At 55.4% G+C, this 108,545-nt stretch overlaps 7 protein-coding genes and 2 long non-coding RNA genes across 14 annotated transcripts in view; 5 read left to right on the top strand and 4 right to left on the bottom strand.

Annotated features, from left to right (window-relative positions):
• Window positions 1-6,304: 6,304 nt before the first annotated feature.
• SHISA7 (shisa family member 7) lies at window positions 6,305-14,608 on the bottom strand. Of its 2 annotated transcripts, XM_077130714.1 has the most exons (5): window positions 13,947-14,608; window positions 12,654-12,808; window positions 11,425-11,490; window positions 10,809-10,958; window positions 6,305-9,272 (listed from the first exon to the last, which is right to left on the bottom strand). In XM_077130714.1, the coding sequence occupies exons 1-5, from the start codon at window positions 14,606-14,608 to the stop codon at window positions 8,653-8,655; spliced, it is 1,653 nt and encodes a 550-aa protein (XP_076986829.1). In that variant the 3' UTR covers window positions 6,305-8,652. The 2 variants fall into 2 exon arrangements, with proteins under 2 accessions (XP_076986829.1, XP_076986830.1); XM_077130715.1 differs by lacking the exon at window positions 11,425-11,490.
• Window positions 14,609-14,729: 121 nt separating this feature from the next.
• LOC143658607 (uncharacterized) lies at window positions 14,730-21,615 on the top strand. Of its 3 annotated transcripts, none has more exons than XR_013163263.1 (4): window positions 14,730-14,892; window positions 15,460-16,817; window positions 17,092-17,570; window positions 21,417-21,615. It is a non-coding gene; the product is annotated as an uncharacterized LOC143658607 (long non-coding RNA). The 3 variants fall into 3 exon arrangements; XR_013163262.1 differs by lacking the exon at window positions 21,417-21,615 and having other exon boundaries at window positions 15,460-15,781; window positions 16,627-16,817; window positions 17,092-18,519; XR_013163261.1 differs by lacking the exon at window positions 21,417-21,615 and having other exon boundaries at window positions 17,092-18,519.
• Window positions 20,687-26,392, bottom strand: ISOC2 (isochorismatase domain containing 2). Of its 3 annotated transcripts, XM_077130717.1 has the most exons (7): window positions 26,317-26,392; window positions 25,213-25,344; window positions 23,093-23,233; window positions 22,784-22,993; window positions 22,504-22,574; window positions 22,306-22,419; window positions 20,687-21,143 (listed from the first exon to the last, which is right to left on the bottom strand). In XM_077130717.1, exons 3-7 carry the CDS (start codon window positions 23,228-23,230, stop codon window positions 20,702-20,704), a joined length of 975 nt encoding a protein of 324 aa, XP_076986832.1. In that variant the 5' UTR covers window positions 23,231-23,233; window positions 25,213-25,344; window positions 26,317-26,392; the 3' UTR covers window positions 20,687-20,701. The 3 variants fall into 3 exon arrangements, with proteins under 3 accessions (XP_076986832.1, XP_076986831.1, XP_076986833.1); XM_077130716.1 differs by lacking the exon at window positions 25,213-25,344 and having other exon boundaries at window positions 26,317-26,378; XM_077130718.1 differs by lacking the exon at window positions 25,213-25,344 and having other exon boundaries at window positions 20,941-21,143; window positions 22,306-22,423; window positions 26,317-26,378.
• A 371-nt stretch (window positions 26,393-26,763) lies between these two features.
• Window positions 26,764-39,307, bottom strand: C16H19orf85 (chromosome 16 C19orf85 homolog). Its single transcript, XM_077133539.1, has 3 exons — window positions 39,135-39,307; window positions 27,051-27,446; window positions 26,764-26,857 (listed from the first exon to the last, which is right to left on the bottom strand). The coding sequence occupies exons 1-3, from the start codon at window positions 39,305-39,307 to the stop codon at window positions 26,764-26,766; spliced, it is 663 nt and encodes a 220-aa protein (XP_076989654.1).
• Window positions 39,308-40,220: 913 nt separating this feature from the next.
• On the top strand, window positions 40,221-43,080 carry LOC143660120 (uncharacterized). Its single transcript, XR_013163854.1, has 3 exons — window positions 40,221-40,319; window positions 41,503-41,693; window positions 42,911-43,080. It is a non-coding gene; the product is annotated as an uncharacterized LOC143660120 (long non-coding RNA).
• A 5,415-nt stretch (window positions 43,081-48,495) lies between these two features.
• ZNF628 (zinc finger protein 628) lies at window positions 48,496-56,394 on the top strand. The gene is given in 7 exon segments (XM_077133538.1): window positions 48,496-48,577; window positions 49,723-49,911; window positions 49,968-50,248; window positions 50,250-50,300; window positions 50,302-50,353; window positions 50,356-50,388; window positions 53,150-56,394. Coding segments are annotated over 7 exon segments (3,846 nt in total). The 3' UTR covers window positions 56,308-56,394.
• A 676-nt stretch (window positions 56,395-57,070) lies between these two features.
• On the top strand, window positions 57,071-59,684 carry NAT14 (N-acetyltransferase 14 (putative)). Its single transcript, XM_077133546.1, has 2 exons — window positions 57,071-57,287; window positions 58,541-59,684. The coding sequence occupies exons 1-2, from the start codon at window positions 57,216-57,218 to the stop codon at window positions 59,087-59,089; spliced, it is 621 nt and encodes a 206-aa protein (XP_076989661.1). The 5' UTR covers window positions 57,071-57,215; the 3' UTR covers window positions 59,090-59,684.
• Window positions 59,685-60,478: 794 nt separating this feature from the next.
• On the top strand, window positions 60,479-80,909 carry SSC5D (scavenger receptor cysteine rich family member with 5 domains). Its single transcript, XM_077130713.1, has 14 exons — window positions 60,479-60,580; window positions 61,098-61,124; window positions 61,371-61,679; window positions 61,875-61,988; window positions 62,203-62,316; window positions 62,654-62,962; window positions 64,809-65,126; window positions 65,987-66,163; window positions 67,200-67,517; window positions 68,829-69,437; window positions 69,533-69,847; window positions 69,993-70,160; window positions 77,239-77,403; window positions 79,082-80,909. The coding sequence occupies exons 1-14, from the start codon at window positions 60,556-60,558 to the stop codon at window positions 80,503-80,505; spliced, it is 4,392 nt and encodes a 1,463-aa protein (XP_076986828.1). The 5' UTR covers window positions 60,479-60,555; the 3' UTR covers window positions 80,506-80,909.
• Window positions 80,910-103,415: 22,506 nt separating this feature from the next.
• The window catches only part of SBK2 (SH3 domain binding kinase family member 2), an 8,083-nt gene continuing 2,953 nt past the window's right edge, over window positions 103,416-108,545 (bottom strand). The window contains exons 3-4 of the mRNA XM_077133545.1: window positions 108,410-108,545; window positions 103,416-105,347 (exon numbers count right to left, since the gene is read on the bottom strand). The exon at window positions 108,410-108,545 is cut by the window's right edge and continues 67 nt beyond it. Coding sequence (XP_076989660.1) covers window positions 104,757-105,347; window positions 108,410-108,545 — 727 coding nt within the window. The 3' untranslated portion in view covers window positions 103,416-104,756. The remainder of the gene's footprint in view (window positions 105,348-108,409) is intronic.

Genomic DNA, 108,545 nt, shown 5'->3' with positions numbered 1-108,545 from the left:
CAACCCCGACCAAATATATAATTCAGTGCTGTCAATTACTCTCACTCTATTGTGCAACCATCAGCGCTGTCTGTTACCAAAACTTCCCGATCGCCCCAAATAGAGACTCTGCATTTTAAGCCAAACCCCTGCTCCCTGTCCCCACCCCAGCGCCTGGGAACCTTTTATCCTAGACTCTGACTCTCTGGGTTTGCGTGTTCTAATACATCACATCAGTGAGATCATACAATAATTGTCCTTTTGTGTCTGGCTTATTTCACTCATCATGAGGTCACAAGTACTGGAACCTCATTCCTTTTTAACGCTGACTAATATTGCACACGCGGTTTGTCCACTCCACAGCTGATGGGCACTTGGGCTGCGTCCATCTTTTGGCAGTTGTGAATAATGTCACTGTGCCTCTCGGTGTGGAAAGGTCTGTGTGAGGCCCTGCTTTCAGTTCTGTTGGATGTAAGCCTGGAAGCGGGATTGCTGGGTCACACGGCACTTCTATACTTAGCTTTCTGAGGAACTGCCAAACTGTCTTCCATGGAGGCTGCTCCATTTTACATCCCCACCAGCAGTGCATGGTGTTCCCGTCTCTCCGCATCCTCTCCCACACTTGTCCTCTCCCAGTTTCTTACTAATAGCCATAGTAGCGGGTGTGAAATGGTATCTTATTGTGGTTTTGACTTTCATTTCCCTCATTGCTAATAATGTTAAGCATCTTTTCGTGTGCTTTTTGACTACTTGTATGTCTTCTTCGGAAAAATGACTATTCAGGTCTTTTGCCCATTTATTAATGGGGTGGTTTGTCTTTTTGTTGTTCGGTTGAAGGATTTCTTTATATATTCTGGCTATTCAGATATGTGGTTATCAGATATGTGGTTCCAAATATGTTTTTACTATTTGGTAGGTTGTTTTACTTTATCTTCAAGATTGAGTCCTTTCGAATGTCAGTACTGCGCAGTGATGAAAATAGGTGGTAATAATATTTTAAAACTTTAACTTATGTGTGAGACTAAAGCAAAAAATGTTTACTTGGTACAAAATTTATATTTTGATTAGTGCATCTCCTAATATAACTTATGTAGACAGCTTAGCTGAACACCATAAGTACATGGAACCTTGGGTAGGACATGAGATTTTATGGTGATGTCTCGATAAATCCCAGAGTGATTTGAACAGTGAATAAAAAAGTATTTGCAAAATCCCCTTAGGGGAATGGTGAGAAACGGGAAAAATTCAACTTCCCCAAGTGGAGAATTCCTGACAAATTCTCACAAGCAGTGGGGACAACCAAAGCAATAGTCTGAGCCCTCAGTCTTGGGGTTTGTTCATATGAAACTTAACCCCACAAAGGATAAATCAAGTCTACTTAAAATTAGGCCTAAGAGTCACCCCCAAGAGAGCCTCTTTTGTTGCTCAGATGTGGCCTCTCTCTCCAGCCAACACAACAAGCAAACTCACTGCCTTCCCCTGTCTACGTGGGACATGACTCCCAGGGGTGTGGACCTTCTTGGCAACATGGGACAGAAATCCTGGAATGAGCTGAGACTCAGCATCAAGGGATTGAGTAAACCCCTAAAATGAGCTGAGACTCAGCATCAACGGATTGAGAAAAACTTCTCGACCAAAAAGGGGAAAAGTGAAATGAGACAAAATAAAGTGTCAACGGCTGAGAAATTCCGAACAGAGTTGAGAGGTTATCCTGGCGGTTATTTTTACACACTATATAGATATCACCTTTTTTTGTTAAGGCAAAACAGAGAGGCTGGAGGGAACTGCCTGAAAACGTAGAGCTGTGTTCCAGTAGCCATGTTTCTTGAGGATGATTGTATAATGATATAGCTGTTACAGTGTGACTGTGTGATTGTGAAAACCTTGTGACTGATGCTCCTTTTATCTATGGTATGGACAGATGAGTGAAACATATGGATTATAAATAAATAAATAGGGGGAACAAATGTTAAAATAAATTTAGTAGATTGATGCTAGTGATCAATGAAAGGGAGAGGTAACGGGTATGGTATCAAAATTTTTTTCTGTTTTCTTTTTATTTCTTTTTCTGAATTGATGCAAATGTTCTAAGAAATGATCATGATGATGAATATACAACCATGTGATGATATTGTGAGTTACTGATTATATACCAAGAATGGAATGATCATATGGTAAGAATGTTTGTGTTTGTATGTTGTTATGTTTAATAAATAAATTAATTTAAAAGGAGTCCTTTCAGGCACAAAAGTTTTTTATTTTGATGTGGTCCCTTTTATCTTTTATTTTTTCGTTTGTTGCTTGTGCTTTGGGCATAGAGTCTGAAACCATTCTGTAAATCAAGGCCCTAGAGGTGCTTGTCTGCGGCTCTGGTTCTTATATTCAGGACTTTGATGCATTCTTTCTTGACTTCTGTATGTAGTGTGAGGCAGCCCCCACCGTCATGCTTTTGCAAATGGAGATGCAGTTTTCCCAGCACCAGTTGCTGAAGACAGATGGTCTTTGCCCCCTTGTGAGAAATCAGTTGGCCATAAATGTGCGGGTTGATTTCTGAGCTCTCAGTTCGGTCCCGTTGGTCTGTATGTCTGTCCTCAGTCCTGCTCATGCTGTTTGCTTCCTGTGGCTTCGTAATAAGTTTTAGGATCGGAAAGTGTGAGTCCTTCAACTTTATTCTTTTTTTCAAGATGGATGGACATGGCAGGCCCTTTCGTCTACTTAGATCATAGCGATGTAGTTTTCCGTGTACCAGTCCGTTAAACATCCTTTCTTCCTAGACACCTGATTCTCTGGGTTGCTACTGTAAATGGCATTTTATTCGTGATTTCCTCTTGCGATTGCTCTCTTTTGGTGTATAGAAACACCACTGATCGAAGGCCAGGGACCCACAAAGGGAGCACTGGCGGCTCCAGGCCCCTGCCTGATGAGGAGCTCCTTCCAGGGCTCTGCAAACCTGCGCCTGCTGGACTCAACCCTGCCCAGCAAACGCGGCTCTTCTGCTGCACTGGGCAGCTCTGAGGACGGGCACGGCTCCAAGTCTCCTCTTCAGCCTTTGTCCGGGTGGGCTGGAACAGTGGCTGCCCTCCGAGCAGGGCCCCCAGCGGCCTGACATAGCTGAGCTGGGGCCGGCGATCGGGGAAGTGGGCTTATGTCCCTCTGTGGCACCAGCAAACTCCGCCAGGGGCCGGGGTATTGTATTGTCCTTTACGGGCCTCTCCCCCTGCTCTTTCCTGGACGCTGTGCAGCGTTCCTGACTCTTCCCGGAGCCCCTCACTCTGCATCTCTCCCCAAGGTTGTAGCCTCAGCACCACTTTTTACCCCGGAGCCTGTCATCTCCCACCTGGGTCCAGGTTCCAAACGCTCAGGACAGGGGAGTCTGGCTGGCGGGGCCCGGCCTCAGGCTGTCCCCTAGGGCCCACCCCGTCAGGAGGTATGGGTAGGGGGAGTTTTCAGAGATGGGTGCAGTCTCTCCACCCATATCTCTCTTAAAGCCCTCTACATGTATTTACAACACAATTTTAAAAATAATGTATTTAAAATTTTTTTCACAATGTTCCGAGACATCCTTTGGTTGATTAAAAAGAAGAGAGCTCTAGAAATATGTCCATATAGACTCAAATGCACTGGGAGAGAAGGGGTGACGTAATGACAGTTAAATGTTAAGGTTGGTCCCCCACCCCCGGTTATTTACAGGCAAACACCTCAGTACCGGGAGGGGTGGGTGATGGAGCAAACGTCTCAAGGCACTGCTGGGAAGGGGGGTCCTGAATGGTGGGGAGCCAGTCCTGCAGCCTCCTGCCCCGCCAATTATCTAGGGAAAACGGGTCAACACAACGAGGTGATTTTCAAGAACATGCAAACGAGCTTACCTGTGGCGGGGGTGGGGGTGGGGTGGGAGGGCACTTTACAAGGCTCACGAGTCCAGGCCATCAGCTCACCCCCCCCCCCCGCCCCAGAAGCCCCCAGCCCAGGAAACGCGTGGAAGGAGGTGGAATCCAGCGAGCAGTAAGCACCCGGGAACGTGGGGGCCGGGCCTGCCGGAGACGCGGGGCGCGCCCAGGGCGGGGCTGGCCGCGGGGCTGGCCTCAGGGCCGAGAGGGCGGGCTTAGCGGCTTCTCCGCGGGCCAGCTGTCTGCAGCCGAGCAGCGCTGCGGGGGCAAGGGCAGTCTGAACTGCGAAAACCGGCGCCTGCAGGAAAGCTGCACCCTGCCACCCTAGTCCGGTGACATTCAGCCTAAGAATTCAAGTAGGGGGAGCTGACATCTGGAATCTGCTAACCAATGCTCACAGGGGGCAGGACTTTCTTAGTAATAACCGGAAACTTACAAAAATATATTACAGTGCACCCCGACTCTGTACCGAGTCCCCAACAGAGGCATCAGGGCAGGGGGCCACCGTTCGCCATCTGCAAAGAGACTCATCCCGAGGCAGAACGTGGGCCAGCCCTGATGGCGCTCGGCCGCACGGGGGACCCCCAGTGACCCTCACTCAAGGCCTGGAAATCCAGCTGGGTGCGGGCTGAGCTGTGTCCTCCCAAAACCCCAACTCCCGTACGCATGAGTGTGACTTTATTTGGAAAAACAGTCTTTGCAGGTGTAATTAGGAAGGGTGCATGGTGCCCTTACTAGAGGGAAATACGACACCGACGAGGGCAAAGCTGGAGCCAGAGGCCAGGGGCAGAGGGGACAGGTTCTCTGGGCCTGGGGCTGGGGCAGCCTGCCGCACCCCTGATTTCGGGCTTGTGGCCCTCAGAACCGTGAGGGAATGAACTTCTTCAGTGGCATTTTGTCCCGGCATGCGTGGGACGCTGACACCGAGCTCTCCTGACAGTGAACTTTGAGCCGGGGATCAGGAAAACATGTTTATTCCAAAAATACCACGTTCCAGCTCCTCCGACTGTCCTCACGAGGGGCCGGGGGCAGGGGCCAGGGTGGGCCGGGGGGAAGGAGGCACAGTCTGCGGCCGGCTCTCTCTCCACCACCTCCCATCTTCTTGGCTCGGCACCTCCCACCCACTCCCAGAAGAAGCTGAGAGGGGAGATGTGTGCACACGTGTGCAATGCACAGGAGCGTGTGGCTGCAGAGGGTGAGCCGGACACCGGGGAGCGAGGTCCCAGATCCGGCAGCGCTGAGCGAGACCCCTCCCCACTATGGCTTATTCGACACGAGGCCAAGGCCCCAGGGTCAGGCCGCCCGTGCCAGGAGGAAGGGGCTCCCCCCATCCCCCACCGGTGCCTGGAGCCCAGGCGGGATGGAGCCGGGCGTGGGGAGCAGACAAGCCGTCCCCCACCCGCCCCAGATTCCGGGGTCTGAAGGAAGCTGAGGGTTTCCTGGGGGTGGCGGGCGGGTGGAGGGGGCGCAGGTGGCCCCTCTCTGGGGAGATGGGTCTGCCTGAGCAGCATGAGGGGGCCCCGAGGGGCTGGGGGCCATCAGAGCAGCTCGAAGCACAGGACTGGGAAACGGGGAGGGGCGGGTAACCCCGTTTCCCTCAGTGCGGTGGGAGCCAGGGCCAGTTAACTGCCCCAGGTCTCTGACAAGAGGGGGTGGGTGAGCTGAGGTGCTGGCACTTGGGGGAGACCTAAGAGGGAGGGGGACGGCCCGGGGGGAGGAGAGGCCCCCCTCACACCTCGCCCTAGGGGCTCGGAGAGGGGGGCAAGTAGCCCTTTAAGAGTGTGGGGATGGCCGTCCCCCACAACATGGCTATGTACAAGAGGACCAGGGCAAGTTGTGCATTGGGAGCTGGGGACGCCCCAGAACCCCTGGAGGCCCCCCGGTGTGTCAGGGAGAGAGGCGAGGAAGAGGGCACTGCCCGCCATCAGGGGCAAGGAGGGCCTCCCCAGGTGGCGCCAGAAGGGATGGCTGCTGTGCTGGCCTCTCGGCCCAGGACCAGGCCAGCGGGCATTGTGGAAGTCCCCAGGGAGGTCACCAGTTGTCGGCCCATCCCACAGGGGTCAGGGGTCTCTGAGAAGAGTTTGGACCAAGGCCAGGGCTGCGTCCAGGACAGGGGTTGGGTGGAGGGCAGTGACGTCATCAGAGGCTGAAAGCCCCCCTCTGGCGATGGGGAGAGGCCGCGGTGTGGACTGTGTCACAGTCAGGCAGCTGGGCACCGGGCAGTGATGTGGGATCAGGAAGGCCAGGGTCCCCCACCGTGGGCGTGAGGGGAGGTTGGCCAAGGCCGAGTCTGCAGTGAGGGGATGAGGCATCGATCTGAGTCAGGGGTGAGGCAGTGACATTATGGGGAAGGGCCAGAGTTGGGGCGATGTCATCAGGCGGGGGCTGGCTGGTCCCACCCTCCACTGAGGGAATGAGAAATCAGTGGGCTGTGCTGCTTCCCCTTAGGGAACAACTGTAGTGCCACAGAAGAAAACTGAAATACAGATACAGTAGTATTGGCCCCTAAAAATGATGAATCCTGGGAGGTGATGACACAAGGGCTGAAGTAATCTTGGGAGCTGATGACACCAGGGTTCAAGTGGATCCTGGAGGTGATGACACTTTTGGTTCTCATGGATCCCAGGAGGTGATGACACTGTTGGTTCTCATGGATCCCGGGAGGTGATGACACCATTGGTTCTCATGGATCCCAGGAGGTGATGACACAATGGTTCTTATGGATCCCGGGAGGTGATGACACCATTGGTTCTCATGGATCCCGGGAGGTGATGACACCGTTGGTTCTCATGGATCCCAGGAGGTGATGACACCATTGGTTCTCATGGATCCCGGGAGGTGATGACACCGTTGGTTCTCATGGATCCCGGGAGGTGATGACACCGTTGGTTCTCATGGATCCCGGGAGGTGATGACACCGTTGGTTCTCATGGATCCTGGGAGGTGATGACACAATGGTTCTCATGGATCCCGAGAGGTGATGACACCAGAGTTGAAGTGGATCCTGGGAGGTGAGGACAGAGGGAATGATGACATCATTGGCTATCAGGGATCCTGGGAGGTGATGACACCATTGGCTGTCATGGGTTGTAGGAGGTGATGACACCATGGTTGAAGGGGATCCTGGAGATGATGACACTGTAGTTAAAGTAGATCCTGGAGGTGATGATGCCATTGGTTCTCATGGATCCTAGAAGTGATGACACCATTGGCTGTCATGGATCCTGGGAGATGAATGACATCAAGATTGAAGTGAAAAAAAAAAAAAAGATTGAAGTGGATCCCAGGAGGTGATGACACCAAGGTTGAAGTAGATCCAGGGAGGTGATGACACCATTGGCTGTCATGGATCCTGGGAGGTGATGACACAATTAGGGGATTGTGGGAAATGGTGACATCATCAGTCCTAGTGGACCCTGGTAGAGAATGTCACCATCTGAGATATGAGTTCTGGAAGATAATGACATCATTGTTCGTGGTAGGACCCAAAGATGACACTGTTCAGGCATGATGGATCATGGGAGATGACATGGTGGTTTTGGTGGCTCCTAGGAGATAACATCACCCCCATAGTGAGTCCTGGGTAGTGCCACCATGGTTATGGAGCATCTTGAAGATGAAGATAGCACTGGTCATAGGGAATCCTGGGAAATGATGCTGTCACTGGACATGGCTAACATTTGACCACAGGTGCCAAGCCATCAGAAGTGGTGGAAGTCTCGTGGTGCTGATGCCATCAGCAAGATCACAGCAGGCAGTCCCCGGCCCCCGTGACAGGAGGCCAAGGCTTTGTTGACAGAGGTGGTAATGTCTCTAGATATGGCCAAAAGAAGTGATTCCATCCCTTGGGCCACCACAAGTCCCAGTGCCAGGGAGTGGGAACTGAGGGGGTTAGGGGAGGTCCTGGACAGCAGGTCCCTGGAGTCAAGGGAAGGCGGGGCCAGGTTCATCATGGTGGAACAAAGCAGGAGCTCCAATGGCCTGCCAGAGTGGGCACTGTCTCTGTGGAGGAAGCTCTTGGTGGGTGACGTCCCAGCACAGGGACAGAGCGTCGGGGTGGGGTGGGGCAGCTCCTCAGGGATGACTCCCTCAGATGCCACTGCAGAGCAGGACACTGTCCCCAGCAACACCCATGACTTCTCATGACATCACAGCCACGGTCAGGGCACCTCCAGGTGCTATCTCAGGATGGGTAGAGTCCAGTGGTGGCATTGCAGAAGGGGCCTCATCTAGGAGCTGTCCCAGAAGTAGGTGTCTTGTCTGACAATGGCATCACAGGGGGAGGCCCGGCCCATCTGAGGATGCCACAGAGGCAGGCACCTCCTCCGGTGATGGCGTCACAGAAAGGAGACCGAGTCCCCCGTCAGTGCCATGGAAAGAGGCCTTGCCCCTCTGCCCTGCAGAGCACCCCGGGAAGATGGCTTTGTCTGTGGAGATGCCGTGATGGGTGGAGGCATTTCCGCAGGAAGAACGTATGTCCCCTGGGATGGCGATGCACAGAGACACCTTGGTGCTCGAGTTGACATCAGAGGGGTGAGGCCACGTCTCTGCAGTGACATCACAGGAGGACTCTGTCTCTAGGGGTGATGTCACAGACAAGGCCTTGTCCCTGCACTGACGTCAGAGGGAGGGAGTTTCGGTGGTGACATCCCGGGCAGGCAGCTCCCTCGGCGATGGCCTCGTGGGACAGTGACGACACCCGGGAAGGAGGCAGTTCATCCAAAGCAGCGTGCGCAGAGGCAGGCCCTGGGCCCAGCGCGGGTCCGGGTCCCAGGCCCCTCCAGCCTCAGACGGTTACCTCGTTCTTGCTGGCGGTGCGCAGGTGCTGTGGCAGGTGGTGGCCGGGGATGAACTGTAGCTGCTCCAGGGTGCCCTGGCGCTGGAAGGGCGGCCTGTGGGCCAGCGAGCCCCCGCCGCCGCCGCCCGCGTCCGACATCCATGCGTGGTGGTGGTGCGCGTGCAGGCCGGCAGCGGGGGCCAGGCCGTGCAGCGGCGTGGGCGGGCCCGTGGGCCCCAGCAGCAGGTTGGAGTGCGAGGCGGCCAGGCCGGCGCGGGCGGCGGGCTCGGGGGGCAGCGCGGGGCTGCGCGGCGGCGACAGCAGGTGCTCGCGGCTCTGGCGCAGCGCCTCGGGCGAGGCGAGCAGCAGGTGCTCCTGCGACACGAGGCGTGCGCGCGGCAGCGTGAACTCGCAGCGCGGGCCCCGGCCGCCGTCGCCCAGTAGGTGCTCCTGCGACATGACGCGCCGCGGGTGGGGCGCGGGCGCCGGGCCCAGCTCCTCCGGGCTGCCCCAGGCGTCCAGGCGGTAGCCGCCCCCCGTGCCTGGGCGCCGCAGGGCGTGCAGGGGCAGCGTCCCGCGGGGCATCTCCGGCCGCCGCTTCAGGTAGACTTCGTCCAGGTCCTTCTCGGCTGCGGCGCGGGGGCGGGAAGGCCGTGGGCGTGGGTCCCCAGCCACCGGCCCCAGCCATGTGGGGGCGGCTCCGCCCCCAGAGGCCCCACCCCCACTAAGAGGCCCCACCCCCCCCTCAAGAGGCCCCACCCCCTGGTCTAGCAGCCCGGGCTGGGGGAAGCGGCCCACCCTGGACTCAGAGCTGGGGCGTCGGGGCCCGAGGGACATTCCCAGGCCCTGTGGGCGCAGCCCCGGGACTCCCCCTCTTGGGTGCTGTTTTTCTCTCCTTCACGTGCCGCAGTGTTTTACACACTCAGAACTGCACAGCCCTCCGTGGGCTGCCAGGTCAGTTTCGTGGGTAGTGAGCAGCAGTTTGAGAAATGGAATGGAATGGAAGAGAAATTTCCAGAAGGCATCCACAGAATTAGGGAATGGGGTAACTACTCGTTCGTAAAGCCTTTATTTCAGATGTTGTGTGAGTGTGATTTAAAGATTCATGGATGAAACCATATAATATCTGTGATTTTTTTTTTAATCCACCCAAAAACGAGGTGAAGGGAGGAAAGATGAAAAAAACGTTGGTCATTGTTAAAGGCAGGTTGATGGAAACTTGGGGACTCATTTTACAGCTTTCTCCACTCTTGGGCATATCTGAAAATGTCCAAAAGAGTGTTCAAAACTTCTTTGTAATTAAAAATATATATACATATATGTGTGTGTGTCTCCTGAGTCATAATAAATATCGAAAGTCTTTCTTACTGTGGTTCTCAGCTTACAGAGTTTAAATGCCACTCCCACTGCCACAGGCCACTGCCCCGAAATGTCCCACCAGAGTCACAGCAGTTGGCCCAGGGGTCGGCCTCTGGCCCAGTTTGGGCCAGTGGGAGTCAGACCCGGGACTTTTGCTGTAACCATTGAGAAAGAGACTCTTTTTCTGGCAACAGACTAAGCCAGTAGGGTGGCAGCCTGAAAATTCTTGGGGACATCTGGAGAATCAGTAGGAAAATGAAGCCAACCCACAGTCCAGTGGAACTGAGAGATGTAGAATCCTAGCCACAGGGTATTTTGTGTGTGTGTGTGCTGTGCAGTGGGGGTCATATTTCATTCTTTTTCCCTGTGAATATCCCGTTACCGCAGCATGGTTGAAAAACTTTTTTGGTGTGTGTGCATGGGCTGGGAATTGAACCCTGGTCTCCCACATGGCAGGTGAGAATCTGGCCCCAGTTTCTGAGCGCCTGGATCCAGCCATGCCTGAAGCTCATTACGCACAGACTTTGTTATGTCCAAAGTCTTTTTTCTTTTCCTCCCTTGAGTTGTATTTCTATTAATTGCAAATGGAAATTCTGACAAAAATGGCAAGCTTTGCCGGGGGCGGGGGGGGGGGGGGAGTGGGACCACGATTTTGTATCCCAGGTAATTCTGATACACAACTGCCCCAGGTAATTGTGGAACAAACTCAGAGAAAAACCTGAGAGAAGTTCTAAACCATTGTCTACGACTGGGCCAGGTCCCTGGCCCTGCCCCTGCCCAGACCCTGCCCGCTTCCCAGGACTCACCCAGCCTCTTGAGAGAGGAGTAGCGGTTGAGTTCAGATTTCACAGCAGCCTCATAGGACGGGGGAAGATGCGAGAGGTTGTGGAAGGACCGGGAGCAGGAGAGAGTGGAGTAGTGCAGAGAGGGGCTGGGTGGTGGTATGGCCCGCCAGTCTGGGAAGAGGGGGCGGGGCTCAGTCACTGCGACCCCTCCCCCTCAGACCCAGGGTCCCCCAGCCTGTCCTCCCTTGGACCCGGGGGTCCAGGCCCCCAGCCCCTCCCCCCTCAGACCCGGGGGTCCAGGCCCCCAGCTCCTCCCCACTCAGATCCGGGGTTCCAGGCTCCCAGCCCCTTGGGGAGGTGGAAATCTGGACTTAAAGCCCCTCACGCTCCAGCAATTCAGGCTCCGCTCAGTTGTCCCCTCAGGAGACAGGAGGCTGGTTGGGGAAGTGGGGGTGGGGGTGGGCTGCTCAGTACTCACAGGGCCTGGCCTCAGGCTGGGGGCCCTTCCATGCCTCCCCCTACCCAACGGGAAGAGGTGACCATTTCTGGGGCGTGTGTGAGGACACAGGGGCCCAGGGCCCGCCTGGGAGCCTGAGCCCCCAGGGCCTTCCAGCCCGGCCGGCGCCCGGGCCCCTACCCAGAGTGGCGGCGTGGTGCTTGGGGCTGTTGGTGCTGAGGTGCAGGTAGTTGTGGTGCAGGCTGTCTGTGGGGCGAGAGGGAGGCGTCACTCCTCCCCTGAGCCCACCTGCCTGGCCCGGAGCCCGGCCCCACATGGCAACCCCTGCCGCTGGGCAAGTGGGGGAAACCAAGGTGGAGAGGGTGGGCCCCGGGTGAGGGTGGGGTGAGCGGGGGCATCCATTGGTGCCCGGCTCCAGCCTGCCTGCCTCCTAAGCTCTGGCCCAGCCGGGCCTCTCCCACCTGCATTACCAGACACGCCTCCTGGCCACCCAGCCCCACCCATGGGCATTTCTAGCTCCCTCACCGGGAGGCCTGCACAGCCTCACCTCCCTTCCCTTCCCCTCCAGCAGGCTCAGCTAGCCCTGCCTCAGGGCCTTTGCACATGCTACTAGGCCCTTCTCTCTCCTTGAATCCATTCCTTTCCTATTTGCCTAAGGGACTCCTACTCATCCCTCAAGATCCAGCTCACTTGTCATTTCCTTATTACTCAACAAACGGGGGTGTCCTAACCTCAGCCCCTTCATTCCCACCCCCATCCTCCACCCCCAGTCTCCAGGGAGAAAATTCGTCCACTCACACCCGACTCTGTGGTTCCCCAGCATCCTCAGGATAAAGCAGCTTCCTCATCTCAGCCTGGCACTCAAAACCCTTCTGGAAAGCCCCTGCCCACCCTCCCCACTGGCTCGGCTCTGCTCCAGCCCCCTAGAGCAGCCTATCCCCCAGACCCAGGCCTTGGCTCAATGATAGCTTCCTGGGGGAAACCCTCCTGCCCCTCCTGCGCTGCAGTCCTGGCTCTGGGCACACTGCCCTTTGGTTCACTTGAGCCTAGGACAACCCCTGGAGGTGTGCACTGCAAAGCCTCCCACTAGGATACCGAGGCCCAGAGAGGGTACGCCCCTTGGCCCAGGGTCACACAGCAGCAGGGCTGGGATTAGAAGCAGTGGTGGGGCTCCTGCACCCCATTCTAACTCAGCAATTCTCTCCTTGGGTGGCCTGGTGACCTTTGGGAAGGCAGCCAGATCACGGGGCCTCATGGCGCCCCACCAGGTGATCCTCAGGAGGGTAGGGAGGGGCCCCCGTGTCACCAGGAAGGCTCTCCTCCCTGCGTCCCCCACCATTAGGGGAAAGGCAGAAGGGCTGGGGGAGGCAGGGCAGGGAGGCTGGGGCGGCCTGGATGGGGGCGCTCACCGAGATTGGAGGGCTTCACGGTGTTGTAGAGGGTCTTGGGCGTCCTCGGGGGCAGGCTGTCGGGACCCCCGACCCCCGGGGTCAGGGAGCTGCTTCTGGCCCGGTCCGGGCGGGTCCCGGGCCCGGCCTGATGCCTCAGAATGTCCACCAGAGCCCTGGAGGCGGCAGAGGGGCGCTCAGAGCCTCAGACTCCCCCCAGCACACCTTTGGGGGAATCTGTGCTGGGAGGGGCGCCTCCCCCCCATCCACGCCCCCTCCAGCACCACCGGGCCCCTCCAGCTGCACACACCTCCTGAGCAGGGACCTGGCGCTCAGGTAGCCCCCTTCCACTGTTTTGAACCCCCTTCCCACCTGCTCCTAGTCCTTCCACCTCTGGGCCCTCCCTGAGCCTGAGCCCCAACTCCTGCTTTTGCTGCCTTCCCGCTTGCCCAGTGTGCAGGTCCTGAACCGGCCAATCACCCCGCTGGCCCCTGACTCCCCTGTCCTCCACCCCCTTGCCCCCAGCGGGGCCGCTGCTTGTGCCTCCACGTACAGCCCAAACGCGACCCTCCTCACCACCTCCGCTGCTGCCCGCGCTCACCTGGGTCATCGCAACAGCCTCCTAACTCGTTTCCTCGCTTCCGCCCCCTACAGGGAGCCTTCAAAATTGTCGGATGGCGTCTCGCCCCTGCTCAGAGCCCTGCATGGCTGCCCGGGCCCCTGAGGATAAACCCTGGCGCCGCCGCCTCCTCGCCCCCGCTCTCCTGCTAACACCCACCGCAGGGCCTTTGCACCTGCTCTGCCCTCTCCTGGAACGCCCTTCCCGCGGGATCTGCGGGGACCGCCCCCTCCTTTCCCTCAGACCTCTGCCGAGTGACCACATCATCTAAAGCCCCCTGCCCCTGTCCTCAACTCTTTATTCTGCTTTATTTTCTCCACAGCATATCTCAATATCTGAAATTGTATCACAGCCTGAATGGGTGGGGACCGATATGAGCCCCACTTCACTGACGAGGAAACGGAGGCACAGAGAGGTTAAGCAGCTTGCCAGGGGTGGCACAGCTTGCAAGAGGTAGAGCGGGGTTGGAACCGAGCTTGTCCACCAGGCCGCGGCCCTAGCTCTGCCCGCGGCGGCGTCGCCGGCTCCCGGCCCACCCAAGGGGCGCAGGAAGCATTGGAACCGAGTTCCGACCCTCCGCGACTCGCCTCCACACCGGGCTCTGCCCTGCACTCACTCCCGCCCTTTCCCGACCACGCCCTCCCAAAGCCCCGCCCTCTCCCTTCGGCCCCGCCCCGCCCCCAGCGCGCACGCACCTGGGCACGTTGATCTCCCGCGGCGCCCGCGGCGCCCGCGACGCCTTGCTGAAGGCCACCTTGGCGCCGACGCCCACGGCCAGGGCGAAGCTGATGACCCCGCACACCACGTAGGCCGTGCTGCCCCCCGGGCCCTCGCCCCCGCGGCCCCCGGCGCCCCCCGCCCGGCCCCCCTCCAGCCACCCGGCCTGCCCCGGCCCGGGCCCCCCGCCCGCGCCCCCCGCGCCCCCCGCGCCTCCGGCCAGCGGCGGTGGCGTGGTGGCCCAGCGCGGCGTGTCGTAGTTGGAGCAGGAGGCCTGCGCCAGGCGCATGTGGCGGTGCTCGCAGCAGAAGCGGTAGTGGCAGGTGCCGCAGCAGAAGCGGTAGGAGCCGGTGCTGCAGTTGAAGGTGGCGTCGTACTGGCCCATGACGTCGTAGTAGCCGTGGCAGAGCTCGGCGGGGGGGGGCGCTCGCGCCGCCGCGCCCGTCCTGGAGCCGTTGCCCCCCGCGCCCGCCGCGCCCCCGCCGCCCGTCAGCGCCCCGGTGAGCCGTCGCAGGTGCGCCAGCAGGGCGGGCAGCGGGCCCGCGGGCTCCGGGCTCGAGGCGTTGGAGGGCCGCGCCCCAGCCGGGCCGGCGGACAAGGCCAGGAGCAGCAGCGTCCCGAGGAGCAGCAGGGCCGGCATCGGGGGCGCAGGGGGGCGCACGGAGCTGCCCGGCGGGGGGTTGGGGGGTGGGAGAACCGAGAGGAGAGGCTGGGGCGGTGGGCGGGAGGGTGACGGCCCCGGCGCGCGGGCGGCGGGCGGAGCGGGGAGGGGGCGATGGAGAGGCGCGCGGGGCAGCGCACAGCGAGCGTGGATGGAGGGGGTGGCGCAGGGGCCCAAAGTTGGCGGTTCCATGGGACAGTGGATGGCGATGAGAGAGAAGGACACGAGCCCAGAGCCGGCAAGACGAGCAGAGCAGCGTGCAGGTGCGGGCAGGAAAGAGAAGGCGCGATGGGTCGGGGGAGGGGGGCGGGGCAGAGGGATCACAGGCAGGAGCGGCCCGGGCGGAGGCGAGGGTGGGGTGGGGCGAGGGGAGAACGGAGGAGGGAATGGAGGGAGACAGATGTGGGGTGGGCGGGATGGGCGGAGTCAGGGGGATGAGGAAGGAGAGAGAAAGAAATGGGGGCGGAAAAGGGAAGGGGAGAGAGAAAGAGATTGAATTTCAGAATTTGGCTTTAGAGACCAGAGTTTCTCAACCGCAGCCCGGTGGGCAGTTTGGACGTTTGGGGTTGGATGACTCTTGGCTGGTGGGGTGGGGGTGGGGGTAGGGGTGGGCGTCCTATCCCACCAGATGCCGGGTGCGTCTCCCTCGCCTCCCAACCATGACAGCCAGAAATGTCTCCAGACACTGACAGGTGCCTCCCTGAGGCACAGCACTGGCCCCAGCTGAGCCCCTCTGGGATAGACCCACCTGGTTCCTGGTCCCCCCAGGACCGGCTGCTCAGCGCTCTCGGGGCCCTGCCTGACTCTGCACCACCCTCTTACCATGTCAGGTCGGAGGCGTTCCCGCTGCAGCTGCGGAAGCGAGGAGGGAGCGTGGTGCTCGCCTCGGCCCCAGCACGTGCCAGGCAAGCTCGGACCTAAGCCCCTTGGTGCCTCAGTTTCCCAGTCTGGGTGGGTGGGAGGATGAAATGAGCTAACGGGTAAAGAACTTAGCGCCCACATGGCGCAGGCGCAGTACCTGAAAGTGTTTGCAGCTGTTGTCATTAACCCAGGAGGGAGACACAGGAGGTGGAGAGGAGAGTCAGGGAGCCGAGGGAGCTGTCAGCCCAGCTGTTTCTATGGCAACAGTCCAGCCGGTCCCGGACACAGAGGGTGAGGGGATGGGGGAGTACACTGTGCTGGGGGCCAGGGAGAAGGGGGGGCCTGAGCTCCTCCCCAGGCAGCACAGCCCTCCCTGAGCCCACTCTCCATCCCTGGAAACCGAGAGGGCTGGCAGGAGACACCCACCCAGCCTGGCGCGCAGCGTGAGGGATGCATGCACCGAGCAGTCGCTCGCTCGACAAATGTCTCCTGAGCACCTTGGTTGTGCCAGACGTTGTTCTGGGCACGGGAGAGCCAGCAGCGAGTAACCCGTAGGACCCCACCCCATCAGCTCACCACTCCAGTTGGGGAGAGAGACAGTGAGCAGACACACATTAAATACAGGGCACATGTTGAAGGCAGTGGCTAAGAAATTACTAAGAAGGCTGTGAAGTAATGCCAGCAACAAAAGCAGGGTGGAAAAGAACGGTGGGACAAATTTAATCAATATCTTTTGGTAGTTTTTAGTTTTTGGTTCTTTTCCACTTGGGGTTCTTTTCTACTTGTGTGCAGGGACCACACTATTGTCCACAGAATTGTAGGGGCTGGGAGAGGGGGAGGAGGCCTGGGGTTCCCCAAGCTTCAGTCACTCTCCCCTCACCTCCCCCATGGGGCCTCAGTGCCCTTTCTAGCTCCAACCTGGACCCCCCACTGCCTACCCCAAACTCCACTTAGGTGTCTAATGGGCATCCTAGAAGTGGCTTGCTTACACCATAGAAAAGATTGGTTGTTTCTCAAAAAGTGCACAGAATTACCATACGACCCAGCAACCCCACTTCTCAGAATGTGCCCAGGTCTAAAAGCAGGGACTGGAGCAGATCTTTGCAGAGTGATGTTCATAGCGGCACTGTTTGCAGTTTCTGAGAGATGGAAGCAGCCCAGGTATCCATCAAATGACAAATCGAGAAACAAATGTGGTCTGAACACACAGTGAAAATCGTTCGGACCCAGCGAGTGAAATCACACTCACTGGGCAAAAGCCACCTGGCCCAGGAGGCCGTCTATGTGAAAACTCCCGTAGAGGCAGATCCACAGAGATGGAGAACAGGTTAGCAGCTGCCAGGGACTGGGGGAGGGAGAAGGGGGAGTGACTGCTTAAGGGGTGTGGGGTCTCTTTTGGGGTGAGGAAAACATTCTGCAACTAGGTACGGGTGGTGGTTGCACAATCCTGCGCTGCACTAAATGCCAATGAACTGTGCACTTGAAAATGGCAAGTGTAGTGCTATGTGTTTTGTTTTTTTTTTTTTTTTTACCACAATGAAAAACCAGTAGAAGAAGGGTGCACTGGTGGTTCAGTGGTAGAATGCTCGCTTTCCATGCAGGAGACCCACGCTCGATTCCCAGACCATGCACCCACAAGAAACAAGCAAACAAACAAAACCTAACAGGATCATGCCAGCTGCTCCCCTGCTCAGACTGTCCACTGGCTTTCCATCACCCCCACAGAAAGGCCAAGCTCTGACCTGCAACTCCCAGGCCTCGTCCTTTTCCCTTCACCCCTTTCGGTGTCCGTGCCCAGAAAGTTTCCTGCCCTGATGCCTTGGCACTTGCTGCCCCCTCCACTTGGGACACCCTTTCTGCAGCCCCTGGTCTGCCTCACCCCCTTCCTTCCTTCTTTCTAAGACAGTACCTCAGGCCCCTGCAACCTTCCACAGCTCGCTTCGCATCTCTGCACACCCCATTATACATATGTTGGTTTATTTTCTGTCTTCCCTGCTAGACCATCCACGGATGCAGCTGTTTTTGTCTGTCCCATATTCATCCTGTGCCCCCAGTACCCAGCATCAGTGCTGGGCTCATAGTAAGTGATCAGTAAATATTCATTGCATAGGAATGTTGAACGAGGTGTGAGAGGTGTGTCTACTCTCTTGTTCTCCCTCTCTCTCACACACGTTACAGATAAAGACACTGAGGTTCCAAGAGTTTCCATTTGCCTGAACCTCATAGTGCCCAAGCAGTGGGGCTGGGCTTTAAACTCCTGCCTCCGGGTACCCAGAGACGGGAAGCCTTCTTCACATGGCAGAGAAATGTGGGTTGACATTCACACAGACAGCCCTTCAGAGAGCGACACACACCTGCAGTGACGTGGATTCCTTCATTCATTGTGGGTGGCCATGTATGGTTGGGCAGGTTGTGCACTGCACGAGGGGATCAGCCTGGCTCTCCTCCCACTGCATCCCTCTGGGGGAAGGGGTGCGCTTTTCAGACTTCCCACAAGGGTGCTGACTGCTCACCAAACCACAGACGCAGGGGAGCTGTCTGGGCTGGGCCAGGGGCACCTCTGTCTCGTCTGCACAGGGTTGACCATATGGGTTAGCTGCTCAGCGCTCACCCTCATCCTGTGCTGAGCCTCTGGCTGGGCTCTCTGTACACGATCTTCCCCCCTACTAGCTGCATGCATGCACACACCAGGGAGCTGCAACTGCAGGTCAACAAAGCTCCACTGTCCTGCGGGGGAGACACACACACCCTCAAACCCAATGATGCCTCCAGACAGAACTACACACAGCCGCACCATGCCCCCCCTTGTTGACACAAGTGCACACCCCCAATGCATGATGACACAGGCTGTTGGGGAGGAGACACCTGCCTTTCAGACACAGGACACAGGGGCCACTTCTTTCCTTAACTCACACAAAACTACCCTGGACACACAAAGCGCTGATACACAGTGACATAACACACAAGGACACTCAGCTACGGCTTCCTCCTGACACACACACACACACACACTCAGAGCTCCACGTGGACACAGCCATGAGACCCAGACACCAGATACCATGACACACTCTTAAGCACACATAGCTCCTGAGCCCGGCTGGGGGCTGCAGCCTTGCCTGGCCCTGGGACACGTGGACATGCTATCGCATGAACCGTGGCAAGCTGTCCCGCTGCCCCGTGGGTGCATGCACATCCTCACCCAGTGGCGGAGAGTCTGGAAGTAGGCGTGTGGCCGCCACCCCCCACCCAGCCCCAGCTCTCACACACAGACGCTCTCTCCTCCTCCACAGCACTCCACACGCCCACCAGCATGGTCAGAGGTCTGGGTGGGCACACCCCCCCCCCACAAGCCCAGGAGATACAAGGGAGTCATCCTGAGAGAGACACCCCAAAGCAGGGAGACCCCCAATGCCACCCCTGTCCCCTGAACAGCCCTGGACCCCACCCCACCCCTCCTGCTCCTCCTTCCCAGAGCCTGCCAGCTGGCAGGAGTAGGGTGGTCCGGCTGTCTTAGGAGTGGGTCCTCCCTCACTCAGTGTCTCGCGGTGGAAAATAGGAGATGGAGCAGGCTAGAATGGGGGGTGGGGAGGCAGATCCCATAGAAAGGGGCAGAGGGTAGGAAGAAATGCCCAGAGGGAGGGGGAAAGGTGTAGAAAGAGCAGGGCAAAGACCCAGAGACAGGGAGAGAGCCAGAGAGAGAGAGAGAGAGAATCAGAGACCCTGAAAGTGAGAGAGAAACATGGAGACAGAGACCCGGAGAAGGTGATGGCAGGAGCTGGAGCTGGGTGGGGGGGTCACAGTCGGGGCTGAGGCTGGCACTGAGCAGGGAGGGGGCGGCACAGGGAGGCATCCTGTCCTAGGGGTGTCTCTGATTGAGAGAGCCTCTGGGGTAGAGACAGTGAGTGAGAGGGGACATGGGTTCAGGGGAGGCGGCTGGGACGGGCGGGTTTGGGTGAGGAACCCTTGGAAAGGGGAGGGGTCCTAAGGGGGTGCCACACCTCCACCCCTCTTGGGCCTTCGAGTTCCTCGGGCCCCAGTCTCAGGGCTGGGACAACCCTGCCCAGCCCTGCTCCCGGGCTCCCTGGATGCCCCAGACTCCTCCCTAAGGGGATCTGCCCTTGGGTCACCCCCACCCCCACCCGCGGCTGGTCGCAGCTCTGGGCCTCTCTCCCTCTCCCGGGGTCTCGGAACCTGCTTCCTGGGTGCCTGCGCTGTCCCCCACCCCCACGCCTCTGCCTCGGCTCCCCCCCACCCCCCCCCCCACCCCCCGCCTCGGCTGTCTACACCGCGCCCCTCCACCTCTCACCCAGGTCTCTGTCCCGGGTTTGCGGTCGGCGCCTCCCGCCAGGACCCCCAAGCCCTCTCGGGTCCCCCACCCTCCTCAGGCCCGGGCTGGTGGGGTGGCGGGGCGCTGCGGCGGGAGCTGTGTGTTCCCAGCACAAAATAGACTCCCGTTGCCATGACGACGCGAGCGCGGCCTCCGAGACGCGAAGCTTCAGGCTGGGGGGCGAGGAGGGGGCACCCGGATCCGGAAGGCGGGGGCCGGGGGCGCCGGGAGGGGGTGCAACCGGGACCCTGGGGAAAAGGGGTCATGGGCGCTCGGACGCCGGCGGCTAGGGTGGCCGGGCTTTCTGGGGGGGTCTGGGGTCCTGGGCGGGCTGTGGGGCCCGGGCTCCCCCATGGGGGCGGACTGGCTGAGAGCGCTGGCGCCTGGGCCCTGGGGACTCCGCTGTTTTGCCCTAAGTCCCCAAGGTTGGCGGAGCAAGCGCTGCGAATCTCGGGGGGCCGGGGACCCGAGTGCCGGCTTCAGCCCTCCCAGGGGGACTGCCCCAGTGCGGGTTCCCGGACTCCGGCGTCTTAGGGGAGCAGGGACCACTCAGCCCTGCTCTCCGCCCTTCCCCTCCACCCACCTGCCCGCCCGCCTGCCAGGCTCTTCCTTCCAGACCCCGTGCCTCAGTTTCCCCTCCACGCCGGGTGCGGTCGAGCTCACCTGGCTTCAGGATGCGGGACCCGCGGGAGCCGACGACGGCGTGGCGGGGGCCGCGTCTGCACGGCAGCGGGCTGGGCGGTGCGCGCGCCGCTGGGGGGGCGGCCGGCAGCGCGTGGGGCGACCCCCGCCGCAGTTCCCTGCATGCGGATGCGACTGGAGCCGGGCCTCTGCTTTGCCTCGAGCCGGCTCCGAGTGGAAAAGGCGCCTCCCGGCTCCACCTGCTAGGGTCCCCGCTCCCCCCGCCCGCGGACCCCGGTCGCCCCCGGGTACCCCACGCCCGCAAGAATGGTTCGGCCCACAGCCACATCAATGTTTATTCTCGAGGCCGGGTCCCACACAGCCGGCAACACTCCCTCCCTCTCCCGCCGCGGGGCCCAGCCCCTCCCACAACCCAGCTCAGCCAACCCGCTTCCGACTTCCAGGAGCTTCATTTGCATTTCCGGGAGCGGGCGCCCAATGGCAAGGCGGCGCCCCGCCCTCCCCCCTCCCGAGGGGCGGCACTCCCGGTGGACTGCACCACTCTTGGGATGCGGAACGGGTAGCTCTTTGCTGGGGTCCGGGTGACAGGAGAGCTGGGGGGGGTCACCTGAAGAGGGGGTTCTGGCCTTGGAAGAGGCCCAGCAGCCCGCTGTCCGGGGCAGGCTCCTTGATGATCTTCTGGATCTGCAGAGGGAGGGAGGGGAGTGGGGAAAGTGAAGGGTCTGCATCTCCATGACCGCAAAGCCCAGGACGCCTGTTCTGCGCGCCCTGGCTCGCCCCGCGGCCGCCGCTTCCCCACACTCCTGCCCCGCTGACCCTCATGGGCCGCCCCCTTGGCCCCCTGCGGGCTTGGATCACCAGTGGGGGGCGGCTCTGTCCCGGGCTTCGGGTCAAGTTACCGCATCGCTTCCCCACCCCCTCACCCCCCTGCCCTGCGCTCTACTCCCACACCTGCAGCCCAGACCCTCACGCGGGCTCCCGACACCGCCCCTGGCGCCTCGACCTCCCCATCTCCTCCAGGAGCAACCAACCGCTACCAGCTGGGATCCCTGGAATCCCGACCTGATCTGACTGCTCCCCCACATCCCACCTCCTGTGCATCGGCAAGAGCTGCCCCGTTGACCTCCAGAAAATAAAAAATAAAATAACAAAGAAAACTCCCAAAGTGCGTGCCACTGCCTCCTCACTGGTGCCAGTCCCCATGGCCTGGGGACCTGTAGGAATCTCCCTGTGGCACCCTCCTCCCCTCATGCCACACGGCCAGACACCCAGCCACCATCCAGCCACCACAGGTCTGGAAACCGCAGATGTGACCACTGCAAGCTCCCCGTGCACAAATCCTGCTGGCTTCAGGGCTGCAATCCCCAATGGCTGCCAGGATGTGGCAGCTGGGTCACACTGTGTGAACGAGGATGCACTGACCTGGACTCCCTCTCAGCCTCTGCACTCTTAGTGCCTGCTTTGCCCGCCAGGGTACCTGTGTGTGCAGCAGCGCTCTGCAGAACGGCACTAAGAGGGCAGCCCCTGGAGGGCCCAGAATGCCAAGGCCCAGCATGCGTCTGCCCTCCCAAGGGGTGAGGGGTCTACAGGGTCTCTGCTGACTGTTCTTCCTGCCATCTGCAGGGCTTGCCCCTCCCCTCTTTACTTCACCGTAAAGCCCCCTCCTCCAGGGCCTTCCAGACCCCTCCCTGCAACGGTCCCCCCATGCCAGCGCCCAATGCCCCTCCCCTGCTCCATCCTTCCATCTACATCTTTCTGGATGCATGTGGAAGGGCAGCCTCCCCCACCGGAAATCTCAGGCAGGTGCTCAAGGACCCCTGCTGGGGATGGGGGGAGAAATCCTTACCTCCTTGAACTGGGGGTGGGCAGCATCCCCCACGAGCTGCAGGATGAGCCCCTCGCTGGTGGAGAGGAAGGCGCCACTCTGCCGCATGCGCGACAGGGCCACCAGCCGGTCCACCTGGCTGTGGGGGGGGGGGAGAGGCGAGTCAGAGCCCCCACCCAGGAGAACAATCCCCCAGCCCCGTCCAGGGAGACCTCTCACCTGCGGGAGGAGCAGGCGTCCACCACCACGTGGACCTGCAGCCCCCGGTCCAGGAGGTCGAGGGCCGTGTTCTGGGAGCAGAGACAGGTCAGAGCCCCAGACAGGGACTGGGCCCAGGTGGGGGCTGGGGATCCTAAGTCAGAACCGTGGGCCCCAGAAGGTGATCAGGGAGGCTGGGGTCAGGCTAGGGGGTCCCGGGTCAGGAAGGGGGCATGTGCCCTGGGCAGGACGGGGTGCTCTGCATAGGGCGCAGGAACCCTAGGTCCAGGCTGGGTCTCACCAAGATGCAGGCCTGTGCCTCGATACCGCAGAGCAGCACGGAGCGCAGCTGGGGCTGGGCATCCAGCTCCCCCCGGAGGGCGGGCACCATGCTGAAGCATGTCTTAGGCACGGGCTGCATACCCTCGGCCCCCAGCTCAGGCACCGTGGGGCCCAGTCCCTGGGGGTACTGCTCTGTCAGCAGGGCCGGCACCCCCAGCAGCCGAGCCACCTGGGAAGGGTGAGGGGAACCAAGGCCAGTCAGAAGGAGGAGGGAGGAGGGAGGAGGGAGGGGGAGGGGGAGGAGGGAGGAGGAAGGCGACATGCCTACCTGGAGCATGCGGGCGGCCACACTGACCACCTGGGGAAAGTACACGATGCTGTGGCGGAACTTCTCCTGCATGTCGCATAGGAAGAGGACGGACGACCCGGGTAGGACCCGGCCCAGGCCAGAACCAACAGCTGCCATGTCCTGGGGGTGGGCAGAGGGGGCCTCTGGGAAGTGTCCAGGGTCAGTCCCTGGAGCCACCCTCTCCCAGGTGACCACCTCCCTGTTCCCCTCCGGGATGGCTCAGTTAACCTCGGCCCTGCTCCCTAAGGGCCCCTCAGAGACCTGCCTGGCCCAGGCCAGCCCCTTGCCTAGGACACCTGGACAGGGTGCAGCTCTAAGCGCAGCCCCCAGGAGGAAACAGAGGGTCAAGCCGAGCCGTGACTTGTCCAGGGCACAGAGAGCCCTGCGAGGAAGAGGATACCACAGGGCCTGGCCCTGGGGCAGGTGTTCCCTTACAGCTAGGGCAGCATCCCCACACACCTGGGGGCAGGATCCCTGCATACCTGTGTCACGGTCCCTGCACACTGGGGCAACTGTTCCCATACAACTGAGGTAGTGTCCCCACACACCTGGGGCAGGGTCCCTGCACACCTGGGGGCAGTGTCTCTGCACACCTGGGAGCAGGATACCTGTACCCTGGGGCTCGCTCATTTAGGAGGCCTGAGACCCTGTTGGGAACAAGCACTGGGGGGCTGGGGGTGGAGGCAAGCCCAGGCAGGGAGCGCCTGTGTTTTAAGCTGGGTGGTGACAACTGTGGTTTTTTTCAGCTGACATTCCGAACACAGTTACGCAGGGTGTGACTGAAAAACCGCCTGGACGGTTCAGATGGTGAGCTCTACGTTACACAAATTTTTATGTCAGTAAAGACGGAATGGGGCCTCCCTGTAAAACCAGCAGCACAGGGAATCAACTGGCCACACGGCTGCAGCCAGGGTGAGTGCTGGGATTTGGAGGGAACTGACACACGCGGGCAAGGTCTGCCCAGGTCTCCCCAGGAAGTGGAGAGGGGAAATGACCCCTTGGCCTTGTCCCTGACCTTTAAGCCAGAACCCCACCCCCGGCCTCAGGGTTCCTCCTCCCCGAGAGCTGGCCCCAACCCCCTCACCTGCCCCTGGGCTGGGGTCACTTACTGGGACGACCCCACCCCCACCTCCACCCCAGTGCAGCGCCTCCCTCCCTGGGGCTCGGGCTCAGCCATAAGCTCACGACCAGGCGCCCTGTTGGCTTGGTGCCTCCCCAGGCCACGGTGCACCCAGCACAAATGGAGCGATCCTGCTGTGCTGGGGGTGGGGGGCAGTGTTAGGTGTTGGCGACTTAATTGACCCCCTCCCAAAGCCATGTTTGCTGTGATTGGGCCCTTGACAGATGTCCTGATGCCCTGTGGTGCAGCTCGATGGTGAAATGGCCCGGGGCGGGGGCCCTACCTGAGTGGGGGCCTTATGGGCAGAGGAAACGGGTCCGAAGCAAAAGGCAAGAGTCAGAGGATAGGAGAGGAGCAGACAAGGCAGACGCGGCTGCGGGATGCAGGCCACAGAACCCGGCTCTGATCCGACAGAGCCCCAAGAGCGTGGCCTGCTGCCGCTCTAACGCTGGGCCCACAGCTCTGCCAGCCGCCAGCCAATGCCCTGCCATGGTTCAGACCCACAGTGGGTGGCATGTGTCACAGCCTGGGGCAGCTGGGAGCTGACAGGAGTGGGCAAAGCCGGTCACCCAGCCCCTGGGGGCTCTTTCTGCCGAGGGTAGGGAAGAGGGACACATCTGGGTGCCAGAACGTCCACACACCTGACAGCTGGCCGTGGCCAAGAGGCCTCGGTGCGCTGGAGCAGACTGCGACCACCTCCAAGGAAGTTCAAAATAAAAAACGCCCAGACCCCGTGACCCAGAGAAGCCACTCCTAAGTATTTATGCCTCAGAAACATGGAATCAGTCCAAGGTTACTCATTGCAGGACTCTTGGGCAGAGTCCAGGATTAGAAAGGAATCAAGATGCTCATAGATTGGATGCTGGATATATCAAGAACAGTACAACCATGCACTGGGACTCTTTGCAGCCCGAAAAAATAGCAAGGAAGCTTTTGTACCAAAAAAAGAGAAATGCAAATCGCGTGTACTAGCTCACACCTAGGTCTGCTATCTGTGGCAGGCGCACAAAGAACGGGTGTCCAGGGCTGGGGAAAAGATCACTTGGGGCGGGTGAGAGACTTGGCTCTCACTTCTGCTCCTCTAGAGTCTGGACAATATGCAGCAGGTTGTCTAGTCAAGAACAAATACAAAAAATACGTATCAGCAGAAAAACCAATCTGTGGTGCTCCATGTCAAGACAGCGGTTACGCCTGGGGGGCACGAGGGCGGTTCTTGGGGTGCTGCTGGGTACCCTGAGGGGTGCGCCTTAAGAAAATCCATTTGAGCCATGTGGTTGGGATTTGTAGGGTTTTCTGCGTATGTGGCAGGCTTCTCTAAAAAGTTTTCAAAATATGAAGCAGGATGAATAGGCCTTGCTGGCGGCCCTGGGAGGAAGGGGTGTGTGTGCGAAGTGGGCAGTGGGGAGGGCAGTGAGGGGCCAGGACAGGGAGCCCTGGGGCAAGGGAGATCCCAATTTAGGGCGGGGGACAAGCTGGGGTCCCAAGGGTGGAAATGGGTTTAGGGAGAAGAGACAACATCTGGGTCCTGCAGAGTGTGCGTGTGTGGAGAGGAGCTGCGGGGAGAGAAGTCCGGGCTGCAGGCAGATTTCGGAGCGACGTCAGGGTGATGACAGGTCCGGGACAGAGCCCTGGCAGCGGTGGGGGTGAGGCCCCAGGTGTGCGCGACCATGGCTGGGGGCGCGCTGAGCACTCTGCTGCTCCCGTGGCCGTGGAGAACTGCCCCCGGAGCGCGCGGGCTTTCTGGCCGGGTGACCTTGGCCTTGGCCTTTTCCTTGCCATCTGAGCCTCAGTTTTCCCCTCGGAGAAAGTTGGGGGTGGGGGGGGGCAGACCCCTCCCAGCCCCCAAAACTCGTCCCGAAAACCAGAGGCAGCGGCGCGGCCAGGGCGGACTCGAGCCCCTGGCCCAAGAGCTGAGGCCCGGCGGCCTCCACGAGCCTCAGTTTCCCCACCCGCGGGGCGGCTCTCGACCTCCCGGAGAAAGGCGGGGCTGGGTCCGGCCCGGGCCCTGCGCGGCGGGACCCACAGCGGTGGACTCTCGGAGGCCGGACCCCCGGCGGCGAGGCCAGACCCCGCGGCCACTCACCTCCGGCGCCCGCGTCCTCCCGCCGCCCGCCGGGGGCTCCGTCTGACCTCGGCATGCCCCGCCCGCCCCGCCCGCGACCAACCGCCCAATCAGCGCTCTCCAGCACGGCGCCTCGCCCTCTCGGCCAATCCGCAGGGGCCGCTACTCCAGGGGCCGCGCCGGAAACTGTACGTTTTGGGGGGTGATTGGTCCGCGGCGGCGCGGCGGGAGCGGGGTGACAGCGCGTACGACCAATGGGAAACCGTTGAGGGCGCGAGTGACGGGACCGAGGCGGAGCGACGCGGTGGGCGCGAGGATCGCGGTCCCCGGCGTGCGGCTGTTCGCGGAAGCCCGTCCCTGCGCGGGCAGGGGCTCCTGGCCACCCCGAAGGACCTCTGCTTCCTGCTCTCCCAGCAGCGACTCCGATCAGAAATGATCTTGCTTTTTTAACACATTGTATTGATTGACTCATTTGTTGTTCTCCTGCCCGGCAAACGGGGCCCCCCCCGAGGGCAGGGGACTTGTAGAGCTGGGCCTGGCCCGGGAGGAGCTCCGTGAGTGCCTGGGAATAAATGGGGCGGATGCGAGCCCAGGGGAGGGAGGTGCGGCAAAGGGTGTCGAGGGTGAGAAGAAAGAAGAGAGGGGAGAAGAGGGGGAGCTGGGTTGTGACGGGGCGTCATGGGGAGCAGGCCCCCCAGGCCTCGGGGTCCCCCTGAGAACACCAGCCCCACGGCCCCTCCCACCCCACCGCCCACCCCCAGTCGGGAGCCGCAAGCTGCCCCCCTCCCCCCAGAGCCTGCTGGGCCAGGGGCAGGGGATCCGGGCAGTGTGGGCCCCGACTCGGGTCAGGGGGCAGCCGGGGAGCGGCCGGGGTCAGAGGTCGTGAGGAGGGGTCCACGGTCACCGGGGGACCCTCTGGGGTGAGGGCGATGTCATCAAAGAGGTCGAGGGCGCAGGCGTCCAGGGCGGCCGGGCTCAGGCTGGGGCCAGCGTGGGGGGCCTCCTCGGGGGCCGCGGCCCAGGCCACGCCCAGGAAGGGGGACGCGGGCGGCGCGGGCGACCTTCGGGAGGGCCGTCTCGGGGCAGGTGCCTCCTGCGACAGGATGGACAGGGCCAGGCGCCGGGTCGCCGCCTCGATCTTGGCGAACTGCCTGCGGAGACACGGGGTCAGCGCGGCGGCGGGCAGGGGCTGCCCTTCCCTCCCCCCGCGTTCTCCGTCCTCCTGCCCCGCGAGTCCAGTTTCTTGAGTCTGACGAGCCCCAGCCGCTGGGCGCTGTCCCCACCTCCGGCCCTGTCCGCCCGGCCGCTGGGATGACCTTTGAAAACCAGGTAAGGGGCAGTGGGAGCTGCGGCTGCAGAGGTACCGAGCTTCTGCTTGGGCTGGCGGCGCGAGATTGAGATGCCACCAATACCGCTGAGCTGTACTTAACATGGTTAAAAAGCAAATTTTATGATCTGTATGTATGTATGTATATATATATGTAACCCAAATATTTTTTTAAGTTTGCAAAAAGAATCAAAGAGAACCAAGAACGATTGAACTGTTTAAGTAATAAAAATAGCTAAAAAAAAAAAGAAAAAAAAAAAAGATCACAGCTCACGCTCTGTCCAAAACCTTCCAGAAACGTCTCACCACACTGAGAATGAACCCCACCTCCAGCCTGGCCTTGTGCCTTCTCTCTGGCCTCACCTCCCTCTTCCTCAGCTGCCTTTCCCTCCACATCCCTAGAGCCCCACGGTGCCCAGTCCCACCTGTCACAGGACCTTTGAAATTCTCTTTCTCTCGAGGACATAGGAAGGCCACAGCATCCTGATGGCCCTATCTCTGAGAGACCACAGCTTTTTGGAAAACTCTTTAATCCCAGAGATTGTGGGAGCTTTGCTGCCTGCAGTGATACCCTCTGGAGATAGAGCCCCTTTCCTGCCTGGGGGGCACGGAGAATCCCCCTCCTCCCACCCCACCTGGTGCAGAGCCCCCCCCACCCCCCCAGAGGGCTGCCGGGCACGTTCTCTCCACCTGTGCAAATGGCACCTTCATGGGGGCAGGATTTCTTTTGGGGGTGCTGAGAAGGTCTGGGACCTCGCAGAGCAGCCAGTTGCACAACTTGTGTGAACACACTCACTTAAACCCAGCGAATCGCACGCTTTCGAGGGGTCACTTCTGTGTCATGTGAACTTGATTCTCAGTTAATTCGAATTTCAACCAGATACCACCGGTCCCTGCAATCCCATAGAGGCCCCCCAGTTTCCTTTTGTTGGCTATGATGCCCACCGTGCCTCATGGGCTGTCCCTGGGGGTCTTATATCTCTCTCTTGCCCCATAGGAATTTTTTGTGGGGAACCCTTATAAAGAAATTTCTTTCATGTGAATTCTGGTGTCAGGGTTGCTTCGGGGCGGGGGGCAGGGGCTCCCTGAGAGAGCCTGGGTCTCCCTGCTTTGTCCGGTACCCTCTCCTCACCCCTCAGACGTCGTTCAGGGACCCCCTACCTTACAGGAGACCCCTTGCCCCAGCCCTAGGAGGCCCCTGTTTGCTGCCCTCACTGTGGACTGACCTTCCCCAGCGCCACCTTGGCTGGGCCTCACCTCCTTCTCCAGACAGGAGCCCTGGGAGGCCAAGGGTAGGACGGGGGGCTCTTGTTGGGTCCCCACAGGAGATGGGCTCGCAGGGAGCACTAACTCAGCTCCAGAAGGGCCGAGAATTTTTTTTAATTGAGATTTAATTAACGTACCATAACACCTGCAAGGTTGTGCAACCATCACTACCGGCTGATTCTGAAACTTTTCATCACCCCCGAAAGAAGTCGCACACCCACAAGCAGTCGCCCCCAGCCGCCACTGGCCTGCCTCTGTCCCCGTGGCTTTGGTGGAAACGCCACCCCCACCCTGTGGCCTTGTGCCTGTTTCCCTCGGCCTCACATTTTCAAGGCTCTTCCACGTTGCGCATGAACCAATACTGCCCTCCTTTGTCTAGGGACAAGACTTTGTCTTTTTTCACAGCTGGGTCACAGTGCAGAGGAGAGGTTTGTTTGTGTTTTAGGGATAGCCGATGAACCTTTAAGTGCAGGAAGTGAACTGACTTTGGTGAATTTTTACCTCTGTGTACACTTGCATAATTACCGCTCAGATGAGGCTGTAGAAATTTTCACATCCCAGAACACTGCCTTGCCCCTCTCATTCAATCCCGCCACCCCCTACCCCATAAAGGGGTCAGATTTAGCTAATGAATATTTGCGTTTTGGGTAAGCAACAATTTTTAAAAAATTGTTTTTAGTGTGTATCCCATGAAATATTAGGGACTTATACTAAAAAATCATTCTTTGTTTCAAATTTAACTGGGCATCTTGTATTTTATCTGGCAGGGACATAGCCACTGTCTGAATTCCTATCACCATATATTTTGCATTTCCCTGAATTTGTATAAATGGAATCGCACAGCGTGGAGCCGTGTGGGCTCAGCTTTGTGCACTCGGCACGGTACCCTCGAGGTTCCTCCTTGTTGTGACCTGCAGCAGGTCGTTCTTCTCAAATTAATGTTATGCAGTCACACTCCACACCCACCCATCATCCATCCCCTCCCCTTCCCCCATCACATCCGATCTGCTCTCTCTCTGCAAATGTGCTGTTTCTAGTCATCCCTTATAAGGGACATGCAACATTTGTCCTGTGTGCCTTCCTTATTTCACTGAACATGTTTTCAAAGTTCCCCAAGTTGCAGCAGGTTTCAGAACTTCATTTCTTTCTTCTTTTTTTTTTTTTTTATGGCTGAATAACATTCCATTGTGCGTGTGCATCAAGGTTTGTTCATCTACTCACTTGCTAACGCGCATTTGGGTTGATTCCACCTTTGGTTACTGTGAAAAATGCTGCGGTGAACTTCTGCGTACAAGTACCTGTCTGAGATGCTGTTTTTCCTCTTTTTGGGTAAACACGCTGGAGTACAACTGCCAGGTCATGGGGATAGTCTGCATCTAACTTTTTGAGGGCCCACCATCCTGCGCCATTTTACATTCCCACCAGCAAGGCACTAGAGTTCCCGAGACCTTTTCTCCACGTCCTCTCCACACTCGTTCTTTTCCATGTTTTTAGAAATAGCCATCCTGGTGGATGAGAAGTGCTACCTCACTGTGGGTTTGATTTGCATTTCCCCGATGGTGAGGAAAGTCATCCGTTTTTGTTCACCCGGTGATGGACGGTTTTTTGATTTTCTGTATGAAATTGCAGTGAACATTGCTGGACTTAAATGGGTTTTGAAGCTGGAGGAAGGAGCTAGAAGAGATTGAAAACAGAGACCCAATCCAGAAGGTGGGACCCCTGTGGGGTGACTAGTCCCCCACCTTCAATCCTTCAATAAATCAGTGTCTTGGGAAAATCGAGGGAAAGGAAGGAGAGGGGTTGCTGGGCCGGGCCTGTTCTGGAATGGATAAAGACGATATGAATCTCACCCTTGAAAATAGTGAAAATGATGGCTTTTTGTTCCTGGACCTCTTTTTAAAACTCTCCAAAACCGTCTCTTCCTATTTCTAGCAAATCTTGCTCCATCTATCTGTTCTCTTGTTTTTAATAATTCTTTGAAACTTGATCTTGGCTCTTTAACTTTTATTTAATTTTATGCCACCTTTTGTTGACAAATCCAGCTCCTCTTTGGCCAATCCTCTAATTTTGCATCAGGAGAGTGTAAGACTAGCTCTGAATTTCATTCATGCATTTAACAAATTTTGAGGGATATTTGCTATAAGCCAAGCACTGTTATAGGATCGGGGCAGGGGGCATATTGCAATAAATCTATGGTTCTCAAACTATAGGGGGCATCAGAATCATCTAGAAGGATTCCTGGGACCAGGGTTTCTGATTTAGTTGGTCTTGGGCGGACCCCAGTAATTTGCATTTCCCAGGTGACACTGATGCTGATGATTCATTTTGAGAAACAAAACAGAGTAGACCTCTGTTCTATAAAATTTACGTTCTAGTTGGAAAATACAGAAAAAGTAAGCAAAGTAGAATTTACTGTCAAATAGTGGCAAGGACTGTGAAGAACAATGAAACTGGTGAGGGGAAAGGAGAGGGCTGCAATTTCAGGTTGCAGGGTCAGGGCGGGTCTCTCAGAGGAGCTGGCCTTCCAGCACAGACCTGAAAACGTAAGGGAGAAAGGGAAATGGGTGTCTGGCATTACAGCGTTCTAGTAAACAGGCAGAGGGGGCAGAGGCCAACTTCTCATGCTGCAATAAGCAGGTGGTGGGGCAGGAGGATGGGATGGCGGAGCTGGGGTAAACCAAGCTAGACATGAGAGTTTCCTTTGGATGGGCTGAGAGTGGGAGGGCAAATGTGTAAGTGTTTCTTCGTCTGTACAGTTATCCTGTCACAGTAAAGATGCATGTTGTTTCTATGTTGTGTATACTCCTCTAGATTCTTCCTATCGTATTTCTTTTTATATCCACCTTCTGTTTTTCTCCTCTTTCCTTTCCCTCCTATACCTTCCATTGTCACCCCAAAGCCTCACAGTCAGGGGGTAGGAGATCTAGGACATAACCCCAAGTCCATCGAAACCGAAGCCCATGGCCTCAACCAGTGTGCTCCTTGTCACCTCTACATTATTTCAAATGGATGCTCCACCGTCACCAAGAAAAAACAAAGAAACAACACCCTTCCTAGATCTGTGTTAAATATATAAAATGTGACATATAAGGAGCCTAATAGATATGTCAGTGCTGTAAGGAAAGTCATTTTCTTTTATATCTGCTGCTAGATTTTACCTCCAATGCTTAACCAGAATATTCTTTGTTTCATACCTAAGTGTGTTTCATTTGTTAAATAGTCTACCTTCTTAAAAACAAATGTATAAAACATTCCCAAATACTAAATTTTCTAAAATTGTGCTGGCTGAAGGCAAAATTCCAGGGCGACCCTGAGGCTCCCTGCCTGCCCTATGTCGTGTTTCCTTTCCTGACCGAAGCAGAATCTGTGAATATGACGTGACAGTTGCTGCCTGATGAGGTTACATGGCGTGGCACAGGGTGAGGGATAGCGACGCCCCCAACTGCATTACATTATCTAAGACTGCATCGGAATAAGCAGGAGTCAGAGAGACTTGTTCCTGCCGCCTTGAAGAAAGCAAACACCCGAGTGGTGAGCTGCCTCAGGGGAGCACGTGACAAGGAGCTGCAGGCGTCTTTGGGGCGGACAGTGGTCCCCAGCCAACAGCTGCAGGAAAATGGAGTTGTTGGTCCTACAATTTCAAGAAAATGAACTCTGCTGACAGCTAGTAAGCTTGGAAGAGCCTCACATGAGACTCAGCCCCAACTGACACCTAGTAAGACCTTGAGCAGAAAGGGGGAAAATTCAACTTTCCGATTTGGACTATTCTTGATATTCTCACAAGCAGTGGGGACAACCAAAGCAATAGGCTGAGCCCCCAGTCTTGGGTTTTTTTTTCATATGAAACTTAACCCCACAAAGGATAGCCTAAGCCTATGTAAAATTAGGCCTAAGAGTCACCCCCAAGAGAACCTCTTTTGTTGCTCAGATGTGGCCTCTCCCTCCAGCCAACACAACAAGCAAACTCACCACCCTCCCCCTGTCTACGTGGGACATGACTCCCAGGGGTGTGGACCTTCCTGGCAACGTGGGACAGAAATCCTAGAATGAGCTGAGACTCAGCACCAAGGGATTGAGAAAACCCCTAGAATGAGCTGAGACTAAGCATCAATGTATTAAGAAAACCCTCTCGACCAAAAGAGGGAAGAGTGAAATGAGACAAAGTGACAATGGCTGAGATATTCCAAACAGAGTCAAGAGGTTATCGTGGAGGTTATTTTTATGCATTAAATAGATATCGCCTTGTTAGTCAAGATGTAATGGAGAGGCTGGAGGGAACTGCCTGAAAATGTAGAGCTGTGTTCCAGTAGCCATGTTTCTTGAGGATGATTGTATAATGATATAGCTTTCACAATGTGACTGTGTGATTGTGAAAACCTTGTGTCTGATGCTCTTTTTATTTATGATATTAACAGATGAGTAAAACATGTGGATTAAAAATAAATAAATAATAGTGGGAACAAATGTTAAAATAAATTTAGTAGATTGAAATGCTAGTGATCAATGAAAGGGAGGGGTAAGGGGTATGGTATGTATGAATGTTTTTCTTTTTCTTTTCTTTCTTTTTTTGAATCGATGCAAATGTTCTCAGAGGTGATCATGATGATGAATATACAACTATGTGATGATACTGTGAGTTATTGATTATATATCAAGAATGGAATGATCATATGGTAAGAATGTTCGTGTTTGTATGTTGTTATGTATAAAAAATTAATTAATGAAAAAAAAAGACCCTGAGCAGAGACCCCAGCTAATCTGTACCCGCATTCCTGACCATAGAAACATGAGATGATAAATGTGTGCTGTCTAAGCCAAAAGAAAAGAAAAGGAAATGATGGCTTTTGTGTTATATGTACTTGCCACAATGAAAAATATATATCTGGCTCTTAAGTAAATCAGTGAGACTGGCCACATGACCCTGTCCTTGGGGCCACTGTACGCAGCTGGGGGCATCTGCAGAAATGGGGGTCAGGTCAGGCGGGGGCGAAACAGGGGGAGGGGAGATGGGTAGAGGCAGACCCGGAGACTGGCCGACATGAGTCATAGCACCAAATGCCTACCGCGGGCCTTGATTGAACTTCTATTTGAACAAGCTGAATATAAATGACATTTTGGGGACAACTGGGGCAATTTGACTATGAACCAGGGAGGGAAGTGAATTGGGAAACTATGGTTTGTTGGGCCCTGAGATAGTGTGGCTATGCAGGAAGAGATGCCTGCTGAAGGATTTAGGGCCGTTTGAGGTTTACTTTATTAAAAAAGAACAGATGGGGGGTGCAAGGGTAGTTCAATGGTAGAATTCTCATGGCCATGTGGAAGACCCAGCTCGATTCCCAGCCCATAAGCTTCCCCCAACCAAAACAAAAGTTTTTCAACAAATGGTGCTGTAGTAATAGGACACTCACATGGAAAAAGAATGAAAAGTGACCCCCACCACACAACATAGAAAAAAAAAAGGATAGATGGAGGAACTATCCTAGGGGTTCCCGTGTGGTGTTTCTGTAACTTCCCAGGTACCCCCAGTTGGGGCCCTGCATGGAGCAGTGTCTCTACTTTCCTGTAGGTCTGAGCATTTTCATAAAAAAATGTCAAACGTCCACGTAATGGGCTGGGAGGGAGTCCCTGAGGGAGCAGGGCCAGAGGGTCCTGGAGGGAGGAGGGAGTGGGTGGGGAGATGGGAGAACAGCTGGTCTGTGACTGGTTGCCCCCCGGGTGAGCCTGGGCCCCAGGGAGGGTGCCAGGGTGGGGTGGGGGGATCTGGAATGTGCACAGCTCCTGGCCCTGAGGTGGGGGGTATTCTGGGTATGGCCAGGGCAGGGCGTCCTCGGGAGGCCAGGCTGGGCTGGGCTGGAACAGGCTCCTGCCCACCCAAATTGGGTTCCACGACCTCCTGGGGACACGACGTCCTGGGGAAGCTGGGAGGAGCTGCCATATACAAAAAAATGGATCTATCTACAACTTCACCAACTTAAAAAGAAAAAACAGAAAGAGAAATCTACGGGGAAAAAGAAAGAAAAGTGGGTACTTGGGCAAGTCACTACTTCTCTGTGCCTCAGTTTTCCCATCTGAGAAATGAGGATAATATAGCTCCTACCTCCCAGGGTTGGTGTGAGGGTTAATGTTTAATGATTAAGGATTACATAAAGTGCTTGGAACAGAGCTTACTTCCATAAATTCTAATGTATGTGTAAGCTACTGTCACCATCTTTGTCACCATCCTCACCGTCCACACCAGCGGCAACAGCTCTAGCAGCTCGATTATCACACTACACATCGTGTTTGCTACAAAGTCACACTACTATCATCACCATGGCACCACCTTCACCTTCACCACCATCTCCACCTTCACCACCGTCACCACCTTCATCATCATCATCACCTTAACCACCGTCACCACCGTCACCGCCTTCACCACCGTCACCACCTTTGTCATCGTCACCGCCGTCACCACCATCACCACCTTCATCATCATCATCATCACCTTAACCACCGTCACCACCGTCACCACCTTCATCATCATCATCACCTTAACCACCGTCACCACCGTCACCACCATCACCACCTTCGTCATCGTCACCACCATCACCATCACCACCTTCGTCATCGTCACCACCATCACCACCGTCACCACATTTGCCACCATCACCATCATCATCATCCTCTCATCATCACTCCCGCCGTTATCATCTTACTAAGTCCCAGGGAAGCTGTGTCCAGGCTGCATTACCAGGAAGCTATGGTAGGTTGAATGTTGGCCCTTGTAAAGGTATGTCCACTTTGTGGAGAAGTAGGCACACTTATTCACTGCTGGGGTGAGGGGGTGTGAAATGGTGCATCCACCGTGGAGGACACTTTGGCAATTCCTCAGAAAACTAAATATTGAGTTGCCCTGTCACCCAGCTATTCCACTACTCAGTATGTCCCAGAAGATCTGAAAGCAGGGACAGGAAGAGACATTCGCACACCAGTTGTCATAGCTCCATTATTCACAATTGCCAAAACTTGGAATCAATCAAAGGATCCATTAACAGAGGAGTGGATAAACAAAATGTGGCATACATATGATGGAATATTTTGCAGCAGTAAGGAGGAATGAAGTTCTGAAATATGTGACAAATGGCTGTTTCTTGAAGACAGAATGTTGAATGAAACAACTGGGCACAAAAGGACAGGTATCGTATGAGTTCATTAACATGAGCTAATTAGAGCATGTGATATGAACTAAGTAGAAATGTAGAATATAGGGGACCTAAAGACAGACAGAGAAAGAGAAGGGGGAGCGTTGCCTAATATGTGCAGAAATGTTAAAGAGCGTGAACTTAAAGGTTTGGGAATGAATAGAGAGGATGGTAGCTCGTTATTGGGATTGTAGGTGGTAGTAAAGTAATGTAGGTGAATTTGATTGAAAGTGTTTATTTAAAGTCACGTATGTAAATAAGTCTGTGCATAAACCACAACAAATGTACTGTAAACGGTTATATGGAGAAAGCATAGCTACTGCAAACGAAGGACTGCAGTTAACAGTAGTATTTTAATATTCTTTCATGAACAGTAACAAATTCATTGCACCAATTCTATGGGTCAACAGCGGTGGGGATGGGAGGGTTTGGGTTTTATTTTTTATCCTTTCTTTCCGTCCTTGAGTAATGAAAATGTTCTAAAATTGATCATGGGGCTGGATGCACCAGTATGTGGTGATACCCTGAGCCAGTGATTGTGTGTGATACCCCGAGCTGGTGATTGTGTACTTCGGATGGTTTGTGTGGTGTGTGCATAGATTTTAGGCACATCTCGAGTGCAGACGACAGGAGTTTTCTACCAAGGAACAGTATAACTAGCAGGCAACACCATAAAGATTTAAAGTTCACTTTTCAGAACAATACCCAAGAGCCAGACTACTGAAAATAAATATTGCATACTAAAAAAAACCACCTGAATTAAAAAAAATAGATATGCCCACATCCTAGTCCCTGGCACTTGTGAATACTGCCCTGCCTGGAGATGTAATGAAGTTAAGGATTTGGGATGCTGTCATCCTGGATTCCTGAGCGGACTAAAGCCAATGGCATCAGAAGAGAAGGGCAGGGGGAGGCTGGGACCGCTGGGACAGGGGCAGACCCACGCGGGGCCGGTGGGCCCCGAGGGCGAGGCGGCGGGAACTGGGGGGTGCCACCCACGCCCGGGCAGGCCCGGGGCCACCAGCAGCTGGCAGGGATGAACGTGGCGCCACCAGGGCCTTCGGAGAGGGCGCGGCCCAGCCCTCACCTGGCTCCGGGCATGGGTCCTTCAGCACCCGAGAGATTAAAGCCCTGCTGTGGGATTCCTGAGGGTGGGGTTACTCATGGCGGCCCTGGGAGACTGAGGTAGGGTCAGGGCCTGGGTCTGGACTCACACGACTGGGCTTGTGTCCACTCAGGAGCTGAGCAGCCCTGGGGAAGTCACTGCACCTCTCTGAGCCTCAGTGCCCTTGTCCGTAATCGAGGGAGGAAGAGAGAAACCCCCCCCATAGGATTTTGGGGCGCTTCAAGTGATATATCATTTTGAGCATGGGCTCAAAACCGACTCCTGTCACCAGGGAGGGGAGGGCCCAGGTGGGGTAGGTGGGCTTGAACAGAGACCTGAAACGCGTGGAGGCCTCCAGGTGGAGACGGGCAGGGGCATAGCCGGGTGACAGGATCTCGGCCAGCACAGAGAACAGAAGCTGATGGGCAGAGCCTGTGTCTGGGGGCGGTGGGAGCTAGTGAGGGTTCCAGAGCTGGGGAGGCACGCTTGGGAGCCCTGGGAAAACAGCCCGAGGGGGAGGATGCTGTCCGAGTGGGGCTGGGACAGTGCGGCTGGAGGAGAAGGGAATTTTGAGCAGGGTCTTGATGTGTTTGAAGCTTATCTGGGTCGTGGGCACCACGAGGCCGGGCCCCCATGTCTATTTTGCTTATTGCTGTAAGCACGTGGGACGGGCTCCATCAGCATCCGCTGGTGAAAGAGGAGTTCTGGGGGCCGGCCAAGGGAGGAAGGGCATCCTGGTTTAGAGACTCACATGTCCCAAGGCCCCGGGCCTGGCCCGGGCGGGGAGAAGAGGGGGTGCAGCAGAACCGGGGCAGCAGGGAGCAGCCCCCAGTGCGCTGCCTTGGAAGCAGTGCAGGTTGGAAGGGCCCTTCTGGGGCAGCCTCTGCCGGCTCTGCCTTCAGAACACCTCCAGGGGGGACCCATTCCCCATCCTGCTCCAGTGACCATCGGCCCCTCCCAGGTCCCCTACTGTCTCCACACCGTAGGCAGAGGGACCTTCCAGGGCCTGCCACCCCCTTGCTCAGAGCCCGATCCCGCCTCTTGCCCCTTGCACTCGGCTCCAGCCACACTGGCCTTTGCGGTCCTGTCTCAGGGCCTTTGCACAGCTCCGTGCCTGGCTGGCTCTTCCCTGGGAACCCCGGGGCGCCCTCCCCCACCCGTCCCAGGCCTTTCTTCCAATGTCTTCCAACAGAAGCTCTCTGTCTCTCTCTCTGGAGTACTAATCACCATCTAACATTTTCCATCGCGGTACAATTCCTATAACATTAAACCTTTTGAACGTGTACAATCCAGTGGCTTTTGGAAGATTCACAACCTGGTGCAACCATCACCGCCAGATTTTCATCCCCTCAAGAGGAAAGCCTGTGCCCAGGGGCAGTCACCCCCTCGTCCCTCTCCCCCTTTCCCCAGCAACCACTAATTTGTCTCCTAGCTCTGTGGATTTGCCTTTTGTGGACATTTCGGGTAAATGGAGTCACACAGGAGGTGGCCTTCTGTGTCTGGCTCCTTCCACTCAGCGTCGCATTTTCCAGGCCCGTGTGTGTAATTTGCTTATTCATTTTGTTCCTGGCTGACCATCTGCCTCCTTCAGTCCATCCTCCCTGAGGGCAGGGAAGTGGGTCTGCTTTGTTCCCTGGTAGGTCTCCATGATCTGGCCTCGCACACAGTAGGTGCTTAATAAATGCACGCTGAGTGTAGATGGCATGACGTCCCCGGGCATGCTCCTGTCTGTCTGCCCAGGCCTCTCCTGGCCACCCCTGCCTCGGGCCAGCCCCCCCCCCCACCCCCTGCTGAGTGCCCCCCCGCGCCCCTCACCTGCAGACCTGGCTGTGCAGGAACCTCCTGTGGTTGGGCCACCCCCTGCTGAGTGCCCCCCGCGCCCCTCACCTGCAGACCTGGCTGTGCAGGAACCTCCTGTGGTTGGGCCACCCCCTGCTGAGTGCCCCCCCGCGCCCCTCACCTGCAGACCTGGTTGTGCAGGAACCTCCTGTGGTTGGGCCTCCTCTTGGGGGGCCTCCTCTTGGGGTGCTGCAGGGTCCGCAGCATGTGAGCGGCCGCCCCGCTCACGAAGGCGCACAGCTCCCGGGGGCCAGGCTCGGATGCCCTTGGGGCCACGGGGATGCCCGGGTGCATGGCTGGGGAGGGGGCACGAGGAGGGTGGCTTGCAGAAGGGGCAGCTGGGTGGACTCCGGCGGGGTCGGTGCTGCTGGCTTGGGGCAGGTAGGGCCCAGGGAGCTGAGACGGGGGTCCGCTGTCCCCACCTCCGGGGAGCGGCTGCCTAGGCTTGGGGCAGTGGCAGGTGGAGGGGCTGATATAGGAAGCCAGGCGGCCGGGGAGGGGAGGGGGCTTGCTGTGCGCCCCCAGAAGCCCAATTAGCACATAGTTGGACCTGGGATCTGGGGCAGCTGAGTGCAGGTGGGGGGCACAGAACGGCGGCGCCTGGAGATGGCCAATTAAAGGGACAAAGGCCTCGTTAGGCGAGGAGAGGCCGGAGGGAGTCAACCGCAGCGATTAGCCTCAAGGACCCTTAATTGGAGCCGTGGGGAGGGGTGGCGGAAGGCTTGGGTGCTGGCGGCAGGGCAGGGGAGTGTGTCCCTGGGGGGGTGCTGGGGCTCTCAGGTGGGGCGCAGACACCCTGGCCTGAGCCTCCTGCCCCCTCTGCTGAAGGTCCATGGTCTTTAGGGGAAACTGAGGCTGGCGGATGGGGCGCTGGCCTTGCCGGAGCCGTCCAGCCGGCACAAACTGCAGATGTGTGACATGCCACTGAATGGTTCGCTTTGAAACGCCTACTTTTATGTTCTGTGCATTTCACCTCGGTGAAAAAACAAGTGGGAAAGCCAGCACGACCGTGGAACATTCTAAAGCTATCATCGGTCATTAAATAGTCAAGTGCGTTTTTTCCAAGTATCTTTATTATAAATGACGTTGGTTTTTACCCCGAACGATACCCCGAGACGATTAGCAGCGACACCGGAGAGAAGAGCAGAAGGTCAGAGGTCGCGCGCACCTGCTGGAAGGAGAAGGCGGCTGCTCGCTCCTGCCTGGCGCCACCGAGAGCGCACACGCTCCAGCCCAGTGAAGGCACAGTTAAGGGAGCTCGGCCCGCCGCGCGTCCCCGGCCTGGCTTAGGCCTCAGATTCCCAGGGTAAAGGCGGTAGGCGGCTCGCGGGGCCCCGGGCTCGAGCCCACGGCCTTCCCGGCGGGTGCAGGGGAGGGCGCGGAGGTGGACACGGTGGCCGCCTCGGCCCGGGCCCCTGGGGAACACTGCAGGCTCTGGGGCGGGCCGCGGGCCGGGGCGGGCCGGGGGGGGGGGGGGGGGCCGGGGCGGGCGGGGGCGGGGCCAGGACCTGGCAAGGGAGGCTGCCGTAAGTGCGGCCCCGGGCTGCCTCCTCCCCTCCCCTCCCCTCTCCCTGCCACTTTGCCTCTGCCTCCCACGTTTGTGCCCTTCTCGGCTCTGGCTTTGTCTGCTCTGGCCCTCTGGCCTTCCCCGGAAGCTCTCCCTGGGGGTGGGGGTGGGGGGTGGGGATGGGGGCTCCTTCCCGGCTGTCTCAGCCTCCCGCTCTCCTGTCTTGGCCAGGCAGGTTGTGCGTGCGTGTGCGTGTGTGTGTGCGCGCGCGCGCGCTCGTGGTTGTGCCGGCCGGGGGTCCTGGTGGGTGTGTTTGGGGGATGGCCTGGAAGGTTTCCCACCCTGCTGCCCTCCAGCTCGCAGACCGAGGGGAGCTCGCTGGAGGGCGGGGTGAGGGTGAGGGGCAGTGCAAGGGGCCAGGCCCAGGGTGAGGCCAGCCCAGCCCAGCTGCAGGAGCCCTCTGCCGCCAATCCCCAGGCCACCTGTAGGTCGGACTAAGGGATGTCAGTGACCGGGGTGGAGGAATGGGGTAGGGTGGGCTGGGGGTGTGTGGCAGGGGGTGTGGCCGGGACTTTGGGCCTTCCCCGGCCTGTGTCGTCATCGATAAGCATCACCCACAGCTGGGGGGTGGGGTCACCTGTCATTTCCCAGGCCCTGTTACGGGGGCGAGGTGCAGGAGGGGCATTTAGTCATTCAGTAAGCATTTATGGAGCACCCACCATGTGCAGAGGCCGGGAGTCACCCTCAGCAAGCAAAATACCAGCTCAGATGATGTTGTGAAGTCTGGACATGCCATGGAGGCTGGGGGAGGGAGTTTTCTGCTTATGTGGTGATTTGGGGGCTGTTGTGTTCCCCAGAAAAGGCCACGTCCTTTTCATCCACTCCTGTGGTGCAGACCTGACCTTTTGTTTAGGTTGTTTCAATTGGGATGTGACCTCGCCCATTCAAAGTGGGTCTTAACCCCTTTTCTGGAGTCCCTTAGGAGATGGTAAAAGGCAGAAAAAGCCCAGAGAAGCTCACAGGAAAAAGCCCCTGGAGGAGCTGGGAGAGGAAGCCACTGAAGCCGGACTCTGACAGCAACAAAGCAGGGGAGAGAAGAACAAGTAGACCCTGCCACGGGCCTTCCCGGGTGACAGAGGCATCCCGGATACCGGCAGCCTTTCTTCAGAGAAGGTAGCATCCTGTTGATGCCTTAATTTGGACATTTTCATGGCCTTAGAATTGTAACTTGTAAGCTAATAAATCCCGATTATTAAAAGCCAGTGCGTTTCGGGTATGTTGCATTCCGGCAGCTTTAGCAAAGGGAGAAACAAGTCAGATGGGGAAATGTTCTCTGAGGAGGTGACAATACCCTGCAACCTGAATGGGAGAGGTGGCAACCAAAGGAGCTTCTTGGGCAGAGAGCACAGATGGTGCAAAGGTCCTGAGGCAGGAGCAAACTTGAATGGAGTGGAGGAAGAGGTGATGTCAGAGAAGCTGACAGGGGCTGGACTTGCGGGGTCTGGTAGGCCAGGTATGAGTTGGGTCATGAGGGCAAATGAGGGGGAACCATGGAGGGGTTGGGGCAGGGGTAGTGCCCAAACCTCAGAGCCCTGTCCCCAACATCCTTTGCAGCCTCACTGTTCTTGGAACATGGAGATCCACAGATCCTGTGCTGTACCCCTGCCCCAATCTACCTCCAGTCTGGGTAGGGGAAACTGAGGCATAGGCCCAGGCCAGGAGCACAGAGGAGGCTTTTCCTTCTTGACCCCACACTACTCTTCAGCTCCCTTTCCCATCAAGTCCCAGACAGACTGTTTCCTTTTTTTTTTTAATGTTTTTATTGTATAGTATAACATATATAGAAAGCAAACAAATAAAAAAGCAATAGTTTTCAAAGCATTTTTCAACAAGTGGTTAAAGGACAGATCCAAGAGTTTGTCATGGGCTACGATATGATCCTCTCAGATTTTTCCTTCTAGCTGCTCCAGAATATAGGAGGCTAGAGGGCTTAAATATTTTTATCATCACAATAAACTTTTTTTCCATCTTTTTTGTGAAAAAGAACATATATGCAAAACAGCAATAAATGTCAAAGCACAGCACCACAATTAGTTGTAGAACATATTTCAGACTTTGACATGGGTTACAATTCCACAATTTTAGGTTTTTACTTCTAGCTGCTCTAAAATACTGGGAGACTAAAAGAGATATCAATTTAATGATTCAGCATTCATATTCATTTGTTAAATCCTATCTTCTCTGTATAACTCCTCCATCACCTTTGATTTTTCCATACCTGGGTAGTTAGATTCAGTTGTCAACTTGGCCAGGTGAAGGCACCTAGTTCTGTTGCTGTGGACATAAGCCAATGGTATGTGAACCTCATCTGTTGCTAATTACATCTGCAGTTGGCTAGGAGGCGTGTCTGCTGCAATGAATGACGTTCAACTTAACTGGCTGGTGCTTAAGTGAGAGAGCACAACGTAGCATAGAAAAAGCAGCTCAGCATACCTCATCTCAGCACTTGCAGCTCAGCCCAGGCCTTTGGAGATGCAGAAAGGAATCACCCCTGGGAAAGTTGTTGGAACCCAGAGGCCTGGAGAGAAGGCCAGCAGAGATTGCCCTGTGCCTTCCCACGTAAGAAAGAACCTCAATTGAAAGTTCGCTGCATTTCCTCTGAAGAACTAACAAAATAAATCCCCTTTTATTAAAAGCCAATCCATCTCTGGTGTGTTGCATTCCAGCAGCTAGCAAACTAGAACAATATCCCTCATCAGGGTTGTTTGGGCTGTGGCGATTCTACATTTTTGATATTGGAAGTGTCTGTCACTAACATGGGGTAGGGAGATGGAACTACCTGGTGTTCTGGAGAGGCTGGGCCCTCTAGGTTTCAGGACTTATCTGGACCAGGGACCCATCCGGAGGTTGTAGGTTTCTGGAAAGTTACTCTAGTGCTTGGAATCCTTGTGGAATCTTATATATTGCCCTAGGTGTTCTTTAGGATTGGCTGGAATGGTTCAGGTTGGGGGTTGGCAGGTGATGATAGGTAGCAAGGTCTACCCGAAGCTTGCTTAAGAGCAACCTCCAGAGTAGCCTCTCGACTCTATTTGAACTCTCTCTGCCACTGATGCTTTATTAATTACACTTCTTTTCCCCCTTTTGGTCAGGATGGAATTGTGGATCCCATGGTGCCAGGGCTGGATTCATCTCTAGGAGTCATTTCCCACGTCGCCAGGGAGACTTTCACCCCTATTTTCTTTCTTTTTTTTTTTTTTTTTGTCATGTCCCGTGTAGTGGGGAGGGCAATGATTTCACTTGCAGAGTTGGGCTAAGAGAGACTGAGGCCACATCTGAGCAACAGCAGAGGTCCTCCAGAAGTAACTCTTAGGCATGCCTATAGGTAGTCTAAGTTTCTCTGCTCCTACATAACCTTCACAAGAGTAAGCCTCATGATCGAGGGCATGGCCTATTGATTTGGGTGTCCCTGAAGTTTGACACAGTATCAGGGGATTCCCTGATGGTAAGGTTTAATAGTTCCATAGTCTTTCTCCCATCCCTCAGGGGACTTTGCCAATACTTTTTGATTATTTGCATAATATACTCTAGGATGTTTCCAGGCATTACAAAAATCTATACAGGATTAAAGGACCTCTCTCTTATTCTGTGCTTCCTGTGTTTCAGTTGTTCAGATGAGCTATGCAGATAGGTTGAATTAGATTATGCAGTACAGAAAATTTCAGTTCCAGACCAAATAAACCTTTCTTCCATTGTTCTCAAAGAGTATGTTTGGTTCTAAAATATAGACACTGTCTTCCTTACCCGCGTGTTCTGAATTACTCTAACCCCAGCCTGTCTGGCTTTGTTCTTATCTCTAAATATCACATTATATACATAAAACAGCCTCTCAAAATCCAGACATAATAATCACCACTCCGGACTTACTGTGTCTGCTCTAAAAACTTACAATCTAGACCCCTGTTTTCTTATAAGCGTTTTCTAAAGGTGACCATACCATTCGTGTTCTTTTGTTTCTGGGTTATTTTGTGTCACCAAATGTCCCACATGTTCATTCACATCGTTGCATGGCTCACGACTTTGTTCCTTTTTGTAGCAGCACAACCTTCGGTCATAAGTATACACCCTCGTTCACCAATCTACTCCGTCGTGCATCCTCCAGCCACCTGCATTCATCGGGCATCATGTAGAGGGCCCAAAGTCCACAGTCCATCACCACGCTCAATTTTAGATAATTTCATAGTTCCCAAGAGAAAGAAAACCAGCAAACACACCCTCGCCAAATATGAAATCTAAACCTCCTCTTAACTCTTGTCCCTCACCCCACTTTGTTTCCTTTAAAATTTATTACAAAAATATACAGATGGTAGCTCATGATGTGTCACGTTGGTGCCCCCCACCCAGAATGAGAGATGCCAACTGTGCTCATTTGAAGATGTATGCACCCCAGAAAAGGCCACGTCCTTTTAATCCACTCCTGTGGGTGCAGACCTGTTGCAGGTGGGACTTGTGATTAGGTTGTTTCAATTGAGATGTGACCCAGCCTATTCAACGTGGGTCCTAATCCTTTTCCTGGGGTCTTCTATGGGAAGATAAAGACAAAGGGCGGAAAGAGAGAAGCTAGAGAGAAAAGCCCTGGAGATACTCAGAGAGGATCCAAAGAAGCTCAGAGAGGAAGCCACTGGAACCAGGAGCTGAAATCGACAAAACCTGGGAGCAAAGTGCCAGCAGATGCCACCACGTGTCTTTCCATGTGACCGAGGAGCCCCAGATGCCAGTAGCCTTTCCTCAGAGAAGGCATCTTCCTCCTGATGCCTTAATTTGGCCATTTCCTTGGCCAGAAAATCTGTAAGTTAATAAATCCCCATTGTAAAAGCCAACCCAGTTTGGTATGGTGCATTTGGGCCCCTTGGGAAACCGAAACACCAAACTTGTCACATTTGGTTCATACTTATTTGTTCATCTATGCTGTGTAACAAATTGCCACAAACATCAGGGCATTTTTGGGCCAGTGAAACTATTCTGTAGGGTACTGTATCAGGGAATACGTGACGTTATGCATTTGTCGAAACCCATAGGGCTTTACAGTACAGAGAGTGAAAAAAACAGTAGACTTAGTCATGAAAAATGTTTATCAACCCATCAATCATAATGAGTGTTCTAGTTTGCTAGCTGCTGGAATGCGACACACCAGAGATGGATTGGCTTTTAATAAAAGGGGATTTATTTTGTTGGTTCTTCAGAGGAAAGGCAGCTAACTTTCCACTGAGGTTCTTTCTTACGTGGAAGGCACAGGATGGTCTCTGCTGGTCTTCTCTCCAGGCCCCTGGGTTCCAACAACTTTCCCCGGGGTGACTTCTTTCTGCATCTCCAAAGGCCTGGGCTGAGCTGCAAGTGCTGAGATGAGAAATGCGAGCTGCTTAGGCAGTGCTACGTTGAGCTCTCTCATTTAAGCACCAGCCAATTAAGTCATACGTCACTCATTGCAGCAGACACGCCTCCTAGCTGACTGCAGATGTAATTGGCAACAGATGAGGTTCATGTACCCTTGGCTTATGTCCGCAGCAACAAGACTAGGTATGCTCACCTGGCCAAGTTGATAACTGAATCTAACTAACACAATGAGTGTACCACACGAATGCAAGACACTGGGCACAGGGAAAGCGTGAGTGTGTGAGGCGGGTTTCATGTGGGAACTCCGTGCAATTTTTTGTAAACCTAAAATAGCTCTAAAATGAAGTTTATTATTTTAAAAACAACAACATCCTGTACACGGATTACCTCACAGCCGCACGGCAGGAGTCTGAGCACAGCTTCCTCGGGTCCTTTGCTGAGGCGGCAGCCCCCCTCCAAGCACACCTAGCAGGATTTACTTCTGCATCTCTGTAGAGCTCGCGGAGGCCACCTCTCAAGGGCCAGCAGAAGGCTCTTTGCAGCGTCACATCTGTGACCTCCAGACCCAATTGGAAAAGGTTCGCCTGATTAGACCAGGCCCACCCAGAGCAACTTCCTTTTGCAGCACACAAAATCAACCTCAACCCAAAGCTTTAATTGCATGTGTGGAACTCCCTTCGCCTTTGTCTTCGTGTCCACAGGTCCTTTACCCATCTCAAAGGCCTGGGTAGACTTGGGTCATCTGAGAAGGTGGAGGCCACCCTTGGGGACTTGGCGTGTGTCTTTCCCCATCCACATTATGCCAACTTGACTTTGAGAGGCTTGTTGCTGGGGCTGGTCACATCTCGGTTTAAATCCTGCTTAATCACCTCCGAGCCGTATGGCCAAGAGACTTTGGAGGGCCTCGATTTAGCCCTGTGAGGTGGGATAACCTGCCTTCCACATGGGGACGACTGCCGGGCAGGGCAGGGTAGGGTGTGAGGTCCCCCCTGGGGTCCCTGGACCCCCAGGAGGCTCAGGAGATGCTGGGTCCCCTCGGCCTCTCCTCGTGGGGTTGGGGGTGGCCCATAGCCCCCGGTGAATTCCCTAGCCGAGCCCCTTTTCCCCCAACTTGGAAATGGGTGGTTTCAGTCTCTGGCCCTGGCCATCCCGCCTTGCTCCAGACACCTCGTCCAAACCCTTTCCCTCACTTTCCGAGGTGGGGAAGGCATGTGCTCCGGGGTCACTCCACACCCCAACCCCTAAACCTCTGGTCTCTGGTGGGCATGGCCTGTGCTGACCCAAGGTGACCGATCGAGTGTCCAAAACAGGAATTGAGTGTTCACCTAGCTGGGATCCTCTCCCCGCCCCCCTCTCCAGAGAAGGGGGTGAATTGGAGAGCCAGAAATTCTGGGGGCCGGGAGCATGGGCCGGGGCACAGCTAAAGGGGCCGAATCCCCCTCCCCTTCCTGTAACTAAAAGGGGCAGGGCCACCCTGGAGCCAGACTGCCAGGAGCCCTGGTTCCAGAAAACACCCTCTGCCTTCCCCAGCACGGGCAGCAGGGCTGGGGTACAGGTGGGAGGGGAGATGGGAAATCATGAGGCTCCAGAGAGGAGAAGGGTCAGGATCCCCAGTTCTTCTACCAGGGACGGTTTCCTCTCCTTCACCTCCCAATTAAGGGGGTGGGGAGGTTAACCACCCCCTCTCCAGCCCCCAAGACTTCGTCCGGAAGTTCCCTCTGGGCCGGGCACCATTTTAGCAGAGGGCTCTGGGGGCAGCCCCCACCCCTGTCCCCAGCCAAGGCCCAGAGCCACCGAGGCTGGACGAGATGGGGGAAATTTGAAGTTGGGTCCCCCCAAATACTTCCGAGCTGGGGTGCAGTTGGCCAGAAATAAGCCCTCCCCGGGCCTGGAATGGAGCACATCCAGTGGGTTGTGTGGGTCAAAAGTCACCTCTGTTGGACACCTTCTGCCACTCCCCAGCCTGGACGCTCCTCTTTGTCCACCTATTTTTCTGCTTTGTTTTTTCCCCAGGCACTTAGCATCACGTGTCACAGCACTCATGTCGTACATCTCGTTCACTGCCTCCGCCACCACCCCCAGTCTTGGAGTTTGTAAACTGTCAGAGCATAGGATTTTTATTTAAAAAATAAAAGTTTTATTCATGCACCATACAATCCATCCTAAGGACACAATCGATGCCTCCTGGTATTATCATGCAGTTAGGCACTCACCACTACAATCTATATGAGAACATTCCCATTTCTTCCAAAAAGAAGAAAAAAAAAATCCCATACCCCTCCCATTTATCCCTCTCTTACTGACATTTAGCTTTGGTATATTCCCTTTGTTACAACTAATGAAAGAATATTGCAATGTTACTGCTAATTACAGACCTTAGTTTGCATCAATTGTGGTTTTTTCCTATATACTGTCCCATTTTTAACACCTTATAATAGTGACATACATTTGTTCTAATTCATGTAAAAACTTTCTTCCATTTGGGGGACAGGACTTCTGTCTGCTTTCCTCTGGCTGGCACCCTGCACCCTGCTGGCCGTGTCCCCAGCTCCCAGGACAGCCCCAGCCAGGACAGTGGGTTGGGATGGCTCAGAGCCTGGCACGGTCGCCTCTGATGACCTTGTCTGATCTCATCCACATTTTGGTTCTTGGAGTCTCCGTCTCCGGTAGGAAGTTCTGTATGCTGTCCTCGAAAAGCCCCAGGCTCAGAGCAGATGCCCAGAAGACACAACCTCTCCCCCGCCCCAGGGATCCCTCTATGGCCTGGGCAGTTTCAGACTGGCCTCAGACTCGACGTGTCCATCACACTTTGAAAACAGGCCAGGAGCTGGGCCTCCACCTCTCCCACCTCCCTTACAACCCCACGGGGCTCCGAACTGCGCTGAGGCTCCTATCACAACTGCAGGGACCGCAATGGCCTGAGGTGAAGCGGCCTGCTCTGGAAGACAGCTGGGCATCCTTCACTCCATAGGGAGCTGGGGCCTGGTGTGTGTGTGTGTGTGTGTGTGTGTGTGTGTGTGTGTGTGTGTGTGTGTGTGTGTGTGTGTGTGTGTGTGTGTGTGTGTGTGTGTGTGTGTGTGTGTGTGTGTGTGTGTGCGCGCGCCTGGCAGGGAGCAGCTGGGCTGGATCCCAGAAGGGCAGAGCCCCCAGCTCTCCTCTGGGGCCTAGAACGCTCTCTCCGCCCTCCCTCTTCCCCTCTTTACTCCTCACGCTAAGGGCGTCTCCTTCTTTATGGGTGATGTAGTAAAAACTGACGTCAAAAACGTTCGGGTTGAACTGGATGCCAAGGGCTTTACACGCACGAATTCACCCAGACATGACAAAGACCCTGCAGGGCCAGGGCTGGGTGGAAATCAGCTCCACTCAGCTCGGATTTGCACTTCCAGCCTCGGGAGGTTGTAAAATCAGCACACGGTTCAGCAAACCAGCACCGTGGGCTTCCGAAGGATTCTCGGATCCTCTTGCTGCAAGCGGGGACACTCTCGGGTGACACAGATCGGATCCCTGCTGCAATGGGACACGGATGATAAGCGCCCCTGAGTGTGCAAAGGGAGACCCTGCTTTCCAGCAGCCTTGGCCAGGGCTGGGGGAGAGGTCAAGGAAACCGCACGCACAAAGCCCGGCGGCCCAAGGCGGTCACTTAGAGCACGCGCTCCCAACCTGGATGATTTTACTTCCCAGGGAGCGTCCTGGGTTGCTATTAAGGGCGTGTGTGGGGATGCTACCGGCACCTGGTGGGCGGAGGCCAGGGAGACACCTCCACATCATGAAGAGCACAGGAGAGCCCCCCCCCCCCTCCGCCCCGAGCAAGCCTCCAACATCACTGGTGCTGCCCTGGAGACATTCCGCGCTGCAGAACCGCGAAAGAGCGGGCAGGGCTTAGAGAGGCAGACAGGGGACCTGGCGCAGCTCGGCCCAGGCCCCTGGCTGAATGGGAGGCTCCGTGCTACCCCCGCACGGGACCCGGGTCCCCGAGGCCCGGGGCCAGGATCCCCGCCTCGTGGGCCGTCTGGGGTACCGGGAGTCCGCGGGCCTCAGTTTCCCCGTCCGCTCCAGAATGGCGCTATCCCGAAAGGACGTTTCTAGCGCTGACAGAAGTCGATGCTGATAAAGAGGAACGTACGAGCCTGCGGCCCCGTGGGGCACCGGATCGACTCCTGCGACCCCCGACAGCGGGGGGATGGGAAACTACCACTTCCAACATGCCCCGCGTCCGCTGGCGGCCAATGGGAATTGTCGGGGGCGGGGCCCCGCGCGCGTGGCGTCATGACGCGCGGCGGCGACGTCGGGGTTTGTGTGCGCGAGAGGCCGCCGATAAAGGTTGGGTGCCTCGCGCCGGGGGCTGTTGGGAGGGAGCGCGCCCCCGGCCCCCGCCCCCACTCCAGCACCCGTCGCCGCAGGGACCCCGTCCTCCCGTCGGCCCCCGCGGGAGGGTCCCGGGGCTCCCCCCTCCTCGCTCCCCGGGCCGGGGCCGCAGGTGAGCGACCCGAGGGTTTGGGGGGGGCGGGGGAGACCGGAGGGGCGGAGACGTTGGAGAAACGGCTAGCGTGAAGCCGGAAGGGGTGCCTTAAAGGGAAGGTTCTCTATTTCACCGCCGACTTTGTCAGCTGGGTCGGCCCCGCCCTCTTAAAGGGCAAGCGCTCCAGGTTAGGACAGCATCCTGTGCTGCTGCGCCTGCCCCGCTTCTTTGGATCAAGTGGGATTGAGTCCTCTGAAGGCCACTGATAGTTTCCCAGACGCTAGATGAGAAGCCGCCGGGGCTTGGGTCCCTCACGGCAGTCTCTAGTTTAGCAAATGAGAGGTGGCGCCGGTAGCCCTGTGGGAGCAGCTTCTTAAAGGGGAGGTGCGGCCCGATGGGAGGGCGTGGCCGGCCCGTGAGGGGCTGCTTTCATTTTGTAGGATGGGCCTCGCCTCTCACCGGGCACGCGCCTCTGGTTTAAGGCACCTGCAGTTTCTTGGGACGAAGAATTTTCTGGAAGGACTTGCTTACGTTTTAATAAAGGGTGCTTATGTCTTTAAAGGAGTGCTGGTCGCCTCTCAAGGGGACCCAGCCTTTGTTCATGCAGAAAACACTTAAGGAGCGTGCACTCTGTGCCAGACCTTGTTCTGCATGCTGGGATGCACCAGTGGGCAAGGCAGCAGCCCCCTATTCTCATGCGGCTGACAGTCCCGGATGGGGAGACAGATGATAAGATAGGAAACACCAAGTCATATGGCAACTGGGGTCGAATTTGCCCCCCCCACCCCCCGACATTTCAGGAAAGACTTGGAGGTGCAGGAGTGAGCCTCGTGGAGAGTGTAGAGAAGGGCCTGCCCGGCGAGGGCCGGTCTGCCAATGCCTGGAGACATTTTGGTGTCATGACTGGGGTGGAGTAGGGATGGGTACTCCTGGCATCTAGCGCTCAGCATCCTACGATGCACAGGATGGGCCACCCCCCCCCCCCAACAAAGTATATAGCCCCAAGTATATATAGTGCCGAGGCTGAGAAACCTTATTCTTTAGAAGATAGTAGATGCTACGGAGAAAAAAAAGGCAGGCAAAGAGGAAGTGGAGCGCTGAAAGGGCCTGGATGAAGTACGACAATCAGGGAAGGCCTGCCCCAGGTGACATTAAGCAAAGGCTTGGCAGGGCCAGGGCAGTGGCATGGACAGTCAGGAGGGTGCCCTAAGCAGGGTGGGAGTGTGCGAGCCCAGCTGGGGTGGGCGGCTAGAGTGGGGAGGGAGGGGAGACCAGGGTGAGAGGCGTGTGGTGTCTGTGGGCCCCAGAGAGAACCTGCTTCCTGCTCCCGCCTGGGAGCGGTGAAGGGTTTGGAGCTGAGCAGTGGAGGTCCCAGATCTACTGGGCTGGGAATGCACTGGGGGCGGGGGGCGGGGGTGGGAAGTGGCCAGGTCCCAAATATATTCTGGCTGGACCTGGGCATCTGCTGACAGGCTGGTTACAGGGAGAGAGACAGAGAGGAGTCACGGTGGCCCTTGCTTTGGCCTGAGCACTGGGAAGAACAGAGCTGCTGTTCTGGAGATGGGTAGAGTTGGGTGTTCTGGGGGCTGTTTATAGACCAGTCAGAGTCCTGGGACTGGCGGGCGCTCCCAGGGAGAGTGCAGGTAAAGGAGGAGATGGAACCCCCACCGAGCCTGGGCCTCTCACACTGGGAAGGGATGAAGAGTGGAATGGGGAGACAGCCAGGGGATGGCGGGGAAGGTGGAAGCCACGGAAGGTAACTTGAGGAGGGAGTGACCAGAGACGTTGCCGAAACTGACCACTGCATTCAGCCCTTTGGGGGTGGCTGGGGATCTCATCCAAGCAGCTTGGGACTGAGTGGGGTAAGGTGAGAAAGACAGCACCCAGTTCCCAGGTGGGCAGTGGTGTTGCAGGGTTGCCCTGCCTTGGCATTGCTGCCCTTTGGGTCTTTGGCCTTGTACGATGGTGAGCAGTGTGCCTGGCCTCTAAATGCCACTAGCCCTCTGCCTGCCCCACCAGGTGCAACATCGCACAATGTCTGCAGACACTGCCCAGTGTCCTGGGGGGCAAAGCTGACCCCGGTTGAGAAGTTGCAATCCACTGGTGTAGAGGTTGGAAAACCTGGGAAGGCTCATTCTTCTCCAATGCCTTTATTTCCTCTGTGAAATAATCCACAGCAAGGCTGCCTGTTCCAGGAGCAGGAGTGGGAGGTTAGAGTTGGAGGTTTGAGAAGAAAAGAAAGGTGGGCAGCCGTGTGTGTGTGTGTGTGTGTGTGTGTGTGTGTGTGTGTGTGTGGCTGAGTGGTGCAGCCTGGGCCGTGGGGGCAGCAGTGAGGACACACACTCATGGTTGTGGTCTTCCTCTTTCCGTGGCCCTGCTTGCCTGTGGCTGGGTGTGGCAATGGCACTGCAGGTCAGGGAGTGATTGTCCTGGTTGGGCCAGGAGGGGGTGAGGGCGTGAAGGAGGGATGGCCAGTGGGCGGCATACCTGGTGGACCCTGGGGGTTAGGAGTTGGGGTACCAGAGTGACGAGGGGCAGTGGAGTGCCGGAGGCCACTCAGGAAGGGCTTCAATAGAGTGGAAGAGTTCAGGGTGCTGGAGTTGGGGTGGGGGTGGGGCAGCCAGCCTCCTGGAGGAGAGTGATCTGCTCCCAGCTGGCCCCGGGCCCTCAGCCAGGTGGGCTGGGGAGGGGCATCCTAAAGGGCCAGCATCTGGCTACAGCATCTGGGCAGAGATGGAATGAGAGCCCCGGCCCTCCTAACCCAGCACCCCCCCACCAGGTGTGATGGTTGGCTCCCACGGGGACATGGCGCCCGCCTCCACTGCAGAGGGGTCTGCGGACAAGCCTGGGCCCACGGCGCCCGCAGCCCAGTACGAGTGCGGGGAGTGCGGGAAGTCGTTCCGCTGGTCCTCGCGGCTCCTGCACCACCAGCGCACGCACACTGGAGAGCGGCCCTACAAGTGCCCCGACTGCCCCAAGGCCTTCAAGGGCTCCTCGGCCCTGCTGTACCACCAGCGGGGCCACACTGGCGAGCGGCCCTACCAATGCCCCGACTGCCCCAAGGCCTTCAAGCGCTCCTCGCTGTTGCAGATCCACCGCAGCGTGCACACGGGCCTGCGGGCCTTCTCCTGCGCCCAGTGCGGCCTGGCCTTCAAGTGGTCATCGCACTACCAGTACCACCTGCGGCAGCACACGGGCGAGCGGCCCTACCCGTGCCCCGACTGCCCCAAGGCCTTCAAGAACTCGTCCAGCCTGCGGCGCCACCGGCACGTGCACACGGGCGAGCGTCCCTACGCGTGCGGCGTCTGCGGCAAGAGTTTCACGCAGAGCACCAACCTGAGGCAGCACCAGCGCGTGCACACGGGCGAGCGGCCCTTCCGCTGCGCGCTCTGCCCCAAGACCTTCACGCATTCCTCTAACCTGCTGCTGCACCAGCGCACGCACGGCGCGGCCGCCGCCAACGCGCCCGGGGTTCCCGCGGCCCCCCAGCACCGCTGCGTGCCTTGCGGCAAGGTCTTCGCCTCGGACGCCTACCTGCAGCGGCACCTGCAGACCCACAGCCCGCCCGCCCCGCCCCCGCAGCCCGTGGTCCCCGAGCTCTTTCTGGCAGCTGCGGAGACCACGGTGGAGCTGGTGTACCGCTGCGATGGCTGCGAGCTGGGCTTCGGCAGTGAGGAGCTGCTCCTGGGCCACCAGCCCTGCCCCGGGCCCGAACCGGCGCCCCAGACCCGGGACTCTCCCGTCCCCGCGCCCGGGCCTGACCCGGGCCCAGCTCCCGCGCCGCCCCCACCTTCTGCCCCAACACCTGCTGCTGCCCCGGGCTTCGCCTGCCTCCCTTGTGGGAAGGCCTTTCGCAGCGGGGCCGGCCTGTCCCGCCACCAGCACAGCCACGGGGCCGCGGGCGGGCAGGCCTTCCGCTGCGGCAGCTGCGACGGCGCCTTCCCGCAGCTGGCCAGCCTCCTGGCACACCAGCAGGCGCACGTGGCAGAGGCGGCTGCCGGGCGCCCGCCCCCGCAGGCTGAGGCGGCGGAGGTCACCTGTCCGCAGGAGCCCCCTGCGCCGGCCGCTCCCGCGGTCACCGAGCGGCCCTATCAGTGCGCCGAGTGCGGCAAGGCCTTCAAGGGCTCCTCGGGGCTGCGCTACCACCTGCGCGACCACACAGGCGAGCGGCCCTACCAGTGTGGCGAGTGCGGCAAGGCCTTCAAGCGCTCCTCGCTGCTGGCCATCCACCAGCGCGTGCACACGGGCCTGCGGGCCTTCACCTGCGGCCAGTGCGGCCTCACCTTCAAGTGGTCATCGCACTACCAGTACCACCTGCGGCTGCACTCGGGCGAGCGGCCCTACGCTTGCGGCGAGTGCGGGAAGGCCTTCCGCAACACGTCGTGCCTGCGGCGTCACCGGCACGTGCACACGGGCGAGCGGCCTCATGCGTGCGGCGTCTGCGGCAAGAGCTTCGCGCAGACCTCCAACCTGCGGCAACACCAGCGTGTGCACACGGGCGAGCGGCCCTTCCGCTGCGCGCTCTGCCCCAAGACCTTCACGCACTCCTCTAACCTGCTGCTGCACCAGCGCACGCACTCGGCCGAGCGCCCCTTCACCTGCCCGGTCTGCGGCCGCGGCTTCGTCATGGCTGCCTACCTGCAGCGGCACCTGAGGACGCACGCCCCCGCGCACCCGGCCCCCGGCGGCGCAGCCCCCGCCGCAGCTTCCCAGCCTCCAGCCCCACTGGCGTCTGCCGCAGCCCCGCCCCCCACCCAAGATGTCCATGTTCTCCCTCATCTGCAGGCCACACTCTCCCTCGAGGTGGCGGGCGGCCCCACCTCGGCCCCACCTCCGAGCCCAGCAACCCCCAACTCTCAGACGTTCCTGCTGGTGCAGACGGCCCAGGGCCTGCAACTGATCCCCAGCAGTGTGCAGCCCCCTACCCCGCCACCCCCACCCGCACCCCCAAAGGTCATCCTGCTGCCTTCCCCAGCTGCTGGAGGAGGGGTCAGCCGTGTACGGCAGGGCCGGCGAGCAGTGGGGAAAGCTGGCCAAGGAACTGGTGTGGTCTGGCTACCAAGCCCTGGGGGGCTGGGGGTGCAGGGAGCGGGCAGTGCAGGGGCCAGTGGGGGAGGGCAGAGTCTCATTGTGCTGCAGAACGTGGGGGGTGGGGAGGCAGGACCACAGGAAGTGAGTGGGGTCCAGCTCCAGCCCCTCCGACCAGCCCAGGAGGTGACCACCGTCCAGCTGCAGCCGGCCCAAGAGGTGACCACCGTCCAGCTGCAGCCGGCCCAGGAGGTGACCACCGTCCAGCTGCAGCCGGCCCAGGAGGTGACCACCGTCCAGCTGCAGCCGGCCCAGGAGGTGACCACGGTCCAGCTGCAGCCTGTGGCAGGCCAGCTCTCTAGTTCCAGTGGGGGGACTGTGGCCGCTGAGGCCCCCAACCTCCTAGTAGTTCAGAGTGAGGCCACGGAGGAGTTGCTCCCAGGCCCTGGCCCCGGTGAGGCGGGGGATGGCGAGACCAGCACCGGTGTGGTCCAGGATGTCCACTTCGAGACGCTGCAGACGGACGAGGGCTTGCAGAGTGTCCTGGTGCTGAGCGGGGCCGATGGGGAGCAGACCCGGCTCTGTGTGCAGGAGGTAGAGACCCTCCCTCCTGGGCTGGCCGAGCCCCCAGCCCCTGGCCCGCCAGGACAGAAACTCCTCATCATCCGCAGCGCTCAAGCCCCAGAGCTAATGGAGAGCAGCAGCCTGGGGGGAGGCCCGGCCACTCTGCAGCTGCTGGCCCCTCCCCCGCCTGGCCCAGGCACTGGCCCCACCGGCCTCCCCGTCAGTCCCACCTCCCAAATGGTACAAGTGGTCCCCGCTGGGGCTGGAGGCGTGGCGCAGTCGGGCCTGCCCTCCATCCAGATTGTGCAGACTCTCCCGGCAGTCCAGCTGGTGCACACTTTTTGAGGAGACCCGCTGGTACCCCCCGGCTCGTGTTCGGGCGGGCGGGAGTGGATTGTAGGCTGGCTTTGTTAATAAAGACTCAGAACCTTCTCTCCTTTGTTTGCTTTGGCGGGGAGAGGAGAGGGAGGGGGGAGAGGAGAGGGAGGGGGGAGGGGCGAGGTCACGGTCACAGCAGTGGCCTGGGCCCCTGGAGTCTTCGGTCTTGCACCTGTGACTTTTGGGGCCAGTCTTCTCTGGGGGCCGCTTCCCGTCCTTAAGAAGGACGCCTGTGTTTGAAGTCGCCCCGCCCTCATTTGAACAACGGGCGTGGGTGGGCACTTATCTCTAAGGGCGCCGCGGGCCCCGGCGCCCGGTGGGCTGGGGTGGACGGTCCCGGACAGAGCCGCCCGGCTCGGGCCGCCAAGTGCGGGGGCCCCGGCGCGGGTAAGTGCAAACCCGGGCGCCGCGTCCCCACCCCGGCTCGGCGCTCAACTCCAGCTCCGCGCCCGGGTCGCCTAGCAACGGGGCGTGGGGACGCGGAGTGCGCAGAGGAGGGCCGTCCCCGCTCCTTCCCCGGCACCCTCGGCCGTGTGCAGCCACCCCCGCTCCAGCCCGCGGCCGGTTCGCCCGGGACCCCCGCCGGGACGCTGGGCCGCGGGCGCTAAGGCGGGTGCAGGCGTTCCCCCGCGGCGCGAGGCGCGCGTCACTTCCGCCCGCGACCCTTCCCGACCCCGCCGCCCTGCCCCCGCCCCGGGCCGCCGCGACCCCCTGGACGGCCCTGCAGGGCCTCGCTCCCGCGGCGCGCGCCGGGAAGGGCTGGTCGCGTCGCGGCGGCCGATGTGGGAGCTGGCGCCGGTGACCCCCGGTTCCCGCTGACTGCGCGTTTCCCGCAGGCCCCACCGTTGTCCTGCCGGGCACGGGCCGGGGCTGCCATGGCCCCCGGCCACCTGTCGGTGCGGGAGATGAGGGAGGAGGAGAAGGCCCTGGTGCTGGAGATGCTGAAGGTGAGAGCCCGAGCGGGTGCAGGCCGGGGCCAGCCCCTGCCGCCCGGCCTTCCCCTCCCACCCCGCCGCGCGCGCCCCGTCCCTCTCGCCTTCGCCCTCCCCAGGTCTCAGCTACCCCGGCCGCGGCACCCACTGCCGTCCCGGGGCTCCTGGCTTCCAGCCTGCTCGGCCCGGCCGTGGCCCCCCCCTCCTGCCATCTCCAGGGGCCCGCCTTAGGCCCGGACACCCCCACCGGGCCCCCTTGGGACCGAGCACTCGCTGCCTGGAGGAGGATGCCCTGAGACCCCTCCGGGGTCACGTCCCTGGTGCCCACCAATGGGCCTGGATTGCCGTGGGGGCGGCGCCCAGTTCACCCACCCACTCACTCACCCCCTTTTTCATTTCATTCATTCATTCACTACTTCATTTGTTCATCCATTCAGTGGCTTATTCATTTGTTAATCCACTCTTCATTTATTCATTCATTCACTCATTACCCATTCCCTTCCTCACTTTTTCAGTCCCTAGCTCATTCATTCATTCATGCTTTCACTTATTCATTTATTCATTAATCCATTCTCACTTATCTATTCATTAAGTCACTCATTCATAGATTTGCTTATTCATGATTTGCTCATTCAGGCACTCACTTGGCCATTCATTCATTCACTGTTATCATTTGCTCACTCAATCATTAATGCTCCACATTCATTCACTTGTTTGTTTATTCATTTACTCATTCATGTGTTCACCAGTTCACTCATGCATTATTCACTAATTCACTCATTCATTCCCTAATTAACCCCTGCATTCAACACTCTCATTTGTTCATTCAACAACTCGCTCACTCACTAATTCACTCATCTTTTCACTGCCTGGCTCACTCACTCATTTATTCACTCACTCACTCACCCATTCTCACAACTCATCTATTTGTTCACTCATTCAGGCACTTATTTGGCAATTCATTCACTCACTCATTCATTCATTTATACTCTTGCCCATCCATTCATTCATCACTTGTTCATTCACTCATTCACTAACTCACTTGTTTGTCCATTCATTCATTCACTCATCCATTCATTTGCTCATTCCTTCACTCACCCATCTAACACCCAGTGCACAGAATTCTGTGAACAGAGCAGATGTGATCCCTGCCTGTCCCTCCACCACAGACCTACCACCTGCCTTCCCTTCTTGTCAGTCAGTCCTCCTACCGGCTGCTGCTGCCCACTGCCTCTGTCCCTGCCTCTGACCACCCCTCCCACCTGCAGGCCGGCGTGAAGGACATGGAAAATCGTGTGGCCCTGCATGCTTTGACGCGGCCGCCAGCCCTGCTCCTCCTGGCGGCAGCCAGCAGCGGTCTGCGCTTCATCCTGGCCTCCTTCGCCCTGGCCCTCCTCTTGCCCGTGTTCCTGGCAGTGGCTGCCGTGAAGATGGGCCTGAGGGCCCGGTGGGGCTCACTGCCTCCTCCAGGCAGCCTGGGGGGCCCCTGGGTAGCAGTCCAGAGTTCTGGTGATGTGTGCGGGGTCCTGGCTCTGGCCCCCCACCCACATGCGGGAGGCGGGGCCCAGGTCACCCGTCTCTCTGTCTCCCGCTGGCACCGCCGCCGGGGTGTGGGCAGGAGGCTGCTGGCCTTCGCTGAATCCCGAGCCCAGGCCTGGGCAGGTGGCATGGGGGAGCCCCAGGCCCAGCTTGTGGTCCCAGTGGCTGTGGCAGCTTGGGGGGTGGCAGGGATGCTGGAGGGCTGCGGCTACCAGGCTGAGGGGGGCTGGGGCTACATGGGGTACATGTTGGTGAGAGAGTTCAGCAAAGACTTGTGACTCCAACCGGCCTGAGAGCTGGGCTTGGGCCAGTTGCTCCCTTCACCACAGCCCTTTGGGGGAGGGTGAGTGGTCCCTCAGCAAATCCCCAACCCACCCAGGACTCAGAACCCTAAGGCCCACTGAGGGGAAGGGACCCACCGCCGCCTGCCTGACATCTGCAGTGTCGAGCATGTAGCGTTTGAGCCCCTCAGAGTGGAATCCCTCTTTTCCTTCCCATTCCTAGGGGGACCCCAGAGCTCAGCCAGTCCAACCCTCAGTTCTTTCTGCACTAAGAAATCTCCTGGTCCATTTGTCTGCAAAGCTCTGTTTGTGCTTCAGGCCTGGGAGAGATGTTTGTGGAGCAGGACGCCGAGCAAAGAGGGCTCCCAAGAGTTAGGTCTTGAAGGCCTTCCTGGGAATGGGCTGGGGCTGCCAGTAGAGGGCATGCACTGGGAAGTGGGGCTCTGGGGCCGAGAGGTGGGTGCAGGGCTGCTGCGGGCCCCTGGGCAGAGGAGCTGGAGAGCTGAGAGGGCCAGGAGCCCCCGCCCGCCCCCGTTCCTCCAGACCCATCTGGTTTTTAAGGCATTTGTTAATAAAGCCTGAGATTGCTGTGCGTCTGTCCCTCTCTTTGATGCCTTTTCCAGTCTCTCTCTGATCCCCCCATCCCCCCTCCGTCTGGCTCCTCCCTTCCCCAAGTTGACATTAATTGGTGTGGGAGGGAGGGCCTGGGAGAAGGGGGTGATGAGCTCACAGCAGCCTCGGTCCGCCCTTCTGACTCACAAGCCCCATTACCGAATTTTTTCCGCCTCACAGCTGCTGGTGCAGAGAGCGGGTCTGAGTATATGAGTGAGAGCTAGAGAGTGGAGGGTGCTGCTCCCCCATCCAAGTCTTAACTCTCAGCCCTCCCGCCCCCTCCCATTTTTCTCATCCTCTGGGACCACTCAGACGGAGGGAGGGCTTTGCAGTCAGATTGACTGGGGGGGTAGAGTGGTTCTGTCTCCTTTCCTAATCCGGAAGTCCTTCCTGCTGTCTGGCTGTAAGCCCTCTCACTGTACCAGGAGCCCCACATGAACCCAGCCCCCAGCCCCAGTGGTTAATTTGAGTCAGAACTTGACCCCCCCGCTACCGTGGTCAGCCCACTCCTCCCTGGCTGGACAGGAGAGGGGGCAGGAGGAGGGTCTCTGTGCCGCCTCCACTTCCACCCCTGTCCTGTCCGTTCCCTGCAGTCCGCCGCCCCCGACATCCAGAGCCTGGCCCTGGCTTGGACACCCTCCCGTCCGCTGCTACCCCCCCCTCTTCCCTGCCTCAGCCCCCGCTGCTGCCTCCTTGCCTCCTCGGCAGCCTCTCTCTCCTCCTGGCAGCGCGTCCAGGCCCTGCCTGCCCCTCCCCAGTCCAGGCGCTTCCCTCCCTGTGACCGCTGCCGCCTCTCTCGCCCGTGCTCTCCCCCTTTCACCCCGTCCCCGCCCTGGACTCTGTCTGCAAGCATGAGGGTCTTGGCCTGCCTCGTCGGTGAGTGACCGTTCTCCCTGAGGACTCAGGGGCCCGGACCCCAGCCCTCCGACCCCTTGGCTCATCAACTTTAGAGGTTCAGGCTTCTGCGACCCCAGCCCTTGGTGCTTGGGGACATGAGGACAGCCCGTCCTCCCTGCCCACCACCCGAGCGCAGTCCCAGCCCCACCCTCTCAGGGTCCCAAGCGACATGCCCCTTTCCTCTTCCCCCACCCTGACCCTGTGCAGGGGTCACCCAGTGTCTGATCTTCAGCTGTCCCCATAGGGGAACACAAAGGACCTCAAGCCCCACCCATCTCAGGGCCTGCATGCAACCCCTGCCCGACCCCCAACCCCGTCCGCCTCTGCCCAGAGTCCTGCTTCCCGGCAGCGGGTTTCTGGTTAAGAAGCGTGGGAACTGGGTGTGCACGTGTGTGTGCACGCGTGCGTGCCAGGGCATGCAGGGCAAGGGACCTGTCCTGGAGACAGGGACCCCTGGAGGCACCCCTCACTCGGGCCCACCCACCCTCCCTTCCAGCCGCTCTGATGGGGATCCAGGCTGTCGGTGAGTTTCCGAGCCCCTCCCCCTGTGCCACCCCATGTCCCCAGAGCCCAAGGGCTGGTGCTCTGACCCCTGCGTCCTCCGCCTGGAGCCCAGGGGCCCTGCCTCTAGCCTGCTACGGGAGCCGGGGCCCCTCAGCACTGCCCTCCCAATCATCCCCTGAGTTTGCATCCACTTGTGACCAGTGCAGCCCCAGGGCCGGGGTGGGGGCCCTCCTGGGGTCCGAGCCTCTCCTCCGTCCCCCTGCAGAGCGGCTGCGCCTGGCCGACGGCCCCCACGGCTGTGCGGGGCGCCTGGAGGTGTGGCACGCGGGGCGCTGGGGCTCGGTGTGCGACGATGCCTGGGACCTGCGCGATGCTGCCGTGGCCTGCCGGGAGCTGGGCTGCGGGGGGGCGCTGGCCGCCCCCGGGGGCGCCTTCTTCGGGGAGGGCGAGGGTCCCGTGTGGCTGAGCGAGCTGGCCTGCCGGGGCAGCGAGGCGCGACTGGGCCTGTGCCCGCACCGCGGCTGGAAGGCACACATCTGCTCCCACGAGGAGGACGCGGGCGTCGTGTGCGCAGGTGAGGGGCTCGCAGGGGCCGGGAGGCCACCCCTCAGTGCCGGGCCCTCCTGGGGCTCAGGGACCCCCAGCTTACAGGGGCTCCTGAGCCCTCGAGGACCCAGACACGCGGGTCCAGCCCTATCCCTCTCCCCAGGACCCCAGTGACCTCCTACCCCCCACCCCGCGCCTTCAGGGCTTCTCTTGTGCCCCACAGGGCAGCGTGTGGCCGGCTCCAGGGACGACTCCACTTCCCTCTTGGCAGGGGACCCCTGGCCCGGGCCCTCTGGGGGTTTCAATCTGGTGTCTGAGGTGCCCCCTGAGACTCACGGTGAGGATGAGGCAGCCCGTGGCACCCCCAGCTCTCTCCCCCCTTTGAACTTGGGGTCCCTGGGTTCCCCATCCAAACTGCGGGGGGGGGGGGGTAGTCCTTGGGCAAGGCCACTGGGACCGTCTGCTGCCACCTGGAGCCTGGCCAGCACCGCCATTCCGGGGGACGGGAGAGCAGCCGCCCGGCACCCCCCTCATGGCTGTCTCTCTCCCAGCGCCCCGGCCGGCCGGGGATCCCCAGAGTGGCCTGCGGAAGAAGAGCCCCCGGCCCCCCAAGCAGGCCAAGTCCACCCGCGCCCCTTCGCTGGTGACCGGGGCCCCCCGTCACGGTGAGGCCCCCACCCCCACGCGATGCTGGGTGCACGCATCCTAGGCCCAGAGCCCAGACCAAGGGGAGCAGGGCCCCCTCTTCTCAGTCTGCTTCCCGGGATGCCCCTGCCCGCACCCCGGGGGTTCAGGGAGTCAGGCGCCGTCTCCCACTCACTCACCCCCACCCTCTGCCTGTCCCGGGACCCGGGTGTCCTGCCCCACCCAGTCGCTGCTCCCTCCCCCTAACAGGAGCCCCCATTCAGCTCAGGCCTCAGTTTCCCCAGGTGAAGGGCTTGAACCTGCGTGTCCCATGCTGTGCGCAGATGAGGCACCTCGTCCCCTCCCTGTCCCCCCTAGAGCGGCTGCGCCTGGTCTCGGGTCCCCACGGCTGCGCCGGGCGGCTGGAGGTGTGGCACGCGGGGCGCTGGGGGACGGTGTGTGACGATGGCTGGGACCTGCGCGATGCCACCGTGGCCTGCCGGGAGCTGGGCTGCGGGGGGGCGCTGGCCGCCCCGGGCGGTGCCCGGTTTGGCTACGGCTCAGGGCCCGTGTGGATGGATGACGTGGGGTGCGGCGGAGGAGAGCAGGCCCTACGTGACTGTCCCCGGAGTCCCTGGGGTCGGAGCAACTGTGACCACAGCGAGGACGCAGGGCTGGTCTGCACGGGTACGTGGGGCGGGGGCCACGGGCATACCTGAGGCTGTCCTCCCGCCTTCCCAAGGGCTTGGGTCCCAGCTCAGAATCATCACACCCCTCCTAGGGAGCGCTCCAGCCCCCCCGACTTCCCTGCAGTTACCGACAGCCTCCTGGAGGGAGCAAGGGTTTTGGAATTGGGCTCAGCTCTTGGCCCCGTCCCATGGCCTTGGCCAGTGACCCCGAGCCATGGTGTTCCCCACAGTGCCACGGGAGAAGGTTTCGTGCAGACCAATGAGCATGTTCCTTCTCCCGGCCATCGTGCCATCCCAGCAAGGCCATGAGCCGGGTCCGTGTGTCCCTGCGCGCAAAGGTCCTGCAGCTCGCAGGAGTCATGCCCGCCCGCAGCCACCTGACCAGGTCCCTCTGTGCCCAGTGCTCCCCCAGCCCCCCTAACCGGTCAGGGGACCGTCTCTCAGGCCACCCCAGCCACCCCGCTGCCCAGTGGGCCAGCTTCTACTCCTTCTGCTCCCCTAGGGGTGGGGACATTGACGACTGAGCCTCAGGTCCTGGTGCTCCCCCGACACTGGGTCTGGCTACCTGCCGTGGCCCTTCCCCTGAAACCAGGGCGTAGGGCTCCCCCAGGGACGAAGTTGGACAGAGCTTGCAAGTCAGGAGCCTACCTTGGTGACACCCTTAGGGTCCCCTCCCTCCCTCCCTCCTCTCTTCCTTCCTTCCTCCCTTCCTTTCTTCGGGGAATATTCATCAAGCCCTGTTTCAGTTTCCAAGCTGCTAAACAAATGCCATACGCTCACTGGGCTCAACATCAGGAATGTCCTGGCTCGGGTGTCAGGCTGGAGGGCGGGCTTCCCCCGGAGCCGGCACCTCCTGGCAGGCTGGCAGTCTTGGGGGGCCCTGCCTGGCGCCGAGAAGCGAGCTAGGGGCTTTCCCCGCGCCAGCTCTGTCCCCTCTACCAGGGCCTCCCGCAGCCTGTGGGGTGGGGGGACGCTCCTACCCCTCTTCACCCCTCAGATGTGGAAACTGAGGCTCGGACAGGAAAAGTAAGCCACCTGCGGTCATGCAACCAGTAGCCCCTGAGCAGCACCTGGCCGCCAGCCCATCCGGCCCATCCCAGCCCTCCTCTGCCCTGCTCACAGATGGATCTGGAAGAACTCCTTGGGGGATCTGAGCGCCGGAAGGAGCCCGGGGTGGGGTGGGGTGGGGAGAGAGTCAGTGCAGGGAGGGGCGGCTCAGTGTGCAGCGTGGAACCGAGGGGCCGGAGGGGGCCCTTGGGACAGTCTGCTGGAGGAAAGCCGAGGTCTCAGTGAGGAGAGGGTTAAGTGGTCAGGGAGAAGCGGCTGGGGCCTTAGGGCCTGGTGGCCCTGGCTGAAACCCAGGCAGGGTGGGGGGGAAATATTTATCCTCATTCACGCGAGGAGGGAGGCTGAGCTGAACGTCTGCAAGTGTGGGGCCTCTGCACCTGCGCTCCTTCCTCTACAACGGGTTCCTAACTGGGTTGGCCTGGCCCCTCCCCTGTGCCCACCTGACTCCTGCCCAGGAGAAACTGACAAGGCGTTGCTGGCCACACCGGGTCCCCGAGAGGCAGGTGGCTGCACCTGGGGAATTGGGGGCTGTCAGGACGAGCGCTGCAGATCACTCGCAAAGGAGGAGGGTCTGGCCTGTCTCAGCGGGGGCCGGGCTTGAGAACCCTGCTTTGTAGGGTGGGGGGGGTGGGGGGCTGGGTGGTGGGGGGACCAAGCATGGGGGCGGGTTGTGGGGTGCAGGGACAGAAGCGGACACGTCCCTTCCGTGCCAAGCCTTTTCCCACGTCTGTTTTCCACCTCTCTCCCCCTCTACCCCGTGCCCTTGGGCGCTCCAGGCCCGGCCCCCCGGCTGCGCCTGGCCGACGGCCCCCACGGCTGTGCGGGGCGCCTGGAGGTGTGGCACGCGGGGCGCTGGGGCTCGGTGTGCGACGATGCCTGGGACCTGCGCGACGCTGCCGTGGCCTGCCGGGAGCTGGGCTGCGGGGGGGCGCTGGCCGCCCCCGGGGGCGCCTTTTTCGGGGAGGGGGCCGGCCCCATCTTCCTGGACGACCTTCGCTGTCGGGGAAACGAGACGGCGCTGAGGTTCTGCCCTGCGCGGCCGTGGGGCCAGCATGATTGTCACCACCGGGAGGACGCCGGGGCCGTGTGTGATGGTGAGGGGCGGGGGCGGCCGCGGGGCTTCTGACGTTTCTCACCCCAAGCCCTGCCCACCTTTTGGGGCCTCCCACTCCTCCCACCTCCTCCTCCTCCACCGAGCCTCCCCCTACCTCTGTGGTCCTCAACTGGGAAAGTCTCCACCCCCACCCCCAGCCAGGGGGCTCGGGGCAATGTCTGGAGACTCGGAGGCTGCCCAGCAATGCAGAGACCGGAGGGGCCCGAGACCCCTGCCCCGGCCCACCCCCCACAGCAGAGAGACCCTGCTGTCTTGGTTTCCTGGGGCCATCATCACAACAGGGGGCTTCAAATCACAGACATTCGTCCTTTCAGTCCTGGAGCCACAAGTCTGAACTCAGGGTGTCGGCAGGGCCCCCCGTGCCCCCCAGGGAGGCTCTAGGCCCCTTCCCTGCCTCTGCTGGTTTGGGGCGGTGGCCGGCGATCCTTGGATTGTCTCTGCCTCCGCTGCGCGGGCCCTGCACACACTTGTCTGTGTCCGCGGTACCCTCTTTCCGTAAGCAACAGCCCACGCTCCCCCAGCAGACCTCGCTGGACTTGAGCCACCTGCCCAGGCCCCGTGTTCAAATGAGGCCCGTCTGCGGGTTCCAGGTGGACATGAATTTGGGGGTTGGCCTTCACCCAGCACACCCCCCTCTCCCCTTTGCCCTGCCTCCTGACCTCCCCAGTGGACACCCATCTTCTGAAATGTCACCCCAGCTTAACGCCACCCTACATTTCTCCCAGGGCTTGGGCTCTGTCAGGGGAGGGAGGGGGTTTCACAGTTGAGAGGAAGGGAAAGGACGAGGGGTGGGGGAGCGGCATGGGGGAGGGTGCTGATCATGTCGTGCCCCCACCCCAGGCATGCCCCTCAGCTACGTCCCTCCCACGGCCCCTACCGAGGGTGGCAACAGCTCAGCCCCCAGGGAGGCGGCACCCTGGCCTCTGCCCACTGCGGTGACCCCAAGCTCCCGGACAGCTGGCACTTGGCCTCTTCCAGCCACTCCCACTGGCCCGCTCGAGCCTGGCCCGGAAGCCGGTGAGTCCCCCGCTGCTCCCCCAGATCACAGGGTTCTGGCTTCTGTCCCCCCAGCCCCTGTATCCCTAACTTCCCTTTGTCTCTGCTCAAGGACTGTCTCCTCCGGGATCCTGTTGCAGAGAAGGGAGAGGAGTGGAACATGAGGCCTCACACGCGGGAGGGGCCCGTGCTTGGTTTAGGCTCTGCTGTCACCGTCTTGAAATTCTTCATAATTTCTGAACAGGGGCCCCACATTTTGCACTGAGCCCCACAAATGCGCATAGGGAAAAGATGGTGGGCTGAGCATCCACTCCGCCGGGATCCCAGCTTCCACGTCACCCTGGGTGGCCATGGGGTCCCCCTCGGGGTCTTTTTACTTTTCCAAGCCTGTGGTTCTTTATAAAATGGGGTTCATGCCTCTGGCTTTCCCTGCTTCCCACGAGTATTGGAAGGATTAGACCAACGCCGGCTGACTCCTCAAGTTTGGACAAGGCTGACCCATGGTGGAGAGTTGTTATCACCGCACTTACAGTATCATAGGCTTCTTTCTCCATTTACCAAATAACCACAATGACAGCGAACATGTGTTGAGCTCTCAGTAGGTGACCGAGGCGCTCCAAGCGACTGGCATGTCTTAACTCGGGAAACGCTGTCGGTATCAACTGCTTTCCGTGCTGCAGATGAGGGAAAATACACCAAATGGAAAAATGGATTTTTTTAATTTTTAAAGAAATTTTTTTTAAAATTTAAAAATGGAAAAGCCGGGATTCAGAGCAGGCAATTTGTTTTAAAGCCCATTTAAAAAAGCTGTGGTAAATATATAGAACGCAAAATTTGCTATTTTCACCATTTTTTAAAAATGGTGCACACTGAAATGTGCAGCTCAGTGGCAAGTACACTTACAGTGCTGTGCAACCATCACCACTATCCGGTTCCCACACAGTTTAATCACCTCACAGGGAAGCTCTGGACCCGTGAGGCAGCTGTCCCCATCCCCACCCCCCAGGGCGAGGCAGCCCGCCTGATTCTCTCATTCTCTGGGTCTCTTCCGCCCCAGGGTCTCCCCAGCTGCGCTTGGTGGCTGGGCCCAGCCGCTGCACGGGCCGGCTGGAGGTGTGGCACAATGGACGATGGGGCACCGTGTGTGACGACGGCTGGGACATGCGTGACTCGGCTGTGGTCTGTCGGGAGCTGGGATGCGGGATGGCCCGGCAGCCGGGCCCTGCAGCTGGCCGCTTTGGCTGGGGTGCCGGCCCCATCTGGCTGGACGATGTGGGCTGCACTGGGACCGAGGTGTCACTCTCCAACTGCCCTGCCGCCCCCTGGGGGAAGCACAACTGCGCTCACAATGAGGATGTTGGGGTCGTCTGCACAGGTAAGGAGCCCCTGTCCAGATGGGAATGGGGCCTGACATTGGCACTGACGTAGAGAGGGCATCTCTGCTGGGGGGTTTCACACGTGCGACCACACTTGAAATTCGCGATAGGTCCAGGTTGGTGGACGTTATGCCCATTTTACTGACGAAGAAGCCAAGGCACAAGGAGGTTAAGTAACTTGCCCAAGGTCACACAGCAAGCTGCAGGGCTGGGATTCCCACCCACAGAAACTTCCTCTTCCTCCTCCCAGGAATCAAAAAAGCTCCACCAAAAGGGAGCTTTATCCCCACTAAGATGCAGGAAGCAGATGTAGGGGCGCTGAGAGATGGAGACTAGCCAAAGGGAGGGTCAGTTAAAATAAACTGGGACAATGCACTTGTTTCTTGGTTCATCCACCAACATTTATCGAGGCCTGTTAGGTGCAGCCATTGAGCTGGGCCCTGGGGCCTCAGAGTGCAGGGAATGAGATCCTTGCCCTTGAGACGCTCACGGGCACCAAGGAAGAGAGGCACACAAAGAAAGAATCGTTATAGCTCAGGAGGTCCCAAGACCACTGTCAGGCTCACTGATTTTCTAGGAGGACTCACAGAGCTCAGAAGAGCCACTAAAGTCCTGGTTATGGGTTATTATGGTGAAGGGATGCAGGTTAGGGGCAGCCAGGGGAGAGGTGCAGAGGAGACGAGGCTCTCCCTGAGATGAGCAGGCAGCTCTTATTTCTTCCACGATGTGTGACAACACATGCAGCATATTTCTGATCAGGGACGCTCTCGTGAGCCTGGGTATTTCTATCGGGAGTTGACCCCATAGTCCAGCCCCTCCAGAGGACGAGGTTAATCCTTTCCTGCACATGTTGCTAAGGAGAAAGTTGTACACGGGAGAGTGGTGATTCGGTGGTAACAGTCAAGTCTGCTTGAAGCTAAGGCCCCTCCTTGGGGAGGGGCAGGGGAGCCACATAAGGGTTTTAAGATTGCATCTGGGTACTAGGAAGGTCACATGGGTGGTTGGTGAGGACTTGACAGGATGAGACAGGAAGTGGGGTGACTGGTCAGGGGGCACAGGAGGGAAGGCCCTGGCTCAGGCGGAGGCTGGCAGAGAGGGGAGTGAGGGAGCCTCTTCCTGTCAGAGCCAGGAAGGCAGGGCATGGTGTCCAAGCTTCACAGTGTCCGCAGGGCCGAGCACTGTGCCTGTCTGACATGGATCAATGAATGGGGTCATGGCGACTGACTGGAGAGAAGGAGGTGCCTGCACAGACCCTCTGGCCATCCCAGTGTCTGTCCCCATCTGACCTCTCCTCCCTTCCCACCTTCCAGGGACCCCTGGCCTGGACTCCATCTCAGATCCGTTCAGCTGGAGCTGGACCCCTGGACAGGGCAGAGATGGGGATGTCTGGGTCCCAGGGGAGCTGGCCACCAAGCCCCCCATAAGGCTGACTCCCAGTGCTCCTGCGAAAACCATTACCAAGGCTCCAGGGAAAATGCCCAAGAGCACCAAGAAGTGGGTGACGAAAAGTACAAAGAGACCAACCCCTCCATCCGCCGCAATGCCAACCACTAAACACTCCCGGGGCCCGGGCACCCAAAGACCCCCAGAACTAACCTCACGGACCACCACAGCCCTGACCACTGAGGTCCCCCGAAGGCCAACCTCTGAGCCTACCACAAAGCTCACCACTGAAGCACCCCACAGACTGACCTCACACACCACTGCAACACCAACTCCTTGGGCCCCCCAAGACCTGACCTCTAAGACTTTGGCCACACTGACCACTGAAGCTACCCGAAAAGTGACTGCCGAGGCCAGTCCAACGCGAACACCTCGGGCCTCCCTGAAAACACCCATGGAGACCCCAGTAGAGGGGTCTTCAGGATCATCCAGAGATTTAGCCCCCTCCTCCACTGGTGCCACCGCTGGGGAATCAGGTGAGTGGAGGGGATGTGAAGGGGAGGGGGGAGTGGAGGCAGAGGGGCGGGTGGCCCCTGAGGATCTGTCCTGACCCCAGGGCCTTCTCACGCAGGCCCCTTCCGGGTTCGTCTGGCGGACGGGCCCAGCCGGTGCGCTGGCCGCCTGGAAGTGTGGCACGCCGGACGCTGGGGGACCGTGTGCGATGACAACTGGGACCTGCGGGATGCCACCGTGGCCTGCTGGGAACTGGGCTGTGGCAAGGTCCGGCCCCGGGTGGGCAAAACCCACTATGGCCCTGGGACTGGGCCCATCTGGCTGGACGACGTGGGCTGCAAGGGCAGCGAGGCCTCGCTGAGTGACTGCCCCGCGGGGCCGTGGGGCAAGCACAACTGTGACCACGAAGAGGACGTGGGGCTCACCTGCACGGGTACGTGGGCGAGAGCTAGAGAGCAGGGTGTGAGGGGCTTGGGGGACCCAGATTTGCTCCGGGAGACAGAGGAAGAGGGAGGAGCAGCAGCCAGAACCGCTGGCACAGGGGATGGGACTGGACCTTTCTCCCTATGTCTCCTAAGGCTACAAAGATGATGACGACTACCCGCCCTGGACCTGGGACCCAGCCTCAGCAGAGGACCTGGCCAAGGTGACCATGGCCACAGAGGTGCCTGCACGCACTTCCTCCCGGGGCACCCCCAGCAGCCCAGCAACCCACCCTCCCACCGCAGGGCGCCATCCAGACCCAGGTGAGGGGCCCGGTCACCCTCCGCCTGGCTTCCTGCAGGGGGGACCCTTCTAAACGAGCCCCCGGTCCGGTTCCTTAGCTCGGGAGACCCTAAACACCTTCCCTCCCGGGGCTCCACCAAGAGTCCTCCAGAGTCGGGAGAAGGAGCCCATTCTGGGTGTCTAAGCCCTCACACCAGACCCAGCAAATCCGGAGCCCACCTCCTTAGGAAAGCCCACCGGGGCTAGGCACCGGCCGCCATACAGCCGCCAGCCAGACTGGAAATCCCTCTCCCCATCCCCCGCCCCGGCCTCGCCGTCACCGCCCCCCCCACCGGCCTCGGGGCCCCCGTCCCCGCGTCGTCACGCCCGCCCCGGGCCCCCCGTCCCCGCGTCGTCACGCCCGCCCCGGCCTCCTAACGCACGCGGAGCTTTCTCTGTCCTCGCCGCTCCCCGGGCGTTGCCCACGCGGCCCTGCCGCCCGCCTCAGCCCAGCCGGGTCGGCTCCGCCCGCCGCCCGCCGCCGCCCTTGCCCCGCCGGGCCTGGCCCACTGTCGGGAGCAGTGCGGGCCTCGCTGTCCCTCGGGGCGTCTCCTCCGGCTTCCCGGGCGCCCGGGCCGCTGCGGCCGCTCGCGGCCCCCTCCCGCCGTGGTTCTCCCCCGCTTCCTCTCTGTCTTTGCCCTTCACTGTCCGCCTCCCCGCGCCTTGTCTCCATCACTTTTTCCACAATTCCTTTCACCCGTTTTCCTCACAGGCCTCCTCAGCACCTTTCATCCTCGCGCCTCCCCTCCCCCCTCGGCCCTCGCCGCCTCCCTCCTCCCGCCTCTCCTCGCAGTGCCGCCCCCGCCCCCTTCCCTCTGTCGCCCCGCGCGCCCTTTCCCGCCTTTTCTCTCGCACTCAGTGCGCATGCGCTGCAGCGGACGTCCCGCGCGATCCACCGCACCTTGTGACGTCACCGCCCCTGATTGGCCAGCCGCCCCGGGCGCCCGAGGGCCCAGCCGTGGGGTGGGAGCAGGGTGGGGCAGGAGCGGCCCCTGGTGGCACGGGGGAGGGGGTGGGGGGGGTTCCAGGGGGTCTTCAGGGCCCATCATCTGCGGGTGCCGGAATCTTTGCATGCTCCCGGCCCCCCTTGCCTCCCTAATGCTGCGGCTCCGGACAGCTGCGGAGAAGGCAGCGGGCCCCTCCTGGGGAAGACGGGGTGCAGGAACCAAGCCCAGATGCATGCACAGTACCAGCTGCCGGGGAAGCCAGGGACCGTCACGTAGAGCCACAGTGCCAGGAAGACTGGAGGGGGCCCGGGGCGAGGCTCAGACATGGATTGGGAGGCTCACCAGGGAGGTAACCGCGAGAAAGTGACGTTGCGCCTTTGAGCCTCAGTTTCTTCCTCGTGAACAGGTGGGGCCCAGGACTGGTGGGGACCTGCCGGGAGCTGGCGCGTGATAAACACCTGACGTTTGGGGTGGAAGGAAAAACGAGGCTCAGAGGAGTTCAACATTAGTTAACTCAGGAACTGCGATTGGAATCTGATTTCAACGATTTCAGATACGTTTTGCAGATGGGATTAGGACAGAGATATCCTGAATTGTTTGCAGTTGTGAGGTCTGGAGTCAGCCTCTCTGGGTCCCAACCGTGGCTCCACCGGGATTAGAGCCAGCTGGTGGACCTCAGGTCCCAACCCTGTGAGCAAAATGTGTTGTGAAACCGTTTAAAACTGCAAAACGCTGGTTGCAAGGATTATTTGTCGAAAATGGACAACAGGCTGCGGGCTCCCGGGGAAAGGTGCGACTATTTATAGTAGAGCATTTGGAAAGCTTCACAGAAGTGGCTTTATGTCCCCAGGTAGAAGGGAATTCACAGAGAATCAAACGTCAGAAGGTGAGAAATCTATATCATCAGTCCAGGGCCTTGCCAAACTCCTTCACTAGACTTTTAGTTCTGTAAAGCATCTGTATCAGCTTCTACACTGCTGTAACAAATTATCACAAAATTGGTGATAACGGTACAGATGTATTATCTTAGAGGTCAGAGTCTGACATGGGTCTCGCTGGGATAAAATCGGGGTGTTGGGAGGGCTGCATTTCCTTTGGGAGGTTCTAAGGGGAGTCCGTGTCCTTGCCTTTTCCAGCTTCTAGAGGCCACTTGCATTCCCCAGCTATGAGCCCTTCCCCTCCTTCAAAGCCAGCAACGTTGCATCTCTCTGACCTTCTCCTGTCTTCACATCTTCTCTCTAACGAAAGTGGGGGAAAAGTCTCCGATTTTAAGGACTCTTGTAATTAGTTTAGTCCGCCTGGATAACCCAGGATCCTCTCTCCATCTGAAGGCATATGCCCGTAATCACATCTTCAGGGTCCTTTTTGCTGTGTAAGGTGACATCTCTGGGGGCTATTGTTCTGCCTTTGGCATGACCCATCTTCCCAGTGCTTGAACTTAGGAAACGCTTTTTACATATTTGTGGAATGAATGAATGAATGAATGACAGATCATAAGTATAAGTCCAAAGAGGGTGTATGGCAGATGACGCTGGAGGTTTAGGGAATTGGATTTTTATTTTCCAGTTTGATAAAGCATTTATTTAATATTATTTAGTATTTTATATAATAATAATTTAACAGTCATCCTGTTTCTGGAGGCCTCCTGGGTGATGGGATTTGGAGATGCGGACCTCCATTCATGTAGTACATCCGGCTGTGTGTCAGGCCCTGTGCCCTGCCGCTGGGGTCAGAGCTGTGGTGGACAGAGCATGGGAGGGAGAGAGGGAGGCTGAGGGTTGCAGTTTTAAAACAGAATGGCCAAGACATTTAAGCCAGGACCTCAAAAAGTTGAGGGAGAAAGCCATGCAGATAACTGGTTAGAAGATGTTCTGGGCAGAGGAAACTGCACGGGCAAGGGCCCTGAGATGGGTGCTTGCCAGTTGGGTGGAGAAAAAGCAACGGAGGCAGTAGGCTTGGAGCGAAGAAGCTGATGGGGATAATGACAGAAGACAAACTCTGCATGAGGTCCATTGTAACAGCTTTGCTTTTACTCTGGAATAGGGAAAGCATTCCAGAGAGCGGGAACAGCACATGCAAAGGCCCCGGGGTGGGGCATTGGGGGAGCAGCAAGGAGGCTGGAGTGGCACGGGTCAGAGGAAGAATGATAGGGAGTGAGGCCAGAGTTCTGGGTTTTAGTCTACTTGGAGCATTTTCAGCTAGGAAAGGCATAATGACATGTGCAATTTAAAAACAATTGGAATGCTGCCCAGGGGTGGCCTGTGGAGGCAAGAGTGGGCATGAGAGACCTGGGAGCCCCAGGGGAGAGGCGACAGGGTGGCGGTGGAATTGAAGAGGAGTAGACACATTTAAGCTCTGTTCTGGGGTTGAGCTGATGGGGTTGGGCGAGGGGTTGGGTGAGGGTTGAGGAAAGGGAGGTCCAGGGCCACAGCCAACCATGGATTGTGGCTCAAGCATCGAATGGGCTTTTTGCTGCGTCAGGGATGACCGTGAAGGCAGTGGGGCGTCCAGCCACGGAGTGTCGAGAGTCCTGTGTCCAGGAGGCCTGTGTGCAATCTTGGAGCTCTGGGGGGCCGGGCCGAGGCCGTAAATTAGTGGGATGGCGCCTGAAGCCCTGGGAATGGGCGTCTGCGGATAGAGAGCTGTGTTCTACAGAGTTCCCGCATCCTGCTGGGAAGATGGGATGACTCATGCATCTGGGGGTGCTATGTACATTGTGGCTGTACGAGGTCACACGAGAGAAGAGAATCCGAGATTAGCTGTAGGGTTAGCTTAAAGGTTGGGAAATAGGACCCACGATGGTGAGAGAGAAATAACTACAGCAATAGGGCTCTAACTGCATGCTGTGGTTTAACTCACTTCCCACACGACCCTATGCGCTATCCTTACCCCTATTTTACGGGTGAGGAAATCACAGCACAGAGAGGGCAGGGTGGCAAACGGAGGAGCCTGGATTCAAACCCACACTCTATGCCACTCCAGCCAAGGAGACTGGGAGGGGGCATATGACAACCAGCTTTGAGGGGAGTATAGAACAGGAAGTGGCCTCATTGAGGGGGGCGGGGAGGAGGGAGGTCAGGGGGGCCTCCTGGGGTCGTGGCCCTGCATCTGTGGGGAAGGCACCCACGTTTAGAACTAAGTAGACCTGGGTCTGAAGCCTGATGGTGCCTCCTTGCTGTGTTGCCTTGGAAAAGTTGCTTGCCCTCTCTGGGCTTCAGTTTTGTCATTTGTGGCCAATCAGCAGCTCTTCCCGCTCCCTCAAGATGGACGAAAGTGAAAATGTCTAAGAACACCAAGGATATGGAATAAAAGTGGGAGTGAGAATCAATGTGTCCCCTTAGGAGATCGATTTGGCAGTGTCTAAGAAGATGCACATGCCTTCCAGTCAGCAACCCCACGATTAGCTGTTGAGAAATTCTCCCTCAGGAGCCCAAGGACACAGATGCAGGAGTTCACTGCAGGTGAATTTGTAACATCTAAACATCGATGTTACAGCCTAAAACAGCCTAAAACGTCCTCCAGCAGGATAGTAGGTATGCCAGGGGCTGGCTATTCGTACAATGGCATATCATACAGAGGTCGAAACGGATGTGCTAGTTATAGGTATTAGCACAAATAGCGGCCCATCATGTGCCAGGCCCAGCAATCCCAGGAAGTAGAAGCTGCAATGATACCCATTTGATAGGTGGGAAACTGAGTCATGGAGTATCAGTTACTTGCTCACCCAGCTAGGAAGAGACACTGGCAACCATATAACCTCAAAGCATGACGTTGGATGAAAAAAGCAAACCGCAGAATTCTGTGAACCGTATGTGTATATGTGTGCGTGTGGTATCTGCACACATATGTGTGCTTATATGTACACAGTGTTAAGCCAGTTCTAGAAAACACATGCATGTAAAAACACATGGCATCAGGGATTCCTAAATATGTGGCTTCGGTGTAAACTCATGCGTGGGAATGAAAAAGCACACTGGGTGGTGGCTGCCCCTAAAGAAGGGAAGGCATGTGTCAGGGCACGTGAGCCTGTAACTGTGTGGTGATGCTGCTGCTTTTTTCCAAAATGTCTATTTTAATGAAAAATCTGACCCATCATTCACGAGTGACCCATAAGCCTGGGCAGTATCTGACAGCACACCTCGAGTACACAAAGACCAAGGAGTGGGCCTGTAATTCGGGGGCTGGCATTTTGTTAAAAACAAGCTTAATTGAGACATACATCACGGTGCGAACATCCATTTAAAGCATGCAATTCTAGTGGCTTTTGGTATATTCACAGACCTGTGAATCCATCGCCATGGTGCCCTTTAACCTTTGCTCCCCCACCCCTCCCAGGGCCCACCCACCTTGCTCAGCCCTGAGCAACCACTAAGCTACTTTCTGTCTCTAGATGTCCCTCTTCTGACACTTTGTGTGCATGAAGTCGCATGATATGTGGTCTTTTGTGTGTGCGTCTTTCACTGAGCATGCTGTCTTCAGGGCTCACCCAGGTTGTAGCGTGGGTTGGAGCTTCCTTCCGTTTTATGACTCACTAACATTCCGCCTTAGGGATAGAACACATCGTATTTATCCGTTCATCGGGTTGACAGCTTCCTTTCCAAAGCCAGGTAGTGTGCAAATGGTGCCCTTTATTGCCTGTTTTATGTGCTCCTGACTGTCCGAAATACTTGATTAAAAAAAAAAAAAAGAAAAGGTAAAGTCGATGAAGGTGGTTATTCTAATTTAAAACACCAGACAGAAAGGGAAATCCCCATGTTGGGTGGAGAGGGCTCTATGGAGGGATCCAGGGATACTCAGGTCTGGAGGAGAAAGATCTGTGAGCGGTATTAGGGAGACGGGTTTGAGGTTTCCTGAGTACCCCGTGCTCTTTTATACACCTGAACCTTTGCATCTGCTGGCCCCCCTACCTGGAATGCCATTCCCAACCTTGTCTGCCTGGTGGAATCTCACTTATCTTTCTTATCTCAGTTCCAAGCCCCCTCCTCCGGGAAGCCCTCCCAGCTGCCAGGTGGAGTTGGGATGTCTTCTGTGTCCCCACAGTGCTCCTCTGTTATGACCCGCACGGTGATCCCCATGTCTGATGCTCCCTCCAGAGCACAGGGCCCATCGACTGTGTGTCCCCAAAGCCTGGCACAGGGCCTGGCACAAAGCTGGGCTTATGTGCAGAATGAGGGGTTCGCCTGCATGGTAAATGGAGGGGAGGGAAGAGTCAGAAGGGGGTATTGGCATTGACAAGGCTCAGAGGTGCGGGAAGCCTGGCTGTGAGTACTTCACGGCTGTGGCCCCAAAGGAAGCAGGACAGCGAGTAGGAGGGGGCAGTGGGATGGGGTGAGGCTGGAGAGCTGGGCAGGGCATGGTCTGTGAGCAAACAGGAGCACCGTGGAGTTTATGCACCAGAGGATGGGGGCCTCAAGGAGAAGTTGTGGCCAGGAGGGGGCAGGGGCAGTTCTCAATGTGAGATGATACCTCTAGTGTCGTTGCTGGGGAGCAAGGCACAGAGGAAGTAGTATAGATTCTGGTGCGTAAGAATGAGCAGGTGATGGAAATGGTCTTAAATTTAATGGTGGTGATGGTGGGAACAGACTAAAGTGGACACTCTAAACAGGTGAATGGCATGGAGCACAGATTATATTCTCGATAAAGCCGTTGTTACGAACATTGCCTGATCAACCAAGGCAGGAGGCTAAATTATCTATTTTCTCTAGAAAGTGATATTCTAGAAAATAAATAGGAAAGATATTTTACACATATCTATGGGTTGTATATTTATAGTTTATATAAAATCGCGCCATGTAGAGATTATCCAAGAATCCTCAGCCCCCGAAGTAGGAGAAATAGTATTATAAAAGTGTTTCGAATAGTTCATCAATAAAGACACTGTGCTGGTCCTTTTAACTTGGGCAGGGGCCTCAGGGAACTGCAAGGACAAATGTCCTTAATTTTAAGCTCAGTCCCAGTTTCTGTTACTGGTAGCCTGGAGCTTCCCAGATGAGTCATCCAGGGGCCTGGGACCCCGAGAGAGGGTGAGGCTGAGCGGGGCTCAGTGGGAGCACAAAGGAGGGCCAAGCCCAAGAGGCAATTGAAAACATACCCCGTCCCCTTCTCTCCCAAGGTGACAGAGATGGGGATGCGCTTTCCCAGACGTGGAACACACCTTTAGAAGGGGACTTGGCCAAAGGGACCCCCAAGGCCGACACACCTGGACCCACTTTTGCCACTAACACCACCAGGAGCCCAGGCCATCCCTCTGCAGCCCCCAGGGCCCATGGGGACACAGGTGAGGCTAAGGCAAGGGGCAAGGGGTGTATGGGGTTGCGCCCTGAGACCCCCATTGGTCTCCCCCACCGTTGCCCAGAAAGTAACTAAGCGGTTTAGCTTTGCAGTCTTTCAGGCAGGGTGTCAGCCCCGGGTTCCGCCCCCCGCCCCCCACCCCCAGGAAAACCTCACCACCTCCTCCCTGGCCTCCCAGCTTCCACCCTCAGCCTCTCCAGTCCATCCCACGCCTGGCCCCTTGAAGGATGCGTCTGACACACACACACACCCGCCCTTCCCCTGGCTCCCCATTGCCCCGGGGACAGACCCCTCCAGCCAGCGCCTGGCTTCGGAGCCGTGGTGCGCCCTGTCCCGCTTTCCCACGGCTCCGGAAGGACTGTGCCCCAGGCGTGCCGGGCCCCCGAGGTTCAGTTTGCTCAGCTGCACCTCCGTCCTCCGTTCTATATGAACATCGCGGTGCCGGCTCTGAGCCAGGCCGAGCGCCAGGGACCAGGGTCACAGCCGCAGGCACAGGACCCCTGCGGCATGCGCGGTGCGTCGGAGCAGGGCAACTGTGGAGACACGCGGGAATAAACGTACCAGGGAAGCAACTTTCTGAAGGAAAGCAGAGTAAGGGAGAAAGGGGGACGGAGTGGGTGCCGTTTCACAGGAGAGCCCCTTCCCGGGAGTTGTGTTTGCACAGAGAGCTGCAAGGGCTGAGGAAGGGGTTAGCGTGGCCGGTAAAACACAGGCCGCTCACTTCCATTTACCTTGCAGATGCACAATGAGTACCTTTTTAGTATTCATTGCTGAATTTTGCACGTGCAGTAGGGATATGTTTATCTGTGTGGCCCATGCTTCTATTTGGTAAATCCGGCAATCCCAGGAGAGGTGCACGCAGAGATCAGGTCTTGGGGAGGGGACTGCCTGACATATAGAGAGCCGAGCAGGCTAAGGGCAGCTCTAGGGAGCTGAGCCCAGGAAGGGATGGGAGGGAAGGCCAGTGGTCAGGGGCTGGCCGGACGCTGGCAGCTGTGTGGGGACGGGGCCAGCTATCCCAGCCTTCCGGCCTCATTTCGAAACCTCATCTGCAAAAAGAGGATAAAATTCAGCTAACCGGCAGGCCGGCCGGCCGGAGAGGACTGGGTGGGCTGTTCCACGCTCCTAGGGTCCAAAATTTAAGGGGGCGCGAAAATTTAAGGGGATCCCTGCAATATAGATAAATAATAATTCAGTACACTATTTTTCAAAAATCAAAATTAATGCAAAACCCCCCCAAAACAATCCACGATAAACGCAATATCAAAAGTTTAAATAAAACTGTAGGGGGCGGACCCTGCCCTTGCAGACCGCCCCTCCCTCGCCTCTCCCCCTCACCCTGCCTGTCTTTAAAGTTTGGACTTTTTTTGTTCCGCGTAGACCCGTTGCATTAATTTTGCTGTTTAAACATATTGCTGAGAGTCTTTATCTTTGTTACGGGTGCCCCCTCCGTCCGCCCCTCCACTGCCCACGGCCGCGTCCTCCCCGGACGCCAGGTGGCGCCTGGAGACCCGGGAGCCGGCGGGAGGTGGGGCGCTGGGGCGGGGCAAGTCTGCCGGCGACTCGTGACGTCACGAGGCCTCGCACCTCCCCATTGGTCGGCCCGGCGGGGCGGGGCCCGCTGACCTCATTCCGTCCGTCGGTCTTTCCTCTGTTGCCTCCAGGGTCAGCGAGGAGACAGTGGCCCGAGCGCCCGCTGCGGCCCACCCCCTCCGCAGCTCGCCCCACCTCGCCGGGGCCCCCGGACCCGCCGCGGACGTCCGACTTGGCTCCCGAGCTGCCCCGTGATCCGCAGCTCACGCCCGACCCAGTCCCCAGCGGGGAGGCGACCTCCGTCCCTCCCGGCAGCCGCCCACCCTCTCCCGACCCGGCTTCCCAGGTGGACCCCGACCTCACCTTGATGACTCCTGACCTTATCTGGTCCACCCCTGACCCCTCTGTGTTCCCAGTGCTGACCCCTGACCTCTCACCCACTCCGCCGTCCGCTTTGCCTAAAGAACTGACTTCTGACCCCTCTGCACTGGCGGAGGTGACCGGCCTTCCTCCCACCTCGGAGCCGACCCAGGCTTCTCACCCGACCCCAGTCTTGGACACAGCTTCATACCCTGACATAATCCCAGAACCTTCCAGATTCCCAGATCCCTCGGCAAGCCCTCTCTCCACCACGACTTCTGCGATCACCCGCACCACCACGACTACCCCGCGCTCCACGACCTCTGCCCCCACCACGACCCCTGCCGCCACTACGACCTTCAGGTCCACCATGATCCCTGCTCCTGCCATGACCTCTGCCCCCACCACGACCCCTGCCCCCACCACGATTCCTTCCCCCACCACGATTCCTTCCCCCACCACGACCCCTGCCCCCACCACGACCTCTGCCCCCACCACAACGCCTGTGGTCACTACTAAGTCTCTTCCAACTTCGCTGGGAACAGAACTTCTCTCTCCCACTGCTGCATCAATGGTGAAATCCCGTCTGCCTGAGCACTTGACTTCCACATTCCTGATGCACAGCCCAGAGTCCTCTCCAACCTGGGATGCCAGCCCCTCCAGGCCCTCTTCAGCCACAAGCATGGACCCAGCGTCCACTGGGGACTGGGAGGCATCCAGAAGCCAGAGCCCCAAACCAACCACTCCACATACCCAGACCCCACACTCTGCTTCTGACTCCACTGTGACCCCTGACCTCCACCTCTCCTCTGTGACTCACCCCTTGGATCAACCTCCCCCTGACCACTTCAACATAGGGCCGACTCCTGGTCAGAGCCCAGTTCCCCTTGGCCCCTGCATGTCCCCATCACCACCCGTAAGGGTCATGGCCTGTGAACCGCCTGCCCTGGTGGAGCTGGTGGCTGCAGTGAGGGATGTAGGTGCCCAGTTGGAGAGGTTGACCCAGGCCCTGGAGAGGGACCAGCAGGAGCGCCATGCCCTGGGGCTGGGGCTGGCCCAGCTAGTGCAGGCTGCCCAGGGTTTGGGGCAGCTGGGCAAGGCTGTAAGGAGAGTGGCAGAGGGGGCCTGGTCCCCCAGCACACCCGTGCCAACCCTCCCAGAGGAGGAGGAGAGGCCTCTGAGGGGAGATGTGTGACTGCCTTTGGAATCGGGGTGCCTGAGACCAACAGGCCCTCCTTTCTACCCCCAACCAAAAAAGAAAATCACAATAGCCAAATAAAAACAAGGTGTGAATGACACTTTCTGGGGGACTAGGGGAGCCCTGGGGAGATAGGACTCCAAAATTGATCTTGATTTGTGAATACCACAGGTGCCATGCAAGGTGACAATTGTGAGGATGGTGGTGATGGTGGAGGTGATGGTGGTGAAAGTGATGATCGTGGCAATGATGATAGGGAGGGGATGATGATCGATCTGACGATGAAGATGGTGGTGATGATGAGGATAGTGATGATGGTGGTGGTGGTAGTGGTGGTGGTGGTGATGATGGTGGTGGTGGTGATGATGGTGATGATGGTGATGATGGTGGTGGTGGTGGTGGTGGTGATAATGGTGGTGGTGATGGTGATGGTGATGATGGTGGTGGTGGTGGTGGTGGTGGTGATGGTGGTGGTGATGGTGGTGGTGATGGTGGTGGTGGTGATGGTGGTGGTGGTGGTGATGGTGATGATGATGGTGGTGGTGGTGGTGGTGGTGGTGGTGATGGTGGTGGTGGTGGTGATGATGGTGATGATAGTGGTGATGGTGGTGGTGATGGTGTTGGTGATGATGGTGGTGGTGGTGGTGATGATGGTGATGATGGTGGTGATGATGGTGGTGGTGGTGATGGTGGTGGTGGTGATGATGGTGATGATGGTGGTGGTGGTGGTGGTGGTGGTGATGATGGTGGTGGTGGTGGTGATGATGGTGATGGTGGTGGTGATGGTGGTGGTGATGGTGGTGGTGGTGGTGATGATGGTGGTGGTGGTGGTGATGATGGTGATGATGATGGTGGTGGTGGTGGTGGTGATGATGGTGATGATGGTGGTGGTGGTGGTGATGATGGTGGTGGTGGTGGTGGTGGTGGTGATGATGGTGATGATGGTGGTGGTGGTGGTGGTGGTGGTGATGATGGTGGTGGTGGTGGTGGTGATGGTGATGGTGGTGGTGGTGGTGGTGGTGGTGGTGGTGGTGGTGGTGGTGGTGGTGGTGGTGGTGATGATGGTGATGATGGTGGTGAGGTGATGAAGGTGGTAGTGGTGGCGATGAGATCACGATGCAGCCCCGTGAGAACTGGGATCTTTGTCAGTGCAGTGCTGTATGCTCAGCTCTTAGAAGAGAGCCTGGCACAGAGTACATGCTCAATAAATGTCTTTTGAATAAATGAGCACATATAGTAATAAATGACTAAAATTTGTCTGGTGCTCTCTGTGTGTTGGGCTCTGTTTTAAGAGCTTTGCGTGCCTGCTACCGCTTCATCTTGAGGTCCGCCTGTTGGAGGTGGGGGTGCTGTTAGCACAGCAGACAAGGGGTCTGGAGCCTGAGTTTGAGACCTTGTTGGGAGTGGGCTGGGTGAGTTACTTAGCCTCATGGTGTGAGTTTCCACAGCCCCACAAGAGGGACAGTAATACTCCATGACTCGTGGGGCTTGCTCTGATGATTGAATGATGAAGTTAATTTGCACGTAGGTGTTTAGGGCACAGGGCGGCTCTTGCTGAGTCTTCATTATATGATAGCTGTTACCTTACTGACCCCTGCGTTACGGGTCAGGGATCTGAGGCCCGTGGAGGCTATGGTCACCCTGGGAGCAGGTGGCAGATCTGTGCGTCGATGCAGGACGACACATCATGTCATGTGTACAAGTCAGACTCTGGAGCCAGACCCACCAGGTTCCAGCCCTGGCCTGACCATATTCCAGCCGTGGGGCTCTGGCACTTTGTTTCCTTTCTTTGAGCCTCGGTTTTTGCCGCTTTGAAATGGGGTAGAATGGAGCCGGCCTCGCCATGGTGTGTCTGTGAGGACTGAGCATGTACGTGGAAAGGCTGGAGCATGGCACGTGGCACGAGCTGTGAACAAAGCTGCCATGTCCGTGTGGACCCCTCATACATTCTTTCCAGGCCTTGCTGGATAGCTCTCTGAGGGAGGAACAGGGATCCCCATTTCAGAGAGGACCCTGGGGCTCAGAGATGGCAAGCCCCTTGCCCAAGGCCACACAGCAGGGCTGGGACACAGGAGGTGAGTTCCCCAGCTCTTGCCCAAGGCTTGGGGCTCCCATCCTGCCTCCACCACCGACCCTCCCTGCCTGACTTTGGCCTGACCCCTTATCTTGTGTGCCTCAGCTTGCTGGCCTGTACGTTGGGGCCAGCGTGGGAGACCCCAACTCCGATTCTGGCCCCTACAGCCCCGGGCAGGAGACTGTTCCCTCCTCCTCCTCTCCCAGATCGGGAACCTGCGCGAGGTTGTGGGAGGTCACGGGGGTTGGCGCCCCCTGCTGTCTTTCTTCAAAGGCCAGGAGGGTCCAGTTACTCACTGGGCGGGGGGGTGGGGGTGAGGTCTGGGGGTCCTGGAGGATGGACTCTGCCCCCGGCCAGCAGGCAAAGGAGCACGTGGAGAATCCTCTGTTCCCCAGACCTCGTTAAGCCTCAGACTTAAATAACTGCTGACAGGCGCCCTGGGTGTGGGAGGTGCGGGGAGGGGAGTGGAGGGGGGCCAAAGGTGGACCCCAGATGGACAGAGCAGGTCTCCTTTGACATTCCAATGTGGGAACAGGTGAACGTCAGCTCCGGATCACCCCCAAAAGCACCAGAGGGCCCAGATTGGGGTTTGGGCTCCCGGCTGCCTCGCTGGGAGCCAGGTGGGGTGGGGTGGGGGGGTGGCTGCTGTGCACCCTGGTCCAAGGTCCTTCCACCCCGGCCACCTTCTGCCGGCCCAGAAGAAGTGGCTGCTCAATGACCCGGTCATCCTATCCCCACTTGGCCAGGTGGCTAAGCCCGAACATCTGGCCTTGGGGCCCCTGGCCAGCTTGGGGGGCCGGCCCCCACCCGCTGCAGCCCCAAGCCTGGACACGTCCCAGGGACAGTTGAGACTGACCCTCTGCCTGCCAGCAGAACAGTAGCCGCAGGGCCCCAGCAGGCTGGAAGGAAGCAGAGAACTCACTTGATGGAAATTCGATTCCCATTCGTGTTTACAAACTCAAAAACACGCTGAGCAAATCGCAGCGAAGGGAGCTTCCTTAATGAAGTAACAGGCAGACAGGAAGACACATGCCTGCCAGTTTCCACCAACGACACGATATTTGTGTACGTGGAAGGGAGCGGACAGACTGTGGGTGTTAATGAGAGAGTTTAGTTAGGACGCGGGGTCAGCATACTCAAATCGCCTTCTTAAATCCTGCACACCCGGGTCAGCAGCGCCGCCCTCCTGGCAGCTTGCTGGGAAGGCAGAGTCCCAGGCTCCCCCGCCGGAGATCGCCGCAGCCAGAGCATGCCTTTCCCCCAGTTGGGCAGCTTCGGGGCTGAGTGGCTGCATAGCTACAGACGTAGCACCAAACGGAAAATGAACCGTTGCAAAAGATGGTGTTTGCAGAGGCCTTGTGGAGTCTGTCTCCTCTCGGACCCTGATTAAGCGCTTTGAGGCACGCAGCTGCACGGGCTGCAATTGCACAGCTTCCAGCGCTCTCAGGCTACGGTCTGGAAACTCTGAACGAGTCTTTGATTTTGTGTTTGGTAAGCAAAGTCCCTTGGAACAAGGAGCCAGGGGCTTGGCGCCTGGGCTCCTGGCTGTCCCGTCCCCATCGCGTCCCCACATCCCCTGCTCCACCCTGCAAGCAGAAAGCCACCTGACAGTGAGAGAGAGAAAGAAAGAGAGAGAGAGAGAGAGAGAGGGTGGGAAAAGCGTTCCCCTTCGTTTTTGAAGACGACACTCTGCATTTACTTTTTTTTTTTTTTTTTTGGCACGGGCAGGCTCTGGGAATTGAACCCAGGTCTCCGGCATGGCAGGTGAGAATTCTGCCATTGGGCCACCGTTGCACCACCCTGCATTTACACTTTGCACTGGGTTTCCCTGCAAATTATGCAGCTAGTCCCCTCACAAGCTTGGGGTTCCCCGACCGGAGAACCTGCTTGTGAGCACCGGCTGGGGGCACGTTAGGTGCGCTGGGGAAGGGGCAGGGAGAGCATTTCAAATCAGGCCAGAGCTGGATTTGAACCCAGATTCTCCAACTTTGGGCTTCTACAACCTTTCGGGAGGATTTTTGTTGTTGTTGTTGTTGTTCTTAAAGTGAATTCCAAAGCTTGGAGAAGGCAAGCAACTTGCTCAAGAGCACGTCCTGAGGGCCTTGGAAACCCCAGGCTGGGAAGGCCTGTCCCGGGGAATTTTGTGAGGATTTTAAACAGCCTTGTTGAGATGCAGCTTCTGTATCACACCACTCACCGCTTTTCAGCGAAGAGTTCAGTGCCTTTTAGTTTGTTTAGACAATGGTGTGACCATCACCACAATCTAGTTTTAGGGCCTTTCCACCGCCCTAAGAGGAAACCCAGTGCCATTGACGGCGGCTCCCCACCTCCCCTCCACCCAGTCCTGGCAACCGTGAATCTGCTGTCTGCCTCGGTTAGACTTGCCAGCTGTAAACGTTTCACAGAGGTGGAAACATTTCACTCAGTCTGATGCCTTCCAGGCTCCCGCGGAGCAGTGCGTATCAGTGTGATGTTCCTTTTGGTGGCTGGAGGAAAGCCCACGGTGGGGAGAGTCCACATTTGGTTTATCTGTTCCCGGGTGGTGGGTGTGTGGGTCGTCCCCACCTTTTGGCAGTAGTGAATGGCACTGCGGTGACCACTTGTGCACAAGCTCTTGCATGGACATATGTTTTCGTTTCTCTTAGGCGTACACCTAGGGGTGGAGTTGCTGGGTCACACGGCAATGCCGTGCTGAACATTTTTGAGAAACTAGCAAACCATTTCTTGAAGTGGCTGCACTGTTTTTTCCTACTGCACCAGCAATACACGAGCGTTCCAGTTTCTCCTCGCCCTTGTCAACACTTGCCACTATCTGTCTTTGATGGCAGCCAGTCTGGTAGGTGTGAGCGGTCCTGGAGGTTTTGCAACACACACACACACACACACACACACACACACACATACATACACACACACATCCCCAGTCGCCACCCCTGAGCTCCGTGCCTGCTAATGACCACAGGACATCACTGGGGTTCAAGAGCATGGGACCTGGGTTCAAATCCTGGCTCGGTCAATGACCTGCCGTGTGAGCTCAGACACATGTCTTGGTTTCTCTGAGCTGCTGTTGCCCCATGTGTGATTGGGACAGGATTCAAGGGACCTCTTTTAGGGAGGAAGGGGTCAAGGAGCGGATGCAAGCAAGCCTTCACCTGGCGAGGGGGCAGGACGGGGCTACTTAGTGTTTCCCCCAGAAGACCTACTGGGAATGGTCTCCCTGCCCCCCACCTCTGGCCCAGGCAGGAATGTTCTCACCTCCCAGCTCATCCTTGGCTGCCACCACCAATTAACACCTTCACAGCTCCCCCCTTGCCCTCTGCCCCCTCTCTACTCCCCTCTGGCCCAGCTCCACCCTCACCCAGGCCGCCACCAGCTTTTTTGGGACACACATTCTTGGCCTAATTGCTGAAGCTCTTTCAGAGTTACACATAGGGTGGCAGGAGGTCCCGCTACCTCCCCTGGCCTCCCTGCCACCCTATTCCCCCAGGACCCCCCACTTCTTCTTTTCTGGCTTGAGCCTGGATCCGGGAGTCCTTGGGGTCACTCCACACACTCACCTCTCCCTCCCCCACTCACAGGCAACAGGTTTGTGGCCTCAGCAGGGGGCCCTGACGGGTGCGGGGGCCGGGGATCGGGTGACACACAATCCGGCCTCACTGTGGGCTGGCAGCCAAAGAGCTCCAGGGAGGAAGAGAGAGTGTTTGCAGAGAGGGCGGCTGCCAAGAGGGGCCGGGGCTAGTGGGCCAGGTGGGCGGGGAGGGGCCTCTGCTGCCCCTGCACACACACACACACACACACACACACACACACACTCACGCTCGCACACCCACGGAGTGGTGGGTTCCGAGGTGCACAGCCACGGTGTCCGATTTCCACACTTGGAGGGAGACACGCCCAAGGTTTCCTCCCCCTCTTCTGCATACACACGTGCGTGCACACACACACACATATAATTAGAGCATGCCCTGGCTTGGCTGTTCATGTATAACACAAAATACACCAATTATACCATCGTCCAGGCTCAGTGAGGCGCAGTGAAACCCTCATTCTCTCTGGTGCACACACGTGCACACGAGCACTTCTGCACACACTCAGGCCCCGTATGCACAGTTCCATGGAAGTGGACACGCCACCTGAGTACTGAGTCCTCCACAATCAACAGGGCCCTTTCCCTTCCCCCTCTATAAACTTGGCGGTAGGTTCAGGGAGTCCAGGTGCAATCTGAGACCCTCACACCCAGGCACGCTCACTAGTGCACGCCTGGGGCCACTGCTTCTGCCATTGTGGAGGCACCAGGCGAGGGGAGTGGCTGGGGGGCCAACGTGGCTCATCAGCCCGGCCAGGCAGGAAAAGACCAGACTCCTGGCATAATGGAATTTCGTAAAAAACAAAAACAAAAAAACTCCTGCAGCTTTGAAAGCCTGGAAGGCTGCACGGCAAGGAGTGGTGGGGGTGATGGGTGAGGGCGCGTTGGGCCTGTTAATCAATTCATTTGGCTTTTACCTAACTTTTTCTTGCGGCAACACATCCATAACATGAACACAGTTTTCACCATTTTAAAGTGGACAGTTCATTGACATTAAGGAAATTGCCAAAACTGCAGCTTTCACCACTGCTAGCAGGCGAAGCCCATCATCTTTTTTTATTTTAATTTTTCAAATATTTTCATTGTGAACAACTAGCAAACATACAAACATTCCATGCATGTACAATCAGTGGCTCACAATATCAACACATAGTTGTATATTCATCACCATGATCATTTTTTCGAACATTTGCATCTCTCCAGCAAAACAAAACAAAAAAACCTCACTCATCCCATACCCTTTACCCTCCCTCTCATTAACCACTGGTATTTCAATCTACTCAATTTATTTTAACTTTGTCCCCCTCTTATTGATTTCTTATCCATATTTTTTACTCTTCTGTCCATACCTTAAATAAAAGGAGCATCAGACACAAGGTTTTCACAATCACACAGTCACATTTTAAAAGCTATATAGTTATACAATCGTTTTCAAGAATCAAGGCTACTGGAACACAACTCAACAGTTTCAGGTATGTCCCTCCAGCCACTCTAAGACACCGTAAACTAAAAAGGGAATATCTATATAATGCATAAGAATTACCTCCAGGATAACCTCTCAACTCGGTTTGGAATCTCTCAGCCATTGACACTTTGTCTCATTTCACTCTTCCCCCTTTTGGTCGAGAAGGTTTTCTCAATCCCTTGATGCTGAGTCGCAGCTCATTCTAGGATTTCTGTCCCACGTTGCCAGAAAGGTCCACACCCCTGGGAGTCATGTCCCACGTAGACAGGGGGAGAGTGGTGTTTGCTTTTCATGTTGGCTGGAGAGAGAGGCCACATCTGAGCAACAAAAGAGGCTCTCTTGGGGATGACTCTTAGGCCTAATTTTAAGTGGGCTTGACCTATCCTTTGTGGGGTTAAGTTTCATATGAACAAACCCCAAGACTGGGGGCTCAGCCTATAGCTTTGGTTATCCACACTGCTTGTGAGAAAATCACAAATTCTCCACTTGGGGAAGTTGAATTTTCCCCCTTTCTTAACATTCCCTCAAGGGGACTTTTTTTACTCACTGTTCAAATCACTCTGGGATTTATTGGGGCATCACTCTGGACAAACCTACAAAACCTTATGCCCTACTTAAGGTTCCATGTACTTATGGTGTTTGTGTTAGTTGGGGTTCTCTAGAGAAACAGAATCAACAGGGAACACTTGCAAATACACTATTTATTAAAGTGTCTCACGTGACCGCAGGAATGCAGAGTCCAAAATCCACAGGGCAGGCTGTGAAGCCGACTACTCCGATGGAGGGTCTGGATGAACTCCACAGGAGAGGCTCACCAGCCAAAGCAGGAATGGCACCTGTCTCCTCTGAGTCCTCCTTAAAAGGCTTCTGGTGATTAGATTAAGCATCACCTATTGTAGCAGACACTCCCCTTTGGCTGATTACAAATGGAATCAGCTGTGGATGCAGCTGACGTGCTCATGATCTAATTCTATGAAATGTCCTCATTGCAACAGACAGGCCAGCACTTGCCCAACCAGACAAACAGGTACCACCACTTGACCAAGTTGACACATGACCCTGACCATGACAGTGTTCAATTAAGCTGCCCACATAAGTTATATTAGGAAATGCACTAGTCAAAATATAAATTTTGTACCAAATAAACACTTTTTGCTTTAGACTCACACCTAAGTTAAAATTTTAAAAGATTAATTACCATCTATTTTCAACACCCTGCAGTAATGACATTCCTTTGTTCCTTGTGCAAAAAACATTTTTAAATTTGTACATTTAGTCACTATCATTATACACTCTAGGCATTCCTAGATTATACCGTCTCAGTCTTTATTGTCTATCTTTCTGATTTCATTTGTGCCCCCAGCCCTCCTCCTTCTATCCTTCTCACATTCAGCTTCATTCAGTGTTCTAACGTAATTGTATTACAATTAGGTAAATTGTATTACAGTTAGGTATTGTGCTGTCCATTTCTGAGTTTTTACAATCGGTCCTGTTGCACAATTTGTATCCCTTCATCTCCAATTACCCAATATCTACCCCATTTCTATCTCCTGATGTTCTCTGTTACCAATGAAATTCTCCAGGTTTATTCACTAATGTCAGTTCATATCAGTGAGACCATACAGTATTTGTCCTTTTGTTTCTGGCTAATCTCACTCAGCATAATGTCCTTAAGTTCCATCCATGTTGTTACATACTTCATAACTTTTTTCTGTCTTACGGCTGCATAGTATTCCACCGTATGTATATACCACAGCTTGTTTAGCCACTCGTCTGTTGATGGATATTTGGGCTGTTTACATCTCCTTGCAATTGTAAATAATGCTGCTATAAACATTGGTGTGCAAATGTCTGTGTCCTTGCCGTCATGTCCTCTGAGTAGATACCTAGTAATGATATTGCCGGGTCATGTGGCAATTCTATATTCTATATTTTTGAGGAACTGCCAAACTGCCTTCCACAGTGGTTGCACCATTTGAGATTCCCACCAACAGTGAATAAGTGTGCCTCTTTCTCCACATCCTCTCCAGCACTTGTCATTTTCTGTTTTGTTGATAATGGCCATTCTGGTGGATGAGAGATGATATCTCATTGTGGTTTTGATCTGCATTTCTCTAACAGCCAGGGACGTTGAGCATCTCTTCATGTGTCTTTTGGCCATTTGTATTTCCTCTTCTGAGAAGTGTCTGTTCAAGTCTTTTTCCCATTTTGTAATTGGATTGGCTGTCTTTTTGTTGTTGAGTTGAACAATCTCTTTATAAATTCTGGATACTAGACCTTTATCTGATATGTCATTTCCAAATATTGTCTCCCATTGTGTAGGCTGTCTTTTTACTTTCTTGATGAAGTTCTTTGATGCGCAAAAGTGTTTAATTTTGAGGAGTTCCCATCTATTTATTTATTTCTTCAGTGCTCTTGCTTTGGGTGTAAGGTCTATAAAACTGCCTCCAATTATAAGATTTATAAGATATTTCCCTACATTTTCCTCTAACTGTTTTATGGTCTTAGACCTAATGTTTAGATCTTTGATCCATTTTGAGTTAACTTTTGTATAGGGTGTGAGATACGGGTCCTCTTTCATTCTTTTGCATATGGATATCCAGTTCTCTAGGCACCATTTATTGAAGAGACTGTTCTGTCCCAGGTGAGTTAGCTTGACTGCCTTATCAAAGATCAAATGTCCATAGATGAGAGGGTCTATATCTGAACACTATTCAATTCCATTGGTCGATATATCTATCTTTATGCCAGTACCATAATGTTTTGACCACTGTGGCTTCATAATATGCCTTAAAGTCAGGCAGTGTGAGACCTCCAGCTTCGTTTTTTTTCCTCAAGATACTTTTAGCAATTCGGGGCACCCTGCCCTTCCAGATAAATTTGCTTATTGGTTTTTCTATTTCTGAAAAATAAGTTGTTGGGATTTTGATTGGTATTGCGTTGAATCTGTAAATCAGTTTAGGTAGAACTGACATCTTAACTATATTTGTCTTCCAATCCATGAACACGGTATGCCCTTCCATCTATTTAGGTCTTCTGTGATTTCTTTTAACAATTTCTTGTAGTTTTCTTTGTATAGGCCTTTTGTCTCCTTAGTTAAATTTATTCCTAAGTATTTTATTCTTTTAGTTGCAATTGTAAATGGAATTTGTTTCTTGATTTCCCCCTCAGATTGTTCATTACTAGTCTATAGAAACACTACAGATTTTTGAATGTTGATCTTGTAACCTGCCACTTTGCTGTACTCGTTTTTTAGCTCTAGTAGTTTTGCTGTGGATTTTTCAGGGTTTTCGACATATAATATCATATCATCTGCAAACAGTAAGAGTTTTACTTCTTCCTTTCCAATTTTGATGCCTTATATTTCTTTTTCTTGTCTAATTGCTCTGGCTAGAACTTCCAACACAATGTTGAATAACAGTGGTGATAGTGAACATCCTTGTCTTGTTCCTGATCTTAGGGGGAAAGTTTTCAGTTTTTCCCCAATGAGGATACTAGCTGTGGGTTTTTCATATATTCCCTTTATCATGTTGAGGAAGTTCCCTTGTATTCCTATCCTTTGAAGTGTTTTCAACAGGAAAGGATGTTGAATTTCGTCGAATGCCTTTTCTGCATCAATCGAGATGATCATATGGCTTTCCTGCTTTGCTTTATTGATATCATGTATTACATTAATTGATTTTCTTATGCTGAAACATCCTTGCATACCTGGGATGAATCCTACTTGGTCACGGTGTATAATTCTTTTAAAGTACTGCTGGATTCGATTTGCTAGAATTTTGTTGAGGATTTTTGCATCTATATTCATGAGAGAGATTGGTCTGTAGTTTTCTTTTTTTGTAACATCTTTGTCTGGCTTTGGTATGGGGGTGATGTTGGCTTTGTAGAATGAGTTAGGTAGCTTTCCCTCCTCTTCAATTTTTTTGAAATGTTTGAGCAAGATTGGTACTAATTCTTTCTTGAATGTTTGGTAGAATTCACATGTGAAGCCATCTGGTCCTAGACTTTTCTTTTTGGGGAGCTTCTTAATGACTGATTCAATTTCTTTGCTTGTGATTGGCCTGTTGAGGTCGTCTATTTCTTCTCGAGTCAATGTTGGTTGTTCATGCCTATCTAGAAAGTAGTCCATTTCATCTGCATTGTCAAGTTTCTTAGCATAAAGTTGTTCATAGTATCCTCTCATTATTTCCTTTATTTCTGTGGGGTCAGTGGTTATGTCTCCTCTTCCATTTCTGATTTTATTTATTTGCATCCTCTGTCTTCTTCTTTTTGTCAGCCTTGCTAAGGGTCCATCGATTTTATTGATTTTCTCATAGAACCAACTTCTGGTTTTGTTGATTTTCTCAATTGTTTTCATGCACTCAATTTCATTTATTTCTGCTCTGACCTTCATTATTTCTTTCCTTTTGCTTGCTTTGGGGTTAGTTTGCTCTTTCTTCTCTGTTTCTTCCAAGTGGACAGTTAATTCCTCGATTTTTGCCCTTTCTTCTTTTTTGATATAGGCATTTAAAGCAATAAATTTCCCTCTTAGCACTGCCCTTGCTGCATCCCATAAATTTTGATATCTTGTGTTTTCATTTTCATTTGCCTCAAGATATTTACTGATTTCTCCTGTAATTTCTTCCTTGACCTACTGGTTCTTTAAATTGGGTTGTTGAGCCTCCATATATTTGTGAATTTTCTGGCACTCTGACTATTATTGATTTCCAATTTCATTCCTTTATGAGCTAAAAAAGTGTTTTGTATGATTTCAACCTTTTTAAATTTTTTGAGACCAGCTTTGTGACCCAGCATATGGTCTAGCCTTGTGAATGATCCATGAGCACTTGAGAAAAAAAACCTGTGTCCTGCTGTTGTGGGGTGTAATGTTCTATAAATGTCTCAAGTCTATCTCATTTATTGTATTATTCAAATTCTCTATTTCTTTATTGATCCTCTGTCTAGATGTTCTGTCCATTGATGAAAGTAGGGAATTGAAGTCTCCAACTATTATGGTAGATGTGTCTATTTTCTTTTTAGTATTTTCAGTGTTTGTCTCATGTATTTTGGAGCATTCTGGCTCAGTGAATAAATATTTATGATTGCTATGTCTTCTTGTTGAATTGTTCCTTTTATTAATACATAGTGTCCTTCTTTGCCTCTTTTAACTGTTTTACATTTGAAGTCTAATTTGTTGGGTATTAGTATAGCTACTCCTGCTCTTTTCTGATTGTTATTTGCATGGAATATCTTTCCCCGACCTTTCACTTTCAACCTATGTTTATCCTTGGGTCTAAGATGTGTTTCCTGTAGACAGCAGATAGATGGGTCCTGTTTTTTAATCCATTCTGCCAGTCTATGCCTTTTGATTGGGAGTTTAATCCATTAATATTTAATGTTATTACTGTACAGGTAGTATTTTCTTCTACCATTTTGACTTTTGGATTTTATATGTCATATCTGATTTTTCTTCTTTTTACCTTTACTGATAGTCTTCATTTCTATACTCTTCTCCACACCTCTTTCTTCTGTCTTTTCATATCTGCCTCTAGTGCTCCTTTAGTGTTACTTGCAGAGCTGGTCTCTTGGTGACAAATTCTCTCAGTAATTTTTTGTCTGAAAATATTTTAATTTCTCCCTCATTTTTGAAGGACAATTTTGCTGCATATAGAATTCTTGGTTGACAGTTTTTCTCTTTTAGTAATTTAAATATATCATCCCACTATCTTCTCGCCTCCATTGTTTCTACTGAGAAATCTATGCATAGTCTTATTGGGCTTCCCTTGTATGTGATGGATTGCTTTTCTCTTGCTGCTTTCAAGATTCTCTCTTTCTCTTTGACATTTCGCATTCTGATTAGTAAGTGTCTTGGACTACATCTATTTGGATCTATTCTGTTTGGGGTACATTGCACTTCTTGAATCTGTAATTTTAAGTCTTTCGTAAGAGTTGAGAAATTTTCAGTGATAATTTCCTCCATTAGTTTTTCTCCTCCTTTTCCCTTCTGTTCTCCTTTGGGACACCCACAACACGTATATTTGTGCACTATGTCATTTAATTCCCTGAGTCCCTGCTTGTAGTTTTCCGTTCTTTTCCCTTTATTTTCTTTTGCTTGTCAGATTTCAGATGTTCTGTCCTTCAGTTCACTAATCTTATCTTCTGCCTTTTAAAATCTGACATTGTAGGTTTCCATTTTTTTTATCTCTTCTATTGTGCCTTTCATTCTCATAAGTTCTGTGATTTGTTTTTTTCAGACATTCCATATCTTCTTTTTGTTCATTCCTTGCCTTCTTTATATCCTCCCTTAATTCATTGATTTGATTTTTGATGAGGTTTTCCATGTCTGTTCGAACATTCTGAATTACTTGTTTTAACTCCTGTATCTCATTTGAATTGTTGGTTTGTTCCTTTGACTGGGCCATATCTTCCAGTGTGATTCATTATGTTTTGCTGGTGTCTAGGCATTTAATTACATTAATCAGCTTATTCTGGAGAGTGTTTTCACTTCTTTTACCTAGAATTTTTTTTTTGCTGAATGACTTTGTTGTCTATCTGTTCTTTGACATTCAGTTCGGCTTATTCTGAACTTCTAGCTTAGGTTTTGTTTAACAGAGCAGAATTTTTCAGTTCTTGTTTTCTTGTTTCTTGCCCTGCTTGTGTGATGCCTTTCCCACACACACACACTTAGGAGGGTCTACTTAGATATTACAGACCCCAGCCAGATTTTCCCAGACCAAACTGGCCTCCTATCAGGAGGAAAGAGTCCCCTGTGTCGGTTTTCCCTGAGGGTGAGACCCAACAGGTTGAAAGACTTTCCTGTGAAGTCTCTGGACTCTGTTTTTCTTATCCTGCCCAGTATGTGGTGCTTTTCTGCCTGCTGATCCCCCCAGCGTAAGGTGATGCGGTACCTTTAACTTCAGCTGACTCTTTCTGCTGGGGGTGTGGTGGAGACAGAGGAGAGGTTGTAGACTGGCTTTAATAGGTTCAATTTTCCAAGGCCTGGTGTCTGAATTCCTTGAGGGAGGGAATCTACCTGAGCTGGGCCCCACCCCTCCCCTGGGGAAGGCACAGGCTCCAGAGAAGCCCTCAAATGAGCTTGTTTCTGCCTATGCCTGGGGCAGTTGCAGCCTGAGAAGCCCTGCTGCTGTATCCAAAGGCAGTCCAGCCCTTGTAAACACACAGCCACAAAAAAGAAAGAGAAAAATCCTTCTCAGAGTAGGATCCCTGTTCCTTGGGTTTGCCAGTCAAGATCATAAGTTGGTATGTTGTTTGTGTACCTTCAGATCCTATGTGCCCCCTTCTTTCCTTCAGGGCCCAGACCCTTTCAAGTATTATGTGCTATTTGATCCAAAAAACCTCTGTTTCTTTTTTTCTTTTTACTTTTTCTGTCAGTCCTGCCCCCTGGGTGCTGGGGCAAAAATCAGCAGCCTCTGCTTTGATGAGGTTCAGCTGAGCTGTGGGCCTAGTCTTAGCAGTCAGAATTTGTGAATTAATTCCACAATTGGAGCTTAGTTGCACTCAGCCCCTGCTGCTGGTAAAGTCTCTTTCCTTTCCCCTCTGGGAAGCAGCCTGTGGGGGAGGGGCACCGGCCACCGCAGCTTTGGGAACTCACGATTCTGGGGAGGCTCGCAGCCAGTCCAGCTGGTCCACTCTGGGGTATGCTGTGTGTCTGGTCACTGACGTGGCCCCAGGAGCTGTTCTGTACTGTTCTGGCTATTTTCTAGTTACTCTGGAGGATGAACTAAATCCCACACCTCGCTAAACTGCCATCTTGGCTCTTTCTCCAACTCAGGGTCTCATTTTTCTCTTCCCCCTTTTGGTCAAGAAAGTTTTCTCAATCCTTTGATGCTGAGTCTCAGCTCATTCTAGGATTTCTGTCCCACGTTGCCAGGAAGGTCCACACCCCTGGGAGTCATGTCCCACGTAGACAGGGGGAGGGTGGTAAGTTTGCTTGTTGTGTTGGCTGGAGAGAAAGAGGCCATATCTGAGCAACAAAAGAGGTTCTCTTGGGGGTGACTCTTACGCCTAATTTTAAGTAGGCTTAGCTGTCCTTTGTGGGGTTAAGTTCATATGAACAAACCCCAAGATTGAGGGCTTGGCCTATTGCTTTGGTTGTCTCCACTGCTTGTGAGAATATCAGCAGTTCTCCAAACAGGGACGTTGAATTTTTCCCCCATTCTCCCCATTCGGTGTCCATCATCTTAAGCCAACACTCACGCCCACTGGGCAGAAGCCCCCATCCCTTTCCCACCAGCGCTGAGCACCACAGTTCTGCATTCTGTCCCTGTGGTTTTGCTTAGTCTAAGTGTTTCATATCCATGAGGTCATACAATATTTGTCCTTTCGCATCTGACTTATTTTGCTCGATGTGATGTCCTCAAGGCTCATCCCCGTTGTGGTGTGAGCCAGCACTGCTCCTCTTTTTACCTGAATAATGCTCCATTTATGGGGAGACACACTGTTTATCCACTCATCAGTTGATCTGGCATCAGCTGAGGCAACTTGGGTTGCTTCTGCCTTTTGGTTGCTGTGAATGATGCTGCAGTGAGTCGTCCCCGCTTTCAATTCTTTGTTTAGTGGCTGGGTCACATGGAAATTCCGTGTTTTACTTTCTGAGAAACTGCCAAACTGGTTCCCACAGTGGCTGCCCCATTTCACATCCCCACCAAGGGTTCCTGTTTCTCTACATACTTACCAAGACTTGTTATTTTCAGTTTTTTGTTTTTTGAATAACAGCCATCCTGAGTGGGTGTGAAATTTTATCTCATTGTAGGTTTTTTTAAACCATTTTTTAAGTTGTGAAATATAACATATATACAAAAAAGCAATAGATTTTCAAGTACATTTTAATAAGTAGTTATAGAGCAGATTTTAAAGTTTGTTTTGTTTTACAAAGCCATGATTTTTTGTTTTTTTCTTCTAGCTGCTCCAAGACACTGGAGACCAACAGATATATCAGTACAGTAATTCAGCAGTCATACTCATTTGTTAAATCCTATCTTCTGTGTTATACTCCTCCTTCTCTTTAAATAATATATATACATAAAGGCAATAAATTTCAAAGTTCATCGCAACAATTAGTTGTAGAACAGATTTCAGAGTTTGGTATGGATTACAATTCCACAATTTTAGGTTTTTACTTCTAGCTGCTTTAGGATACTGGAGACTAAGAGAAATATCAATGTAATGATTCAGCGATCTTTTTGTATGTTAAACACTACCTTCTCTGTATAACTCCACCACACCTTTGATCTTTCCCCACTACTTAGGAGTATCTGGGCTATGGACATTCTAATTTTTTTATGTTGGAAGGGGATGTTAATAATATGGGGTAGGGAGATGGAACTAGTTGATGTTCTAGAGAGGCTGGGCTAGGTTTCAGGACTCATCTGATCCAGGGATCCGTCTGGAGGTTGTAGGTTTTGGAAAATTATTCTAGTGCCTGGAACCTTTGTAGAATCTTATATTTGCCCTAGGTGCTCTTTAGGATTGGCAGGAATGGTCCTGGTTGGGGGTTGGCAGGTTATGATAGGTAGCAAGGTCTAAGTGAAGCTTGCATAAGAGCAACCTCCAGAGTAGCCTTTCGTCTCTATATGAACTCTCTCTATCACTGATGCTTTATTAGTTACACTTCTTTTCCCCTTTTTGGTCAGGATGGAATTGTCGATCCCCCAGTGCCAGGGCCAGGCTCATCCCTGGGCATCATCTCCCACATTGCCAGGAAGACTTTCACCCCTGGATGTCAGGTCCCACATTTGGGGGAGGGCAATGATTTCACTTGCAGAGTTGGACTTAGAGAGACTGAGGCCACATCTGAGCAACAAAGAGGTCCTCCAGAAGTAACTCTTAGGCATGCCTATAGGTAGGCTAAGCTTCTCCACTGCATATGTAAACTTTGCAAGAGTAAGCCTCATGATTGAGGGCGTGGCCTATTGATTTGGGTGTCCCTAATATTTGGCACAGTATCAGGGGTTTCCCTGGTGATAAAATTTAATAGTTCCATACTTTTCCTCCCATCCCTCAAGGGTCTTTGCCAATACTTTTTGATTGTTTGCTTAATATACTCTGGGATGTATCCAGACATTACATTAAGCTATGCAGGATTAAAGGCTTTTATTCTCTCATTGTAGTTTTAATTTGCATTTCTCTAATGGCTAATGATGTTGAACACCTTTTCTATACTTATTGGCTATTTGAAAATCACTTTTGAAGAAATGTCTAATCATATCTTAGGCCAATTTAAAAAATTAGTTTGTCTTTTTGTTGTTGAATTATAAGAGTTCCTTGTATATTCTTGATATTAAGCCCTTATCTGATGTGTGGTTTTCAAATATTGTCTTCCATTGAATAGGCTGCCTTTTTACTTTCATGCCAAAGTCTTTTTTTAAAAAATATTTTTATTGCAAAAACTCAACATTCAAACATACAAACGTTCTTGACATTCAAATGTTCCATACATGGTGTACAACAACAGCTCACAATGTCATCACATAGCTGTGTATTCATCACCATGGTCATTGTTTGAACGTTTGCATCACTCCAGCAAAGAAATAAGGGAACAAGAAAAATTCATGTATACCATACCCCTTACCCCTCCCTCTCATTGACCACTAGTATTTCAATCTACACAATTTATTTTTACCTTTGTTGCCCCTAGTATTTGTTTATTTTTTATCCATATTTTTTGCTCATCTGTCCATACTGTAGATAAAAGGAGCATCAGACACAAGGTTTTCACAATCACAATTGTTTTCAAGAATCTGGGCTATGGGCCATGGTGGCTCAGCAGGCAGTGTTCTTGTCGGCTGTGCTGGAGACCTGGGTTCCATTCCCAGTGCCTGCCCATGCAAAAAAAAACAAAAGAAAGTAATATTTAGTGGGGACAACCAAAGCATTAGGCTGAGCCCCCAGTTTTGGGGCTTATTCATATGAAATTTAACCCCACAAAGGATAGGCTAAGCCTACTTAAAATTAGGCCTAAAAGTCACCCCCAAGAGAACCTCTTTTGTTGCTCAGATGTGGCCTCTCTCTCCAGCCAACACAACAAGCAAACACCACCCTCTCCCTGTCTACGTGGGACATGACTCCCAGGGGTGTGGACCTTCCTGGCAACGTGGGACAGAAATCCTAGAATGAGCTGAGACTCAGCATCAAGGGATTGAGCAAACCTTCTCGACTTAAAGGGGGAAGAGTGAAATGAGACAAAGTGTCAATGGCTGAGAGATTCCAAACAGAGTCAAGAGGTTATCCTGGAGGTTATTCTTACACACTGGATCGATATCACCTTTTTAGTTAAGGCATAACAGAGAAGCTGGAGGGAACTGCCTGAAAATGTAGAGCTGTGTTCTAGTAGCCATGTTTCTTGAGGATGGTTGAATAATGATATAGCTTTAACAATGTGACTGTCTGATTGTGAAATCCTTGTGTCTGATTCTCCTTTTGTCTATCTACCTTATGGACACATGAGTAAAATATATGGATTAAAAATAAATAAATAATAGGGGGAACAAATGTTAAAATAAATTTAGTAGATTGAAATGCTAGTGATCAATGAAAGGAAGGGGTAAGGGGTATGGTATGTATGAATTTTTTTTCTGTTTTCTTTTTATTTCTTTTTCTGAATTGATGCAGATGTTCTAAGAAATGTTCATGATGATGAATATACAACTACGTGATGAAAAAAGAATGTTCATATTTTATGTTGATTGGCTTTATTAATAAAACTTTTTTAAAAAAATAAAAAGAACCAAGGCTACTGGAAAACAGCTCAACAGTCTCAGGTACTTCCCTCCACCCACGCCAATACACCATAAAATAAAAAGAGATATCTATATAATGTGTAAGAATAGCCTCCAGGATAACCCCTCGACTCTGTTTGGAATCTCTCAGCCATTGACACTTTATTTTGTCTCATTTCTCTCTTCCCCCTTTTAGTCAAGAAGGCTTTCTCACCTTGATGCAGAGTCCTGGCTCATCCTTGGATTTCTGTCCCACTTTGCCAGAGAGATTCACACCCCTGGGAATCATGTCCCACTTTAAGAGAGGGAGGGCAGTGTGTTCACCTTCTGAGTTGACTGAGAGAGGCCACATCTGAGCAACAAAAGTGGTTCTCTGGGGGAGACTCTTAGACCTAATTTTAAGTAGGCTTAGCCTATCCTTTGCGGGGATAAGTTTCATAGGAATAAACCCCAAGATTGAGGGCTCGGTCTATTGATTTGTCCGTCTCTACTGCTTGCAAGAATATCAGAAATTCTCCAAGTGGGGTAGCTGAATATTTCCTCCTTTATCCCCAGTCTCCCAAGGGGACTTTGCAAGTACTTCTTTATTCACTGTCCAAATCATCCTGGGATTAATCAGGGCATCACACTAATGTGGACAAGCCAACAGTATCTCATATCCTATTCAGGATTGCATGTACTTATGGGGTTCAACTAAACTGACCATATGAGTTAAATTAGGAAATGCGCTACCCAAAATATACATTTTGCACGAAATAAACATCTGTCCTCTCACACAGAAGTTGAAGTTTTACCCCGTCTTCTGATTTACCTTAGTCCTATCCAGTTCCGCTTCATTCATATCTCTACTAGATATCTGATCACTTTTTCAACTTTTTAAACAGTTCCTGTATGGGGTACTGCTGACTTTCATAGTTTCAGAGCTATGAAGACTCTGAGTCTTAGGTGTCACATAAATATCCTAAGTTTCTGGGAAAGCTCATGTTATATATAAACAGCTCAGTATCTGAGAATTTAGAATGAACAGTTACATCTCCTGAATGCATGACTACTGTAAGAGCTTGCAATCTAGGCCCCTTTATGATATGCCTCAACCTGATATCCTATGCTCCCAAATAGAGTTCACTGAATTTTTATGTTATGCTTAGTCCATATGATTGAGGCAGGATAGTATTTGTGTTTTTGTTCCTGACATTTCATTCAACGTACAGCTCTTAAGGTGTATTCACCTAGCTGCATGCCTCACAACTTCATTCCTTCTTGTGGCCACTCAGTAGTCCATTGTATGTGTACACCACATTTCCCCCTTATCTCCTCGCTCGTCGTACTCTTAGGACACCTCCATCCACTGTGGTTCACAAGTACTACTGCCAGAGACACCGGTGTGCAAATGTCCATTCGTGTCCCACACTCTGTCCTGCAGGTATACACTGAGCAATGGGGTTTCAGAATCGTATCTGCCAAAGTCCTTTGATGCACAAAAGTGTTCAGTTTTGAAGAGATCTGTTTATCTATTTTTTCTTTTGTTGCTTATACTTTTCTTATAAAATACAAAAATCCATCACCTCCTGCAAGGTCCTGAAGACATTTCCCTTGGTTTTCTCATGAGAGTTTTATAGTAGTAGTCCTTATCTTTAAGTCTTTCATCTAATTGGAAGTATTTTTTGGTATATGGTGAGAAGTGGGGATCCACATTCATTCTTTTGCATGTGGATATCCATTGTCCCAGCACCGCTTGTTGAAAGTGACTGTTCTTTCCCCATTTTGAATCAACATGACAAACTTGTAAAAAATCAACTGGCCATAGATGCTGGATTAACTCTGCACTCTCAGTTCTATTCTACTGGCCTATACTTCTGTCCTTATGCTGGCACCACACTGTTTTAATTACTGTAGCTGTGTAGTAGATTTCATGTCAGGAACTGGGAATCCTCCAAGTTTGTTCTTCTTTTCAAGATTGTTTAGGTTATTCAGGATCCTTTCCAATTTCATATGGATTTGAGAAGGATCAGTTTTTCAGTTCCTCCAAAAAAGGCTGCTGGAAGTTTCCTAGGGATTGCGTTGAATTTGTAGATCACTTTAGGCTAGACTTGAGAACTTAACAATATGAAGTCTTCCAATCCATGAACACAAGATGTCTTTCCAATTGTTTAGGTCTTCTTTAATTTCTTTCAACAATATTTCATAGTTTTCAGTGTACAAGATTGTTCTAGTTTGCTAGCTGCCAGAATGCAATGTACCACAAACAGAATAGCTTTTAAAAAGGGGAATTTAATGAGTTGCTAGTTTACAGTGCTAAGGCCAAGAAAATATCCCAATTAAAACAAGTCTATAGAAATGTCCAATCTAAGGCATCCAGGGAAAGATACCTTGGTTCAAAAAGGCCGATGAAGTTCAGGGTTTCTCTCTCAAGTGGAAGGGCACATGGCAAACACAGTCAGAGTTTCTCATCTGGAAGGGCACATGGCAAACAGGGCATCATCTGCTAGCTTCTTCTCCTGGCTTCCTGTTTCATGAAGCTCCCTGGGAGGCATTTTCCTTCTTCATCTCCAAAGGTTGCTGCCTGGTAGACTCTGTTTTTTGTGGCTATGTTGTTCTGCTCTGCTCTCTCTGAATCTCCTTCCATTCTCCAAAATGTTTCCTCTATTATAGGACTCCAGAAACTTATCAAGACCCACCCAAATGGGTGGAGACATGTCGTCACCTAATCCAGTTCAACAACCACTCTTGATTAAATTACATCTCCGGGGAGATGATCTGATTACAGATTGAAACATAAAGTATTGAATAGGGATTATTCTGCCCTTATGAAATGGGATTTAGATTAAAACATGGCTTTTCTAGGGGACATACATCCTTTCAAACCAGGACAAAGATGATCACCTCCTTGGTTAAATTTATTTCCAGGTGTTTTATACTTTTAGATGCCATTGTAAATGGAATTGTTTTCTTGATTTTCCTTTTCAGATTGCTCATTATTGGTGTATAGAAACCCAACTGATTTCAACGTGTTTACCTTGGATTCTGAAACTCTACAAAATTCTTATATTAGTTCTGGTAGCTTTTTTTGTGGATACTTTGGGATTTTCTATATATAGAGTCATGTCATTTACAAATAGAGTTTAAATGTCTTTTATTTCTTTCCCTTGCCTGACTGCTCTGGCTAGAACTTCTAGGACAGTCTTGAATAACCGTGGTGGCAGTGGACATCCCGGTCTTGTTCCTGACCTTAGAGGGACAACTCTGAGTCTGCCACCTTTGTGTGTGGTGTTAACTGGATTTTTCACACAGCCTCGATCACGCTGAGAAAGGCCCTCCCATTCCTGGTTTTCTGGGTGTCTTTATCATGAAAAGATCATTGGATTTTGCCAAAAGCCTTTTCTGCATCAGTTGAGATGATCATGTGCTTTTTCACTTCATTCTATTAATGTGGTATGTTGTATTGATTGATTTTTTTTATACTGAACCATCCTTGTATTCCTGGAATAAATCCCACTTGGTCACGGTGTATAATCCTTCTGATATTCTGTCATTAGGCCTGTTACTAACATGTTCTGTAACGAGCACATGTTGCTGTTGTAATAAGTAAAAATAAAAAGAAAATGAAAATTATTTACAACTACACGGGTACACACTTATATGTGTGTGTGTGTAGCGTCCCTTTTTACACTCTTTGAGGACCTTTTTTTTTTTTTCATTAAAAAGGCACAGTGTAGACTTTGGTTTGGGAAAGGAAAAAAAATTCTTAGAAATAAACAGCTCCCTCCTCCGTAGCTCAGATATCTGTCATCAAAGGCACACTCTAGAACAGGTTCAGACTTCTGGACAAAAGTGAGTCACCCCCCCCCCCACACGAAGTCAGGCATGCCCTCTCCCTCTCTCTCTCTCTTTTACACACACACACACTCCTGCTTTCAGTGGAGCACCCTCTCGCTCTCACACGCATATCCACAGACATCTTCTCGCGCCAAATGACTTTCTCCCCACTCATGTTCTGAAATGCCCGCACCCACCCACAGCGCCCTTGGCTTCCCAAGTTGGCAGACAAGTGGCATCAGCAGGATGTAAGTGCCAGATGCACTTTATTTGCAGAAGTTGGGGTGAAAGAAAAGAAAGCACACCTTAAAAAGGGCGTCAGCCCAGCATGTGGATGGGGAAAAAAAGGCGGTGGAGGGGTTACGTGGGAGTGAAACTCACTAAGAGAGAAAGAGAGGAGCTCGGAGGTGGTAGCACACGTTTGGATGTAAAGACTGGAGTGCTGGGAAAGTCCTCGTGGTGGATGTTGGTGCGCGTGGCACAACCCTGCAGATGGGGTTAATCCCACCCAATGCAGACATGGGAGTGCTTGAAGTGGGCATTTTATGTTGTACATATGTTTCCACAATTGAAAAGGGAAAGAGAGACTAAAGAGACAATGACAATCAAATGCAACACATGATCTGTCCTGAATCTAACAATGAAAAGAAAATGCCAAAAAAGCCATTAGTGGGACAACTGAAAAAAATAAAGAAAAATAGACTGTATGCTTTCTATCAATGTTAAATTTCTTGAACTTGATAACTGTACTTAATGGGGTTACATAAGCAAATATCCCTGTTCTTACAAAATGTACATGGAAGTATTAAATATTCAAATACATGATACATGCTACTTTCGAATATTTAGAAAATAGATGGATGGAAGGATGGGTGGATAGATGGAGAGAGAAAAGGACATGCAGACAGACAGATGGACAGATCAGTAGAAAAAGAATTAAAGAGGCACACAGAGGCCAGACAGTGAAAACACAGCTGGGTTTGTGGCTTTAACGAATACGGACCCATGACGGGCCAAGATTGTTTCAGTTGTGGGGGTCGCATCTGTGAACAGGGTGGGCAGAGATCCCTGCCCTCGGGAACTTACACTCCAGCAAGGCAACAGAAATTCCAGCCCTCCCCACCCCCCAAAAAAAGAGAAAAAATCATACAGTTGGAAGGGGCTAAGCGCCAGGGCAGAAAAGAAAACGGAGTAAAGGGTATTAGGAATGCAGAGTTGGCGGCGGCCTACTCCCTGACAGAGTGGTGGGGCAGGCCTCAGGGAGGAGGTGAGATTTAAGCAAAGGTTAGCAGGAAGCGAGGGACGAGGGGGACAAGTGCAAAGGCTCTGGGACAGATACAAACGGACACACGGAGGGTCTGAGAGACCCCCACGGACTGGGGGGTGGGGGTGGGGTACCGGCTAGAGGCCGCAGTCAGGACAGATGAGAATGCCAGAGAGGGGGAAGTACTAAGACACAGGTGAGAACGGAAGGGCCCACCCAATGGGCCCCGAGGAGACCTTGAGCTCGGGACCAGCTTCCCCTTCTCAGGCCCTCGGGACCAGGAGGCGACGGCGGTCACACGCAGCTCTCTGCCCTTCCCCGGCTGCTCACTCTCCGGTCTCCTCTTCCCCCGTGGCCACCTCTTCCGTCTCGCCCGCCCGCTTCCTCCAGGGCTGCCCCAGGTAGCCCCTGACGGAGCCCACAGGGCTCCTCCTTCGGGGGTGGGGATCCAGCAGCCCCCACAGCAGCGTGTCTGCCGCGGGCGTCAGGCCGAACCAGGGCTGGGGGCGGTCCTGGGGCTGGCCCGAGGCGTGCCACGTGAGGAAGTCCTCGTAGAAGGGGTCAGCCTCCACCAGCGGCCGGTCCCAGGGGAAGTAGCCCGTGAGGACGCAGAACAGCAGCACCCCGAGAGCCCAGGCATCCAGGGCGGGCTGGATGGGCAGACCCTCGGGGAGGGGCGGCGGGCCACAGAGCTCGGGGGCCGTGTAGGGGATGGGCGACCCGGTCAGGCGGAGCAGGGTCCCACGAGGCCTGGTGTGGCCGAAGTCAGTCAGCTTGACGCGCCGGCAGGCCGGGTCGCACACCAGCACGTTCTCCGGCTTGAGGTCTCGGTACACCAGGCCGCGGGAGTGGATGTGCTCCAGGGCGGAGGCCAGCTGGGTCACGCAGCGCTGGGCTGCTGGCTGAGGGAGGCCCATCTGTGGGGAAGAGGCAGTCAGGGACCCTTCCACCCCTTGGCCCACCAGGGAGGGGACTGAGGAAATGTAGCTTCTCCTCTGCTCCAGGGAGCAGGCCTAAGGAGGCTCAGGGAGAAATTGAGGCATGAATGAATGAAGGAGGTCAAGGAGGTCAGCCAAAATGAGGCCTAACATGAGCTGTGAGGGCCACTCATCCCAATGGGGCCCAGTAAGACCCATGAGGGGCTGTGTATCCCAATGGGGCCCAGTGAGACCATGAGGGGCTGTGCATCCCAATGGGGCCCAGTAAGACCCATGAGGGGCTGTGTATCCCAATGGGGCCCGGTAAGACCCATGAGGGGCTGTGCATCCCAATGGGGCCCAGTAAGACCCATGAGGGGCTGTGCATCCCAATGGGGCCCAGTGAGACCATGAGGGGCTGTGCATCCCAATGGGGCCCGGTAAGACCCATGAGGGGCTGTGTATCCCAATGGGGCCCAGTGAGACCATGAGGGGCTGTGTATCCCAATGGGGCCCAGTAAGACCCATGAGGGGCTGTGCATCCCAATGGGGCCCAGTGAGACCATGAGGGGCTGTGCATCCCAATGGGGCCCAGTAAGATCCATGAGGGGCTGTGTATCCCAATGGGGCCCAGTGACACCCATGAGGGGCTGTGCATCCCAATGGGGCCCAGTGAGACCATGAGGGGCTGTGTATCCCAATGGGGCCCAGTGACACCCATGAGGGGCTGTGCATCCCAATGGGGCCCAGTAAGACCCATGAGGGGCTGTGTATCCCAATGGGGCCCAGTGACACCCATGAGGGGCTGTGTATCCCAATGGGGCCCAGTGACACCCATGAGGGGCTGTGCATCCCAATGGGGCCCAGTGAGACCATGAGGGGCTGTGCATCCCAATGGGGCCCGGTAAGACCCATGAGGGGCTTTGTATCCCAATGGGGCCCAGTGAGACCATGAGGGGCTGTGTATCCCAATGGGGCCCAGTAAGACCCATGAGGGGCTGTGTATCCCAATGGGGCCCAGTGACACCCATGAGGGGCTGTGCATCCCAATGGGGCCCAGTGAGACCATGAGGGGCTGTGTATCCCAATGGGGCCCAGTGACACCCATGAGGGGCTTTGTATCCCAATGGGGCCCAGTGACACCCATGAGGGGCTGTGTATCCCAATGGGGCCCAGTAAGACCCATGAGGGGCTGTGTATCCCAATGGGGCCCAGTGACACCCATGAGGGGCTGTGCATCCCAATGGGGCCCAGTGAGACCATGAGGGGCTGTGTATCCCAATGGGGCCCAGTGACACCCATGAGGGGCTGTGCATCCCAATGGGGCCCAGTAAGACCCATGAGGGGCTGTGTATCCCAATGGGGCCCAGTGACACCCATGAGGGGCTGTGTATCCCAATGGGGCCCAGTGACACCCATGAGGGGCTGTGCATCCCAATGGGGCCCAGTAAGACCCATGAGGGGCTGTGCATCCCAATGGGGCCCAGTGAGACCATGAGGGGCTGTGCATCCCAATGGGGCCCGGTAAGACCCATGAGGGGCTGTGTATCCCAATGGGGCCCAGTGAGACCATGAGGGGCTGTGTATCCCAATGGGGCCCAGTAAGACCCATGAGGGGCTGTGCATCCCAATGGGGCCCAGTAAGATCCATGAGGGGCTGTGTATCCCAATGGGGCCCAGTGACACCCATGAGGGGCTGTGCATCCCAATGGGGCCCAGTGAGACCATGAGGGGCTGTGCATCCCAATGGGGCCCAGTGACACCCATGAGGGGCTGTGCATCCCAATGGGGCCCAGTAAGACCCATGAGGGGCTGTGTATCCCAATGGGGCCCAGTGACACCCATGAGGGGCTGTGTATCCCAATGGGGCCCAGTGACACCCATGAGGGGCTGTGCATCCCAATGGGGCCCAGTGAGACCATGAGGGGCTGTGCATCCCAATGGGGCCCGGTAAGACCCATGAGGGGCTTTGTATCCCAATGGGGCCCAGTGAGACCATGAGGGGCTGTGTATCCCAATGGGGCCCAGTAAGACCCATGAGGGGCTGTGTATCCCAATGGGGCCCAGTGACACCCATGAGGGGCTGTGCATCCCAATGGGGCCCAGTGAGACCATGAGGGGCTGTGTATCCCAATGGGGCCCAGTGACACCCATGAGGGGCTTTGTATCCCAATGGGGCCCAGTGACACCCATGAGGGGCTGTGTATCCCAATGGGGCCCAGTAAGACCCATGAGGGGCTGTGTATCCCAATGGGGCCCAGTGACACCCATGAGGGGCTGTGCATCCCAATGGGGCCCAGTGAGACCATGAGGGGCTGTGTATCCCAATGGGGCCCAGTGACACCCATGAGGGGCTGTGCATCCCAATGGGGCCCAGTAAGATCCATGAGGGGCTGTGTATCCCAATGGGGCCCAGTGACACCCATGAGGGGCTGTGTATCCCAATGGGGCCCAGTGACACCCATGAGGGGCTGTGCATCCCAATGGGGCCCAGTAAGACCCATGAGGTGCTGTGTATCCCAATGGGGCCCAGTGACACCCATGAGGGGCTGTGCATCCCAATGGGGCCCAGTGAGACCATGAGGGGCTGTGCATCCCAATGGGGCCCAGTGAGAACATGAGGGGCTGTGCATCCCAATGGGGCCCAGTGAGACCATGAGGGGCTGTGCATCCCAATGGGGCCCAGTGACACCCATGAGGGGCTGTGTATCCCAATGGGGCCCGGTAAGACCCATGAGGGGCTGTGTATCCCAATGGGGCCCAGTGAGACCATGAGGGGCTGTGTATCTCAATGGGACCTGGTGAGACCCATGAAGGCCAGTGTGTCCAAACAGGGCCTAGTGAGAGCCATGAGGGCCTGTGGTGCTCATTAGGGTACAGTGTTGATTCTCAACCTCAGAGAATTCCAAAGAGACCTAACAATTCATTGACACCCATAAGGTCCGTGGCTATGTGGAGCCAATGAGTTCCCATGCAGCGAGTGTGTCAGCGAAGAGGTTGAGGTGCAGCTCTGTGAGGCCCAGCCAGGCCCTCAGATGCATGCTCAGGGTCCACCCACTCACCTTGGGCTGGATTAAGGCGATGAGGTCCCCATGCAGAATGGGCTCCGTCAGGAAGCTGTAGGAGGTGGCCGACTCAATGCCAATGCCGTAGGTAGCTACGATGGCTGAGTGCGTTCCCAGCGAAAGGCCCACACAG

Source organism: Tamandua tetradactyla, chromosome 16 (genome assembly GCF_023851605.1).
Source record: "Tamandua tetradactyla isolate mTamTet1 chromosome 16, mTamTet1.pri, whole genome shotgun sequence".
Lineage (NCBI taxonomy): Eukaryota > Metazoa > Chordata > Mammalia > Pilosa > Myrmecophagidae > Tamandua > Tamandua tetradactyla.
Note: the sequence above shows the minus strand (reverse complement) of the source record. Positions and strands in the feature narration are given on the sequence as shown.

Bases quoted from the DNA above. Each gene is read 5' to 3' on its own strand.
- SHISA7 (XM_077130714.1), bottom strand. From the start codon at position 14,608: ATGCCGGCCCTGCTGCTCCTCGGGACGCTGCTGCTCCTGGCCTTGTCC. The intron at 10,959-11,424 runs GTAGGGGCCCGG...CCCTCTTCCCAG, and splicing joins GCACCACGCCGCCACTCTGG to ACTGGCGGGCCATACCACCA. The intron at 9,273-10,808 runs GTGAGTCCTGGG...CCCGCGCCGCAG, and splicing joins CTCCTCTCTCAAGAGGCTGG to CCGAGAAGGACCTGGACGAA.
- ISOC2 (XM_077130717.1), bottom strand. From the start codon at position 23,230: ATGGCAGCTGTTGGTTCTGGCCTGGGCCGGGTCCTACCCGGGTCGTCC. The intron at 22,420-22,503 runs GTGAGAGGTCTC...CCCCACAGCCAG, and splicing joins GACGCCTGCTCCTCCCGCAG to GTGGACCGGCTGGTGGCCCT. The intron at 21,144-22,305 runs GTAAGGATTTCT...CTCCCTCTGCAG, and splicing joins CCCACCCCCAGTTCAAGGAG to ATCCAGAAGATCATCAAGGA.
- C16H19orf85 (XM_077133539.1), bottom strand. From the start codon at position 39,307: ATGCACCCGGGCATCCCCGTGGCCCCAAGGGCATCCGAGCCTGGCCCC. The intron at 27,447-39,134 runs GTGAGGGGCGCG...GTGTCTCCGCAG, and splicing joins CTGCACAACCAGGTCTGCAG to GCAGTTCGCCAAGATCGAGG. The intron at 26,858-27,050 runs GTGGGCGGTGGG...ATTTATTCCCAG, and splicing joins CTTGCGGCTCCCGACTGGGG to GCACTCACGGAGCTCCTCCC.
- NAT14 (XM_077133546.1), top strand. From the start codon at position 57,216: ATGGCCCCCGGCCACCTGTCGGTGCGGGAGATGAGGGAGGAGGAGAAG. The intron at 57,288-58,540 runs GTGAGAGCCCGA...TCCCACCTGCAG, and splicing joins TGGTGCTGGAGATGCTGAAG to GCCGGCGTGAAGGACATGGA.
- SSC5D (XM_077130713.1), top strand. From the start codon at position 60,556: ATGAGGGTCTTGGCCTGCCTCGTCG. The intron at 61,125-61,370 runs GTGAGTTTCCGA...GTCCCCCTGCAG, and splicing joins GATGGGGATCCAGGCTGTCG to AGCGGCTGCGCCTGGCCGAC. The intron at 69,848-69,992 runs GTACGTGGGCGA...ATGTCTCCTAAG, and splicing joins CGTGGGGCTCACCTGCACGG to GCTACAAAGATGATGACGAC.